At 49.8% G+C, this 143,097-nt stretch overlaps 6 protein-coding genes and 1 long non-coding RNA gene across 17 annotated transcripts; 4 read left to right on the forward strand and 3 right to left on the reverse strand.

Annotated features, from left to right (window-relative positions):
* Nucleotides 1–1,690: 1,690 nt before the first annotated feature.
* On the reverse strand, nt 1,691–13,903 carry LOC122394682 (PP2C-like domain-containing protein CG9801). Its single transcript, XM_043391720.1, has 9 exons — nt 13,446–13,903; nt 10,176–11,581; nt 8,579–8,707; nt 7,157–7,338; nt 5,394–5,610; nt 4,981–5,090; nt 2,569–2,691; nt 2,347–2,532; nt 1,691–2,098 (listed from the first exon to the last, which is right to left on the reverse strand). The coding sequence occupies exons 1-9, from the start codon at nt 13,583–13,585 to the stop codon at nt 1,691–1,693; spliced, it is 2,901 nt and encodes a 966-aa protein (XP_043247655.1). The 5' UTR covers nt 13,586–13,903.
* A 3,471-nt stretch (nt 13,904–17,374) lies between these two features.
* LOC122394722 lies at nt 17,375–21,404 on the forward strand. The gene is made up of 2 exons (XR_006258919.1): nt 17,375–18,176; nt 20,560–21,404. It is a non-coding gene; the product is annotated as an uncharacterized LOC122394722 (long non-coding RNA).
* A 2,729-nt stretch (nt 21,405–24,133) lies between these two features.
* On the forward strand, nt 24,134–40,905 carry LOC122394695 (catalase-like). Of its 9 annotated transcripts, none has more exons than XM_043391792.1 (11): nt 24,134–24,198; nt 27,143–27,230; nt 27,447–27,618; nt 28,288–28,580; nt 30,608–30,787; nt 32,434–32,625; nt 33,448–33,600; nt 33,899–34,071; nt 34,534–34,630; nt 34,893–34,991; nt 39,848–40,905. In XM_043391792.1, exons 1-11 carry the CDS (start codon nt 24,167–24,169, stop codon nt 39,959–39,961), a joined length of 1,593 nt encoding a protein of 530 aa, XP_043247727.1. In that variant the 5' UTR covers nt 24,134–24,166; the 3' UTR covers nt 39,962–40,905. The 9 variants fall into 9 exon arrangements, with proteins under 9 accessions (XP_043247727.1, XP_043247683.1, XP_043247701.1 ...); XM_043391748.1 differs by having other exon boundaries at nt 24,172–24,333; XM_043391766.1 differs by having other exon boundaries at nt 24,197–24,239.
* A 1,158-nt stretch (nt 40,906–42,063) lies between these two features.
* On the forward strand, nt 42,064–44,622 carry LOC122363921 (keratin-associated protein 19-2-like). The gene is made up of 2 exons (XM_043333752.1): nt 42,064–42,118; nt 44,035–44,622. The coding sequence occupies exons 1-2, from the start codon at nt 42,113–42,115 to the stop codon at nt 44,263–44,265; spliced, it is 237 nt and encodes a 78-aa protein (XP_043189687.1). The 5' UTR covers nt 42,064–42,112; the 3' UTR covers nt 44,266–44,622.
* A 10,813-nt stretch (nt 44,623–55,435) lies between these two features.
* Nucleotides 55,436–57,799, reverse strand: LOC122363914 (cathepsin L-like proteinase). Its single transcript, XM_043333738.1, has 4 exons — nt 57,645–57,799; nt 57,184–57,445; nt 56,440–56,898; nt 55,436–55,933 (listed from the first exon to the last, which is right to left on the reverse strand). The coding sequence occupies exons 1-4, from the start codon at nt 57,650–57,652 to the stop codon at nt 55,709–55,711; spliced, it is 954 nt and encodes a 317-aa protein (XP_043189673.1). The 5' UTR covers nt 57,653–57,799; the 3' UTR covers nt 55,436–55,708.
* Nucleotides 57,800–60,609: 2,810 nt separating this feature from the next.
* LOC122394689 (cyclic nucleotide-gated cation channel alpha-3-like) lies at nt 60,610–86,969 on the forward strand. Its single transcript, XM_043391726.1, has 8 exons — nt 60,610–60,623; nt 64,705–64,918; nt 72,040–72,225; nt 72,546–72,737; nt 74,446–74,608; nt 74,894–76,144; nt 76,644–76,794; nt 86,801–86,969. The coding sequence occupies exons 1-8, from the start codon at nt 60,610–60,612 to the stop codon at nt 86,967–86,969; spliced, it is 2,340 nt and encodes a 779-aa protein (XP_043247661.1).
* A 2,140-nt stretch (nt 86,970–89,109) lies between these two features.
* Nucleotides 89,110–137,636, reverse strand: LOC122394728. Of its 3 annotated transcripts, none has more exons than XM_043332132.1 (11): nt 137,081–137,320; nt 100,106–100,191; nt 98,445–98,565; nt 96,628–96,781; nt 95,564–95,812; nt 94,623–94,827; nt 93,298–93,428; nt 92,789–92,925; nt 90,711–90,824; nt 90,010–90,075; nt 89,110–89,697 (listed from the first exon to the last, which is right to left on the reverse strand). In XM_043332132.1, the coding sequence occupies exons 1-10, from the start codon at nt 137,094–137,096 to the stop codon at nt 90,017–90,019; spliced, it is 1,272 nt and encodes a 423-aa protein (XP_043188067.1). In that variant the 5' UTR covers nt 137,097–137,320; the 3' UTR covers nt 89,110–89,697; nt 90,010–90,016. The 3 variants fall into 3 exon arrangements, with proteins under 3 accessions (XP_043188067.1, XP_043188058.1, XP_043188076.1); XM_043332123.1 differs by having other exon boundaries at nt 89,999–90,075; XM_043332141.1 differs by lacking the exons at nt 89,110–89,697; nt 90,010–90,075; nt 90,711–90,824 and adding an exon at nt 90,845–91,368 and having other exon boundaries at nt 137,081–137,636.
* Between the last annotated feature and the right edge of the window lie 5,461 nt (nt 137,637–143,097).

The following is a 143,097-nucleotide window of genomic DNA, read 5'->3' on the forward strand; positions in this document are numbered from 1 at the left end:
CGCAAAATATACGACTTACGAGCCATCGATAAAAAGCTCCAGTACGGCGCAATGCTCAAGCATGTCCCTCCGGCCTCCCGCCCCACGAAACAACGCGCGTCGCACATACACGGGCCCGGCGTATATACGTGACTCGTGGCTACATGGTTCATTTGTCAGTACGTTAGACACGCCCCAATCTCCTAGTTTCTTCTCGAGGACCGCACTTTAACAGGGCTTCATAGACGCAGTAATTCGCAAACCGGTGGGTTCTGTCAGTGGACTCTGCCAGCGGTCAGTATTGGGAGTATCGACCAAGGGGATTAATGGAACTATCACCGGACTTATTTGTAGTTACACCAACTACGAACAGTATCTATACTCCCGAACTAATTTTATCAGACACTTCTACATTTCTTCTAGTGTTGTAGCCACAAGTTTATCTGTATTGTGTGCTCGCACACATGCACGTGCGACTTCACGACACAATCTGCGCTCAAACACACCCATCATGCTGGTGCAACACGTTACGATACCCATAGTTTCCAAAAGTTGTATACAAAAATCGATAAAAATTGATAGACATATGTCAAATACTGCAACATTTGACGAGAGTACCTAGAGAGGAGAACCATTTCATAGCACGCAAATGTGCCGAGCGAGCGCCGTCAATACAAGGGGATTCTGTGATAGCAGATACTGAACAGGAGAGATTCTGGAGAACTTTGTCCCAAGACACGACACCTCCCGAATTAATACTGAACCACTACGTCCGTCTCGGCAGCCCTAAAGGAAGCCCGCCCCGTTCACAACACTTACACAATTCATACACTGGATTATATCGCCTACCACATATAGGCTTCAACGGCAGTTTCACGCGTTCACTTGTAACGGCAACGGCAGGAGAAGCAAACTGGTCCAAAGTTGGGGTGTAAAGCACCTGTTCAGATCTATGGGACAGCAATCGGTGTGCGTTTCGCTTCAAATATCATCAGTGTTGAACTAGGTCATTCCAAAGAAACCTGCCAGGTCAAACGAAACCTTCGGAAACGTTTACACGAGGTTTAACCCACATACTTTCCCTTATCACATACAATGGCGAGATTTGTCAACACGGCTTAAATTGCACACCTTAATGCAGCACATATTTCGCGAATAGGCCTTTGGTTCTACAATCTACCACCTAAGACTAGCAAAAGTGGAAAATGTCCGGAACTTTTCTTGTCACAGTGTTGTGGAGAAATCGAGGGAGACTTACAATGCTAAATCGTATCACACAACATAGGCGTGGCAAGGTATCTGAAAGCAACTTTGTGTGTAAGTCATACACACTATACTCAACTTTATGCTGTTCTCTAGGCATAGACCTGTGAAAGGATATTACTTGCTAAGGGTCCCAGTCGATCGTAATTGAAACTGTACTTAAATTGAACCTAAGGTGCATCTCATATTACGTGCATCAGGCTATGGGCCCGGGTTGGGAACATCGCAACCAGATGTGGCACAAAACAAAGACAGATCCTAGACTGACTAGCTTTCAATAATTCGCACCCATTTACACCAATGTACTTAGTGACTTCCTTTACACCGTCCTAGTAGCTGCCAACCATCACGATAGCCTCTGATCAGCACCGGCCTCCCGTATCGCCCCTGAGCCCACCCGCCTGCCCTCTGCCGGCCGCCGGGCACACTGCAGCCGCCCCGCCGGCCGCTAGATGGCAGTCTCGGCCTTGGCGCGCGGCGCCGCCTCCTCGCCTACCTGATAGGCCACCACGGAGGCGTGGTCCAGCTTGCCGGGCACCACGGCCAGCTTCTCGCAGACGCGCCGGCGGCGGGCGCGCTGCTCGGCCCGGCTCAGCTCCACGCCGTCCCCGCCCGTGTACAGCTCCGGGTCCTCCAGGACCCGCCGCTTGGCCGTCGTCAGCCGGAACGCAAAGTCGAGCAGCTGGCAGCACAGGTGTCGCGCGTCCGTCACCCGGCCCTCGCCCTCCAGCGCGCCGTTACGCAGCAGGTCGTCCATGCGCAGCTGCGTGAGCTCATGCCGCTGCAGGGCGGTGACGACGGGCAGAGTAGGCACCACGGCCGGCGGCGGAACGCGCGGCACCGGACCGGCCGCGATCTGACGGAGGGGGGGGGGGGGGAGGAAGGGCGTCAGATGCCGCGTCAGTTATGAAAAGACTGCGTTGATAAATGAGCAAATAGACGGAAAACACTAAATTTTGCTCTTGACATCTTGACCAGCCAAATGTCCATAACTTTTGGGACGCTAGTAATTCTACTCATTCGGATTATCGTCTCAAATGAAATTCGCGCACAACATACCATTTATATAAAGTAATCCACCCACCCCTGTTCACCGCTACCCACCTGTTTGGCTGACCGGCCCTTGGGCACGGGTGTGAGCACCGTCTTGGAGCCGGGCCGCGGCTGTTTGCCCCCTCGGCCGCTCTCGCCCCGGGCTGTGCCGTTGCCCGCCGGTCGCGCGGGCCGACCGTCGGCCTGTCGCGCCGCCGCGCCCTCTGCCGATCCCCGCCGCCGGCCGGAGCCGGGAGCCGTCCCCCCGCCGCCCCGGCCGCCGGTAGGCCCTGGAGGCGGCTGGGGTCCGCCAGACGGCTCGTCGGCCTTCTTGGGCAGCACGAACTTGCCGACGACGGGGTCGAAGTTGTCGCTGACGCCGTCACTGGTGAGGAAGATGATGTCACCCGGCTCCACCTGGAGGTGAGAGGGTGGGAGGGACGGTTAGAGGGGAGGAGTAAACAGGGGCGGTGTTAAACGGGATTCAACGAGGAGATACCGGGAAATTTCATCCAAGCCCAGCTGGACAGCCTGTGCGAGTGGTCAGATAAGTGGAAGCTGGAGCTGAATCCAAGCAAATGCAAAGTCCTGACTCTGACGTTAAGGCGTAAACCAGTGTTGGGAGTTTACACGATAGGAGGCGTATCGTTGGAGCGTGTTAAAGTTATGCGAGATCTGGGCGTTCTTCTGGACCAAAGGCTTACGTTTGGAGATCATGTTGAGTACACCGTACGCAAAGCTAACAGAGCGTTAGGTCTACTTATGCGGACATTTGCGACGGGAAAACGAGGACGCTCGCTTGACATGTCGAAACACAGAGCCATTTTATCAACGTACTACGCCAACGTCCGCTCAATACTGGAGTACTGCAGTGTAGTGTGGAGTGGAGCGGCGCGGACACACATGCAGCGGATTGAACGTGTGCAGGAGAAGTTTCTGGTTTGGCTCTGTGCCCGCTCCCATGTACGCGGGGTGTCGTTTGTTTACCGTGACCTCACTGAACACTTTAAGGTGAACACCCTAGCTGCCCGACACGAGCAGCACGACATTATGTTTCTCCGAAACATTCATCGAAGCGAAATATGTTCGTCATTTCTTCTGGAAAAGTTTCCCATACACGTGCCGCCCCGGACACTGCGTACACAGTCACTGTTCGCTGTCTCGTTTGCAAGGGTAAACACTGTTCGCTCATGTTCATTCAACCGCATACCGAATGTGTGCAACGCATTCTTGGAGGCGAACAGGGATGTGGACGTCTGGGAGAGTAGCATGGCAGAGTTCAGGTCAAGAGTGAAACGGTATGTGAGTGAGAGACACAGATAGGTAGGTGTAACTGTTCGGCTGTTACTGGAAACAAATGTTTCTAGTCTGCTTTGTTTTTACTGTGCTCGTTTTTACTGTGCTTGTTTAGTGTGTATCAATGTTTTATTTGTTGACTTCATCTGTCATTGGGGTAACGCCCGTTGGTGATAAAAGAATAAATGAAATGAAATGAAATGAAATGAAAGACCAGCACTGACACAAGTAGGTAGGGTAAGGGCGGGTAAGAGTACGCGGGCGATAAGAGTACGCATCAGCTGTTTCGGTTGCTTAGCAACGCGGGTTTGTCGAGTTCATAAAGTGACATGAAGCCGCCAGTGCGTGCATGTCACCAACGGAACGTGGGCGTTGAGCGGCGACGCTGTTGAGTTTAAGGCGATGAATATTATTTTCGAGCGTTATGATATTATTATGATATGGTACAATAATTTTGATACTTGGCAGTTGAGATAAGGTACATTTCCGTGATTGTTGTGGGAAACTTGTGAGGTTATCTGGGGTAATACTGTACAGTGCAATATTCTGTTTGCGAAGTTTTGCACAACGTTTCGGGGTTGTTTTGTGCGCGAATTGCATGTACGGTAAGAGGACGCACTGTTCAGGAGGGTAAGAGTACGCAGAATTATACATTAAATCGAATATACAGAAATATATAATTATTAATCTATCGCTCAATGACGTTTGTTTTGTAGGTATATCATCAATGGAGCACTGTGATGCAGATGCGTACCCGAAATTCTTCCAAATACGAGCTATTCTCCTTTTTGATTGTGCATTTTTTTTAAAGAAACATACGACATGATTATTTCCTGATTTATAGACTTGAAAGATTTATTTTATGTTTTTCTTTTTGGATACTAGAATTAACTTAAATGCCTTCTGAGTTTGAAGTTAAGCATTTGGACAGTACAAGCTGCATAGGTGTGTGTTCATATGCTTGCGTACTCCACCCGCCTGACGTGCGTACTCTTACACACCCCATATGGTAAGAGTACGCAAGTGCAACGGTTCAGAAAATGTCAGTTTTAGACCACTTCCATTTACGCTGAAGGATTGTTGCCCCATGGGTTGATGGCTAATTCAATGAACTTTAATATTCCCTATTTGCGATTTCTTTCCTTCAAATATTAAACAAATGAGAGCAAGAAATCCACTAAGTGCGTACTCTTATACGACTTCACCCTACAGGTGCACACAAGCATGCAGCACTCTGCAAATACCTGAGCTCAAAACCACTAGCCTTTTCTTGAAGCTAATTATAGCTCGCATTGAAATCCTGCAGCTTTGATAACAATTTAAACAAACCAAGGCATTCATAAAAAAGTTGCGAAGTTGTAAAAGATAGGCACCACTCGCTCGTCCGACTCTCTGCGGCGCGGCTCTGACCTGAGTCATTGACAGGGTGAGGTTGTTGAGCTCCGGGTTCTGACCGGCCACGGGCCCCAGCGCTCCCAGAGCGTCCCGCATGTCGCGCATGCTGTTTATGTCGTGAGAACCTGTCGGAAGAGACGACATCGGTTACAGCTCAGTGCCAGATACAGGAGCGGACTTAAGGGCAGCCATGGTGTTCAGGAGTGTATGATGTACACCATTTCGTACCCGAAGAACAGTGCAAACACAAACATTGAAAACATATCTCGGCATCATAATTTCTTGGATCAATGATTCTTTGCACGAAGCCAAGCATTTTCATCATGAGTATTCCAAAATCTAAAAGCCGTCCAATATTCAACAAACGCTCAAAGCCAGCCACTCTCTCCCTTTAAAAAGCAGCCAGTACGAGTATCAGCAATACCCACCTTTGGTGATTTCCCTGACACCATGCCGGGAGCTGAACACATACGCCAGACTGTCTCCGACATTACAAACGCAGACGACGAATTTGGCGCGCGTGCGCCCTTGCGCCAGCTGGCAGGGCACCACGGCGGCGGCGGTGAGGGTGGTGAGCATGCCGCCCTCCTGCAGGATCAGACTGTGTGCCGCGTGAAACGACTGCAGCAGCGCCGCAAACACGTCCTGGGGGAGGGCACAGAGGGCGGAGAGAGTCGGGTCAGCGCGCCGGGAGCATAGAGGAAGGAGTTGGAGATGTATAGCTGTGACTGGGTCATGGGTGGTTTCAATCAATTTCATAAATCAATATCATGTCTTTATTTATTCTGATCTGTCGAAAAGTTAAAGCATATAACCCATGAGAGAAAGGTCTAGAAGATTGTGTTTAGGTGGCCAAGTAATTTGAAAATTACTGATTATGGGAATAAGGTGTTCGTATAGACATTCAGCTCACCAAGCATCGTGAGAGTAAGAGAATTGCAAGAGTTTGGCATACTTAGTGAGGAAAAGACACGAAGCTGTCAGCGAGATAGTGTCAAGCTCTGCATGTTACTGAAGATTAATCTCGACCAAGGCCCGCAAAAACCGTGGCGAGAGATGCGCATATGGATATAGAGGAGTCGTGGCGTACCATCTCCATCAAACCATTCACCACATCACATGCTATTTCGGGACCATCTACTGCGCCCATCTCTTTCACTTTGCGTCTAGCTCGCCTTATTTCCCCGCGGAATAGCGGTGCTGGCTGCCAAAAATGGATTCAATGCCGCGCCGAATGGTCGGCCCGGAGCCGGCCGCCGTCGACCAAAACCGGTACGGGGGCGGCCGGACCGGTCTGAACGGGCCGATCGGCACAATGTCGGGTAAGTTGTCACCGACAGGTCCCATTGGATCCAACCGAAATGAATCGCCGCTCCAAGCAGTCGCGCCCAGACTCTGCCCTACTGTGCCGGGGAGAGGGGATGGGGCAGGGACAGCCTTACTGTGCCGGGAGGGCGGGGAGGGGACACTCAGGGCAGCCCGACTCCACCAGACTAGCGTGATGTCGGGCAGTTAGCCGTGCAGCCGGCTGGAAGTCAGAGGAAGTCCCGACGGCCGCGGTCGATGGGAGAGGGCTGGTATCGATCCCGTGCAGAGTGCATGTCGCCCCCACCCACCCAGAGGCACCAGGGCCGACCCCGCTGCCGTCCGCGATGACGCACCCCGTGACGCGGTGTCGCCGGGACTGGAGACGGCGGCACGTGGGCGAGCACCTACATGGGCGTGACGTGCGGCAGATAGAGAGAATCGCCGGGGTATTATCCGTGCACACAGACATCGGCGGTGCGTGATGTTTTTACTTCTTTCTAAAAACAGATCAGGGACCGACGGCACTACGCAGTGTGGCCTACGCAGCACGATAGCCGTCTAAAAATGTGTCACGTATGCTGGATGATAATGCATGTGTTCAACGTAAGTAACTTCTTTTGAACCAGATAAAAGGCCGAGCTAAGCTGAGCTAACCCATTATCCATGTATCTGGTTGAAAAGACGGGCTTTTCCCGGTCTGATGGGCTGCAAAAATACACGCCAATGCACCTAGAAGACACAAAGGTGATCCTACTCTTATTCGCATGATGCCCCTCTTATCTGTCAAGCGCACTTAAGCACACCACTCCAGTCAGTCCACGCCTCTTCCCACCACACCCTTGACTGTCGTTATACTAGGTATATATTCTGCGCCCACACCCACCTGTGTACTCTGCACGCTGGCGGCGGCGCCGAACAGCGCCCGGTTCAGGTAGTCGAGGCAGCCGTGTACGGCACAGCGCGCTGCCAGCCGGGCCTTCTCGCCCCAGTTGACGCCGTCAGCCAGCGCCAGCAGAGCGCTGTTACTCCGACACACCACGCCGAACGCGTCGGCGATCGGCTCACCTGCGGACAACAGAACGGGAGGGTAAGGCAGTTTGACACAAAAGGGACCGGTGTGGAACGAGTGTGAATCCAATGACAAGAACACAGTGTGGCTAAATTCATTTTACGTTAGGGGGAGAATGTGAAAAAAAGGCCGGAAAGGATGTCGTTATTTTCATAAAACTTGACTTTGACCCTTTCTTCATACATATATGTCACCGTTTTCATATACTTCACGAGAAAATGATGTAGAAATATTGAATAGGTACTGATAAAATTTTTAAGGCATTCTGATATTCGGGAGAGGTTTTTGAGTCGGGTCATACATTCAAATATTTTGGTTATTTGAATGGTTGTCTTGGCGTCTTTTGAGAGTTTGCGAGGAGTCGTGTTTCTCTTCCTCCTAAAAGTTTAAGTTCGAGGTTATATTAGAAGTTGTGACTGCCGTGAGGATGTCTTTATTTCTATTTTTAGGATGTCATTATACTTTTCATTATGGGTGGATTTCCCCGCAACATTACAATTTTGGACACACTGCAAGAACATGTGCTTGAACCGGCAATATGCAGCAGAAGATGTGGGAGTTTGAAAAGACGCTCAACTGTAACGGACATGTAACTACGGAGAACGGACTCCTCTAATGCGTTCTGATGTCTATTCAACAGTCAACAGGTTTCGCGCACGTTAAACTGCGCGCCCGCCGCTGTTCGGCCCTGTTCGGTATCCGGCCCCCTCTATTGTACCCAGTCACGAAATGACGTGACCCGAACACTAGGTCAATGTGACCCGACACCGCATCCCATTACATAATGAGCTCCTGAGCACGATACGCTAACACGCGCTGTTGGTACGGCCTGACAGCTGTGGCCAGGGCACGCCGGGTCCTCCTGACACGCTAAAAAACGAGGCAACACCGAAACCATTTCTTCGTAACAACAGAGTTACTCCAAAGTTTGATTCAAACAAAGAAATAATTTCTTTCGATCATGTTACAGAACTTTCGATGTCGCTATAAAACGAGAAACACGAAAATCGTTTCAACGTCTCTCACTCACAGTTGAACTACACGTATCACATAGGATGAGTCCCGCCGATCTCGCCACCCTTTCCTCCTCCCTCCCTTGTCCCTGAACCCGTGACTTTCCCTGCTTGCTCACTTTCCACGCCTCTGAACTCTCCCTGCCCCGTGTCCTGCGCCCCTCACCCTGCCCCGTGTCCCTGACCCCTCCCTATCCCATGGCCCCTGTCCCCGGCGGCTGACCTGCGTGCACCCCGGTGACCGGATGACACTCGTACAGCGACACGGAGCTGCCGAAGGCGCGCGGGTGCGGTCGGTTCCAGTTCACTGTCCCAGCGATCTCGTCATGCTGAGTGCGCCGCAGGCACTCGTCTGGAGGGGCGGGTCAGAGGTCACATGTGGGTAGAAAAGGTCAATCAGGGCAACACATGATAATAGTAATGGTAACTTATGATTACAGAGATTGCGATGGCCATTGAGTGCAAAATCTAAAAATAACAGGTGTAAAGTAATCAACCTTGTAAGCTGTCAAGAAAATATAGCCAATTAGCAGTGGGACAAGGGCATATGCCATTATCGATAGTGACATCAAATGTCTAGCTCCATTCAAAGTGAATATTTTCCTTTATTTTAAGCTAATGATTGCAGAAAGTCATCGATGTCTACGCATTCCTAGAAAATCGTAACACATGCACTCGTCGCATACGACATGTCCTCTTTACATTTACAAGCATACGGCGAACCAAGTAAAATCATCATTTGCAATACAAACTAAATCAGCAGCACAGCGTGCAAATGCCGTGCGCGCGTGCACCGTGCGCTCTGTTCTACTCTGCAGGCGGCGCGGACAGCCGTGCAGCCGCGCGGGGAAAGTGAGCGCGGTGTTCGTGCACGGTGGGCACCCCGTGTGATACCATCGGCTGTCCCACGGCACACTGACACAGTGAACGTGTACACGGGACCGAACTGCGCCGGCCGGCCGGCCGCGGGCGAGCGGTGTAGCCAGTTAGGTGGGCCATGACTTCAACGGTCGAGTTTTGCCGATAGTCAATGGAAATTTTGAGTGATAATTTTGATTTTTTATCAAATATTTCAAAAGAAGGCGTCACATATGGATAAAATACAGCGCCAACCACAAACCACCACGCACCCAAACTGACATCTGTGTGAAGCGGCAGGTGGATCCGAAAGTTGGAAGCGAAGCATAGCCAGGCTAGTATTGATGACCATCAACTTTGAAAAAGAAAATGGTCGAATAAAAATTACGCGACTGAACTTTAACGTTTCAACGCTCAAACAAAATTAAAAGAAAATCATCTCAATTCCAACTTAGATCCGCTCCGCGCTAGCCTTGATGATTTATAAATCAGAAGGTGAGATACTGTTAGTCAAATGCGTAAAATGGAACCAAAACAGCAGTGATATGAAAAGAACAGTCAAAACACCGCATGCAACAAAACCAGACACTAGACCGAACGAAACTGTAAACGAGATGTCAGAAAAAAAAGAAAACCACGCCAGGCGCGAATAGCGACGCAGACGGTGTCAGACGAATTAGCGGCGTGCTCCGTTAGTCTCGCTAAAAGTCAGCTCCCAAACAGTCTGCGGAGCACACAGAGCCGCGCCTCAACCCGTATCGCTACAAATGCAGACCAAACGAAGAGAGCTATCCAAGAGCACTAGCGTCGGCACGGCTCGGCCTGGCAGCGCACCCGTCCTGTATCCGCAGCGCAGGCCGGGCAAGGCAGGCAAGAGGCAAAGCGGCGGTCCGCAGGTGACACTCGTGCGCACGTGCAGCGGCCGGCTGGCTGAGCTGGGTGGGTGCCCGTGCGCGCCTTACCGGGCCTCGTGTACCGCTGGTAGCCGAGCAGGTGGGCGCCGCACGGCTCGGCCGCTGGCCGGTCCGGGCCGCTCTCGGAGTCGGAGGAGCGGCCGTCCGGCTCGCCCCTCCGGTCCCGGGGCGGGGTGCTGACGGCCGCCGGGCCGCCCGCCGAGTGGATCGGGGTACTGGTGGCGGCAGGAGCGGCCGGCGAGCCGGAAGGACAGAACGCTGTCCGCTCCGGCACCGGCCGGCCCGCCGAGGAACCTGACGAGGGAAGGTCTCCTTTTGGGGCGGTATCTCCTCCCTGAGCTGTACCACTGTCTGCTGGCTGCTCCGCTGTCTCTGTGGGAGCCCCCGGCGCTGCCGTGTCCCGCCCCTCCTCCCCAACCCTCCCTGTGGACACCTCCCCCGACCCCGTCTGCACCGGGTCTATCGCAGACCGGTCGCCAGTAACGCAGCCCGAGTCGACCTCGCTGCCGCGCTCAAAACTGATGAAACTAGCGCTTCTGGCCGGGCTTCCCAATTCAGAGGTCGGTATTTGACTGCAGCTGCTGCCCAGCCCGCCGTCCAGCTGAGAGACCGACCCCTCCCCGGCCACTCCGCCATCCTCGTCCGCAACGGGGAGTCCATTGGGCTGTGACGAGTCCTTTAGTTCCCGATCTGGGGACGACTTTAGCTCCTCAGTAGCGTTGGTGGGAGTGGGACACTCGTCTGAGGAGCGGCCCGTCGGTGATGATCGCTCCCTCGCAGCGTCCTCCCCGTTCACCGTCCTCCCGTCCTCTCCTCCGGGGGAGCCGGGAGCCGACACTGGCGTCGCCGCCGTCGGAGTGGCCGCCTCCACCGACACCGGTCCAAACTCCTCCAGAGAGGAGGGCCCCAGGTCGTCCAGGGAGGCGGCGGCCCTGCCGGCGGCCGGCGGTCCACCCAGGTTAGGTAGCGAGTCGCTGTTGGTGCTGCACAGCGAGGTCATCATGGTCTGGAGCAGCTCTTCCTCCTCGTCCAGCCGGTGGTCGCTGAAGCAGCGGCGCGCCGGCAGCGTCTGGGCCTTGCAGCGGGCCAGGTCGCCCTGTCGGATGCGGTACCAGCGCTCGTAGGGCACCGGCGGCGAGCGCGGCACCCAGGTGGGCAGCGTCAGGTTACCGGCGAGCCGCTGTCGCGGGTAGTGGAGGCGCGCCAGCCGCGCCGCCAGCGACGTACCGTCCGCGGGCGCCGGCTCCTCCTCAGACTCGTCGTCTGAGTCGATGTAGTTGATGCCCGGCTCACTGGAGGTGACCGGCTGGGCGCGGTGCGGCACGGCCGTCAGCCCGCCGGCCGGGCCCGTGTAGGCGGCCACCACGGTCGGCTGCAGCGGGCCGATGCGCTGCTCCGGCAGCTGAGCCGCGTCCCGCGCGTGGTCAATGGCCACCTCCGAGCGCGACAGCTCGCTGGGGGCAGGGGCGGGGGGTTAGGGAAGGGAGTGGCTCACATACACTGGTCTAGATGTAAGTAGCAATGCCTTGGATGTAATTCATCAACTAAATTGATAGGGATTGGTCTGGAATATGTCAGTTTCAACACATTAAAGCAAAATACACTGCAAAACTAGGGTATTATTTTGAAGAAAGTTAATATCAGGTGGTTACTGGCTGCATCATGCTCAGGAAAAAAAGATAGGAATCTGGTGATAACTGGTGAGCCCACTTCACTTCTGAGTATAACAAATGTCCAAATATCAATGGGTCCATTTAAGGATCAATAGTACAAACCAAAGTTCATAGACCAATAGGTAGTTGCCAGCAACACATCATGATCAAAGATCCAAAACTGTTTGATAGGGCAATAGTCAACAAAAGTTTTAGTAGCCAGAATGTCACCTGGATGAGACTAATGAGCAGGGAAACAGAAATACAATGCACTATATTGACTCATTAGTCATTGATAATCACGTCACATCTCATCACCATCACATGAATGTTAATTTCTAAAGGCATTGCAAGCATACAGCTGCATTCAGTCTGGAATAATGCTTGATAAAGCATATTCTTATTACCGTAAAACGGGGTGTTAAGGGACAGTTTTGAGGTGTTTTGTTATATAACTCAAGAAGGGTTGGAGATAGAAGCATCAAATTGTCAGCATTTTATGTGGAATTTGGTGCTTTACATGCCTACCACATTCAAATTTTTAAGATTTATACCTGCATATTATTTTTTATTATTTTTCATCACTGTCTCTTAGCACCCCAATGTGGGGTGTTAAGGGACACCTATATTATTCCAAGAAATGGTCATCAAATGCCCACAATTGGGGCGTGGAAGGGCACACAATTTATTTATTGAAATGTTTTGCATATTCTGTCACAACACAAGTCAGGTTCATTCACCACTAATGACCTTTTTATAAAAAGGCCAATTACGTCTAATGCTGTTAACGCTTGTGGAAAATGTGCTAATTATAAGGTAAACAGAACCAAAAAGTAATCTGTCATCAATAAAAACCCATGTTGAAGTTAGTCACTTGTCATTATGTTGCCCTATTTGTTTTGGCCTTTTTATGATGACATCACATTTACCTACATCAGTCTCCATTGACCCATCATTGTAAAAGAGAGTGTTGAGATGTTTTGTTACGTAACTTAAGATGTGTTAGAGATAAAAGCATGAACTTGCCAGCATTTTATGTGGAATTTGGTGTTTTCCATGCCTACTGAAAGAAAACTTGATAAAATTATATTTAGATTTCATTTTTTATTTTTTTCTTCCCTGTCCCTTAGCACCCCACATCCACCTCAAAATATGCATGTATCCAGAAAAGAGGAAGAGGATGATGAATGAATGGGTGGATTTGCACAAGTTTTTCAGGAAACATGTGCAATACATGTGACAATACACCTATGCATTCATTTTCCCTGTACACCCACTAGTTTATGAGGTACACACAGAGTTTTGGAGATGTTTCAATTTTGTGAAAATGTAGCATGATTTTCAAATCCATTTTTGAACCAAATCACTTGCATGAAAAGCCATAGCATTTTGTCCTATGGTCAACAGCAAAACAGTGTCAACTACCACACTGAAGTTTTTATTGAACCTTTTCAAATTAGGAAGTTAATATGACTCAAAGTTTTTCCCATGCAACTGTCCCTTAACACCCCACTGTCCCTTAACACCCCATTTTACGGTACTATTTGCCACAGATTTCACAACCATTCTAATACACAGAAATTCTAACAGAAAATGCCAAAAGGAAGGGCAACCTCAATAAGCAGGGTAAGCCACACCAGTGTTCTCTGATGAGTCTCGTACTCACCCATTAAGATACTTAGTTATAAAGCATCCATCAGTGCTCCCACGCAGATCAGCAACAGATTGGTCAGCTGCAGCACAGTGGCTATTGCTTGATAGCTGCCGCAAGAATCCAGCAAACCTTTTCTTGATATTGGAAGGCATTACTCATTCAGGTGACAATCAGTATCAATTGATTTCTGATAATGAATTAATCCTACCTTACTGAATAGCTATATATCTGCTCAGAACGGCACCATAAACTAGGGATAAAATCACATAATTCTAAAAATGCGCTGGAAAATGGCACAAGGTCAGATCTTGATTTGCATTCGCACATCTTATTAAATGGATTATCAAATAAGGAAACAAAAATAGCAGGACATGTGTAGTTAAGAGTATGCAATCAAATGACAGGCCCAAATATTTTAAAACGGACTGACATAAGAGATAAACCACCGCCCACCATCACCACCCCTCAGCATTTTCACAACTTGAACTGGGAGCTGGGAGTTGGCTGCTGGGAGTTGATGTGATAGAAAATCACAGCCAAAAGGATGCAAAATGTTCAATTACTCCTTTCTTTGTGCTTGCTCAGCCCTACGCACATATTTAAACGAATCACAGACGTGATTGGATAAAAAGGGCTATTTCGAGAACAGTTACGAACAGGTGAAGAATTGAAGAAAGTGCGCCACAAATGAAATATATTTGTATATTTTTTCTTATTTTTATCCTCCATTTTAATGCTATCGTCTTACGTCATTAGAACAAATATTCATATAGTGTCAATATTTTTGTTTGAAGAAATACCGTAAAATGTCATGAATTTTGGTCAATTTATCCTCAGTTATGTTAGAAAAAATATTTCGAACATTTACATAAGCCATAAAGCAAGATTGATGCATTGAAATGCGAATTAATATTATCTCATGACGTAACAAATATCAGGAATGAAACAGCATCAAATATTGAATGTATTCTGCATATTTGCTGAAGTTGGGAGGGTTGCGGTTTCTCTTGCTTGTCTGTGCCAGGGGGGCGACACGGCTATTCGCGCAATGTATTCAGTTATGGGCCGCGCGGGGCCTCGCGATGACGCAGCTGGAGGCAACTGCTCAGCGCGCTAGGATACTTCTGGCGGGGCCGGGCGCTGAACGGTGTGCAATGAATGGGTTATGGGCGGGCGGACAGAGATAAGGTATTGAATTTGAATTGACATCAGCAATCGGGTGGGGAGGGAGAACGTTTCTAATCGAGCTTGGGATGGGGAAAGCCGAAAATGTCACGATCGGATCATAGCTCCGACAGGGCCGGGTGCCGTACCATGTGTAATATATTTAGGCGGGCAGACAGAGATCAGTTATTGGATTTAAATTCACCTTACCATCGGTTTCTGGTGGTGTTTGAAGACGTTTTTAGTCAAGCTCGGGGTCGGGCAACCCACTGGCGGATCCACCCAGTAAACATGCCGACGTCGGCCGACGTCGGTCCAACCTCGGCACGACGTCGGCTGGATGTCGGATATGCTCGCATGTACCGACGTCCAGCCGAGGTCCAGCCGACGTCGGGCCGACGTCGGACCGAGATCAATTGCTGAGGTCCAGCCGACGTCGGGCCGACGTCGGGGCGACGTCGGACCGACATCGGCCGCTGTTTTGACCGTTAAAATAATATAAAATACATGTTTCATGGTTCATAAAGAGCTTCTGTATCCAAAATATAGTATCCTCAGGAAACTCAAATCTTCTTCGACGCCGCAACCCCCTGATCCGGACTGGACGGGAAACTTTATCCCATTTGGGATTGCCCGTAAGCCGAGCTCGCCCGTAGCCGGGTGCGGTGAGTGCTTGGGGGCTGCTCGGCCTATCCTTTGGTCAGGCTCAGCCCCGGCAACTCACCAGGGCCGGGCCCAGTTCATATAGAAAGACCAGTCGGCAAGTGTCACTTTGCCAAAGTGCCACTTATCAAAGGGACACTTTGGGAACGTTGGTGCAGGTGTTTGTTTTGTTGGGTTAGGCCCTTTCGGTCCAATTACACCATTTCAGAGCCGGGAGGATGATAGGATATAGGGGGAGACATTGGTCTGGGCAGGCACCCTAGTGAGTCGCCGGGGCTGAGCCCGTCCAGAGGACAGGCCACCCAGCTCCAAGGCACTCACTACACCCGGCTACGGGGTGCGCTCCCTCGGGAGCAGCGGTGCCGCTCCAAGGGAGCAGCCCGCATGAGATAAAGTTGCCTGACCAGCCCGGAAGGGGGTTGCGGCGTGGAGGAGAAGGATTTCAGCATCCTGAGGATAGAAGCACGGAACGGTGGTGCAGGTGTGTTAGAGTGGCTATATAGGTATGAATCCATTGTGGGATCGCTCTTTCCAATAAGTGTCACGTAACAGCAATGGGACTAGGGACTCTATATGAACTGGACCCAGGGTGCTCGCCAAGAATATCAATGTCTCCACTCTCCATCCTATCATCCTTCCGGCTCTGAAATGGTCTTGTCAGACCGAAAGGCCATAACACAACAAAACAAACTAAATTCGCTATCTGGCTGCGTGGTGTAGTGGTTAGCGCACTAACCTCGCTTTCAAATGACACGGGGTTCGAATCCCATCGCCGGCTGATGCTTTTGCCGTGTTGTCCCAGTAAACATGCCGACGTCGGCGACTGGGGGGCTCGAATCCCGCCGCCGGTTGATATTTTTGGTGCGTTGTCCCAATAAACATGCCGACGTCGGCCCTGTCGGTCCAACGACAAACGATCTCGTCAACCTCGGCAAACGACCTCGGCCCGACGTCGGCTCGACGTCGGCTGGACTTCGGATGGACGTCGGAACATGCGGGCATATCCGACGTCCAGCCGATGTCGGGCCGAGGTTGAACCGACGTTGGGCCGACGTCGGGCCGAGCCTCGGCCCGACGTCGGGCCGACGTCGGCATATTTACTGGGCAGGGGAAGGCATTTGGGGCAAATGTCTTCCCCACAACCGGGGCAGCGCCAGAAATCGCTTTTCGAGAATAAAAGAAAACTTCACAACTATTCTGAGGAAATGTTGGTTAATCACACTGCACAGCAGTGCGCAAGAAATCGAAATCCGAGCTTCTTTTTTAAATTAATTCGGAAAAAACCTTTTTGAGGTTAGCCCCCGCAGTGTCCAAGACCGCTTCCTTATCCGCCAGTTGTGAATAAGTCTGAATGAAGTCACGGTCGATACCGAGCTTCGGCGGGACCAGACGCCGCATACGTTGTACGTACTGTGAGAAACTCTGTTCCTCCGACACGGCCAGACCGTGGCTGCACCGCCGGACCCGGCGGACCGCGCGGCGACCGCACCGCACCCCACCGGCTGATGGGCCCGGCGCGCCCTCTAATCTGCCGACGGCCGGGGGCGGAATGCGGCGGCGGCCGCGCACAAACAACAGCGGGGGAGGTTGCGGCGTGGTGGGAACCGAGAGCCGGCGCAGGAGCGTGACCAGCAGCAGGTCGACAGACCCGAGCTCCTCCGACGGCGCAGCGGACCACACCGGACCTCCTGACGCCGCCCCTGCGACATCCATCTCCGCCATCTACCTGGCCGACCGACTCCCACTGTTCGGCGCCGCCTGCCGCCGGAGGGCAACAAACAACCCCACCACGATAGGGGCAGGCCGGCGGCCGGCGAGGTCATTGCCACGGCGAGTCGGTGACCTCTTCTACTACGGTGTCCTGAGTTCTGTGGCTGTTCTGTTCTGCTCTGTTCTGTTCTGCTTCTGTCCTGTTCTGCCCTGCCATGTTCTGTGCGCTCTGTCCTGCGGGACTAGCCGTGCGTGCCGCGCCCGAGGCAACTGCCAACCGCCGGAGGCGCGGTATATAAGCTGAGTCCCGCAGTGATCCCCCTCCCTCTTCGCTCTCCACTGGAGTCTTGGACTGCCCGTGCGCGACTTGTGCGTCCATACCTCCTACCCAATATCATGTAAGTAAAAGGGTGCGGCCCTTATTGGGGCAGTGTATATATAGCCATGGTCAGTGTAATCATGTGTGCTTATGTAAATAATTACTTTGAAAACTTGCACAGTCTGTTGTGGGACAAATGGTGGGGGAGAGAATGAACGGCGAACTGAACTGAACGGCACCGAACTCGGCAAACGTAACCTAGAGCGGCTCGGAAGCTCAAACAAACGCTACCGACACAGTTAACTTCGGCACGCCACGCTACCAATAGTAATCCCAACCGTAGCAATGATAGAAATAAGGAACGTAACAACCTATAGAGAGAAAAAATAGTTTCACAGTGGTGGCAGCGGTGGGATTTAAAACTGACTTGTTTTATTTTAAGCACGCCTAAGGCGAGCTAATTAATTTATTGTCGGTTCCGCTCCAAACAGGGCGGCGAACCCAACGTTTTTTTTTTTGCAATATATTTCTTAGATTGTGATTTTGTTTTCCCTTTAAATGTAAGTCATGTATGTAGGTATCGGGCCGTTCATGTTCGCAGTGGTTCATCTCCCCCAACCTGTCCCGGCCAGTGGGCCAGGCGGGCGGCTCGGCCCTCGCGGTCAGTCACCGTGGGGTGCCAGCGCCGGCTCGCGGCGGTCCCGCGGCAATTAGGCCCTGCCCTCCGCTCTGTCTGATTGGTGTAGGGACGGAGGATGGGCGTGGCCAAATTGAGTGTGGGGCTGAGGGGTGCCTCTGAGGACAGTGTATGCCCAGGTGCTTTCCGCGTCGTCACTGAGGTTTCTCGGGCCCATTCGTGCATTGTGCTGAAAGCAACGAGTTTTGAGGTGAGCGATGGAATTCGCACTTATCGAAGTCGCGATTGCCCTACCAGTGACCCGGGACGATTGTTTATGAGGGACCGGCTGCCGTCTCATATTGCAAAGTGTACACGCCCCAAAAGCCCATCAACTGAGCGGTAGGCCAAGCGCGGCTTCGGGCCAAACGTTGTGTGGGGTGAAGCGCTGCTCCACGCCTGATTGGGACTGCAGCCCATCAGAGCGAAGTGGGCATAAACAATCGTCCTGTGTGAGTCGATACCCGACTAGAGATGGGTTGGTTCGGGGGTAGAGGCCCTATGTCCATAACGCTACTCGTTTCTTATTCAGGGCTTTCAGCACAATGACCGAACCGGAAACCCGGAAACTGCGAACGGGGAACACTGACCATGGGAAATAATAGGATGACAGTTTCTTCCAGAGCATTACCGGACCACGCGTTGGTCAGGATGCGAGACCACTGCTGGAGACGCCAGCAGCGGAATGAGAACGGGCTGGAGGCGGTGGAGGAGCCGCAGCTCCGGGAGGACTATTCGTCCTCCTCGGGCGCAGAGTCACAGTTGGTAGTGACCGAACTGACTCCACAGGTCCCCCAAGAGAGGAGGCGGCGGCACGGCCGACCCAGGGCCCACGAGGTCTCAACGGATAGGAGACCCCTGACCGTTGTAGTCCCTGAGGACCTATATGGCCTTGCCCTGAGCAAACTGAGTTGGGAGTAAAGTAAGGATAGCATTAGCAATCAGTTTGCGCCCCAGTATGATGGTACATGGCTTCAAGTGTATAAATGTGTTTATAAGGCGAACAGACATTCCAGTGGATATTGATTTTAGTGCCTTTAGCACGGCTATCGTTAGCGGAAAAACAAGTACGCAGGTAGGTAACAGACTGTAGGGCACGCAAGTCGCCAGTGTCTAAAACGTTCTTGATGGTTTAATATTGCTTACTGCCAAACATGCAAGCGTTGCAACATCGGCCAATCAAGTGGTCAGATGCAAGGGTACAATGCATTAGCTGCTAAAGTTACCGTAACAGAAATGTGATTAAATGTGTTGAATCATTTTGCCTAGAGGACTATGATGTTGTTAATGAATGTAAAGGACGTGGTGGCCTACTTGCTCCTAACCTTGTCCAAGGTACAGCACATTTATTTTACCAAATGCCGTCTGCATACCTATGTCTTCCGGCGAAGTCAATGTCTTTTTTTCAGTCAGTCTAAATGGAGTGCCATGAATAAGAGTGAGCGCTGCCCGAGAAGGCCAATAATTGCATCCGAACGCTGAACTGCCGAGACTAACTAGAACGCCAGGTAACGGTCATAAAAGTACAGCTCTATCGAAACAAGCATATTTGAACAACTAGACCAATTCTGCGGCAATGTCCATCCCTGGCCGTTACAAATGACGAGAATTGGGCAACGATGTTCTGAGCGAGCTCAGCCTCCCGCGATATCATGACTCACAGCTGTCCGGTGTATGGAGCGTCGGCTCTAGTTGCAGTACCTACTTGCACTGGCAGATAGCCAAGCGCCAAAGGGTTGCAAAGACAGCCCAGGCAGCACAAAGTGCACACCTGCTGCTCGCTCCTTGGGACCCTACATCAGTGAAACCCATCGGCGTCCACAGCGGTGGTCTCCGTCTTCAACATGGGTCGACTCCATTGCAGATAGGAGGAGTTCGCGTCAGAGTTAGCTATCACTGTCTGGAAGGTCACCATTAGCGGGCTAAAAGGGTCACAAAGTCATGGCAAACTGTCCAAGCACAATGGTACTGGCACCTGCACACCGGCAGTCTTGTGTAGTCCAACAAATGGGACGGTCAATTACGCTCGGGACAGAGATGCTCGGCTGTCACTAAAATGGCATCAGTGATGGGACGTCATGGAGTCGCCCAAAAATTACATTAATATACATATAAGTTGTACAATGCTTAAGGACTAGAATCCAGTGAAACGTTTGTTAACGTGGCAAGGCAAGAAGCCGATACTTTGTGTTTAGTTGTCCGAGTTTGGGATAAGGATGCGAATATACGGCAGAGCTGAGAGCGCTACTCTCACATTCAAAGGCACAAGAAAAGAATAAATTTAAGCAAAGTCATAACCAGTTATTACTGAGGCACGACTGTTTGACGCCATTCCGCTCCTCTCACGACCAAGTTTAAATCCTAGTCCACATTGGTTCCAAATGGGCACTTATTCTGTAAATGTCGAGGACGTAACGCATGTCATGCAATACCAAGGCGACAGCAACGCAGTAACGCAGTAAGAAATATTAAACCATAGTTGAGGATCTAGCGGAAGCAGTACCCGGGGCAGAGCTATACTGAGCCTTTGGATCTCCCAATTCAGTTGAAATATCAACATGTCCAGGACTTGACCTGTGTTTTATGACCCACAGATGTCTACCCGGAGTTCGGAATCATTCTCTCATCTATAATAATCGGAGGGATGTGAGAAACTCTGTTCCTCCGACACGGCCAGACCGTGGCTGCACCGCCGGACCCGGCGGACCGCGCGGCGACCGCACCGCACCCCACCGGCTGATGGGCCCGGCGCGCCCTCTAATCTGCCGACGGCCGGGGGCGGAATGCGGCGGCGGCCGCGCACAAACAACAGCGGGGGAGGTTGCGGCGTGGTGGGAACCGAGAGCCGGCGCAGGAGCGTGACCAGCAGCAGGTCGACAGACCCGAGCTCCTCCGACGGCGCAGCGGACCACACCGGACCTCCTGACGCCGCCCCTGCGACATCCATCTCCGCCATCTACCTGGCCGACCGACTCCCACTGTTCGGCGCCGCCTGCCGCCGGAGGGCAACAAACAACCCCACCACGATAGGGGCAGGCCGGCGGCCGGCGAGGTCATTGCCACGGCGAGTCGGTGACCTCTTCTACTACGGTGTCCTGAGTTCTGTGGCTGTTCTGTTCTGCTCTGTTCTGTTCTGCTTCTGTCCTGTTCTGCCCTGCCATGTTCTGTGCGCTCTGTCCTGCGGGACTAGCCGTGCGTGCCGCGCCCGAGGCAACTGCCAACCGCCGGAGGCGCGGTATATAAGCTGAGTCCCGCAGTGATCCCCCTCCCTCTTCGCTCTCCACTGGAGTCTTGGACTGCCCGTGCGCGACTTGTGCGTCCATACCTCCTACCCAATATCATGTAAGTAAAAGGGTGCGGCCCTTATTGGGGCAGTGTATATATAGCCATGGTCAGTGTAATCATGTGTGCTTATGTAAATAATTACTTTGAAAACTTGCACAGTCTGTTGTGGGACAAATGGTGGGGGAGAGAATGAACGGCGAACTGAACTGAACGGCACCGAACTCGGCAAACGTAACCTAGAGCGGCTCGGAAGCTCAAACAAACGCTACCGACACAGTTAACTTCGGCACGCCACGCTACCAATAGTAATCCCAACCGTAGCAATGATAGAAATAAGGAACGTAACAACCTATAGAGAGAAAAAATAGTTTCACAGTACCTACGTACCTACAATGAAAAGGCGGACAGACTCCTGACCCCACATCCTACTGCTGTGACCCGTGCTTCTGTGGGTGAAGCACTGAAGCATCACGGAATCCCACAGGACCTGCGAGTCGACGAGGTGGCCGCTTTGGCCGCCGGGTACTGCAGCTCCCTGGAGTTGCCTGGGACCGATGGTAAAACAGCAGCTCCGACGGTGCCCCTATGAGCCGTAATAATTAGTGAATTCCCGTAATGTAGAGATCATATCCTCTATGATTTCCATTACGGTTTTATATTCCTAAGCAATATGACAGACCAATTATGCTTGCCTACGTAATCAGGCATTACCTCTGATGGTTAAACGCTCAGTACAACATGCGTTGTCTGTCAAACAACAATCGATGATGGGATCCTTTCTCGAATCATCTCTTAAACCATCGGTTGTCGATTCACCCACCCCGTTTCCCTAAAAATAGACGGTCAGATTCGGCCTGGGTCCTTACGAGTTACGACCCCTCTGGATTCGCCAGAGACGGGATCGGGTCGCCGTTATTGCACTCGTCTTAGTGTCTTTAGATACATACAGCTTCGACCATGGACGTCGGACGGAGTGATCGTTCTACGAATGTACGCACCATCCAGGCCTAGGATGCATCGAGGTTTATAAGACTGCAGTCTGTAGATCAATCAGCATAACAATGGTGGTATGCAACCACATTAGAAGATCTCTCCGGCTCCCGCAACGTTCCAACGCCCCTCCTCAGCTGCCGGACATTGGTCACGTGACCATATTTTCCGTTTGACCTTGAGTTGGCACCAGATTTTGTCGACAGATGTGGCGCAGCTTATTTTACTGCATTATTTTAGATGCTAAATATTTAGACTGTGGTGGTAAATGATACCGTGCAAATAATATTGAATCATCGGTGTCATAGCTACCATTGAAACTTGAATAGCATCAATAAAATACAATTAAACTATTATTACTCTTCCATTGATTTTATTGTGTTTGCAGGCATAGGTAGAAACTGAAGAGCTGAGCATGCAGCTTACCTACAGTTGTTCTTCTATAACTCTTAATGCATGATTCAATGCTACTGAGGGCTGCAAATTTTTTTCACTTATCTTTAATAACTTATACCCTACCTTCATCAACCATTATCTGTAAGAATCTTGCATCAATCATCACCAGACTTATTAGTTTTTTTACATACCTTACGCCCCGGCCGCGAGAGTGGGCGGGTACGATTCCCTCGCCCTAATTGAACTAGCCTCGCGGGAAAAACAAGCATGTGTGCCGTTACGGGACCGGGGACGCAGCGATTGATGCACGGTTAAAAAGTCTCAGGTCAACTGATGGCCTCTGAGGGTCAGGTCAAGTGCCCCGAGGGCCAAAATACGATTTCGGGTTTTGAGAAATGACTTTGCCAAAAAAAAAACGGCGCAGAGTCGCGATTTTAGTACCATCATGTTTGTCATGCTCCGGTGCTTCAAATGGTACACTTTTGTTTGGGTGGGGTTAACCAAAGTCAGGTCAGAGGCACTCAGGTCACGAAGTTGGTCGGAGGAGGTTATATCGTATATCATTCGATTCGGTACTTCTTCCAGAGTCCATTGGCGACTTTTCCGACTTGCCAGTTCAATTTTATCAGGAGTTATTGGCGAAAAAACTTGTGACCTTTGTGACGTCATAAATGACGTCACGCTAGGTTAAAGATGCAAAAGTGCAACATTGGACATTGCAAGAAGTGCATGAAATTGCGATTCCATGTGCTTGAGCTAGGTTTAGATCATTCTCGGCGTCAAAATTACAGTTTCCAAATTTTCCCCATTGACTTGTAATGGTGACGTCACGCGATCAGCCTGACCTCATGTGACCTCTAGGAGAAATCCGAGATATACGAGTTTTGATACTTCTATAGGATACTAGGTCCTGTAAGTATCAGCTCGCTGTGACAGCTCCTCTGGCACCGAGGGCATTGCGAAGTTTCGGTATTTTGGGACTATTGCAGAGGTTCACGTGTGGGGTCATAAGGCAGTGATCTGACCTGAGACGGAAATGCAATTGGTTTCCAAAGATGCGCATGGAAGCAAAGATAAGGTGTGCCAAATAGCAGCCCTCTAGCTGTAAGGCGTTTTGAGCTATCGCCAAAAGTCGTGAGTGGAGCGCTACTGACTCTTCCGGTCGGCCGCGGGGGGTTAGGAGGCGTGCAGGGTATCGGAAAACCACCTGGTACTTAGCGAATTTTGCCGATAAAAATACGTTTCTTATGCCGACTTATAGCCAAAAGACGACTGAATATCAAACCAGTCGTATCCTTGCACTAAATGGCTTGGTTTAGACACGATAGGTCTGAAAAGAAAAGGTCCCATGTATTATCTATGGGCGCCGCGAGGCCGTTGGCACCAGAGTTTCGGGAAGTGCCCTCGCCACAACCGCACGTGCAGATTTGGTCACGTGACCAAGCGCATTTGCCGCCACTGTATTTATATACACTGTGGCCCCTCCTTTATGCATTCGCCCGATGTGTCCGCCGAGCCGGCTTGCCTCCAATGACGTCATCGGCCGGCCGGCGGCGTTCAAGGTCAAACGGCTGGTGTCCTTACCTGGAGTTCTATAGCCTTGGTCTGTGCGTCGGCCTTCCTTTCGTCGGTCTACGCGTCCTATTCCAACAACAACAAGCGTCGGCCTTGGTCTGCGTTGTTGTGTGGGGCAACTGGCAAGTGTGGGGCAAGATTACTTCAGTTGGGCAAACTAGACTTTTGGAATCAAAATATGGAGGCATCAATAATTTGATTCTGGTGGGAGGAGCCATGACCAAATATGGGCATGGAATCAATTTTTTGATTCATTTGGGTACACTTTTGACTTCAAATGTATCGTTACGGTTGAAAGAAGGCCCATGACGGTGAGATTTTTCTTGAAAAAGGTAGAAAAATGTGGTAGGTTTGCAAAAAGTGTTACCTCAAAACTAAGAAATTGTCCCTTTGGCCTTGTGAATGGGGAAAAGACAGAGGCACTGTCCATCACGTAAAAGCTGTTTTGAGGAAATCACACTGCATGTTATTTTTGTATCATGAATCACATACTAAACAATCAGTATTTGTGTAAAATGGCAAAATGAAATTTTCAAATCCCTAATTATCATTGTTGTAGTGCTTTTATATACATTATATGGTTTTTACCTGTTGCTTCAGTTTTTGTATTCTTGACATTTAAACATTGTGAATTGTTATCAAATGTAGTGAAGGTAAAGTACTACAATGCTATAGGTATCTGTTGTGGTGCTGAGGATACCACTAAATGAGAATAATAGCAAAATAAATGCTGTATTCTTGCAAGTCATTGTTGCCTATCTGTTAACATTACCTGTGAATCAAAATAATGATTAGCCAGCTGATGGGGAATCAATATTATGATTATCTGTTTTAAGTGAATCAATTCCTTGATTGCCTTTCACTACCTGCTGATGAGCTGATGAGGTGGTCGGGCTGTCACCTCTGCATCGGTAGCCCTATAAACACAGGTCGGGTGGGAGGGCTTCAGTGGGATAAGCTTAGGATGGTGGTTAAGCCCTTTCCTCGTCACCCGCCTCTGTCACCAGTTTTCTTCTCAGCCTCCAGAGCCGGTAGAGTCCGTCCTTGTTGTGCTCCATCTCTTCTCTGTCATCGTTGAAGAGGAATGCCTTTAGTACCTCGTTGGGTTTTCCTACGTGCGGTCTCAGAAGAGCTAGGATTCGTAGTCTTTCTTCTGTTAGCTTGGTACATTCGAGCATGAAATGGACTTCGTTTTCTTCCTCTTGTCCGCAGAGCACACAAGTCGTGTCTTCCTCTACATGTCTTCTTCTGGCTCGTAGTGGTAGAGTGTTGGTCCTGGCTCGGAAGAGGATTACTGAGGACGGTGTGTTGTCGTATATCGGGTCTTCCTTTATCGTTTCCTTGCCTGACCGGTATATGGCTATGCTGGTCTTAGCTTCGAGTTCTTCTTTCCACTGTCTGTCATCCCATTCCTTTATACGTTTCTTCAGTGTAGTTTTAGTCATTGTCTCCAGTTCTGCATATTTCGAACCAATGGCGTCTAAGTATTGTTTTGTAGTTTTTGCCCATATGCTCTTCTTTTTCTCGAGTTCTACGTGTACTACTCTTCTTATCAGGTCATTACTTCCTTGAATTATCCCTCTTAGGTACTGTAGGTGTCTCTCCATCACTCTAGTTTTCATGAGGGAGGCTCCCACCTCACCTCTGAGTGTACAGATGGGCGAATACCTCGGTGCTCCCAGCATCTGTCTGTATACTCCATTTTCACATATCTGGAGCTTTTTAATGTCTGTTTCTGTAAGGCTAAGAATGCTTGCTCCATGGAGAAAGGAGGGGAGTGCCAGACACTTCCAGTAACATTTGCCGATCATCAGCTTGTTGCAGCATCTTTGTGTTATGCCATATGTCATATTGGCCATTTTCTGGGCTTTCTGGTACATCTCCTTTATATGGGCTTTAAACAGTTTCCTCTTGTTGATTACCGTAACTCCCAAGTACTTAATCTTGTTGACTACAGGGATGTTTGCAATGTCTTTCGGTTGGTCCTTGCTGTTGAATACGATCACTGCGCTCTTGTCCCTGTTAATTTGTAGGCCAAATGTGTTGCTGATGTCCGCCAGAATCTCCAGTAAACATTCTGTCTCAGTAAGGGTCTGTGATAACACAAGGCCATCATCAGCGAAGAATAGTACTGGAATGTAGAAATTGTCGTTCTTGAAGCCCATTCTTGTCTCCATTAAGGTTTTGGCGATGATGTAGGTTACTATCTTGAAGCTTGTGGTAGAACCGTTACACCCCTGCCTTATTCCTGATGTGACTTCAATAGTTGCTTGTGTCTTGTCATTGAGCTTGATGGTTGTCGAGTCACCTTGGTAGACTTGGGCAGTGGCTTCGATGATGCGTGAGTCTATCTTATATGTCTTCATAGCCTCTATCATTTTGGCTCTGTTGACGGAATCAAATGCCTTCTTATAGTCGATTGCTGTCAAATATAGCGGCTTTTTCCTAGCAAAGCTGTCCTCGACACAGTAGCCTATAGACTATAGAATTGTACTACCTATAGAATTCAAATTGTTATGACAGGAGCAATATTATTTTGCTTAGGAGATACTTCCAGCATTTCTGTTCAAGATCAGGCATGCTCCTTCTTGAAACACTCTCTTATTTTTATGTGTTTGGCAAGTTAGAAATGGTCTGCATTTATGCCCAAATATGGTCATAAGGAATCAATCTTTTGATGCCTCCATATTTTGATTCCAAAGGTCTAGTTTGCCCAACTGACTTTACTATTAGTTAATGTGGGGTGGTTGCGTTGTTACCTTGCAAGGCCCTCTCTAACCTTACCTTGTTGGGTTTTGGTTGGGTTCATGGGAGTTCCGGGAGTTCTCTAGCGTTAGGCTCGTGTTGGAAAGCTTGGGCCTGCCCGATGCTGATACTGGCTAAACTTGTAAAATTGTTGACTTGAAAACAGATAAACTTTTGTGTTTTCAGATACTGGCACGCTCATAACAATAAGATCAAGATGGCTCACCGCTGCAAGGCATCTAACCAGCTCAATGACTTCAAAAGGACCTGTGTGGTATGTTGTGTACTTTATGGAGAATGATCTTGCTTTGTAAGATTAGCTCAGCTGTAGTTATATTTAAATAGTTTACAGTGACCATTCTGATTCTTTTCATTTCTTTCAGATTTTGTTTTTAGACTCAATTTTAATTGCATACTCTAGGTAGCAAAGTGCTATCAAGAATGATAGAACATTTACTAATATGTCCCCTTTTACATGCTACTGTCGCAGGCTCCGGAACAATGCACCACCAGCCAGGGTCACCCGATGGACACAAAGACGGCATCCCTGACAGCTGGGCCACGCGGGCCGCAGCTCATCCAGGACCACAGCTACATCGATGAGATGGCCCACTTTGACCGGGAGAGGATTCCAGAGAGGGTGGTACATGCCAAGGGTGCAGGTAGGTGTCTCATGGGTCGCCTGCTCCTGCCTCTAGCCCTGGAAGCAGGGTGTCCTCTGATTCAGGACTGCTGAGTATTGCAGAGAAGTTGATGAGCTGGACCAGCTGCACCAACCAGGCTGGAAATCCATGTTATCTTTTCCAGAGTAGGCCTGAAAATTTGAGATATAATCTGAGTTTTGACTTAATTGATGACTATTTTAAAATAGAATATGTGATTGCTGACTGGCTATCCCCCTCTGATTATCAGATACATGATTCTATTACATGGTGGTGTGCTAACATCATGCACCTCAGTAAGGCCCTTAACTGCTCAAGTGACAAGCGATGCGCGAAATACTGCAAAAATCTGCAAAGAAATATTCTTGGTACCACGGAAATCCTCGCTGACTGATCGTCGATTGAGAACTGATCGACCATGCAGAAGACATCTCTCTCTCTCTCTCATACATTTTCATATTGCGCACACCCTTGGCGAGAACTAGCTGGGATTGGGGAGCTGAGTGTATAACACGGAAAGGCTGATAAAACAGCTGTTTGGAAGGAAGATAACGATCTCATCGTTGATTTCCAGTAACGCACATGAATGGGTTTATTGGGAGTGTCGTCCTCTCCGTCGTCTATCCGTCCAATCCCCCTGACTAACCGGGGGACTTCTTGTGCCGCCAGGTGCGTTCGGCTACTTTGAGGTGACTCACGACATCACGCGCTACTGCAAGGCGTCCGTGTTCTCCGAGGTCGGCAAGCGGACGCCGCTGGCAGTGCGCTTCTCGACTGTGGGAGGCGAGAGCGGCTCTGCCGACACCGTGCGCGACCCGCGCGGCTTCTCGCTGAAATTCTACACGGAGCAGGGCAACTGGGACCTGGTCGGAAACAACACGCCCATCTTCTTCATTAGGGACCCCATCCTCTTCCCCAGCTTCATCCACACGCAGAAGAGGAATCCTGCTACTCATCTGAAGGTGAGTGGGTCTCGCGAAAGTTGAGCGTTAGTCTGGGTCGGGCTGCTTTAGCTGATGCATTGTAAGATCAATGGAGCTGCGATTTAGATATGAAAATGGGTTGTTAAAGGCATGATAAATGTGAAAGAGTAATGCGATTCTTCGTACCTAAGAATAATTGAACGATCCTTGCATTAGTTGGCTATTATTTGGCTATTAGTTGGCAAATATGCGCCGTTAACGTCGTGCGTTTCCAGCCTAACCGTTACATAAGGCGTCACTGCGTAGTTGTCTGGCGTAGGTAACTACCAGTCCACTATCCAGTTGAGTTTTTGCACCCTGGTGACCTCCGCCAAATAAACCACATGTTTTATAATTGATATCCTTCAGATGCCGCCCCAACCTGCAGTGCGTCCCCTCCCCCCCCCCCCCTGCAGTGCGTCCGTGGGTGTGTCTGGGAGGGTCGGAGTGACGACTGGGAGGGGTGTGTTTGTGACGCAGTGACTGGCCAGCGGGACCATTGGCCTGGCCGGGGGGGGGGGGGGGGAAGGGGCTCGCCAGGTCCAGATAATGTAAACGATCCTATACATGGCTCCCTGGCTACGGTCGGTTGCAGACCGGCTTTGTGTGATGTGTTAAATGACCGTGAAGCCATTTGGCTGTTCTTTGAACTAACAGCTGCTATGAATCAATTTCATATTCTTATCCCAACGTTGATTTTTCGGATTTTGTGTCGACGCTGCTTTAGATTAGCGAGTTAGTGTTACTAGAGATGCAAGAGACGTCTAGTAGATCGTGGAAACAAAAAGGCGCCGGGACATGAATAATACGCTCGCAGAGGAGTGAAACTGGCTTTCAAAGTGCTCCAGAGCGCCATACTCTTAATGAACTCCGATAGTACCACTATTTCGCCGAATCTATGCATAGTTTCACGCCGATTGGTGTGAGAATCAGCAAGGGAGCGATGTAAGTGACAGACTTGCACCAGTCATAACGTCAGCCAAGGCCTCATCGGGTTATATAAGCTGATATGTACTGTGTACAAGGCGAGAGAAAGTTGGATCTCGAGACCGCATACGGAGGTCACTGATACGGATAGTCCTTCGATTTGATCGAATCATATTTCTAACCAATTCTGGCGATCAGTTTCACATGTTGCTGCATCCCGCTGGCTGTAGAGACCGGGTTAGCTACTGAGTGAAATACTGCCGACTCATCTCCTCGCCACATGTCTGCAGTGTTTTGTCGCCCCTCTGGCGGTGGGCTGGACCGGGCGGGGGAGGGGTGCAGGGACATGTAAACACACCCGGCGGACGGTCACGTGCCCGTGTCACGTGACAGGACGGCGGGCGGCCGCAATGGTCACGTGGCTCGGTCCAGGAAAGGGCCGGTGCTGACCAAGTTTCTTAGTTAGGACATTGTTTCGGTGGTGTTTTTGATGAGACGCGTTCCCCGGAGCAGTGTGCCGACGGATATGTCCGCTGCTTTCGCTTTCGACAGTAGTTTCTCTGTTTTGTCATCAATGAAACACTGGTTCGACGTCTTTGCACCGGAATCACACGATGAAACGTCAGTGACAGTTGACACTGTGATAAAGTTTCATCAACATGAAATCTGAATATCATTGGATCGTATCACTTAGAATGCACGTGACTATGTGGGTCACCGGATTAAGCCCGTTCAGAAATTGGTAGCGGGAGCAATTGGAGGATAAGGTGCCAAGGGAACCGGCGCAGATAGGATATTGCATTACAATGTATATAACGGGGGAGTCACCTGACACGTCCTTACTTTCCACCATAAATTTTACCCATCCTGGCTCAATGGCTGACGCAACTCGGTCGTCTGCCCGCAGCACGCGGCCATGTTATGTGACTTTATCACGCTGTGGCCGGAGACGAGAGTGTCCAGCAATGATCTAACGCGCTGTATGTATGTATGTATGTATGTATGTATGTATGTATGTATGTATGTATGTATGTATGTATTGACACCAAAAGCCTTCCACATATGGTGTGGCGATTACGCTGACCTCTCTGTTTTGTCAGGACGCCGACATGTTCTGGGACTTCATCACGCTGCGGCCGGAGACGACACACCAGGTATCGTTCCTGTTCTCGGATCGCGGCATCCCTGACGGTTACCGGCACATGAACGGATACGGGTCGCACACCTTCAAACTGGTCAACGACAAGTGCGAGCCCGTCTACTGCAAGTTCCACTACAAGGTGAGCGACGGCGCCGCAGACGCAGATTTAAGGTACGTTATTTGAATATGTTGTGATTGCCAACACTCCCTCACGGAGGCCGGCCGGCCAGCGCCTCTGTTCTGTGACACTTATATGCGACAAGTGGTTGGAGTGGCGGTATTCCTAAGCCATTTTTTTCCATGCTCGATATCTGTGATATATGGTCACTGCTGTTAATTGGACAATGTCCTAAAATTTGTCGATTTGGGTGGGAAACAACATCCAAATGAAATTCATTTTCCACCCTCAACACCAATTTTTAAGAACAATTTTCCACTCCCTACCAAGAAAACCTAGATTTTTTACCTATAGAAAGAGCAGTTGTGTGGGTGCCCGGTTTAGCATCAAACATTCTAAAGTGCTACACCCTAGAATAAAATGCATGCTCTTTGTTGTTCATCACTCTTTTTGGATCTAATCGAATCAGCAGTTTTCCACTCTCTCCCCTCTTTTTGGTGGGTAATTTTCCCCTCTGACACCCAAGACAAAACTCAGTTTTGGGACACTGTAATTGGATATCCGAAGTTGTCATGTTTGAGTGCCTCTGATAAATTTCCCATTTTCTCGTTTTATCTGGTCCAGCCAGGTCAGATCGATTGTCATTGTCAGTCGTCACCTTTTGTAGTTACTAACCACAAAGTTTGGTCAAGCCTCCATAGGTAATTCTCCACTGTATTCAGCAGCCCATGGCACAAGTCCAGACCTGCTACATCACCATACGTGGGCCACCTCCCGTTGGGCCCCTCTCATGTCAACAAGCGTCTGCCGCCCGGCACCGAGTGCCAGTACTCACTCTGACCCTGTTTGACCTTGGACGCGGCGGCGGCCGAGTCTGTCCTATCGGATAGGTAGTGCACCAGCCTGTTATGGGACCGCTGTACCTTGCCCCCGGCCGTTATCTCCGTGGTGGGCTTGCCCGGTGACAGATGTTCCACGGGGGTCACGTGGGGTCACCCACTGGACGCACCCGCCTGTCTAGCGAATATTTCCTGTTCGTAAATGGTGCTGTTTTGATATTGATTTATGATCATGATAATATCGTATGGGGCTTCCTAAAGTTCAATGTTCTATTACATCAGGCCTAGTGAAATGGATTTACCGGCACGAAACCGACAAACACTCTGTAATTTTGAAAACTCTTATTACAAAAAAAAACGTCCCGACCAGTATGGATCAATGCGATCGGGAGGTGGTTTGCTCTAAATATCTTCGCTTGCGTCAGTTGTACGTAAATCAGGACGTTTTTGGTCGCTGGTGAATGTGGTATCGAATAGTTATCAGCCAGGGTTGACGCAAACCTGCAGATCCCGTCGCTAAGCCTCTGTAAGAAGCGATAAATCTTCATATAACGGCAGAGAGTCCTATATTTAGATCGGTAACATTCAGGAGATGTATTGTAGGCGTGCCTACTTGATTGGTATCTCGTTTTAGCTTGCTTCTTAGGATATTCTGCTACAGTCGTCTAACTGGCCAAAGCGTTCAATACATACTTGCCAAGGCTTACTTTCGGCGTCACTTATAACTGGTACGCCTCCATCCAAGCAAATTCACAGTACCTACTCTTAGTCGGACCACCACATTTATATGTCTGTGTTATACAATCCTCTCCGGTGCGTGTCCCGCAGACGGACCAGCAGATCAAGTGCCTGCCGGTGGACAAAGCCGCCGAGCTGTCGGGCTCCAACCCCGACTACGGCATCCAGGACCTCTACAACGCCATCGCCGACGGCAACTTCCCCACCTGGACATTCTACATCCAGGTCATGACGTTCGAGCAGGCCGAGAGCTGCAGCTTCAACCCGTTCGACCTGACCAAGGTACGCGCGCGGTACGGGAGGGTGGTGTCATCTCCCGCTATGTACCTGCCAGGGGGCGGTCGCAGCGGTGCCTGTTATGAGAGATGTTTGGTAGCTTAACGGGGATGCTTTATGAACGCTGCTGGTTTTTTTTATTAAACAGAATGAATCAGTCGTTATAAGTTGGGTGCGATATGTGTTTTATTTTGTTTTATAATTACTGTTCTGTTCATCATGATGGTTAGTAGTGTTAAAGGGACCCTCCCACCTTCAAAAAAGTTAATGAATTGGCAAGAAAGTGATGTCGCTCGGTTCAGAAAGAGCGAAAGCGAATATCTACCAAATTTCATCGAAAAACATCCACCGGTTTTCAAGATATTATACTTTTACTTTTGTTTACTTTTTGGGATCTCCGCTGTTCCTAATGACTTTATTTGAAAGTGCGGCATTTGTTGCGCGCAAAGCAACATATACCACCGCGTGCTACCAAACGTTTTAGTGAAAGATTTAAAAATCGTTAGACCTCCGCTGACGTCACAAATTGTAAGGGGACATTCCAATCATTAGCCCCTTAGAATCCGAAAACCGCAAATTTGAAATAACATATATCTCCGAATTAAAACATTTTTCGATGTTGTGAGTGCCCAAACCGGTATTTTCAGGCCATGGCCACCAATTTGGCTATCTCAACTCAAAACTAATGTTAAGATGGGATGGTCACTTTAAGTAATTGCTATTTTATGCACCAGCTCTACTGGCTGCTATCGTTCCAATCTCAGTTGTCTGCTAAGACCCTGTCCGGCCCGACTGACCATCCCACCCCCCACCCCATCTCCCCCACAGATCTGGCCCCACAGCGACTACCCGCTGATTCCTGTCGGAAAGCTGGTGCTCAACCGCAACCCCAAGAACTACTTTGCCGAGGTGGAGCAGCTGGCCTTCTGTCCGGCCAACATGCCGCCCGGCATCGAGGCCAGCCCCGACAAAATGCTCCAGGTAACAGACGATATACTGTTGTGTATTTTATGCTGTTTTATGACAAATATGAGTTCAGCACAGGCATCAACTTCAAGGCTGTCGTGAAACAACCTTGTTAGGCTGCATGTCTTTCAACCGCGTTACCGAAACCAGCAGGAAAATCATTACAATGTCGTTTGTAATGTTCGAGTTTTGGTCGCTATGTAAGAGGCTGAGTCCGTTCACACTCTGTTCCCCGCACGTCACTTGGTATTCCAGGTCTGACTCCATTCCCCTTCGAGTATCTTCCACTGACATCTCCCCACAACTCCTCCAGGGCCGCCTGTTCTCGTACAACGACACGCACCGGCACCGTCTGGGTCCCAACTACATGGCAATCCCGGTCAACTGTCCGTACCGGGCCCGCGTCAGGAATTACCAGCGAGACGGACCGATGTGTGTGGACGACAACCAGGCCGGGGCGCCCAACTACTTCCCCAACAGCTTCAGGTGAGGGCGGAGTGACAGCGCGCGGGGGGGGGGGGTGATGGTCGGGACGTTGATGTTCACTATTCAGTGTGTATGTGGGTGGGGGGAGGTAGTGGAACTGTTGAGTGTCAGTTGGATGGGGGATGTCGTCACAGCTGGTCACACCCCATCCATGAATAAGTGGTGAGTGATGACAATATGATGAGATCTGTACCGTGATAATGACGTTACATAAAGTCGTGAGGAGTACCTATGTGGAAATACTTACTGCCTAAGGCACAACTAGCAGGCACTGCTTGTCGTAGAGCTCGGGCCCACGGCCATCCATTAATCCATTCGGATACATTTTATTATAGAAAAAAGCAATTCGTGATAGCCGGCCTACACCCTTGCCCGTCGGCCGGTCCAGCAAGGTAACTATCATCTCCTACCCGGCCTCGTGAATACCCGTTCGTTAACCGACTGACCTTTCCTTATTCACAGCGGCCCCGTGGAGAATGCGGTCCACTCGTGCTCGCCGTTCCAAGTGACCGGAGACGTGCGACGCTATGAGACCGGCAACGAGGATAACTTCTCACAGGTGAGCACTGCTCGATTCCTCACAGAAAGAAGGGGGAAAACAGCCGAGAGCGACAGAGATGGGCAAAGCAAAGGACAGATAACGACAGAGCGACATAATATGGAGAGATAATTAGGGATATGATAGTAATTTTAAGGCTAGATAGTTATAGATGGGTTATGATGGTATTTTGATGATAGGGAACTTGTTCAGCGTTCTCGGCGCTCGGAGCGGAGTGCCCGCTCAGCGCTCGGTATGTGACGGCTTCCCTCCCTCCTCCCAGGTGACCGTGTTCTGGAACAAGGTGCTGAACGAGGCCGAACGAGAGAGACTGGTCAGCAACATAGCCGGACACCTGAAGAACGCCCAGATATTCATCCAGGTAAGGAGAAGGGGAGGAGAGGTAGGGGCGAGGAGGAATGGAGAGGGAGGAGTCACGGCCTCCGGGAGTACCGAGTTCGATGAGGTGAGGAGGTATGTGTGATTGCGTGGATATATGTGTCAAACTTTTTTGTTGAAGCTAGTAATAGTAAGTATGATTCAGCATTACAATTAGTAATTATCACTGATCATTGTTGGGTATCCCATATCCAGTCGGCCAAGTATGATTCAGCATTATCAGTTATCACTGACCATTGTTGGGTACCCCATATCCAGTCTGCCACGGTTGCTATGCGCACTGCACAACTACACACCCCTTTGTAAATATGATTGTCGTCATTACAGCTCGATTGAAAATGAAAGTGTATACATTCACCAGAATATGTCCACTATCCACTATCCAGAAGTTTCTGCGGTGTCAGATGTGGGATATAGCTGCTTATTGACGTCACCATACTGCGCTAATGGAGCATTGAAAGGCCGCTGAGTGATGCATCACTGCATGTGGCCGGTGCTCTGCTGATGGCCTATCCTGAAACATATCGGTATCACTTGCATCCTGGTAGATAGGACGCTATGTGAAATACGATATTCGGTGCAGAAAGATGTCGCCACTGATGTAACGAGTGCAGCTTCCGAATGGAACGTGATGGATCTGCTTTAAGTGCAGGCCTAAGTTGGTCTCGGGTCAATAGCTTGATAATGCTGACGGGCTTGATGATGGGCAAAGTTTGTTGGATCCAAAGTGGTATCGACTTCTGAAGACGGCCTTTCACATTGGAAGTTCAATTGTCCATCGGATTCTCCTTACTGACTGCATTCCGTGGACTCTGTGGATGAACTCGTTCCACCTCCAAAGTTTGGACTGGTGCATCCAACCAGTGGAGACTGTGTGGGGAGTCATCCGCTGAGGGGAACCCACCAATGTGTGGACGAACAGTGAGGATGGCAATGTGCTGCAGCCCAGTCTGCTAGTCGTCAAAAGTGTAAATACGTTTTGGTAGCTCCGGCGCTCCACACGCAATGTAGGGATGTTTAACCCGCGACCCCGGTAGGGGGAGGGGCAAAGGGCCCCCCTGTGGTTTTTCGGAGATAATTCAGAAACGGCTGCGAATTTCGACTTGAAACTTTCAGTGCCTCTCCTGACATCAATTTTACACAACTCCTGAAAACATTAGGTCCCAGCTCATCTCAGGTCACCAGCTATAGAGGTCAAACTGAGGTCATGTTCGGCGATTTTTCGTCGAAAAAGTTGTTCACGGAAAAAAATCGCAGAAAATCAGGGTTTCAACTAAGCGACTCAAAAATTGGGCCGTAGGCATAAAATGTATGGCAAACAAAATGGCTATCTCGCAATTTCCAAAATGTAAAAATCTCTAGATCTAGGGATTTTCTAATTCAAAATTTAGATTTCTTGAGATATTTTTGAAATTTGGGGAAATTTTCAAAAAACCGGAATATATGTTAGAAAACCCCTTACTGGACTTACACATGCCAAAAATTAACAAAATATCTCTAAACCTGCCTGAGATATAGCCATTTGAATGACTGAAAAAGTAGCGACTGTTCTTATGATGTCACAATATTTTCGGTATTTGTGCTTGAAATCAGTCGGGATTAATATTTATGATTCTTATCAACCCCTTCGTGACTGAATATGATCCTTTACGTGACTTCAGTCACTTTTACGTTAAAAATGCAAACCGGTACAATTTGACCTTATTTGACCTTCCTGTGACGTCATAGGTCCAAGAAAAATGGTCAAGGAGGTTTTTGTGGATGCATATATCGACACCTTTTTTTTTAAAACCCCACATCTGTTCTCCGGTGAATTTCCGGGAAGCACGAAAGATCTCTTTTAAGAAGTGTCCAATCGTCCGATCCTGATCAAATTTGTATGTTCGTAAGCTTGCTCTGGCATTGCTTGATCTGCCAAGACAGACAAACTTGAGAAAAATCGAGTGACTGTACCTTTTTTGAAGGTTTCTACACAACTTGTCTGAACTCCACGGGAGACCAAATGTGGGGCTTAAAAAAAGGTGTCGATATATGACATGTCTTCATAAAAACTCGAATATTCGCAATTTAATATGCCTTTCCTTACGATTCACCGAAGTGTTTTCTGATTGGTCGAGGATGACCCCTGTTGTGACGCCACAGGTCATCATCCACTCAGGTGACTATCCAGATGCCAGATCTATAATATATATCATATCCAGATTCATTTTGAATACTTAGATTTCATTTTTATGACTGACTTCTCGTCATTGCAAATTGGACTGATTTGACCTTGTTTGACCTCCCTGTGACGTCACAGGTCAAATATCAAGGTCATCGATATCCTATCTTGTGCATCTCGATGAGCTCTTTCGAATGCCGTTTGAATTTTTCCGATCCAGCTATTGGTTCCGGAGATACGACGGGGGCCCTTTTGCCCCCCCCCCCCCCCACCAACAGGACGTGGAACCTGCCAGACCTCAACGGGGCGCGGGTTAAGTCTGGAACTGACCATTTTCTCCAGTCAGCTCATTGACACAAGACAACCAATCTTCGGTCGAAATGATTGACTACTTATCAGGACTAGACTTTTTTAACTGAAACCATCTTCATCAGCCAACAGTAGTCAAACATGACGTCCACCATATGACAGTAGTTACTGACATCGTTCACTCGTCTAGCGTCCAATGATCTTCAATCATCCCTATTATCCATGCTCACCGCGGTACATTTAGCCGTGCCCCGACTCGGTGCCGACCTCAGGCTCGCAGCACCGGGCGATTAGTCCGCCAGAAATAGTGACCGATCAGGAGGACAGACACGGGCGGCTCGGCACGCTCCGCGCGAGCTCTCCGCGGCCGCCGCTCTGACGTCACTGGGGACTATCTGCCGCCGCTCCTCTAACGTCACTGGGGACGGGGTATTACTGCACGGCCCTCGCCGCTGCCGGTGAGGCCGTGTTGGCGGCTGAGAAATGTGCGGCCTACGAGTATATTGCACAGTTGTAGAGGTTGTGACGTAGCTACTACGTTTCAAGCTTTGGTGATCTGCTGTGACATTTATAAGGTTTCCGTTAAAAGGTTTTCATTTGACAGGTCAAGTCGAAGTCGCTAAGTCGGAATGCGTGCTGGCCCATATGTATTACGTAGGGCCTAATGTGGCATGCTTGCTACGCTCCTGCCATTTGGTATCGCCATTGCTGCGTATTCGTGTTATCCTGATGCAACGATCAGCATGCATATTGACATATCAGCCTTTCATCTAATGTGATGGCAGCACCATTCCCGTAACTCCGTCGCCATTCAGGTGGTATAACTTCGTAGTAAGATGTCCGCGCCGGTCAGCAAGATAATAGTTGGTGTAGCATTCCCCCTATCTCAGATCAATAGCCTTCTGACGGGCTATTGATTACTGCCGTGTCGGATGGACGGCCGAGGAGACGGCTAATGCGTAATGCGGCCTCAGCGGCTGACCGGAGGTGGACAGGTGGACACGAGTGGACTCGGACAGGCTGTGGACAGTGGACATAGACAGTGGACTCGGGTAGACACAGTGGACACGTAGTGGATAGGGAGGACGGTCGATCCTAACTCCTTACTCCACCAAACCGGTTCAGATCGGATCGTCCCCCGTTACGGCGGAACGCCGGGACGAAAACTGAGGACGGCACATCGATGTTGGTGGGAGGAGACATCTCTGGACTTACTGCTGCTCAGTGTCAGAGAGGCTGGCATTTCTAGAGGAAAACGGGCATTACCGCTGGCACCTTTGCGTGATGAAATGAGAAGCTACTGGAGACGGCTACGAGCAGGGACTCCTCGTCGTGTGACTCATAATAACTCGTAATTGACTTGGTTCGTCGATTAGAATGTGCGTGGCATGACCGTAGGACGAAAACACATTAAATTTGTTTCTAATCCATCCAAAGCACAAGCATACCAACCACGCACCAACATAACCTTTTCATTCCCGCTTATATAACTCAGTACCTCAGGTCGCAATGGTCCTGTTTCTTCACCCTGCCATTCTGTTTTTATACGGATCACCGCGTCTTCGATCGTCGTGCCCCCATTAGTCGCCGAGCTGCCAGCCAACCCGAGCTGTCAGCCAGTCCAGACTACTGGCCAACCTGAGCTGTCAGCCAGTCCAGACTACTGGCCAACCTGAGCTGCCAGCCAACCCGAGCTCGCTGTCAGCCAACCCGAGCTGCCAGCCAACCCGAGCTGCCAGTCAGTCCAGACTGTCAGCCAACCGGAACTACCACGCAGTCAGCTCAATATGGTCGATACGGTGCCGCAATGGCGAGTCGCGATGGCGCAGGAGGTTGAGGAATTACCTGACCTGCCTCACCCCCTACACACATACCCGTAGAGACGGAAAGAGACCCGGCATTGATAGTGGCCCGGTGATCACGACATTTGACCTCGATTTTCCATTTTATATTTGCCCGGGGCCGGTCGATTTCGTCGGCCAGCCTCGGGCACTGCCGGGCGCGGTCTGGATAATGACAGATCATATGACAGGTGATGACAGGTAGTGGCAGGTCCGCTGTGACAGCTGTCAGCGGCGCGGCCGTCCGCCCTGACAGCTGACCGCCCACACTGTACGCCCGGCGGTAAAACACTGGATCACAGACCGCCGGGTCTGTGGCGGCAGTGCCGTCGGTAATGGAACGTGTCCGGTCTGGCTATTCTGTGGGACTGGTGCTGACTTTATCGCTGCGGTGTTGTGCCAATTCAGGCACTGTGGAACACCCAGCAGCTGTGCTCATACTCTATGTTGTGGACATCAACGTGCAAGCCATCTAAGATGCAGTTTGTTATGTTGTCTTTCAGTTAACATGTGTCCGTCATTTTTCAGCAACGCGCCGTGAAGAACTTCAGCCAGGTCCATCCCGAGTTTGGGCGGCGTATCCGCGAGGCTCTCACCCGGCTGGAGGGTCCCACGGCCGGCCAGCAGCTCTCCAGCCTCTAGGAGGTCACCTCTGAGGTCACCTCTGAGGTCACAGGGGGTCGCTGGAGGTCACGGGGTCCTGCCGGCCCACCCGTGGCGGCGGAACTGTGCGGGTTGTCGGGGTATGCACACAGAGGGACGCGGCGCCGGCTGGGACGGGTAGTGCCAGCGGGAGAGCCGACCGTTCCCTTACTGATGGATCATGCGGTCTGATGGTCCTAACTGCGTAATATATCAATGGCGGGTATTGGGTGTCAGTTAACGGCGGAAAACCCAAGGTTTTCTGTGTTTTGTGTATGTTACCAATATTATTCATGCGAATTATTGCTTAAGATAGCTAGATTTAGAATGTGCACATTTGTGGGATCACTGTGTGCGCTTTGTGTGTTCTTCACTGAAACGCGTTAAACGCACCGCTTGCCAACGAGATTCCGCTGTGTTTCCCCCGTGCAATTTGGCCGAGGCAATTGTGTGTCTTGCGTACGGCTTCAGTTTCAGCCTTAGTTGGTATCTGTGTTGTGCCTGTTACCTTGAAATGGGACTTTTGTCCTCCATCAGCGTCTCGACCTTGAGTGTATAACACGGAACAGTCTGCTGAAACAACAATTGAGCTTAACAAGCGCGGTGATTTGATCAGAAGTGTAAGGACCTTGTTGGGACCTTTGTGGTTCGGCTTTGTGTGCAGTGCCTGCTCGGAACGAGCGACGGTATGATTAGAAGCAGCTGTGAGCTCTGCTCATGTCACGGGAAGCCGACCCCACTGCCTGGGTTCTGTGGTATCAACAATGGGCCGCGGTGACCGCGGTCGTGCGCAGTGTGCATTATCCAGGCAAATCCGCGTGCGCCGGTCACGATTGTCGAGTCGTTTCCTGATAAACGGGTCTCGTATGTTGACTGGCAGCCACTGAATGGTATTGATGGCCTTTGGAGATATAATAAAACGTCGGGGTGTAGCTCTTTTTTTCTGTTATGTGCCTTTTCCATTTTACTCTTTCGCAGTCATGTTTTGCAGTGACTATTTTTTTTTCGCGAATACAGGTTAAAATGGGGAAAGAGAATATTCATAACATGCCTGTAGCATCGTACGGAATATTTCATCGTGAACGCCCACTTTCCACTTACTAGAAAATGCCAAATGTAATGTAACATGGATCTATCAGCTACGAACTCTGCACCAATAACCTGATTTTATCGGGATTTTTTTTCCCGGACGGGACCCGGTGGCACTTTCGAACCCTCCCGACTGGCAACCGCAGCTCATGGTATACCATTCGTCCTTCATCGGGACTTTCCATTAACTAGTTACATGTGTTATCATTTCCAGAAATACGTAAGGTAGCGATATTTCCGAGTGTATCCGGCCCCCATGCCGTGACCGCCGCTCATACTCGGCGTCAGTGGCGTCCGCCGCCCGCACGCGCAGAGCTGCTCGCTGCGGGTCTGTGCCCCCTCCCCCAGCCCCCACAGCGAGACGAGTCGGCTAGATACCCCTCCCCATCCTCCTAGAAAACGACTCTCCCGGGTCCCCGACAGACGCCAACCGCGCTCCCCAGTCACCCGGCGAGCTTGTGAAGTGTCAATGCCGACCGATAGATGGCACTAGTAGTAGGCGCCTGGAATGATACTGTGCCGCAGCACTCTATGTGTGGCTTGCAGCGAGTGGAAGGCCGAGAGTGTGTAGGAATGGCCTCAACCGGCTTCCGCCGGACCCGATGCAAATTTGGGATACGATATTCTTCCTCTTCTTACATTGCGGTGCGACTTGCTTATGAATCGTTTCTTTGCGCCAAGCAGTCCACCAAGAAGTTGAGAGGTCTGTAATGTCATTAGTTCGACGAGTTAATGTGGAAATAAAATGCTACCTTCTTTTTGCTCACCATGCATAGAAACACAGAAACATGAGACGGCGGCCCTTGTCAATGGCAGCCATTTCAGGGCCGCTGTGAGCGGGTGAGGGGGCCGGAGGGGAGGGGAGGTGGCATTATGGCATAGCTCAAGAGGTCACGACTGGCGCTGAATAAACGGCAAGAACTAACGGTTGGGGGCCCACCACTCAGTGTCTGCAGCCTTCCGGAACGCCGGACAAAGCAGCCCACTCGTATAAAAGCCGAGCGGGTCCAACGACTGACAGTTCGCTAACTGCAGAGAGCTCAAACAACCACCACTCCAATCATGAAGGTAGGCTGTCGCTTCATTGTTGAAAAGTACGAGTAAAAATCTATCTCAATTTATGTAAACTAAAAAGTTATTTGCTTGATGTTAAATTTTTAATGTTATTAAAGCTTATTTCGATACGTACCTGATTTAACCCTCGCCGGCCGAGGGGGGGGGGGCGGGTGCCGCCCCCCCCCCATAGGGTTTTTTCGCGATAGCTCCGAACACGCTGGCGATAGAGAGCTGAAACTTGGCATACCTGACCTTTGATCCAAGCCGCATCTTTTGACACCAACCGCATTTTTGGGTCAGGTCAGGTCACTGACCTATGACGTCATAAGTGAACCTCTGCACGGTCTTCAGATATCGCAACTTCGCAACGCCCTCACTGCCAGAGGAGATGTCACAGGGAAATGAAACTTGCAGGATCTAGTATCCATTATGAGTCTCACAACTTGTATATCTCGGATTTTTCCTAAAGGTCATATGAGGTCAGGTCATTTTCGTGACCTCACCATTATAAGTCAATGGGGAAAAATTCAAACTGCTATTCTGGCGCCGGGAACGATCTCCAACTATCTCAAGCACACAGAATCGTGATTTGATGCACTCCTTGCAAGGTTAAATGCGTCACTTTTGCAATGTTGACCTTCCGTGACGTCATTTATGACGTCATCAAGGTCATATTAGTTTTTCGTCAATAACTCCCGATCAAATTGAGCTAGCGAGTCGGGAAAGCCACCAATGGACTCTTTTTTTTTTTTTAATATTTTTGGTGCCCGACCCGGGCTTTTGTCGTTAGTAGCACACATTCATACTGGGTTAGTACACTATATACACGGCAGTGGTACGAATCGTTTTCGGCACCCGCTACGCGGGACAGCCTTGACCGCACGCTTCCTGTCACGCACCCCAGGTGGCACCGCAATGGTACGCACTCTGGGGCTATCCCGATTTCTCGGGCCCGGCAGGTCAGAGGGCTGCTCCGGGACATGAGGCGAGGCCGTGCCCTCGGGACATGTCACCGGACCGAAGGATCTGTTTAAAGGCGGATCAGGCCCGTGTACCTGCGGCCGGGGGCGCTGGCTGGCACAGCGGTAATCCCCACGACCGAGCGAACACTCCCCAGTTACTGCCATCTCCTGGGTAGGAGCCGGCCGAGGAAAACGCTGCCAGAGGTCAGCTTTGATCCAAGGACCTCCCACGCCAAACGTGAACGCACTTGCCAACTGCGCCACGAGGGTGGTCTCAGGAAGACCTGCCAAATCGAATGATATGCAACATGACCTCTTTCGACCAACTTCGTGACCTGGGGGTGCTGACCTGACCTTGACCTGAGGTCAACACCCTAAGTTGACCTGATCCGAACAAAAAGTATATCATTCGACGCGCCTGAGCAAGGCGAACACGATGCTGCCAAAATCGCGGCTCTGCAGCCGTTTTTTGCGAAGTTATTCACCAAAAAACTGAACCATACCCTGGGGCACTTGACCTGACCTCAGAGGTCACCGGTTGACCTAGGACCTTAAAATCGGGTACCAATCTCTGCGTCTCGTAACGGCGCACACGCTCGTTTTTTTCCGCGACGCGCTAGCTCCACCAGGGGCGAAACGGCGAGGGGGGGGTCGTACCCGCCCCCCCCCCTCGGCCGGCGCGTATGTAGAAAACCAATAGGTCCGGCGAGGGTTAATAGACGGGCTTAGTTGAGATGGACAGATGGAAACAGACTTGGTTATTTTTTACGTCGCTGCCTTCATGCAATCAATACTTAAGCCGAGAAACCAGAAGAGAAATGATGAGATCAGCGAGGTCCATGTCCAGTGCCATATCAACACGATTGTCTTTCATCCCCGTACCAAGCGAGTCTCACAACTTCCTTTTTTACTCTGCCCTTGCTGAAATTGCTCCATCATTCTAAGTTTGTGCGTGCCCCTCCTCAGCTGGTGTTCCTGCTCGCCTGTCTTCTGGCGGTGGCCGTCGCCAGCGGCTATTACGACAATGACGACTACGATTACGGTTACGGCTACGGCCGCTACTACCCGGGCCGCTACGGCGGCTACAGCCGACACTACGGGTACAGTCGGCACTACCCCAGCTACGGCCGCGGATACGGATACAGCCGGCATTATGGATACAGCAAGCACTATCCCACTTATGGATACAGCAGGTGATATCCGGGCGGTATCGAGACGGAATGACCCATGGTTCTGGCGCTGCAATGATCAAGGACTTGCCCCCGGATGATGGTCGATTACGAAAGAAATCGTGAGTGTATGGTGAACTATACGTTTTTGACTGGCTTCTGGCCATATGATGTGGATCCAATTGTTTTGGATTTCTCCAGAACATTGAGCAATCAACAATGCCTTTCTTGCGCATCTTTCTTTGCTTTGATACGTACTTGTTTCCACGTTGCTGCATTATTGAATAAATGTAAAGTTTCACTAAGCTTCATTTGATGCTGTTTTATATAGTGTTTTATCACCATTCAGCCTCTTTCATATTATAAAACGACAATAAATAAAGAACATTATATCAGGAAATTGAAAGTGACCCGTGAGATGCTGACCACGAAAGCTCGCCACTCACGCCATATTCAGAAAACACACTACATATTACATTGTGTGTTGACGCAAAGAACCTGCTACAGATGAGAATGGCACTCAGGCGTCACTAACCCTCGCACGACCAGGCCATTTCTCATAACACGAACGACCAGGGGGGGGGGTTACGACCCCCCCCCTGGCGTTTCGAAACGGAAGGTCGTAGAGCTTAGCGGAAAAAACCAACGGATTGCTCTCAACGAGATCTCGCGATTGGTGGTATATTTTTGGTCCTAGGTAAACATTTGACCTACTTTTGACCGGTCAAAGGTCAAATTTTCGGAAAAATAGACTTTTTTCAACGTTCGGCGGCGATTGCGGCAAAACGGTGGGAGATATCGACTTGAAACCTTCACTATCGTGTTCCTTGATCAATTCTCTATCGTTTGGTATGTATTTCGTTTCCCTAGCTCTAAAAATGGCGCGTTGGGAGCGCCGGAAGTCGGCAAGGTCACAGTCGGCGGCAGAAATTCGAAAAATCAAAATTTAAATTTTTGAAATCTGATTGTATTTTTGGATTTCGGAGGTCCATTTGCTCCCTATAGAAGCTAATATTGCTGCATATTCCCATTGAGGTGACAAGAATTAGCAAAATAGTGGTTCGGGCGCTTTTCAAAAATAGTACCGGACGCTGTTCCTCTTGTGACGTCATAGCTCCGTGACCTGACCTGACCCGGTCAAATTTCTTATACCATATGATAGCCAATACTTGCCCTAACATGCATGGGAAGTTTCATCACGATCCATCAACCGATGTCCGTACCACCGGCAGGAAACCTCGGGCGTTGGCACTCAGTTTGTGAAAATCCGGCCGGAGGCTGTACCTCTTATGACGTCATAACTCCGTGACCTGACATGACCCGATCAATTTTTTTCGGCAAAAGATGCGCAAAGGTTGCCCCAGAGGGTATTGAAAATTTCAGCCCGCTACAACAAGCCGTTTAGCGTGCACTTCGAAAAAACCTCAGGGGGGGTTGATACACCCCCCCCCCCCCTAGGCGTTCTAGGGTTAAACAATGCGTTTTGGAGGTGCGTCCTCTGGCATGTCCATCTTCATGGGTAGAGTTCCTGACCATAGACTCCGTGGGCGAAAAAAGAAGGCTTACGCTTCAAGATGTCATGGATACCACAGAAAATAAGCCGTAAAGGTGTGATACACAATATTTGAAGATTTATGCGTATTTCTCATGAGACGGACAAGTTGCTGCCAGTCCAGTCAGCAGCAAATTTTTAATGTTTATTCATAGATATCCCTGTATGTACGCTGCACACTGCACGGTGCACAGAGGGCACAGAGGTCCATGGTTTATTGCTCGAAAAAGATTGAGGCTAGGAGAGAGGCTATCAACTGCATATGCATTGAAAACAGCTATGCATTAACCTTCCAGGCGGTGGGGGGGGCATTTTTTTGCCCCCCCCCTTTACTTTTTTCGATATATCTCGAGAACCGCTGCGCCGATCGTCACCAAACTTTCAGTACCCTCCCGGGAGCAGCTAGCGCACATGGTGACCAAAAATTTTTCCAAAGGCTATGATAGGTTGGCCGCTAATGACGTAAGAGTGACGTCATTTTTGCCATTTTCGACCCAAAAAAAGGTTTCGCGGGAAGAGCTGTCAGGCCTACAGCTTTAGAGATACAGAAAAATGTTTTAGATATAAAAGGTGTGGAATCAAAAGGGCTACAAAACTGCTATTTCGGTTTTTCGAATTTTTGGATTTTGACCCCCAAAAATAGAAAAATAGATTTTTTGAATATAATAGCCAAAAAAATCCAAAAAGTTTTTTGAATTTCGAAAAAACCGGAATATATGTGATAGTCCCTACCGCCTTCTATCTACATACCAAATTTGAGATCGATACCTCGTTTTTTGGCCAAGTTATAGCGAAAAAACTGTTCAAAATTGATGACGTCAAATTTTCAAACTCAATTTTTAGCAATTCTAGACCTTGTAGCGCAAAACAAAGACCACCGTTAGACTCCCCGTGACGAGCTGCATCGAATAGATACCCATTTTATGCAAAAATATCAACTTTGAAATTTGACCTTTTTTGACCTGACCTTGACCTGACCTCCACCAGAAAGCGACCTAAACCGTACCTGATGGTCTTATAACCAACACCATTGAGTTGGAAATGAAAAACTGGCCATAAAACATGCATCACATAACCTTAGTAAAGTTGGGCTCATGTGGTGACCCTTGGTGACCTTTGGTGACCTGACCTGTGACCTGACCTGGTATGACCAGTGACCTCTAATAGCAACATATGTACTAGACAACTGACGCCTTATCGCTGATTTTCGACAAAATGCGTTTTACTCGGTGTTATAGCGCTTTCCCTAGAAGCCCTGTGAACGGTGAAACATTTTATCTTTGACCTGACCTGTGACGTCATCGGTGACCCCGAGGTCAATGAAATTTGGTTTCCCTCGACAAATTTGACAGGGCTATCGAACGCCGTTTGAATTTTCCAGATCCGTCCAGTAGTTTCGGAGATACGGGGGGGGGCAAAAAAGTGCCCCCCCCCCCCCCAACGCGTGGAAGGTGGCTGGTAGGCCCACCGCCTGCCGGGTTAAAGGGGACCTAATGGTGTAGAAATATGTTTGTCAGCTTGAAAAATAAAGATAAGAAAATAAAAGGGCTGTAATATTACAAAGTTGAAGCATCGGATGAAATGAACTCTGCAGGGCATCAGTGATAAAATGTTCAAGTGTTTAACCCGCGACCCGTTGTGGTTATTGTTGTTGTTGCTACTCCCGGGCGACCTCTAGGGTCGCCCGTCAGCCAGCGGCTCCAGATGGCTTCTGAAGCCGCGGACCAAGGCCGCGACGTCGTCGCCGTCGTGCAGATGCGCAGGCTCCACGTGGATGTTGTCGAGCATATGCAAGTCATGGCCGGACTCTTTCTTCCGGCGAATCTGGGGAGACCAAATGTCGAGCCCGGTCTCCGGCGTGAGCAGGAGCGAGGCGGTGGACATTCACCAGCTGCGAGCCGGTCACTGGGGAATGGCCAGGCAGAACCCCCTCCCCCGTTGAGGTCTGGCATGCTGCAGACCCTTTTGGGAGGGGGAGCAAAGGGGGCAAAGCTGTTTCTCCAGAATCAGAAAGTCGGATCAGAAAAATGCAAATGGCGTTCGAATTTTGAAAGATCTAATCGTGATGCACAATTGCACAATTTTAAGTCTCGATGACATCCATTTTGTGACCTGTGACGTCACAGGAAGGACAAAAGGGTCAAATATATACCGGTTTACAATGGCATAGTTTCTAGCACATAAAATGGACTTTTATCACGTAAAAGAGGCGAGACTTTTATTTTCAGTCTGGAAGAGATAGATAGTTAGCAAAGACTTTACCCATAGACAAAGTACAAGAACAAATGTTGAAAATAATGCAATGTCATAAAAAGGTTCACAAAATATAGTCTTTCGATTATTTATATCTATGGTACTGTTAAAGCTATTTTGTTGGTTTTTAGCATGTGTAAAGGCAAAAAGTTATTCTCTGACATATACGTATTCCGGCTTTCGGAAATCTACCAAAATTCCAAAAATATCCAGATAATCTAAAATTTCAGATAAAACACCCCGAAACCTGCATATTTACCTACATCTTTTGAAAACTTGGAGATAACAGTTTTCTTTGTCATGTTTCTCTTTTTTACATACGGCTCGACTTTTGAGTCTCTATGATGATGATATATGATCTTCTGCCTTTTTCCATGAACAACTTCTTACACCAAAAATGGATTATGACCTCAGTTTGACCCTATAGCTCATGACCTGAGATGACCTTAGACCCATTTGTTTTAGGAGATGCGCGAAACTTATGTCCAGAGAGTTGCTGAAAACAGCGAGACAAAATTCATGACTAATTTTGTAGCTATCTGAGAGAAAACGCAGGGGTTCCTTTGCCTCCCACCCCCATGGGTCGCGGGTTAATGCTTTTGGAGACGCCATGAACAATTTGATTGAAAGTGTGAATTGGCTTTTGATGTATCACTGTCGAACATAAACAAAAGATACTTTAATTCTTAGTTCGTTTCTATTACATGTCTTTCATGTGAACTATTGCTTCTAATCACGTATATACCTTTAACGTGAACGTTTTACAGTTAACATACGATTGGATTAGTTTTTATCACCTGAAAATAGTTTGCGCTCAGTTTTTAAAATGCTTTACTCGTCGACAAGTTTTCGCTGTTGAGGGAGGTGGGAGGGACACTCCCACCTTAACATTAGTTTTGAGTTGAGATAGCCAAATTGGTGGCCATGGCCTGCAAATACCGGTTTGGGCACTCACAACATCGAAAAATGCTTTAATTCGAAGATAAAGAATTTCAAACTTGCAGTTTTCGGATTCTAAGGGGCTAATGCATTGGAATGCCCCCTTAGAATTTGTGACGTCAGCGGAGATCTAACGATTTTTAAATCTTAGACTTAGACATCGTTAACAAGTGGTGGTATACGCTGCTTTGCGCGCAACGTCTGCCGCACTTTAAGGCTGCCAAATTATTGCTTCCAAATAAAGTCGCTAGTAACAGGGGAGATCCCAAAAAGTAAACAAAAGTAAAAGCCTAATATCTTGAAAACCAGTGAATATTTTTCGGTGAAATTTGGTAAATATTCGTTTTCGCTCTTTCTGAACCAAGGGACATCACTTTCATGCCAATTCATTAACTTTTTTGAAGGTGGGAGGGTCCCTTTAAGCCATAAAATTAGCTGGCATTAAAGTTCCATGTTTTATAATATACTCTATTCACTGTTAATTCACTAAAATATCATAGTTCCACTAGCAGGCCAGAAATAAGTTTACAAAAAAGGCCAGTATTTTATGGGCGTGAGCATGGCGTTCTTTATCAAGACGTGTACATATATTCCTCGCAATCTTTGAACTTCTCGACCGATGTAATATAGCACATTACCACCAAAATAGAAGCATGGTCATTGAACGTTTATTTCCACTTCACGGAACACTAAACGAAACAGAAACGCATAGATAGCATAGATCCTATAACGGAACTCGAAGTTATAAAAGGAGATCAAGAACACCCAATGTGGCTGAAGAAAGGAAACTAGTTACTTGTGTTGTGTATGCGTTATGTGCATGGGTGGTGACTTCTGTGTGTGTATGCGTTGTTGTTGTGTCATACAATGAGCAAATAATGTATCCTTATTCAATCTTACTGTATCCTTATTAAATCTAACCATGCTGTTTTTCAGTCATCACTTTGCCGGCAGTTTTGAACGGGTGACGCTGCCATAGGCTGAGCTTCATCTAGAAGCTGAGCGGAGCTGAGCCGCTGAGCTCCGTCTAGAAGAAGTATTTGTATCCAAAGCCTGGGTAGCGCCGGCTGTATCCATAGTGCCGGCTGTATCCGTATCCGTGGCCGTATCCAGGGTAGTACCGACTGTACCCGTAGTGTCGGCTGTAGCCGCCGTAGCGGCCGTAGCCGTAGCCGTAGTCGTAATCGTCATCGTCATAATAGCCGCTGGCGACGGCCACCGCCAGAAGACAGGCGAGCAGAAACACCAGCTGAAGATAGAGGAAAAAAAGAATTGTTAGTGGTACACAGCGCTTTACGTTTTAGACCCCCCACCATGCCGGATTATAAGATAATATTTTAAACTTATGAATTAGCTTTTATGTAGGATGAGCAATGTCAAGGTCTTTGTGTGGTTAGAGCTAACATTTGACGTCAATGTGGATAACGAGCAGGAATGTAAAATAGATAGCTTCTTCGTCTTCCATCAGCAATGTTTCCTTCATGCTAAAGTCTGCTAAATCCTCAGATTATAATCGGCAGAATGTATAGAAAGCTCGCTTTGAATATTTGGACAAGTCAATATCCGTGCGTTTTACAATCTTATAATTGGAGCTACAACTACACGTTCATATACGGCCTGTGAAATACAAAATAAGAGAACAAAGAATCTTTGAGTGAGGTAATAGTGTCTCACACTGTAAAAAAAAGTTTAGCACCCATGTCAAAAACCAGCACCCTATACCTGCTTATTTTAAGCAGGCTAAATGGGTAATAAATTTTAGCACCCTTTTCGAAAAATAGCTCCCTGTGCCGGCTTATTTTAAGCACCCTAAATGGCTGCAACCATTTAGGGTGCTTGAAATAAGCCGGCACAGGGAGCTATTTTTCGAAAAGGGTGCTAAAATTTAGCACCCAGTTAGCCTGCTTAAAATAAGCAGGTACAGGGTGCTGGTTTTTGACATGGGTTTTTACAGTGCATTTCTAGACCGACGCCATAAAAAGGCACTTACCTTCATAGTTACAGTGAGAGTCACAGAAGCACTGTAGACCTCTGGTAGCCAGGGACTGTGGAGTGTAGACTGTGCTGACTGCCTTCTTCTTCTCTGTGTGACCTCTGGTAGCCAGGGACTGTGGAGTGTGGACTGTGCTGACTGTCGGTGACAGGCAGCCTTTATATGGCCGGACGCTGTCCTTCCCATGTTCCGACACAATGCACACTGTACAGTGCACAGTGCATGCGCTGAGTTTGTGCGCTGAGTTGTGTCAGGAAGCTGCGCAAAACGGCAGCCACACAGCTGGATCTAGTTACTGTCTGCTGCAGTAACTTTCGCAGAGTTTGACAGCAGCGCCAGCGAAGACGAAATGTGCGACATGGAAAACTTTATAACATTTCTTTAGCACCTTTTCATGTGTTCTGTCATATGCTGCTTGGTATCTATAAGTGCTCGTTCAGTAGTACCGGTCTCGAGCAAAATGTGTGATTCCAATCACCACAGACACTTATTCAACAATTGTACAATCGTATCAACTATGTAATACAGAAGAAGAGGCAGCACTCTCGTTCATCAGCCGCCTCGCAGAGTCATGCTTTATATGAGAATCGACAAGGGTGCGAACTGAGTCTCTAACAGCTAGAGTTGCTGGATATTCCGACCATCCTACCACACTAACGTGCGAGTCTTATCCGGGAAATCGCGAACGGCCGGATAATACATAGGGGAGAGCGGGGAGAGTTGTATCATGTCCAAGTTGTATCAGGGCGAATTGTGCCAAACTTATCCAATGGATGGCGCTCGCGACACGACCAGCCGACGAGGTTTTCCGGGCGCCATCTTTCCCTGTTCTGTCTTGTAGCTGAGTGGACGCGTCTCGAGGTGAGAGCCGATTTTATGTTTTTTTAATGTCATTCTAAAAAAATAAGTTGCAAGAAAATGTGTGTTTTGGGCATTTAGATGTGCACGAATTTGAAAGATCTCCGTAGCGGTGGTGAGGGTAGGTTCTAAGGCTGCATGAGTGAAAACGGATTTCTCCAGCTGTCCGCTGTTTTTTTAGCACGAGGATGTTTTTCCAAGATGGCGGCTAGGTACATGTTGTATCAGAGCCGGGTGGGGTATGTTGTAACATATATGTATGTATGTATGTATGTATGGGTATGTTGCTTTTGATCGCGAAAGCTAAGCCCTGGCTCGCGTTTGTAGGTAGCTAGTCAATGCTCGTTCCATTTCGGCACAATGTGTTGGCTTCTTTGCTCTTAACGGGCCACTTTTGCGTCTAGTCTGTTGATGTTTCGTTCGGATTGCATTGACCTAAGTTTGGTCTAATAAAGTGAAGCCTTTGAGCATACCTATACATTGTATTAACCCCATTTAATGTTGCTGTTATGTTCAAAACCAGTAACAAGCACACTCCCTGAAACGTGAAATAGTGATACAAATTACCCCACCATGTGATACAACTCACCCAAGCCATGGGGCAAGTTGTATCATAAACATTGTTCTATTCGGCAGACCGTAGAATAAAAACTGGTAGAGGTAGCGGAAAAGTTACTTTGCACAAAAAAGCAGAAGAATCAAGGAAGAGGATAGTATGGAAATAATGAGTTTATCACGGATAGTTACGAGGTTATGGGTCTCGGAGTAAAAACTGATACAACCCACCCCACTCTCCCCTATAGTCTTATTGCAGTGTGCAGTCTATGGCATAACACCAACGTAGTCACAATGATCACGATCACAATCATAAAACGACTTGCACTACTGATTGCTGGGGATGTGTTGCCCTTCAACAGCACAACAGATCAGAACATATTACAGAACATATACATAGCTCGACCGAGCCAATCGAGCTTCCACAGCACATATTGCCGCTGGATATAATCACCAGAAATCCAAGTGCATGGTATGCTTACTCTATATGTGCATGAGTATTGAGTGACTAGACACATTCACTAAGTAAGCCGACCTCACAAAGTTTAAGCAAAAATAAAAGCGGAGCATGGTATTGTCGATAGCTGTTGAATTTGAGAACACATATAGCTAACTCTAAGTCATTCCTACGGCTGGATTCAGTACCAAGACAGCAAAGTCACATGTTGACTATTTCAACTCAAAGACAAATTAAAAAATGGCTCTTCAAAACTCTAAGGAGCCTCAAAGGATTCACAGATTGCTATCGTCTACTCTCCGGTAGAATTGCCGACTGATGGTGCTGCCAGTTCAGAAGCAGGCGTGAACTCTGTCAGCTGGAACTGAGCCATGACGATGACGTAGGTAAGGATGGTGGACAGGATGCTGAGCATGGTGGAGCGCCGCAGTCGGTACAGGCCCAGGTCGCCGACTGTGTCCAGGTCGCGCGCCACCGACCTCTGCAGCAGCTCCAGCTCGTGGCGCAGCTCGGGCCGCCGCTGCCACTCCAGCCGCAGCAGCACGTCCCGCCAGCGGCCCAGACACCCGAGCAGCAGCTGGCACGTCTCACACGGCCCGGCGACGGTCACCAGAATTCCGGGGATGTAGCGCACGATTCTGCTGATGGTTTCAGCGCTGTGGTTTCCGGGATAGGTGAGGTACAACGCTAGTGTAATCTGCATCACTACACCGCTCAGGGCGGTTGCTATCAACTCGGGCGTCATGGAAGAAGTCAATTCCAAAAATGCTTCAGAAGCCGATTTTTGAAGCTCTCCGACGCGTTGTATGTGAGCGACGTCAAGGAGCCGAGAATCGCTGGTCATAACTTCCATCTCCATGGTCAAAGCACGCAACCCTGACGCTATCAATTGGCCGGCAAAAATGAACTTCAGAGATATCAGCAAGACGCACATAATAAAGGAATTCTGGAGGAAGATTCGCAGAAAGAATAAAAAACAATTCATCGAGGAGCTACCATTGCAATAAATCAGAATGCGACTAGTATCAGATCCAAAATACATCAGCCAGAACATTATGGTGAGCGCCAGCATGCGCTTGCCGTAGTCGTTTGGCTTCATCCTTCCTGCCGTCAGATATGCAGTCTTCTTTACTGTTTCGAGCAGATGGCGTATGCTTGATAAAACAATCGGGTATCTAAGTCGGCCCCGTAGAAGTGTTATGGTGAGGGCAATGCTTGGTGCCACATTTGGTATTCCAAGAAATCCCGACAAGTAAAGCGAGTCAAAAAGCCGATTCCCTTCCTTACGAGCTTGTATGTATGTGCTGATACCCGGATATAAGTTGTAAAGAAGCATGGATGCCGGCGGGCCAAGGATCATGACGGCATACAAGCTGGATGCAAAGCTGGAGCTACCAGAGACCCCGGCAATGCGCAGCAGAGCCAGAAAGGCTCTGGACCACTTTGTAAAGAGACTGCTTGGTGCGCGTGCTCCATTACTGGCTCTTGCTTCCTCCATGTCGTTCATTTGCGTTGATGCGTTGACAACAGTTCTTGTTCTCTTATTTGCCCACCGCATGACTGCTGCTAAATGAAAGAATTGGCTGTGAGACACTTCCCTCTGTTTCGGTCGCCTGGTCTTCCTTGTTTCTTTCTCATCAGCTCTTCACATCTAGCTGCTTTGTTTCTTTGCCGACGTTGGTTATCCCCTCTTTTCTGGTTATCCCCTTCGTCCTCTGTCACTCGTCTCCTTTAGTTAATTATGCATTTCCATTTCCTCCTCTCCCATTTACCAGTCCCGTTGTTCCTCTTATGGACTCTTTTTGCCCTTCGAGACTTCTTAGAGAGTTTTCTACCTGCTTGTCATGTTTCTTGATGTTTTCAATCAGCTATTACGCACTCCGACTAGTGTAAAATTGAACGCAAGGCGCCATAAAATCTCTGAGAAGTCTGACCTTCCGGATAATCTAGGAGCACTTTATCAAGAGGCCTGTATAGGTACAGGTCACTTTACAGGTCTACCGTAATCGGCCTCCTAGAGGCGACTGCCACGTCTGGCAATTTGCGGTGTGCTCGGAAGTACCTGACGTCAAAGAAGCCATGAGCACTCACAACACACATCCGGGGAGCCATTGTCGGCGACAGCGCGGTGGATCGAAGCACTATGGACCACGAGCGGCAGCGTCAAAGAACGGCCATCTCAATTTTCGGGCGACACGTCCAACGATCGTTTTGTATAGTCGCCCTGTCATCGTGTTTGTCCGGAGTCGCCCGCCGTGCCATGCTCGCCGCCCTTAGCCGCCAGTGCATGTTTACTGTCCGCGATGGGCGCGGCGCCCGCTCCACCGGCGATTGAAGTACAGCCAGAGTGCAAAGGCTGTGGTGTGCCGTGTATGCGCCTGCTTTGTCGGAACCACAGTGTTTGGTGGCGTCGATGGGTCATTCGTTTCACATTCTGACGCCGGCGAAATGGGCGACAGCTCTCTTTCCAAGCCCTTGTTTTGGAATCGTCTCTGTTGATCATAGCTTTGCAACTGGTTGAGAAGATCGTACTATTGTTTACGTGAAGACAGAAGTTCCCATGCATAATTGACTTTCTGATGAAATACACGTTTTTCCGGAAAAAATGTATTTTGCTTTCGTTTTTCAGTCACAAGAGGTGCAACGCTCATACATTGGGTCCACCTGTTACCGCAAGTGACCTTAGGATGGCATAAAACACAGCCTAGGTTTTAATGTCTTTAATAATGACCCCAATGCCACATTCCTAACTGTTCAATGCCACATTTGAAATGGCGTGCATCTGTGCAATGTTTCCGATTTTTGACTGGTGTGTAGAGCGGTGTCCTGGCTCGTTGTCGTTCTCTCATTCGCAGCTGACCAGCTTATAGCAGGTGGACGCCGGTCGGGTAGGCGGCCATCGTGGCTATCCCACACATGTTGACGCCCCTCTGGACGCGCACGTAGCCGCCCTCGCCCCAGGAGGTACCCCACGAGTTGGCCAGAGTCCAGAAGTCCTGCCCGGACGAGCCGTAACCGACCAGCAGCAGGGCGTGGTTCAACTGGTCCGGCGAACAGCCGGGGTCCGAGTAAATGCCGGAGGAGTAGAGCTGCCGGAGGACAGAGGGAAGAGAAATATTCAGCTACCTGACACACAGCCCTCAGGACACCTGATCTTCCATGGTGAGGCTAAAACTGTCATCGGAGACGAAACGCTCGTAAACTGTTAGCGCCATGGGTGCACTTGAAAAAGTAAACTGCAGACAAAAAAGACGCAAATTTGAAATAACGCCTGATTTGATGAAAGTTGGACTTAAGGGTGCTATTTTTCCAGAAATACAATCATTAGTTAATTTAATTTTAAAGCTGTTTTCTATTGCAGGCGGCGTAGGAATTCCATTTTACTTTCAAATGTGGATCGTTTTAAATCAAAGGGAAACTTCTAAAATCACAAGTTTTATCTGCGTAATCCAACTCTGATTGATACAAATTCAAGCCTCCTACTGTCGCCAATTTTTTTTTTGCGCATTCCCAAGCAGTGAAGCTGAAGCAATTACTACATATACTTTACAGTTCACAGCAAACTAAATGCAAGCCAAAGTTCCTGCCGTCTCACCTGGAATGAGAACTCAACATCGAACATCACGGGTACAGGATTCTGCAGCAACCCCTCCGCCAGGGCCACTTCGTCGCCCTCGGGCACCTGATGCACCTCGTCCAGACCGGCCGAGGGCGCCACGGGCTGACAGGCTCCCACGCCGCCGGTGGTCGGGTAGTCCGCCTCAGTGGCCACGCCGTGATCACGGACGTACTCGAGCGCGCCGACTGTGGACGGCCAGCTGACGCAGTCGAGGAGGTTCTGGTCGCTCAGGGAGACCGTCTGTCCGCTGGAGAGGAAGACACCCGCCTCTACGGAGGACAGCGTGGCGATGGTCCAGGAGGCGCCCAGCTGGCCCTGGTTCTTGATGATGATGGGCACGCCCTCGTTTCGCCAGTCGAAGGAGTCGGGTGCTGTGACGTTCACGGAGGTTGGGGTCCTCGAGCTGGCTGGACGGGAGATGATATTCGGCTGCATCTGTGGAAATTATGTTTGTGACTGAATGGATACGGGCCTGTGCTTTTTCCAAAGTTCTCATGACTCATGATAACAATCGCTTTGGCTCCTGAAACATCTTCAGAAAGTCATGTGCCAAAAAGCTGTACATATTATTGATGTTGCTGTCAAATCGCGATCCACCGATGTTTGATTACTCTGAATCTAAGATATAACAGTAAGCCATATCCACCACTAATGATTCCTCGCAGTCGCATCCACTAAAAACAATTCCTTCCGGTGTCCTGCTGCGGCATACCTAGTTACCTCCGTAATGATCTTTTGGCGGAATTCTTCATTAGTGAAATCGGCGAACTGGTTCACTCCGAGACGAAAAGTACTCCTCCCTGCGTCGTGCTCGGCGTTGTGCAGCCGAATGCGTTCCAAATTTTCATCAAACACCCGGCGTCGGAGAACTTCCTCCTCCGCTTCGTAGACGCGTCCGAAGCGCTGTTTGAACGCCAGCCACTCGTCATTGGCATTGGCCGCAGCCACGGACAGCACGGCAGCCAGCAGAACCGGACTCAACCTGCCGGGAGGGGTAGTGAAATGATTAACAGTTATTGCAACGCACAATTGTTTTCAGTCTAGGTATTCAGACGGGTGTTTTAATTAGCATAACTAAATTTAACAATGCAATGTCATTATGCATACCACGATATAATACCATGTCAAATGGCAATAACTTTCATCTTAAAACGAATAATTTCTGAAGAAATGGTACTTACGGCTTCATCGTTAGTAGTGGACAGATGTCTTCATACACTTAACTTTATTTCACTTCGCGAAATAAGCCACGTATTGCCACTTTGTTATCCGTAAGCACAGCCTCACTGCATTGTCTACCACTGGCGCTCTACTTCTTCAGTGGCTCAAACTCCTGAAAGTGGCGTGAAATCTTCGCTTATCAGTGAGGATTCCACCTGGCCATTTTCCCAAGGAGGTTCGTCAAAGCTTCCCGCCGGAATCCACAGGTGACCTAGCCTCATGGGATTTCTGCGAATCTTGATGTGGCTAGGGTTCCTGGACCGGATGAGCTCTGCACCTATGCGTTCGACGGGCCGGACAGATCCCATTTCTCAGCTGGACACCATTCGCCCCAGCCATAACCACACGAATCCTTTGGGAAATATGCCCGCGCTGTGACTGCTGTGATGTTTCCCTGTGTCATCAAATGGTGGAATAACATAATTTGATACACTGCCCTAGTAGGCAAAAGCGGTTTTCAGTTTGTGGCCAATACCAGCTGCGGACCGGATGACCGGATGAGTTTTCCCACCGGTGTTTATGTATGCACACATATGTCCCACTTTTATAGTTATGGTCCAATTAAAATAAGGGAAACATTGAGTCGTTTTTTCTTAATAAATTGATGCGACCATTGGCCGGTTATTTAAACATTCTTACCGTATTGGGCTATATTCTCCCAACTTTGTAACAGCGGCTGTATTATAGCAGCCGCGGGCCGCGGTGCCCGGTGCTGACGGCCGGATCGCTGGCACCTGAGGTGGGACCGCTAACGCCGGGGCAGGGGAAGGGGGGGGGGATATGCGGGTCGGCACCGCCATGTAATCTGATGCCGCGGGACAGGGCAGCGCGCTGCCGCCCCTCCCCCCTCCCCACAGCGACCTTCAGCCAGCAGAGGTAGCGCCGTCAGTGGGTCCGTGCCCACAGCGCCGTGACACCGACCCCCGCTCCCACTCACCCGCCCCCCCCTCCCCTGACCCACAGCCCCGAGACCGTGTATTTCGGGACCGACTGGGAGCGCTTAACCTCGATGGAAATTCGTGGTATGAAGCTGAGAGCGTGTGGTGGGGCATCAACTAGATGAACGCCCTCATTTGGATAGAAATTAAGCACGGCTTTCTAATATGCATTCACCGCATGCTAGAGAGGCACATCAGGCTTTTTGGTATTTTCGATATAACTAGAAGCATTTCATTCATTATAAATAACGAAGAGTTTAGCGATCTAAGACATTCTCTCTGTCTGAAAAGGGCAACGGCATGAAAACATAATTTGAGGTATGTTGATCACAGTTGTGAGGAACGTTCTCACCTCACGTTTCTTTTCCTTTTTCGTTTCAATGTCACTTCTATCATTTTGACGATGCGTGCAAGAATGTGACCCGTAACGAACGTGCAGTGTGAAACTGAAAAATCGACAATTGCCTGAGCCGTAGGCCTAGGCGGGAAAAGGTGATCTTGCTGTGTCTAACATAACTGCCTCGAGAGTTAACGGTAATAAACATACGCCACTGCATACTGCATAGTCTCTGTCAGCCGCTAAACGCATGCGCTTGTGGAGCCCCTCTCCATTATTTTCGTGGTGTCTCTGGGTGCAATTAACAAGTAACCTGCTGCATTTTCTGGCTCAACTGAATGACTTAATTGAGCTGCCAGTCTCACTAGTCCTCACACGTGCTTTGTTTGATAATCATCCACAGAACCTCAATAGGCAAATCTGAGGGTGTATGGGAGGTAAATGGTATAGGCATCTAAGGACACTTTATCCTTCTCAGAAATTATGCTGTCACACGAAGTCAGTGTGCCCTAACGATATTGAAACAAGGCGGCACACCATCATCCGGGTAGTAAGCCATGATTACTGACGACAAAACGTCTCTGGTACTTATCATGATAACCTCTTTGGCCATACATCACTCAATGCACATCATTGAGCCGCATTGGCCGAAGATCATTGCCAAATCACTCACAAAATCACTCACTCGGCAAACCGAGTGGCTGGGCTCACCGGGCGACCAATGAGTACACCGGTGGTGGATCGATGTTTGGCGAGTCACCGGCACGGTCAGAGGTGCGCCCCTGTGCTGTCATGACAACTGCGGCCCGCCGGCGGAGGCGGAGGCGGCGGCCGAGCTGCGGGTCACGCCGACGGCACTGGTCTCCGGTGGTCGCGCGCCGCCCGCGCCAGCCTAGTCGAGCGCAGCGTCACGGCGAGTCGGGAGAGGGAGCCGATCCGGCGACGATCGCGCGTGGATCGGTCACATTTTGGTCAACTTTGTTGCATTGTGTGCACTTATTTTAAATGTCTGAGTGGTACTGAGTTGAGCTGAGTGACGTATTCAGCCGAGTGTCTTTGAAACGTGAATAAGGGCCGTGAGATAGCGTTGAAGTGCCAGCCCCAGGAATAATCTCAACTCTTGCGGGTCCGCGAGACTTAGTTTTCGAGAGCGGAAATCTGCCTGGCACAGGGAATGTGAGAGGGGCGAACTGCATAGTGTTCGGTTTGGTCTCGTGCGAGGTACCGGGTCAAAGTGACGATCGAGTGAGGGTGGCTGCAGCCTCGGAAGGTGGCAGCTGAACTTCGGCAGCAACGGTGAGTCGCGACAGGCGTCTGGTGATTCCAGTGTCTGTAATCATGTATTTGTCATGTTTTTGTCACCCTAGTAGTGCTGGTACTTATGCTTTTCCGTCAGGACCTAGCACTCCACCTATGGCAGCAAAGCTCTGCTGCATTGTGCTGCACAGCTATAATGCAGTTCCATGGTTTAACCGTTCAACACACTCACAACGTGAGACAGATTATATCAGACAGAAGCATTATACCGCATTGAGGTAAGTCCAAGGCATAAGTCACGTAAATAACGGCACAATGTCGGCGATAATTTAAAACAATCGTTACTATCAATTCAATACTTCAAAGACTTCTATGTGATAGATATCAGACACAATGAACGCGCAAAGGTAAGCATGCATGGCAGGCACACTTACGGAGGACATACATATCTACATCATTGTTCCGTTTGTTATCATGGCTCGTTTATCGGGCGGCAGTCCTGCGCATTTGCATTCAACAGTCGTGCCTGAGCCCCCAGTCCAGTGCACACATGTCACGGACAGTGCACATCCCAGTGTGCGCGTGAGCGCAGCGACAGCTACTGTCGTGTGCGTCTGCAATTAGCAATGACCGTCGTCTCTACACAGCACCGAATATGGATTATACATATATTGTCTCAGCGAATAGTCCGAGGCATTTATTGTGCGTGACTCAACTTCAGAAGAATTAGATTGTTTGTCGATTAGAAATGTTCTGTCTTCTATAAAGAAAATGTATGGAGTAACTTTGCTGTTGCAGGTTGTGTTTGCAGCTAGGTACAGGTAGGTACTTAGTTATTGTTTGAATGGCTTGGGACTTTTTGCAAAGCCTTATGGCAGGAACGATAATCCATTCAGCTAAACATATTCATCATCGATGCCTGCTTTCATCTATCTACCGTCTGAGGTCAGACAGGGGCTATTAGTTTACCGCTTGTAAAATAACTGTAAATCAAGCTTTTCAACCCCATCCCTCTTCAAATGGGTCACGTGGATTGTGCAGCAGCCTGTTGCCCTGGTCGTATATCCGACAGCGGACCTGCCCCCCGCTCTCTGCATAGTTAATGACGCTGGCCGACTAATGGGCCGTTCCACCAGGCAGGAGCGTTTATGATTACACCCATTTTGCATTTGACAGCCACGGGAATTGATTTTATCGTTAAGTGCCGCCGGGCCCGGAGGAGCAGGTTCCGGCAATGGCTCGTCCTGAGCAGCCGACTTTTGAGCCCGGACTGCCGTCAGTACCTATCGCGCCACGAACTCATGTGAGAAACGCACCTAATGGGGCCGTCACTGGACTGTACCTACGCTGAGTGCCTGCAGCGGTATATTGTCGGCAATGTTAGGACGTTTGTGGAGCAAACTGCACTACACAGAATGGCTGTCGGGATATAGGTCGCTCATTCATGGTTCCAGTCTCCAGAAAATGTATTTGATTCAATGCTGATTAACGACATTAAGCACTATCAATTACGCATGCCTGTAAATTACTCAAACATTTATATTGTTTGGCATAACAAATTATGATTTCATTTCAGAGTCTTTATGCAGATGCCATGGTGGACACTGCACATTGCTTCTGCAGAGACGAAAATATACGGATTGAAATAATTTAGCGAAACACTGTAGGACGCTGAGATCTCTGATACCTAGATGAGATTCAAGATCGTGATTTCTGCATTTAATGCTAACAACGTGCGCTAAAAAGCCTTTTCGGATCGAACGGTTACTATAGCTGATAGCGTTTCATGTCTGCCACGAAGAAATGGCAAGAAAGAATTAATAATGCGATTGTTAATTTAATGCTAACAACATGCGCTAATTTAATGCTGCATTTAATGCTAACAACGTGCGCTAAAAAGCCTTCTGATCGAACGGTTACGAACGGTTACTATAGTCATTTGACACGTCATTTGAGGCCTCTGAACTTCAGTTTGGGTTCTTAGGGCATAGGGGCACCAGCGAAGCGTCTATGCTTGTACACGAGACCGCGCAACATTACCTATGCTATAAACTCCCGCTGTTTGCAGCTAACCTCGATGCTAGGAAACGTTTTGATCGTTTGTGGCATGATGGCGTCCTCTTCCGAGCGAGTGAGCACCTCCCACGCCGGAGCTGGGCGCTTCTGGCCTATTGGTACTCTCACCTGTCAGCCCGAGTACGTTTTGGTGGGAAGCTGTCAGACGCCTTCTGTGTGCGCCGAGGAGTGAGACAGGGTGCGCTTTTATCGCCGTGCCTCACCAATATGTTTTTATACCCGCTCATCCAATAGCTCGATGACTGTCGCTTGGGCACCACGCTGTATGGCCACCACATCCCAGCAGTTGCATATGCTGATGATATTCTGATTATGTCTAGTAGCGCACGCGATCTTCAATCAATGCTTCATATCGTCTCCTCCTTCTCAGTGTTGTGGAGGATAGATTTTGTACATGTGAACCAAAGCTTGACCAAGAGTCACAGCTTTATATTCGGGGCCGAGTTCCTCTCTCGGACGCCTCAGTGGCAGCTATGTGGACAGATCCTGAAGCACCGACAGGAAACCACACACTTGGGTGTTGAGCTGCGCTCCCAGCTACACGGTGCCGATCAGGTGACTGCCCGAATTCAGCGGAGCAGGGGTGCGTTCTTTGGCCTAACGCCGGCCGGCATGTTTAATCAGCACCTCTCCGCTGTTGATAAGGCATTTCTATGGCGGATGATTGTCGCTCCTGTTCTGATTTATGGATGTGAGGTCTGTTTTTTAAGCTCTGGAGATATTGCTCGCCTCGAAGGCTGGCAAGCCTCGGCGGTCAAAAGCGCGCTACGCCTACCGCGCACTGCCCACCACTCCGCACTAATGGCGGCACTTCGCATCCCAAGTGTATGTACAAGCTCTCGTTCGGCGGTCTATTTTTCGCGCTACTCAAAACGCTTTTCGTGGCCAGCACCGCCTCCGTTGTGTGCTGGTGAGTAGCCTGGCCCAGTTGGCGACCAATGCGAGATTCGCGGAAACATCTGCTTCTATTGTGTGCCATCTAATGTCGCTATGTGGGGGAAACTTCATGAGGGTACTGGAGGCTGCCAGCGGTCATATACACGGAGACTGGGTGCACACGCCCAGGCCCGAGTGTGGCCTTGCGGACTCGCTCAGCTGGCTGATGGACAGCAACAGCGCCGAGTCATGGCAGCTAGTAAGGCGGCTTGTAACAATACATCCAAACTGATTCTCCTAGTCCGCCTGATGTAAAAAGCTGCCCGTGCTTTGCAAACGTGACTTTGTTGTGCCGTGCTGTGTTTGTATCTTCATGTGTCACGGTTATGTTATGAAGATATGTTCTCCTTGTTTTGTCCTCAAAGGATGTCAAATAAATATGATGATGATGATGATGATAGCTGATAGCGTCTCATGTCTGCCACGAAGAAATGGCTAGAAAGAATTAATAATGCGATTGTTAATTTAATGCTAACAACGTGCGCTAATTTAATGCTGCATTTAATGCTAACAACGTGCGCTAAAAAGCCTTCGGATCGAACGGTTACCATAGCGTCTCATGTCTGCCACGAAGAAATGGCAAGGAAGAATTAATAATGCGATTGTATGAAAATCAATGTCGTCACACTCATCCACAGTGACCCCTTTTCCGTAGACAAGCTTCAGCCAGTGACCGAAGAGGAACTATCTGGCTGCTTTAAAGTCTAAAAGGAAGCGTGCTAAGTGCTCTGTAATTTATGTAGCCAGTTCTCGGCTCCTCGATGGGAGATTGTTCCGGAGAGGCGTGATAACAGGCAGCGGAGCTATATCACTCACAGGAAGAAAACAGCCGCGCTTTGTTGGCTTGAGGCGATCTTCGTTCATGAGCCGTATAATTAAAATTATCTTTCACACTCATCCATCATCAATTCCTGATAAATGAGGGTGCTTTGTGCTGGCGCTTCAGCAACTTCATTTTGCGGAATAATCTCAGCTCGTGGGCTATGGAAGCTCGTGGTTGATTGTAATGTGTGGCGATAATCAAATGACGCTTTTTGTCAAAATTCTCTCTACTTTTCCGTTTTTTTTTAGATATACCTCGTTCGATATTCAAAGGGCATGGTGTTAGGTGATAAAGATGTACCAAATCGTGAAAATATTTTATGATCGTCGTATTTCGAAAACCTAGAGTCACTAAAGTACTTTCAGACAAATATTGATTGGGAAAATGTTGATCGAGATTGCGAGCGTTCGAACTTTTTTTTCTGATCAGCGACCACCGAGCGCCTCCTTCTGCTCGTTGCTACGTGACCCAGGGACAAAGTTTGGGATGTGCGTCAGTCCGCATAGGGAAATTGTGATCAAGGATTTGGATGGCTGATGCGGGGAAAACAGAGTACAGCTCTATCTGTGAGACCCGGATCTGAATCATCTACTCAGTGTTTCAGGCGCAGCTCTGTGCAGTCGCTAATCCTCCCCCTTACTTCTCCCTTGCAGAGACGTAGCCCTGAAACGCGCCGCCAAGTACCGAGACTTTGCAATGACGCTGGTGGAGGGCGGCGGCCTGTCGCCGAGGCTGCCGTCGGCAGTCCCGACCACACCACAGCCCACGACACCTCAGCACAAGCACAGGAGCTCTCTGCGTGCCACAGCGTCCCGAGCGGCCGCCGCGCGCCGCAACCGGGTGTCCGCCGAGGAGGCCGGCCCGCTGGTAAGAGGGGAGGTGGGGGGAGGAGTGGGAGCGGAGGGGAGAGGTGAGAGTGGCGGGACTGGAGCCGGGATGACGCCGAGTAGAGGGGGGGGGGCGCTGTGGTGGCTGTGCGAAAACAATAAGACTAGGGAGAGTACGGTCTGGAATCTGGATGCATTTTAATCAAAAGTATAGCTTGTTTCAGTGATTCACAAACGTTACCTGGCTAATTACGCAAGCACAAGAGCAGATTAAGCCGAATCCACCCTAATATCAGTTCATCAGGTCTCTTAGTTTTCGACTTTTCAGTTTATTGGGGTTAGGTATGCACTGGTTGGAGCATGCCTTAGTAGATGCTAAGGCCTAAGGTGCAGGGGCGGATCCAGGAAAACTCCAAGGGGAGGGTCATGAATCGAAGTGGTGCCCCTACCTATACCCAAAATTAACCCATTTATGCCCAGGAATATTGACCATCATGAAAATCGATGAAATTAAAATATGTTATGCTCCCACCAGGGCCTTGCATGGAATCGAAAATAATTTTTGCCTGCAGCAAAAGTTTTTCGAGAAAAACGTAAAAAACGTGCGTTGCGAAATCGCAACGAAGGGCACACCGGGCGCCATCAGCGTTGCGAAAACGCAACGACGGGCACATCAGGCGGCCATAAAGTACACTGAACTGCCGTATATGCTAATTTGTTTTCACAAAACATCAATCAACTGTTGAAAACTATTGCTTGAAAATGCGAATCCCACAACCCTCATGCTTTATAACCCGCCTAAGAGCCTCAGTGAGGGAGGATATCTTCAGGATTCGCGAACGGGGAGATGACAACAAACGGTTATTATCAACAACAGTTGTCCATTTAAAGTTGTGGTCGACACGTACCCAGGGTGACGCTTTCTTTTTGGATGCCAGACAGAGCAATTATCCCCACCTATCAGACCCCACACTGAAAACAATTAAACGGAGGTTGGGAGTAAGCCAGTGCCTCACGTATACGCGTATACGCAATGATCGTTAACCACCCTCCTAGGAGTAAAGTTAAATTCCATTGCAGGTTAGTCGTACCCACTCTCAGCAAAAACGAGAAAAAAGTGAACCGATCCGGCTTTCACAGATTACCCGTGCAAGGCGTAGCGCATCATAACAAATCGCCTCCCAGTTTATCATGTTTACACCTAATCCAAAATTTCCATGGCCCCGCTCTCAGCGACCTTCACGTGTAACCTCTTTCTCGAGACAATGCCAGGACAGAATGGTGATTCGACGTCAATCCGTCCTTTCCGTCTTCAGGATAGTTGAATCCTCCTCCACGCCTCAACCCCCTGTTCCGGGCTGGACCGGTAACGTATATCGCAATCGGGCAGCTCACATAGGAGCGCGCCTGTAGCCGGGTGCAGTGAGTGCTTGGGAGGGGGGAAGGGGGTGGGTCATGGGTGGCCTGCCCATTGGCTGTCTCAGTCTCCAGTCTACGATTAACCGTGTCCGGTCAGACAAATGTCTCCCCTAATTCCAATAATCCTGCTATAGCTCTAAAAATGGTCTGATTAGATAAAAAGCCTATCAAAGTAAGAAAACAAGCGTATACTCTACATCAAGCAGCTTATGAATCTATGCGAGTTATGAATCCTAAAAATTGTTATTTTCCCAGGTCCGCCCTCATTACCCCTGCCAAAGGGCTCAGCTACCCCCAGAGGGGGCCTATCCCACTATGTATTTGCCGACCCTCAGTTATCTTTTCTAACGTAAATGTTGGTAGTCAGCAGATTCTATCCAGAGAATGGCGATGCCTATCTGTCGCCTGATACCAGAATACATCCCCGTTATTCATTATTTATGCACAATGTACATAGTAGATCCAATTTCCAAAAGACTTAATTATCTCTCAGCTCCGTTAGCATCGCCGACCGTTTGATGCCTGGGTCCTTTTCCTACCATGCGATTTTCAGATGCATGGGAACACATTGCTTAGTGAACGAACAGCCCGAGGCCGATAATCTGCGAGAGAAAAAGAAAGGAGTGTTTGTGGCTGTTTGAGCCAGCAAATATGAAATGTGTCGCAACATTTTACGTGCGAACGCACCTTGCACTAAACATACCTATACACGTCCCTCATGGCATAGGCGGCGGAGCGGGGGGGGGGGGGGAGGCACCGGGGCACCGTGCCCCCTTGATTTTGCCATTTTAACATTATCCCTATAGGCGTTGCATGGAAATGGAAATGGAAAGAATGGGACCAAAAGTCGGCAGTGCCCCCCCCCCCCTTAATTGAAGATGTTCCGCCGCTACAGCCTCATGGCTACAAAATGAGATAGAGAAAGAAAGAGAGAGAGAGATAGAGAGAGAGACAGAGAGAGAGAGAGAGAGAGAGAGAGAGAGAGAGAGAGAGAGAGAGAGAGAGAGAGAGAGAGAGAGAGAGAGAGAGAGAGGAGAGAGAGAGAGAGAGTTGGGGAACGAGGAGGAGAGGAAGGAAGATGGGGGAGAGAAAGAGAGAACCCACAGCGTATCACGAGTGAAGTCTTTTGTTGATATTCATACTACCGCTACCCTGCCAATGTGCCCATCGTTGCGTTTTCGCAACACCGCTGTCTTTCCGATGTGCCCTTCGTTGCGTTCCCGCAACGCGACCGTAGTCATATTTGAAAATAGTCACAAACCCTTTTTGTAGCATTATTTCTTAACAAAATGCATATCTACGCTATTGTAGGGACTCTGCAGAATATGTTTCCACAATTTGCATTACGATATTATTAAGCACTTAGCCTACTTATCTTGGTTTTCGTGACGTCATCACTCACAAAACCTTCGACTTCCCTCTGGGAGCTCTAGGCAGTAACTTACCGGCCGCACAGACTTGTTACTGCGTAGCATCATGCGCACAACCATGCTACGCACGCTGAAATTTGTCTCATCGGTTACTCTCTTTTACACACTTCTCAAGCTTCGATCACGTCGACGCTTGCTTGCGTTGCGAAAACGCAACGAAGGGCGTAAATGGGTTAAAAACTCAACGGATTTCGTCCACTTAATTTTGGTGGTGCCCCCATTTTCATTTTTTTTTATTTTTAGTCAGTATCTTAACTCTTACCCACAACCACATTTACCAATTGTAAGCAAGTATATATGAATGTGTTATGTGTATATATGTTGTGGACGCTGAGTAGTGAGTACTTACCAGGAACGTTATCAGGTAAGCGAATCGTTGTCAGTCCGACGAACTTGACCCTGGCGTCTAAAGGGTCTGTCCTTGACACTTCAGGCTTGTCAGGGGCACCAAAGTCCTTCCAGGGACACCACAAACCTGTCAGGGGCACCTACGGCCTTGTAGGGGCGCCACAGGCCCGCCAGGAAGCAGAGGCACCACAGGCCTGCCAGGAAGCAGGGGCACCACAGGTCTAGCAAGTATACACGACAGGCCTGTCAGGGGCACAACGGGCCTGTTGGGCCCATGAGCACCCCTAGGGGCAGGGGCACCACAGTCCTTCCAGGGGCACCGCAGGCCTGTGAGGGGCACCAGCGGCCTAGCAGGGGCACCAGTCAACACAGGCCTGCCAGGGGGGCACCACAGACCTGCCAGGGACACCAGAGGCCTGTCAGGAGCACCACCGACCTCGCAGGGGTAACTTGGGCCTGTCAGGGGCACCACGGGCCTGTCGAGAGGCACTTCAGGCTTTTCAGGGGCACCATAGTCTTCTCCGGGCGCAGGGGTAGCAGGGGCACCAGAGGCTTGCCAGGGGCACTACAGGCCTAGCAAGGGCACCACTGTTCTATCAGGGGCACCACGAGCATGTCATAGCCAGGCATCTCAGGCTTGTCAAGGACCAGGGGCACCACAGGTCTGTGAGGGGCACCAGCGACCTATAGCAGGGGCACCAGTCAACACAGGTCTGCCAGGGGCGCCACAGACCTGCCAGGGGCACCACAGACCTGCCAGGGGCACCAGAGGCCTGCCAGGGGCACCACAGGCCTAACAAGGGCACCACGGGCCTGTCAGGGGCACCTCAGGCTTGTCAGGGCCCAGGGACACCACAGTCCTTCCAAGGGCACCGCAAGCCTGTCAGGGGCACCAGAGGCCTGCCAGGGGCACCACAGTCCTTCCAGGGGCATTACAAGCCTGTCAGGGGCACCAGAGGCCTAGCAAGGGCACCACAGGCCTGCCATGGACACCACAGGCCTGCCAGGGGCACCACCGGCCTTGCAGGGGCGCCTCAGGCCTGTCAGGGGCACCACGTGCCTGCCGGGGACACTTCAGGCTTGTCAGGGGCGTTACAGTCCTGTCAGGGCCCAGGGGCACCAGGCCCGTGGTGTCCCTGCTAGGCCTGTGGTGCCCCTGGCGGTCCTGTGGTGCCCCTGTCAGGACTGTGATACCCCTGATAGGCCGGTGGTGCCCCTGGCAGGTCTTTGGGCCCCCGGGCCTCAAGGGGGGGCCATGACCCATGTGACCCCCCCTTGGATCCGCCCCTGCTAAGGTGCATAATCAAAGCGCTCAAAGGAGTAGGCCTAAATGCCTAAACATAATGGCATTTAGGCTGTTTGTTACGGTATCTGCGCCATAAGGCGTAAAACCCAATTTGTTTCACTGATCTGATGGTTTCAAAGTTCAATGTCTGGCCTTTTAATTCTGATATCAAAACCTTTAGCCTGAAAGCTCAATAATTGATCACATTTGCCTGTACAATTTCAATTCATTCATTGCATTATCAGTATTACATCATCAATTTTTCTCAGCAGAAGCATGATGAATCAACTCAAGACCAATCAGTTTCATTGAATAACCTGACTGAAGCCTGACCCGCGCGGGACAAATTGTACCCGGGCGGTATCGTTTCCGTGAACCGGTCACGCTAGCTGAATACCTGGTATTGCGTCATTCTCCTGAGGGCCGGTCGGGGGCGATGGACAGCCGCTGAACGGCGGGCATCCTCTGATGGCGTGCCGGGCACGGGTCGCGTGCCGGCCCACAGACCGGGGTCGATAGTTCATATAGGCCGGGACCGTCTGAGAAGTCCTCTGGTCACCCCTGACGCGGTCAGTGGAGACTGGACCGGATCAGGGCGCTGACGCGTTCGGGGTCGCTGAGGGTCCGATACTGGGGCCCGTAGTGTTTGTGGTGGTACTGGTGGTGCAGTGTCCGGTGTGAGGGAGAGACGATGTGAGATTATAATCAATTTATATATTTAGTCTAAGTAGATCATAAAAACACGCTTGTGATAAACTGTGATTATGACAGTGTTTTCCATACACACAAACTGAGAAAATGTAGTTCCTAATGAAATGAAGCGTTGACAAGCCATTTTGACGAAGAAAGTCGTTTGTATACCGCAGTTTTAGACTAACAGTAACAGCAAGGATGATCCAGCATCCATAGGTAAGTCGCCACTTGTTATTCGACATTTGTCATTTGCTGTTTATAGTTGTGCTCTGCGAGATTATGATGCACGAATAACCAAGTTAAACAGAGCACGAATCCCTCATCAGAATCATCTAGCGAAAATCACTAACAGCTACACAACAAAGAACACAACTTAAGCAACATATTCGTGTCGCGGCTATGCGTATAACACTCATTTATTCCGGCTCATTCGTAAGTGTGTGCGCCTTTTTTAAAGTTTAATTCATGGTTTCGGATAAACCAAATGGTTGAATGCAGGTGCATGTTTTCAGTGAGTGGTTTTCTTACGATCAGGTATGAATGAATTACGGATGGCATAAAACAGTACAAAACGCCAGCTCCACGAGGAGGGTGGTTCAACCACAGGCCTCGGCTCTAATCTTGTCACCGTCGCACATGTCCAGTCGGCGGGCAAATGCTTTCCGAGAAAAGGCCATCCTATAGTCCGAGAAACACTTCCCTATCAAGGTAGACTCGAGCACCAACTTAGCTTGAAAACTTAGCTCGAATCAAGCGATGAGTGTGGGCCATTTATTTGATGGTGTCGTACGATTCACCGGACACCCAACCTGATAAAGCGCATCCAAGAGAGTCGTCATTTGATGACGTCAGTGTGAGTGTGACTCGATCTTAATTGAATTGCTTAACTGTGGTACTAGGTTTAGGGCCATCGAATGGAACTAGTCAATCCTTCGCTTTCACTTAACTGAAAGTCATTGTGGCGACGCGTTTGCGAATTATCGTGCTTTAGCATTCCGATAGATTTGATAGGATGTACATTGTACAACAACATTGATTGAATTGATTGTGTGATATCATTGAAGTTTCCTCTGATAATCTTAATATCCATGGCAAGCAATTACTATTAAAAATCTTTGGTAGGGGATTTACCTAATTGTGACCACACCTGTAACTAGTTGGGTACAAAACGGCCTTAAGCTTGCTGCATTTCACCGATCTGAAGTAATCATTTCTAATGGGTTTTCATAATTTTACAATCCTGCGCCACTGACGTTCATCAGCCACATCCTGTTTACAATAGAACTGAATGGGTACCATACGGCATTCTGCATTATTACGAAAATAGAAGGTGTTCACTAAAAATAGCGTTGCTTAATTAGTTTTAAGATGGTAGTTCGTCTCTGTTGCTGTACAATTACCTACAGGGGCCCATGGTTTAGCTTATTTATGAAACGTTCCGTTCACCAGCTTAACTGTGCAATTTACAATGGTCTGAAACATTTTCGTCGAATCTGTTAATTGAAAAAGGGGTTTACAGTGGGAAGACGTAGCATAGAAACCAAATTATGTTAGCGATATTAGTTGAAAGCAAATAAAGAAAATGAATGAGAACGTCAATTCCGACTGCTGGTATCGGCTAGCTTTTACAGGTCCTAGGAAAATACGCAGGTCCTTGGTCATAACTGGTATCACGGAAAACAATCTGTGACCGGCAACGATTTAAGATGCACCATTCACCATGTCCTGTGTTGTAGGACCAGGAAACATTTGACCATGACCTGTGCAGTGTGCAGTGTTTGTCACCTGAACTCAACCCTAGCCTGTGGACTCTATCTGCCGCAGCAACCCATAAGTTGCGGAATTGCACCTATTGATCTTTACCCACGTCCTGTGGGCTCGAACCTACTATTCTTTAACGCGGAACTGTATAGCTCAGCCCACCTGACCTTCACCACGTTACCCGTGATGTCAGCCCCCTGACCGATGACCCGTGTGTGCCGCCAGGGCCGGGTCGGCTCGTGGACGTCCACCCGCAGTGTGCGCAGCTCGCGGAGCGTGGCCAGCCACCACCCGAGTCTCGCCGAAGACACCGACTCAGAGATCGGCCAGCTCAAGATCGACGACGACACGGAGATGGCTCCGGCCGGCGGCATGGCCAGGGGCGCCAACTCCCTGTTTAGAATCAGAAAGGTCAGTCTCTCAGCGGGCCGTAATGCTGTTTGTCGGGTCATTGCTGTGCCAGAAATTGTCAGCCAGTTGATAGCTGCTTTGGAGAATGAAAAAATAATTTGACAAAGAGGGGGACCTTACTTATTGTATTTAAATAAATTTCCTGTCTGAGGTTAGATGAAGTGGGCAACTACATAAACTTATTACAATATATGTTGCATGTAACTAGCAAACCTTTAGTAAAGAGCCGTTTTAAACCACTCTATTCTCTCTCCCTGCAGCTGATCCAAATGTGTGATTCAAAAGGGACCGTTTCTCATCACCCTGATCTCTCCCCACAGCTGATCCAGTCGTGGACCAAGCGTCGGTCGCAGCAGAGCGAGGATGAGCGGCCGGACTCGTTTCTGGAGAAGTTCACTATGGCCGGCGGGGGCACCAATGACCCGCCGGCCGACGCCGATGGAGCTACTCTCTGTTACGGTCTCACTTCCGGGCACCTGGTCATCAATAAGGCCAAACCGTTCCATTACCGGGTGAGACACCAGACGTTGGCAACTTCCAATTAACGGTCGATTTGTCAGTTTGATTTTTTTTTTGTGGTCAAAATCATGTTACAATGATTCTGAACTAAGGTACACTTAGAGATGACCCTTGCTATTCACATTTTTTAAGGGGTATTGTAAAGCGACTTTGGAGCTCACAAAGTATGTGCAACCACCGAGCTGAAAGAACCCGGTCCACATATGCTGGGATAAACCTTAGAACTTATGGACGCGTCGTGCTCGCAAATGCTACAATAATCCTCAATTTTACACTCAATCGAAGACGTCGGAGCACACAAATCTAGCATTCCACAACGGATTAGTCATCCGTACTTCATCAAATGGCTTAATCGAGTCGCGAATGAGAAGTAAAACCGAATAGACACAAACGATACGTCTTCTGGGCAAACTCCTCTGCGTCGCCGCTGTTGCCTTGGATACCGTGAGGCCAGGACCGTACACAAATCTATCATAAGCGGCATCGATCTCGGCTCAGATCGGCTCTGCAGACGATGTTCGAAATGTTTCCCTCAGTGGCCAGGACAACGGAAGGCAGAAACACGCACTTTAACCCTCGCCCGTAAACGGCGATCTGCCACCTTCGCCCATGCAGGGGGGGGGGTTGGTGCGACCCCCCCCCCCTTGGCGTTTGAAAACGGAGCGTCGTAGAGCTTAGCGGAAAAAACCAACGGATTGCTCTCAACGAGATCTCGCGATTGGTGGTATATTTTTTGGTCCTAGGTCAACATTTGACCTACTTTTGACCGGTCAAAGGTCAAATTTTCGGAAAAATAGACTTTTTTCAACTTTCCGCGGCGATTGCGGCAAAACGGTGGGAGATATCGACTTGAAACCTTCACTATCGTGTTCCTTGATCAATTCTCTATCGTTTGGTATGTATTTCGTTTCCCTAGCTCTAAAAATGGCGCGTTGGGAGCGCCCGAAGTCGGCAAGGTCACAGTCGGCGGCAGAAATTCGAAAAATCAAAATTTAAATTTTTGAAATCTGATTGTATTTTTGGATTTGGGAGGTCCATTTGCTCCCTATAGAAGCTAATATTGCTGCATATTCCCATTGAGGTGACAAGAATTAGCAAAATAGTGGTTCGGGCGCTTTTCAAAAATAGTACCGGACGCTGTTCCTCTTGTGACGTCATAGCTCCGTGACCTGACCTGACCCGGTCAAGTTTCTTATACCATATGATAGCCAATACTTGCCCCAACATGCATGGGAAGTTTCATCACGATCCATCAACCGATGTCCGTACCACCGGCAGGAAACCTCGGGCGTTGGCACTCAGTTTGTGAAAATCCGGCCGGAGGCTGTTCCCTTTGTGACGTCATAACTCCGTGACCTGACATGACCCGGTCAAATTTTTTTTATCAAAAGATGCGCAAGGTTTGCCCCATAAGGTACCCAAAATTTGGCGGCGCTGCGCGCCGCCGTTTTTGCACTATTTCCGAAAAACCTCAGGGGGGGTTGCACCAACCCCCCCTACATGGGCGAGGGTTAAGGAGAGGAGTATTTTGATCAATGATGTATCACGGTTAATGTCTGGGAACCGTTTAAAAAGTACAGATGATAAGCATTTAAGGAGTTATTTCATTACCGATATATCCTGCACCTTCCCTTCCAGGCAGTCACTGGCTTGGCATTTGGTGTGACCATCTGCCTGTGTCGTTCATCTTTATTTCCCCAGTGGCTCGGGGTAGTGACAGTGGCAGTCCTCTACAACGTGCTGGTCATCGTGGGCAGGACCGTCTTCTGGGAGCTGCAGAACCTGGCGCCCCGGGTCTGGTTCACCCTCGACTACATCTGTGATAGCATCTATCTGCTGGATATGGCCATCAAGGCGCACGAAAGTAAGTGACCTGACCGGATTGTCGGCGTGGTAATTATCACCTTTTGCCGAGAGACTGTGGAAACGCACAATGTTATCAAGGAAACACTAAGTAAATAACGTTGAATGTCGGAAGTGTCGTGTAGTTGTTCTTTTTAGATCATTCATCATTCGCCACGCTTCGGGCAGTTAGAGATAGGACAAATTATCATATTCGCAATAAGGATTGTTCTGAAAGGTAAAAATCTCAAGAATGAATGGCGTATGCCGAAAAATGTTGAGACCAATGACTACTTGTGTGTTTCAGGCTATCTGGAGGAGGGTTTGGTAGTGCGGGACGCCCGCAAACTGCGGTTGAATTATGTGCGATCGGTGCACTTTATCCTGGACATTATTTCTGTGCTGCCGACCGACCTGCTGTACCTGTATCTGGGTACCGAGTGCTACTACTACGTACCCTGTCCGTGCATAGTGCGCATCAACCGCGTGCTGCGCTACCCGCGCATGAGCGAGTACTTTGACCGCACCGAGACGCGAACCATCTTCCCCAACGCCTTCCGCATCAGCAAGGTGGTGCTGTACATCCTGGTGCTGATCCACTGGAACGCATGTCTGTACTTTGCGCTGAGTTACGCCATCGGGTTTGGCACCGATCAGTGGGTGTACCGCAACATCACACCTGGTGTGAACGGCACACTGATGCACCAGTATATCTACAGCTTCTACTGGTCAACGCTGACACTGACTACAATCGGCGAGACGCCGCAGCCCGTCGAGGACGTCGAGTATGTGTTCGTGACGCTCGATTTTCTCGCCGGAGTGCTCATTTTCGCCACGATTGTCGGTAACGTCGGCTCGATGATCACAAACATGAACGCGTCCAGAGCAGAGTTCCAGAACCGCATGGACAGCGTCAAACAGTACATGGAGTTCCGCAAAGTCGGCAAGGACCTGGAGCGACGGGTCATCGAGTGGTTTGACTACCTATGGTCCAACAAACAGTCCCTGAACGAGGAGGACATCCTGGCCACGCTGCCGGACAAGCTGAAGGCCGAGATCGCCATCCACGTGCACCTGGACGCGCTGAAGCAGGTGCGACTGTTCCAGGACTGCGAGCCCGGCCTGCTGGTCGAACTGGTGCTGAAGCTGAAGCTGCAGGTCTTCAGTCCGGGCGACTACATCTGTCGCAAAGGCGACGTCGGCAAGGAAATGTACATCATCAAACGAGGGAAGGTGATCGTGGTCTCGGACGACGGAAAGACCGTGTTCGCAACATTGATGGCCGGCAGTGTCTTCGGCGAGGTGAGCATCATGAACATAGCCGGCAACAAGATCGGGAATCGGAGGACGGCCAATGTCAAGAGCGTGGGCTACTCGGACCTCTTCTGTCTCTCCAAGGACGACCTGTGGAACACGCTGAACGACTACCCGGAGGCCTACAAGAGCCTCATAGAGAAAGGTCGGCAGCTGCTCATCAAGGATGGGCTGCTGGACGAGGACGCGCTAAAGGCGGCGGAAGAGCAGCAGCTGACCACGAAACAGCAAGTGGAAAAGCTTGGTAAGTGTTACGCTATTCACAATATATACGCTAATCACGATCAAAACAAGGCTCAATGTGTCTACGAAATTATGCAGTTGGAAATGAAAGTATCGACCCTTACGCATCAGCCTAGAGCAGAGAGTGGGACGTTGTCGAATGCAATGATAAAAAGACTAATGCGAGGCGGCAATTACAAATCGGAGTGAAATTATTCATAAAGTAAAGCATAAAGTAAATTATAATAGAAGTAATTAAGTCGATATTTTAGGCATGGCGGATCGCTTCATCTCATAACTGTAGATATTGAATGCAGCACATATTTTCATCTGTCCCATCGGACACGCTTCATGTATGGCTAGGCAGCGATCCACTCGAGCGGTAATGCCGATCTGTGAATCCGTAATGAAGCCTGCTGATATTCCAGCTCCACATGATGATCTGGGACGATTATTGATGCGAGCAAAAAGCGGCATGACGTGATTATGTTGCGATTCATGCTGACGTGCGCCACCCACAGAGGATATGCTGGATAAGCTGCAGACGCGCTTCGCCCGTCTGCTGGGAGAGTACTCGTCGTCCCAGAAGAAGATGAAGCAGCGGGTGACGTCGCTGGAGAAGAAGCTGCTGGATAAGGAGGGCTCTGACGACATAGCCAGCCGTGTCAACAGGTGAGGCTGATTGATGATTGGGCAGTGGGCACGGTATGGGGAATGACAGGGTATATAGAGCAACGGGTAATGGCTCACCAGTGGGCAAGAAAGCTAACTAGAGTCACTGGTTAACAACTGCTCAACAACGATTGACCACAGAATTGACAAAAAGGGTATCTCAAGTCTCTTTGCCGATCACAAAACAGCACCATTAGCGTTGTTGTTCCCTCTACTTCTTGTGATCTTCCCACGTTTCTGAGCATTGACAATTCATTAGCTCGACCAGCTCATTTTTCAATGCTGGCAGCTAAATGTTGCAACCATTTGGTAAGAGTAATATTGTTATCCCACCTTTGGGACATTTCGGAGGACATGTTATTTAGTTATTTATGTTACATACGGCTGCATTTGTACGTTCAACGTCTCGTTTTGCATTATTACAAATTTAAGAACGACCGAAATATGTAGCTCGTACGACTGCTTTTTTCCTGCCAACTTTCTTTATTCATATCTTGTCCTGATATTGTTCATCATTCATGGCTACGCACGCGACTTGACTACTTGCCAGTTAACTTAAAAATCGTTTTCAGTGATATATTCTAGAGGATTGGCCATTTATTCTTCGACATGTTATGTAAGTCGCATTGCTTGAAGTTTTCATGCACAACACGCATTTCTGAAACCTCTGTATACCTACCTCTGAATTTGGTATCAGACTACAGATTTTCTATGTGGGAACATATACCAAATGCACAGTGTGCTGCTATGCGCATGCAAAAAGAAGTATTCATTGGCCGTTTTCACGACGGAACTTTCGCAGAGGAACTTATTTGATACCTAAAAAGTACCTACCCTTAGAGGCCTTAACATCCCTCAAACTGAAATATTTTATGTTCAAAATAATTTTAGAAGTTTAAATCCGGGCATTTTTTGCCCTAAAATCACTTATTTATTTACAAACACAGCAATTTTTGGTTCTAGTAGCCCACCTTTCGACTATGAGGTATTAAATCAGCGTGGCAACTTGGTCCCTCTTTGCTCCCTCGGGTATCTAATTCCGGAATTCTTAAAAACAAGGAAAGTATATATCGAGTTCTCTTTTATACCTATTCAGTTATGTTTTAATGGTGATTAAAATATGACAATTTTTTAATTACATTTCAGATAAGAAAACACGCAAAACAATGAAACAAAAATAACTACGGCAGATAATTACCTTCAGGTATCTAATTCCGACCAATCAGCACCTCAGTAGGATATGACGTCATACAAGAATGGTGGTGATGGCCGTTTGCAGTCCCGGCCGGTAGGTCACGTGACCGCCGGGCGCCTCGGGTCACGCGGCGGTCGGGAGTCGGACGCGGGGCGTGGTCGCGGGCGGACGCGCGGGGCATCATGCTTTGCTTTGCTTGCTTTGTCAACTTCATATAACTTACTATCGCATTCGTGTGAAAGCCAAACACTGCTCAGTGCCCTTAGAATTTGAGTTTTGGAAAGCTCAAGTCCCTATAGCTCCTCAGGTCGGCAACAGTTGAAGCCTCATCTGAACCCATGTGAAAAAAAACGAGGGTAAGGAACCTTGTGTTGCTTTTTCTTTTACCGTCATAATTATCTCAAACCATCACAATTTTGAGTTGCCACATTGTCTGCTTCACTACATTCGTGTAAAACTTGGGTGAAGGCTGGTGGCTCAGAGAAAGGTGAAGATATTTCTTTAAGTGCCTAATCCGTGAAATTGAAATATCCCGGCTTTACAAATCTACACTTTTATTTTCTCCACGATACATTTTTTAAAATTGTTTAAATTTTATCTACATTTGTTAAAATCGGGGCTTTGGTTTTGTGTAAACTAGATCATAAAGTTTACTATAGTTTTGTGTAACCTGATGGCTGAAGAAAATAGTAATTTTGCTAAAATGATGTGCGGAAATTTTTTGCTTTCCAAATCAAATTACTCATACCTATATTTCATTCAAAATTAGGAGGCATTATTACTGTTTTTTCTTGTAACATAAACTGAGTTTGGGTACGGTGCTCCGGAAACGTTGTGGAACTTTAAGCTAGCTAGAGAAGTTTCCATAAAAATTGTTTAGATAGTTGACATGGCTTGTTGACAACTCTTGCTGTTTCTAAAAAAGTGAAAAAAAAATATTTTCCTGCATTAAGCACACAAGGCATGTTATTCTCATAAGCTATCGAATGTGTGTGTGTGTTTTTTTAAGCTTTTAAGCTGTCGTAGCGTTGTCAGCGTGGCCACGGACCTTTTTGGTATGTTCTGGCGTTACCCTTTTTCCATTGAAAAAACGTACAAAATTGAAGTTTACTTGAACCCAAATAAAACTGGCGCAATGTGTACCGCCACCTTCAGCCTCAAAACGTTCCTTGTTTCAAGCTCTATCAATATCAGTCGGCTAATCGTGCATTTCTTAAAACCTGAGGTGGTACCTGGGGGGTAGAAGCACCCAAAGTCGGCTCTCTTTAACATTGGGTTGGTGGTGAAATTCTATGATTTGGGACTTTGCTGGCTTCCTCGTCTTACATTATATCAGTGGGTACGCCACCTTCAAGCTAAACTGATAGAGCTATCAATTATAAAACTACTGGTGCTTGTTTCGGCATCATTCGACAAATACCCAACTGGTACCTTGGGGGTAGAAAAACTTCCGACTGGAAAATATAGAGGAAGGTCATGGGTTCAAATCTCATCGCCGACGGAGTTTTTGCGTGTTAGGGTATTAATATGACCGAACGCGTTTACCACCGATATCTTAAGAGCCAATGATCCCTACCAAGTCCCGCGAGGTGACATTCGATAGGAATCTCCAAGACCTTTCCAAGGCTACTTGATTTAAAGACACATTCGTCTTCAAAGAAGCAATGGCGCCCATAGTGCTGAAGGTGTCAACAGTGGAAGAAAATCCTCAGAAAATAAGACATTTGCGATGAAAATTGGAAATATTGAAAGACAATATTGTAAAAAATGTTTTTAGGACTCTGTCAATGGTATTTCAACTCGATTGGTACCACTTGATTCGCCATGACGTCTTTTATTTTCATGGCCATCACTACATCCCTCAATTACGGAACGGCTGTGCGTGCGGCCCGGGTGTTCCGTTATTACGGAAGGCGCCCAGCCGGTGGCCGCGCTGACAACGCTACGTAACTTCAGTTACTTCACTTTAGAACATATTGCCCAGAATGCGTCACTGATCATGAGCTGGTATATCATATCATATGTAGCAAATACATAAATGAGAATAGTTTGTCATGATTTTTTGTGCATGCTTCTGGATCATCTGTAATTACATCAAAGGCTCGGCTCAAGAGTGTCCTGCCGACCAGCTTATGCCCAACCCTTTCTGTCCGCAGAACGTCGCCTGCGACTCCCGCACGCCGTTTGCCCCGGCCGTCCGTACTGGTCTTCGCGCTGCGAGCCGCGCTGGAATTCGCCGGGCGGCGTCGTGGAGCTCCCATCGGGACGGCGTGTGATGCCCGCGTCGAGCTTATAAGCCGTGAGCTTCGATTGGCGGCTCACGCGGTCACCAGCTGTATGTACAGCCTCGGCCCCGACGACCCCGCTAATGGCCGAGACCGGCATACCCCCGGCATGGGTCCGCTGTCCGGCGCAGCGCTGGCCGCCCGCATGCTATGCTACTTTTGGCTGTATCGCTGCCCAGCGGGAGCGCACTCCACGCTGCGGAAGAGGTACACGTTGCGACCCGACTGAGGACTGCAACCGGATGGTGACACGTCGGCCTCTGCGCCCTGGCCGGGGCAGGCGTGACCGACGTCACAGTGGAGGAACGCCCAAACAAGACCAGCCCACCGTCGGAGCAGCATGGAAATATCATGTTCTGCCTGGACGTCGGACCCGGCGGCCGCAGTGCACCTGCACACGTGCGGAGAGGGGCGCTGAAGGCTACTCTGGAGCTTCTGCCATTCCGCGGCGCGACTGCTGGCAAAACGGCGGCGATTGAGGCGGTTGGGAACAGCTGCAGCAATGGTGATGGCGGTGATGGCGACATGGCGGTTTGGGACTTCATCTCAGCGCGGCCGCCGCCCAGGCGCCGCTGCGCCCGGCTGCTCAGCCACCTACCGGATGGCGGGGTGGCCCTTACGGCCCTCACGCCCGTTCGGTCTGCGGCCACGTTGTGGGATGGCGGTCGCGGGGTTAGCGGCGTTGGACTTCGTCCTTTATCCAGACTGCACCGTACCATCTGAACGGATGGATCTGCCAAGAAAGATGACATCCAAGGCGGCTATGAGGCGATCACAAAGCTTCACCAAGAGCTTCTCCTTCATGGGGCCGGCCGGCCGTTAAGTCGCAACACCGGCTGCCGAGTGCCAACAGCTGTGTGCGCTGGCGCCGACGCGTTGTGGGCCGCGCTGCTGACGCCCAAGCTGCGATATCAACCATCTATGAATAAGTGGCAGCGGTGGCGGCTTGTCAGTTGTTAACGTGCCTTAACAGACGTTGCGAATAGCCCGCGTTGGAATCGCATGGTTGGGAACACAACGCAAGTAAAAATGGGCTTCCTTGATGAACCTACTTTTTAAGCATTGTAGCCTTTGTAATTTTGGATGTTTTGCTGTAGATATTATTTTCTACATATATACTATATAGGCACTCACGTGCTTTAAATCGCGCAATGCAATTGAACCATGGTAAAGACAATGATAAATGAACTGAGAGCTGACATGCCCCATGCTTTGTGTGTGTATGTGTGTGTGTGTTTTTTTTTTTTTTTTGGCGAGTCGATAAAAGTGGTTTTGGACACTGGATGAGTTTTTAGAGGTGTGGTGAGGGGGGATGTAATTCCACAGACCTTCTGTCAGATTCACTAATGCAGTATAGGTCTGCGCGGTGTTTAGTTATCGGAGCATTCTTTGAAAGTCGTGAATAGGGCCACCGAGTACCTAAAGCCCTGATATTCCCCCACAAAAACTTCTTTTAAATAACCGGGGATAGGTACATGAGCAGAGTAAATGCTATTACGAACGCCTATCACAATGCTGAGCGAATAGGAAAATCCATAGATGGAGAATTGTGCCGCGTTACGGGTGCTCGGGCGCAGCCAATCCACCGTTACCCCAGCGGTGACCTTGACCCGCATCGTCTGTCTCGGCTCCAAAGCCAAACCGGCGTGGAATTGGGAGCGTTCGAGCACTCATGGTCCAGCGCAATTCTCCACCTAAATCCATTCCTGATACACATTTGCTTGCTCATAGTCATGTAACCAGTGGCGGCGCCACGAATTTTCGCCAGTGGGGGCAAGCTTCAGGTGACCCGACTGTTGTCTGATAACCCGATCTGCAAAATCCATGAGCTCCTTGCCCCTAGATGTTGCCAATTATAAATTATCATGGTTTCAGGTTTCATGCATACGTATTGAGCTTAAGTATTAACCCTCCCGGGCCCGGAACGGGGGGGGGGGCGTTTTTCGCCTCCCCTGGCGAATATTTTCGATACCACATGAACGCTTAGGAGTAGACAGTAATCAGTAATCAGTACCTAGTTCTCGTTTTTACCGTAGTGCGAATATATGCGATTCTCTCACACACGATTGATACCAGAATAAGCTCTATTAGGGCGATCCATATATGTACATTTCCAGATAACCCGGATATAGGTACCTACATACCTACCTATCACATTTTGTCATACCTCCCTGAGCTCGGTCTCAGTCTAAGGGTTCCCAAAAGAGGGTGAACTCTTCTCTGGCCGACTTTGACAAGCTGCCTCTCAACCAGGGGGATGTCGTCCCGGTTCTTCCCATGTATTATTCGCCAATCAGCTTAACACTACCGGTGACGTCACTGGAGGAACGCCAATCGGGGCCGGCCGGCCGGGCCCGTAGCAGGCCAAACGCAGACGTTTCAGAAAAGCGTATAAGCCGTATAGATACAGTCGTGGATGTGGATGGAGTTTTGCTGTGATTCGGCTCTCCAAGAGTGTGTCAGGGTACCAGGACCCGGACAAAGGTCATAGTGAACCGGCATCTGATAAAATCCGCTCACCACTTAGCAGCCGACTTCGACCCTTCACCCTCGTAAAACACAAAAGCCTGCCAGTCATCAATCCACCTGCATCTCTGCATCTGCTTACTACCTATATCGACCATTTACTGCAGCCGTTTTGGAGCGGCTCACGGCCAATAACACACCGGGCGTGCGCTAGCCACCGGTGCTAAGCGCTAACCACTGAGTGCGCGTGGCCGACTGCCGCCCCGATGGCGCTGGCCCCCGGCACCGGCGCGGCGCTGCTGACCCATGGAGGGGGCGGGGCTGATAATTAGTTTAGCCGGAATTGGGATAGAAGCCGGTATGGGATTGGGATAGAAGCTCAGCGAGACTAAGGGATTGTGTGGTGCCTTCGGTACGCCCCTCAAAGTCACCCGTGTAGGGCCCTCAGGGCCGCCGGTTATGAAGCCTTTGGAGATACTGGTGTGGGCCCTCACAGGTACCAGTGTGATGCTCTCAGAGGCATTGGTGCGGGGCCCCCAGAGGTGCCGCTGTGGGCCCTCAGAGGCGCTGGTGAGGGTCCTCACAGTTGCCGTTGTGGGCCCTCAGAGACAATGCAGTGTGGGGTTGTCACAGTCGGGTGTGGGACCCTTAGAGCTGCTGGCTCGAACCCTTTACAGGCCGACAGGGGCTCTCAGAGACCGACAAGGGGCTCTCAAGAGGTCTGCGGTGCCTTCAGGAGCCCTGTGGAGTCCTTATAGACCAGCAAGGTACACTCAGACGCCAGTAGGGCCCTCAGAGTCGTCGGTGTGGGGCCTCAAAAGCAGGGCTGCGGAGTCGGAGTCGGAGTCGGTCGGAGTCGACAGTTGTGACCGGAGTCGGAGTCGGAGTCGGAGTCGGAGTCACCGAAAATCTGTCGACTCCGCAGCCCTGCTAGGTCTGCGGAGTCGGAGTCGGGAGTTGGAGTCGGTCGGAGTCGACAATTCTGCCCGGAGTCGGAGTCGGAGCTGGTTTTTGAAAGCCGGAGTCGGAGTCGGAGTCGCCGAAAATCCATCGACTCCGCAGCCCTGCTCAAAAGTCACCGGTGAGTGGCCGTCCGATGCGGCTTCGGCCTTGAGCCCCCAGAGCCGCCGATATATGGCCTTAAGAAGTACTGGTTTCGGGACCTCATTCAGGGGTGCCGGTTGCACTCAGAGGTGGCAGTGTTGGGCCCTCTAGGCACCGGTGTGGGGCATGCACAGCCGCCGGTGAGGGCCCTCGCAGGCACCGTTGTGGGGGCCTTCAACCATTGGTTTAGCTGGTCATCGCAGGCGTGTGTGGAACCCTTAGAGCTGCTGGTCCCTGATAGGCCGGTAAGGGCCCTCAGAGGCCGGCAAGTAGCCCTCAGAGGTCGCCAATAGGCCCTGAGGCCGGCAAGGGACCCTCAAAGGCCGACAAGGGACACTAAAAAGCCGGTGTGGGGCTCTTATGGAGAGAAGTGTGGCTCTTCGGAGCACATAAGGTGTTCTTACGAGCCCTGTGGGGCCCTTCTGAGTCGAAAGATGCCAGCGTGGACCCTCAGCCGCCAATTGGCGTCGCAAGGCCCCTCTGGCCCGAGAGGCCCCCTGATCCGATGGGGGTACGTGCCCCCTGCATCCCCTCCCCCCGGGTGCAGATAGAGAATGCAATCGGCGGTGCGGAACACAACAATGGCAATCGTTCCTCCTCCCGTCGCGAGGTCGCCCATCCGACCCATATCCCATCCCATGATCCCACCCTGGGGCTCGGGTCGGCAATGTACCGGCAAGGAAATCAGCTTTAGGTGAGTAAAAAAGTTATTAAGAGTCATTAGTTGTCGTTTCGTTCGTCGTTCAGTAATCACAACTATACGGTGCCAAATGTACCCGACGTATGTACTTATATACCCTGGTATGTACAGCTTGGAGCCGGGCGCCGCCCGGTCTCCACCAGTGACGTCACGCTAATGCTTAGCGACCGGTCCATTGGAAATCGCGGGATGATTCTACCTCTCTTATACGGCCTTGCTCTCAACCTCCTCGGGGTCAAGCTCGAGGGCAGCCTTCTGGTGAATGAAAATGAGTAGGAAAATGAGTGGGAGTAGGAGATATGCGACAGACGGTCTGAGAACGAACGTTCTGCTGATGCACTTGATACCTACGGGAATCGTCAAAACCAGGCGTACTATTATAACCGCCTATCATGAATATTGCACAGGTCTTCTGTTCCCATTTCAGCATCAGCCAAATTTTGTGGTGGCAAAAACATAGTCTTGCCCCCACGGCCTCCTGCCAGTGGGGGCAGTCTGCCCCCACTGCCCCCACGGTGGCGCCGCCCTTGCATGTAACCCCGGTAAATTCACCCAACTTTCATATTGGTCGCTCCATAGACAGATGGCCACAGAGATCAACTTAAAAGGCCATTGTTGCATTCATTTAGTGGAGATCATTAAAGAGCCGTGACAGGCCAAAAGTCGCGTGACATCATACGTGTAACGACCAATGACGTCGGCCTGCAAAACCCAATGGAAGCGGCTAGCAGCGTGCAATAAAACAGGGCGCTGCTTTCTAAATGTCTGTCGTGCGCCATAAATGAATATATTCTTTGTAGCCTGGCAACTCAGTATCTTTTTTTAACTATTGTACTAGTATTTAATAATTTCATAATTTTATAATTGTGCTTACGCTTTATGTTGATATTAGTGATAAATCCTTAGATAAAGTAAATCGATGTGATATTTAATAGAAAAATAGCAAACTAACGCACCATTCATTCGAAAGCTGGGGAACCTACTAAAAAGAACTACTAAAATTCCTGAGGAACCAAAGGATCAAATGGGGATTAAATAGATGCCTGCTATTCCGTCGTGAAAACGGCCATTACAAATTATACGCAAATGGTGTCCGTGCACTATCCCTATTACCTTATTCATTTGTACGCATTTCTGGGGCAATGCTGGCCAACTGCTCATTGAATATTTGCGAAAGGAAATAACTTGTCTTATTTTGGAGCCAAGTACCGTTTCGGTTAAAAAGAATGAGCTACAGAGTCATCTAAAAGAAAATATCGTACCTATTTTCATGACCATCTTTCTAACGATAGTTTGATATGAATGGAATTGGACACACCAGGCTATACATATTTTCAATAAGGATGCGTTTAAAGTAACATGTTGAAACCACTCAGCATGCATCGTCCGTGTACCGAATTATTTATGTGCTTCACCACATCCACTAACTTCACCGACAATCCGCTTGCATGGCATATCTGACATTACACACCATGCTAAAAGTGCTCTCAATTATTGGCAGCAAATGAATGATGAATGGCATGCAGACTAAAAGGGGAAGGATCACGATTCACGAAAATATCTCAAGATGAGAATTTTTCACATTTCACAATTATCTTGCCCTAATTGCACTCTCGCCGGCATTTGCCCACACATTTGATTCCACACGTCTCCGCCTTGAGATGTGAACACATGACTTGCTTATGGCATTCATTCAGCTGTTACACACTGTCAGTTTGGAGCTATGTTTCTCGGGAGGTTTACGGTTTGGACCGAGTGGTTCCCGGAGCGCTCATGGCTCAAACCAAGCTAGAATCTCTTGACCCGGTCCGATTGCCTGTCGAGTAGCTCATGGCCCAATCGTCCGCTCATGGTGCGATAACTGAGACCCCGGAGATGGAAACGGTGGTCGTTTGAGATCATATCGGCTACTTCATGAACCCTCTCTGCAGTTATCACAAACAACCCATTCTAACTCACTAACCCTCCTGAGTTTGATTGACCTGTGACCTGCAGCCTTTGACCTGTGATCCTCGACTTCTCGGCTCAGTTTGACCACAAGCAGCCCCGTTACCCCTTGTCAGACTTGGTGCTCTTCACCTCCTCTCTCACTTGCTGACCTCTCCTGATCTGCGACAGCTCGACAGTCGGCTTCCGACCGCTCCCCCACACCTCCTGACGCCCTCCCTTGCCTCCCCCAGCTCCAACAGCCGGCTACTGAGTACTGAGCGCTCTCCCTCCCCCACACCCCCTGACGCCCTCCCCGCCGTCCCCCAGCTCCAACAGCCGGCTACTGACGGCCGCCGTCGGTTTGGGAGGCTCCGAGATCGGGTCACGCCGGCCCTCGTTCGCCTCCCAGTACTCCCTGGCGGTACCCTCCCCGGCATTCAGCTCCTCCTCAGAGTCTGACATGTCGCGGCGGCCCGACGACCAGGGCGCCACCTGACGACGGCGCCGCGTTCAGCTCTGGGTGCACTCCAGTCTCGAGCGGCGCCAGAGGCACTCCGACGAGAGTGCCACCTAGTGGTGATGGCCGGAACCGGTACTTCGGACGGTCACCGCACCGCGGAGAGAGATCGCCTTGGAGGTTAATGAAGCACACGGCTGCCTTTGGAAAATGTTTAGACTAATAACGTTACAACGAAGGACCCCAGCTATGTTTTATCTTTCAACCTTCTGCAGGACGCTGTCTGATCTAGGAAGAACATATGATCAGCTTCCGTAATTTATTGCTTTTTTCTCCGCCGCTTCAGGGAGACCAATAGGCATTTAAATGACCATTGTTTTTTTGTCGCAGCAAGAGGCGCCCTGCGGTTTTTGGCCAGATTTACAGAGAACGTAGAGTCATACCTCAAGCGATAGGTTGACCAGCCAATACCTAAAGATCATCTTGTTATTTATAGAATCAGTACAGAGTTGGAGATCAGACGTTGCTAATATAGGCGCCCCATCACATAGCGTCCACTCTCTACAGAGTTCATGCTATTGCTTGTATTGCGTATTACGGACGCATGTGCTCATGCGTACCTACAAGGCGGCACCATTAGCTCTGGCTCCGTTTGCGGCTGGCCATGGGGCAGTTTTGTCAATTGGTAGTGTCACTGTTGTGAAGGGATACGGGATAATCGATGTGTGCATATTTATATCGTTAGCTAATAGCTGGTATCACAATTAGATGTTTGACTTCACCGTTGAATTGTTCTTATTTTAGTGATAAATACCTTCGTATTGCCTTTTATTATAGGTACATAACTACCAATTCAAAATGAAACTAAAACAAGGCTTCTTGAATAATTTTTGACTTTAGCCATCCAACTGCATAGCAGTTATGTAGTTATTTGCCGTCCATCAAGTGGTTTTCCACGCTATTTTGTAATGCATATTTGTAATGTTTACGATCGTGTTTTGACTCCATCGTCTTACGAGTAAAATGCCAGAGCGCTAGTCTTTCTTTAGAGACTATAATTTCTAGTCGCATGGTCGTATCATTTTTTTACATAAGTAAAGGTAATATTTATATCACTCTGTTGACTGTTGATATCACTTTTGTTGTTTTCACACAGAGAAGTGAAAGCTAATTTAATATTAGGTATTTTTATGTATTTTTCTCAGACCTTCTTTATCCAGGGTGCACGGTACCAGGCTAACGGTACCAGTCCTAACTGTTAAACTTCCCATTCTGTGTTGATACGAGGTATTTGATATAAGTTGCATTGTATTTTGTATGCCAACTAATTTTGTTCTGTTGATTCGGGGAGACGTCCCGTCCCAGATTGATCGACGGGACCCTCAGGGCGTTTTCTCGTGGGAAACACAATCCGTTGTCCAGTTGAGAATGTAAACCACTACACGTGTGCGACTTACGAATGTGCGGTGGAAATATAGGCTGTAGAGGCATTGGTGCGATATACGAGTATGTCGTGGAAGTACTGGTACGATTTGCGAATGTGCCGTGGAAGTACCGGTACGACTTACGAATGTGTCATAAAAGTACGACTTACGAACATGCCGTAGAAGTGAGATTCAGACGGAATCTCCAGCAGGTTACATGGGGAGTGTTATATGTACTAATGTGTTGTCTGATGAGCCTGTGGGCGCTGAAGTAACCGCATTTCTAGCCGCCATGAACTATGCGTACAAATGTGCGTGTACTTGATCAATGAACACTGTTGTGTGAAGATTGACATAGTAAATATTTTAACCACTTTCTGCGTTGAGCGTACATTTTCGCCGCGTTGAAATGTTGTTTATGTTAAGGTGGAGGGCTCTGCATCATATATTACACATCTTGATCTTTTGGTCTGGAACGCCTGCATAATGGTATATGACCTGAAGATTGTAGGTAAAATACATCGTTTATAAAAATGCATCATATATGTTTCCTCTGTAGTAAGATAAGGGTAAAATACGTTATTAATAGAAACGTAAATTACGTCCAAGCATGCGTAACACTCTAAAAATTAGGGCAAAGTGCTCCTGCGCTGGTTAGGACTCTGGCACTTACCATCGGAAACGAAATAGGTTATATCTGGTAGTTCAGCATAGATTCTTGGACTCTTGTTATTCCTCGAAAAAAGTCAAAGCAGTGAATTGTGTGTACTGTCTAGTTGTACGCTGTCTTATATATTTACATCGATGCATATGATTCGCATGTTATATCTCATGTAATCTGAAGAGGCAAGTAGCCTACTCTGCCGAGGTATAATGTAACTCGCCCTTTGAGGCCCATTTATGTCACGTGCAAGTATAAAAAATCACCGCTAACCTGAGGACTACCTACAATCACCAACATTCAACATTCGTCAACATGTAACATCATCCAGGCCTTAAACACACTTGGTTTACATCCGATTCACACATAGTTTACACACGTTACACCTTTGGCCCAGAAATTACAAACATATTTACAGCATCCTCTATACAAGCCCCACATTCTGTAACACACTCTAACCCATAGAGCTGGAACTTGACATTCCCCGCTTACTCCAGCCTCGGCCTCACTATGACTGCTATCGTCAGGTATATGTCCTTGGCACTGCTTCACACACGGCGAACACGACTGCTGAAGAACACGGCTCACGGCTAGACGCGGTTCACTCGACTAAAGCCGTGCCGTTTACGGCTGTGTCTGAAGACGATTGCCGCCACTGCAGTCGCTTTATAATACTATATGTCTGCAAAAGAGCGAGACGGTTGTAAATTGTCTGGAAGGGCAGGCCAGCAGCGGTTTAAATGACAAAGTCAATATCATACCTACAAGCTTTGTAAGTTATTTAATATGCTTCACGTAAAATTAAAAATAAATCAAAGATCTATTCCTGCAATGCAAGCGCAATGGAAGAGACAATTTGATAAATGATAAGACGTACATAAGCCACTAAGCAGAAACAAATGCTTTATTTTTTGTCAAAGCACGTTTTAAGTGCTCCAGTATCGCTATTGCTTATCTCTAGGTTCTACAGTACATATATTCACCGTTTACTTGCCGTGACGTCACTCGGGCGCGAGGCGTCTCGATGTGAACTCTGGAGACGTGCCGGTGTCAGGCGAGTCTGAAACGGGCACACCCTCAGCTTGTCGCAGGCCACATTTATGAACAGATCCTCTGCTAATCCGTCCAAACGCGTGTGTAGTAGTGCGACAATAATTCTCTGAAGAACCGAACTCATTTGAAAGCATAATGTTTACTTTGGAAGCAAGACAAGCAGTTCAACTTCAGGCTTTGTGAGGAAGGCACCCATATTTATGTACGTTGGGCCCATTTTCCCCTTAAACGTGTACAGCTCGTCGTTGACGCACAGCCATAGCTGTATGGCTGTCGGTGAAAGAATTATCATCGGCGAGTCAAATTATACATGAGTTAGAGCATGTTGTCCGTTGGCAGGGATAATGTGATATCTGCCGTAATTAGCAGCAATCACTGTATTGGGATATGGTTGGTTGAACAATTCTACCACATGCGAATAAGTTATGACATCTACATTTGCTGCTTTCTTGAAGTGTATGGTTGGATGCAACTGTCGAAAGATCACAAACCGGGTGGTTGTTCAAAATTTAAAGACATTCGTTTCGACTTTGCGGCCATGCGAAAGCACGACCAGTGAGAAGTTATCATCGACTTATGTGTGTACTGTGGATGAAATGACATCGTTTCAGCTCTACCTTCCAGTGTCAGCCGTCGACTCACCGTAATAGTCCTTGTAGTCTGCGTAATCAACGTAATAGTCATAATAGTCGTCATAGGTCTTGGCCGGCTCCTGCCGGTCTGTCGCGGACTCGGCGAGCCCCGGCGCCTTGGTGGCTGCGGGGAGAGACGGCGTATAAGCTGGGAGATGATTTATTGCCACGACATCAACAACAGAAGGATCTCAGAGCGCCCGCTCACAGCAGACGTAACCAGTTTGGCACTAACCGCGCGCGGCTGCCCGCGGTGGCGCCACCGTCGCAGCGCCGTCCCCGCAGGTGGCGCTGCCGGCGGGCCTCCCGAGCGCGCCCGAACCGCCGCCGCATGCACTCTAAAAGCGGGCTCGTGCAGGGTCGGGGACCGGGCCGGCGCCCCGCCGGTGCAGCCCGCGCCGCGCGCACCACCACACCGTGCCTCTCCCCTCCACAGGGCCGACTCCGCCACTCCGCCCTCTGTCACTGCCCACCGGGCCCGGCCGCCACCACGGGGAGGTGCCACACGACGCGGCCGCCACCGGCCGCCAACAGTCATGAGTCCGACGTCTCCAGCGCACGCGTCGCCTCGTCGCGCTCGGCAATGGCCCGGTTCTGGGTCTCGAGGGCCGCCTTGGCCTGAAGGGCCGCCTCGCTGGCCTGGCGGCGCACGAGGTCCTCCAGCCACCCTGCGAACGGAGGGAGACGAGCTACAGGGTCCGCCGACAGCGCCGCCGCAGCCGCCACAGAGAGAGAGAGAGAGAGACAGAGGGGTCGCCACTACAGAGAGAGAGGGAGCCGAGATACTGGCCAGAGAGGCGTCACTACTGCACTGCTAGATGGTGAGACAGGTGCATTGAGCAAAAAAGGTGTTCGACTCCAAAAGATTAAAGTGATATTGATGTGAAACAGTTCCTATAAGTTGAAAAAAGCTAGCATGCCGATGACATTGATTTGATTTATTCGGAAAGTCATTAATAATTAAAGGGCTGACAGCATTAAAGAAACATTGTGTTAATTGTTAGAAGTGAGTGATTTATGTGCAATTGCATCTCTGTCCGACACCTTGGGGAAAGTGCGATAGCTCGAGCTCGAGGATATTACAAATACCCAAGGTATATACACAACTAATGCTGAAACTGCAGAGGCTTCGAAGCGGTCAGAGGGTACCGATGCATGCTTGCAAATATATACATTATGTACATTGCACATCGTCCAAGTATAAACCTAGCCGTAGGAGCAGCGAGTACGCCCGAATTCGGCATGCAAAACATATACACAATACTTAACGGTAATCGTATTGGGAATGCGTCGATTATACGGCGTTTACTTATATGCATGATGAATGTCTTATATGTACAAATGAATGCATCTTTAATGTTAACACTTCAAAACATATTAACAATGCATACATTCAAGCGGTGCAACAAATGTTATGTTCTATGCATTGACTTATTTCATAGATGCATTGACTTATGTATTGCGATACACACACCCTGGGAATACTAATTACTTTAGACAAGATGACCTTGTGATACGTTTCACTGCTGTTTGTGAAGGGTCTTTCAGAGTCAAAGAGCAACAAATTGAAGTGGCAAGTCCACCGACAAGTTGAGCGCTGTTGATTTACAGCTGTCTGGAATCGGATAAAGCAGGCTCTCTGATTGTGATTCTGGTCAGAGCCCAGAATAAGTAGACGTTGATAGCAAATAAGGGATTGCGAGCGGGATGAAAGTAACTTCAATTGTGAGTCCCATCTGGAGATTTCGTTTTTGATTCTTCCGTATATACAAATTACAAATTCGATATGGAACGACTTATCGGGATAGATGGCAATCCTTATTCGCTTGACACGGTAGCTGTTTGCTTTAGAACGCTTTCATTTTCTTGGCCTTACCTTCCCTTCCAGTGCTGCTCTGCTTATATTTTTACCAGTGCATGCAGTGGACTCATTCCTCGCATTTTCGCAACCCGTTCAAAGCACTTGGAAAGCTATTTGCACAGTTTTAGCGATTGACCATTGACCAATAACGTCTAGAGGTAAATATAGACAGTGAGTGCAAAAATGGCATCATTCAGAGGCGTGATTGACCTGTAGGCTGTACTTACTCGGGATGATGAGATGATTGTTGACGTAATAGTTTACAGAAGATGAGGCGCAGTCTATTTTGTCAATCTCTTGGCAAGTTCGCGACTTCTGCTCGAATGCCGTGTTGTTTCCACAGAGGAACTTGTAGTCGGTGATGCTGAAACGAATCAAATGGAGCATAAGTTTCACAATATTATCCAATATTATTGTGATAAAAATGATCTTATGCTCATGATATAATATGATTAAGTTGAATTGAAATAAGACCAAAAATCACCAAGCTCATTAAACATGAATTCAGAACATCTTGCAATGCATAATACATTTCACGTGGACTCAAAGTGTAAGATATCTTCTAAAGATATGGTCTGTGAACGAGTAAACACGGCATCGTTACTTTTATTCGGAGACTACAACGCAGTACAGAACGAAAACCCGTCCATGCCCGCGTAGTGCCGACGGTAACGAGTTCACGTCACAAAACATCCTCCTATTCAGTTTTCATGGCCGATCTGCCATCGTCACTCACGTGTCATCGGCTCCGATGACGCAGATGTGGAACATCTTGCAGTTGGTCTCGGGGTCGGCGTAGTGGCCGCCGCTCACCTTCCCCTCACACGAGAAGTTGGTCTCGGGCAGCGCCAGAGACGAGTACTCCTCCTGGAGGAAAGGGGAGGAAAGTATCAGAAGTTGGTCTCGGGCAGCGCCAGAGACGAGTACTCCTCCTGGAGGAAAGGGGAGGAAAGTATCAGAAGTTGGTCTCGGTAAACGCCAGAGACGGGTATTTCTATTTTCTCCTGTGGTTAGGGCGTTGGGAGAGGGGAGGGGAATCATACTCTAGTCTCGGGCAGTATCAGTGAACTGATGAGCGTTGCTCCTGGTGAGTTGGGGTCTGGGGAAGAGTTTATCAGAACGGGTCGAGTGAAAACGAGCTTGCGGTTTGGACGTCTTTGGTTGATTAAAATTAGATATACGATACCCTAAAAAATGAACATCGCGTTCTTTTGAAATACAGTGATAGTTGCATGACAAGAATGTGATGATCATCTAAAAAAACTATACCACAAGAGAGGTCTTTGGTCGTTGGCCATGAGTCACCATTTTACTGACTGTACTGGTTTTCGGATTCCGCTACATCCTCCGAAATGATCAGATCTAGAAACAAGCACCTGGGAAGGGCCATTAATCCCAAACTGTCGTCTTTAAATCGCTCTTGAACTCTCCGCAAGCAGAAGAAATACGTCCGTCCTGTCTGGTACTGCCGGTTTCATCCCTTCATTGTCTCCATTCTTCTCTCGGAGTTCAGACATATTTACATGTCTACATAGCAGGGTTCATCACCCTCGCAAGTTCATTGTACCGGACGTATATGTACATGTCCGCATTCAAACCGGTCATTTCTTTTCTGAGTCATTCTGGCTTTGTAAAATGTCCAGTTATAAAACTCTTGCTAGGGCTACTGATTAAATTACTTCTTAACGATGTTGCTACATTTTAATCTATTTTCTAATGGTGTCTCCAACCATGTGATTAAAATGTACCTATCCTTACCAATCGATTCATTTATTGATATCCATGTCCATTATTCGATTAATTCATTTCTCAACTCATTGATTTATAGCTCCCATTTCAAATTTCTTACATGACATAGCCACACTACCCAATAGCACAAACATAACTAGTCGGCAAAAAGGAAACAAAGTCGCTTCACCCTTCTCTTTCTCCATATACCGCCTTCCTATCCCGGAGCTTCCTCCTCAGCACCCCTTGCCCTCCTCTTTTCCTCCCGCCCTCCTCTGCCAGATACCCGTTCACTGATCAGTGATCATCTCGCTCCCCTTTTCTACCACCTACCTCGGTGGTGAGCGCCGGCGCCGGGTCCGGCGAGTCCAATTTCGGCACGAATGGCATGCCGTTGGTGACGATGACACGCGGTCGGTCCGGGTCGCTGGCAGCCGGGATGATCGGCACCGTGGCCGTCTCGTGCGCCGCCGGGTGGCGCGTCGTCGTGCTCGGTGTCGTCGTCGTCGTTGTCGACGTTGTTGTTGTTTGGAACCGTCTGTTGGCGATGGCGAAGGGTTAGAATTGGGAATTAGAGAGAGAGAGAGAGAGAGAGAGAGAGAGAGAGAGAGAGAGAGAGAGAGAGAGAGAGAGAGAGAGAGAGAGAGAGAGAAGGGGGGTAAAGGGAGGGAGGGAAGAGGTGCAGGAGAGGAGTGTATGGTACTGTGTGGAATGTTAAACTTTGAAAGACGTTCATTTTTTGTTTCCTTGCGGTCCTTGCTGTGTGACTAGGGTATTACATTAGTCATGGGCATGATGTTATCTAATATCTAATGAAGTTCAGTGTCCCTTTAGTGGTAGGTACTGGTTTAATAAGTACGATATAAATAGCAGAATGGCACATAGCATTATGCACTTTTATTGCTGCGGTGTTTTGATGTGTATCTTTTAATGACGACTCTGATGCTGAGAATGTCAGGAGGAGGAAACAACTGATAAGAGGCTTTCCCATAGATCATTATCGCGGCCAAAGATGATGCTTGTGGCCTGCCCCAGGATTTACATTTATATAACTTCCTGCTTTTGGAGCGATCTACCAGCTCGTATTGTTGCCAAACGACCATGAGCTCCTGATGCTGCGCATCACCTTCTTTAATGTCACTTCTAAAGTGAGTGAAGTGACGTTAAGTACGTGATAACGAAATAGCAAATACTTTGGGATAGAAATGTGAATAAAATTAAATTTAAAAGGCCTCCAGTGCCATCAGCTCCCATTTCCGGCCCTGTCGACTCACATGAAGGCGGGCTGCTGCGGCACGACGCGACGCCCGCCGCGCCTCCGGCCGGTGCGCCGCCGGTAGACGGGCACCTCTGAGCGTGTGCGCGTGCTGCTCCTGCCCGACGACCACTCGCTGCTGAAGTCGTCCCGGTAGTCGGAGGGCGGGTAGCGCGCGCTGGCCTCCTCGTACTCCTCGCCGCTGGGCACGTACGGGTGGAGCACCGACTCGCCGCCGGCCGAGTCGGTCACGTTACCGTCGAACTCGCTACGGGAAGAAACGGGTGGGGTGAGCAATGAGTATACGAAAGCATCTTGGCTGTTTGCTCTGGCCGGTTTTGGTGTGGAGATTAGGACGATTTTCATTATTGTATTTTTTGTAAAACATGATACAGTAACAATGCATGCATATTCAATGGAAGTTTATGTCTACTGAGCATGAGCTACTGAAATGGGTCAAGGCGATGTACGGCTGAACATGACAAAGTGTAAAACTGTGCAGAAGTTCCCACCCAGGCGCCTGTCAATAGTTCCCGATACAGCACCGTGACAAATTCCCTTTCTGTCCGCCACAATAGACCATACGGCGGGCCATGGCCGGCTTCAGACCACCGGGTCGGGTCGACAGGGAGGTTTTCGGCCGATGAAAGCCGCCGCTGCGCTACCGAAGGCCGCGGCGTGCGTGCGACCGGGCCGCGATTTTCCCACCGTCAGTGACCGTGCCCTCCGCGGCAGCTGCCGGCTGCCCTGAGCAGCTGCCGGCTGTCCTGAGCAGCTGCTGGCTGCCCCGATCAGCTGCCCGCTCTCAGAGGCACTGGCCGGTGAACCAGCCCCCCTCTCCCCACTTCCCCCGGCCACCGCCCCGCAGCGCACACAAACTGGTATACCGGGGGTCACCCCGATCAAAGTCGTTTAGCTTTTGCCCGAGAGCCAGTTTTTAGAGCTTGAGTAAGACGGCGTTACGCGCTGGTCGCCTGACGACAGGACATTTCCAAATGGTTTGTTTCTAGGGGAGAGCCCACGCCGGGCCCGATATTCACACAGATATTTTGTTGCTGTTGTGGCACAGCTGCAGGTACTCACACAGATATTTTGTTGCTGTTGTGGTACAGCTCCTTATTGACGTCGTAGTGCTTGACGTCGATGCACGGCACCTCTTCTGACCGCTCGCAGACGCGCGTTTTCTGATCGAAAACCGTGCCCGCCAAACACATAAACTTGATATCCTGGGTCTCACCTGCGTGAAAGAGGCACAGTTGTAAATACAGTTGATCATTGTACGACGGAAAACACTACGCAATCACGTGTGATCGTTTCATTTGCATGAACCACCTCCTCGCGACACATGTTGGAAGGTTCGGGGCCGGCGACTGTTTTATTTCATGTTGTGGGTGTGGTGGGGATCGTGAGGCTCGGGACGAAGCCGACGTCGCCGTAGGGTATGGATCAAGGGGTCGTTAGTGATCCCTGATCCGAGGATTGGTGACGATAGTACGACTTGATCCGGAACCAGATGGCGAAGAGCGCTGGAAACCGCTAAACAAGAGGGGAGTGAGTGCTACATGGAGTGGGATATCATGTCGCATGAAAGGCACGAGTACACAAAGATCAGTTACATCGTCAAGTCAGTGTAGTTGAAATTAGTTTCCGAGGTGTCATCTGTCTATCAAAATGAAAGCCAGAACTTTGCAATGCACAATGAATGTGAAAGGTGAAGCTTCAAGGCGAACGGCTACAATACGTACGCCGAGATAGTTTCCTTTGGCTGATTTCAATGTCCGTATCAGATGTTTTCTGCCAGTGTCTAGCGAATTGACTAAGTAACGGCACAATGAAATATTCATGAAAGCAAGATGCAAATAGTCACGACGCTACATTTTGCAATATATGTATCACAACATTGAACTTGAGCCAGCAACAAAAGCGGCGCTATCAAAAGCGATACCATCAAAAGTCGTGGGGTCCGAATGAGCAGCGAGGGTTAAAAGCTCGTAAGAAATCCCTGGAAAGCCTTGGCCTTTCTCTCCCCGGTGCTGTGTGCTATGTTCATGGGCAGGATCTACTCAGGTTATCATTCGCCTGGCATTGAAACGAAAAGCGCAAAACGTGACGGTAAACATGGGTCTCGGCAGGTGCTGATAAGAAGACATAAAATGAAATGCATACCATATTGTTTGAGCAGTGTAAGGCTAGAGAAGAACATGATTATAATGAACTGCGGCATGAGAAGATGCAGACTAACGAATTAGAGTGCAATAAAGGATGCTGAACACACTTAAAGAGGTAGGAATTTTATGAAGTCTGAAGAGTGAAGATACACAGCTAAGAGCATCTATGGATTAATTATAAATGAATTAAAACCATCCTTGTTCCAGTACGTCACCGGTGAATACCAACATGCATACAAATTCAACATTGAGTGAAATGTAACCGCATTCTGATATCACATTAACAGCATGTCTTCATACATTCACGAGTCCAGTCTGGTGCCATCATGAGAAACGTCCCACAACGCAAATAACTAGCACACGGGACCACACATGGTGGCATGGTGATGCATGCATGACATCCTCTCTCGGGTATCATATTTGGTATCAACACAACTCACCGCCTGCGGGGAGGTGCAAGGACGAGTAGAACAAGTGTAAGGTACAGAGACACAGCGAAGATGTGTACGGAACAGGACACGGACTCGTGGTACGGAATACTGTGAAACAGCTTCCGTTACAAGTAAACAGTACGCGTTACAAGAGTACTATATACGGGACTACGATTTACTATACGGGCACATCGAACAGACGCGCCATGCTGGTGTATGTACAACACACATAAGAAATGTCAGATACGGGTACTTGCAAACACATGCACGTGCGGCACGCGGCGTCTGGAGCTTTGGTTACCTTTTGAGCCCAGCGTGCAGACGTGGAACATCTGACAGCCCGTCTCGAAGTCGGCATAGTAGCCGCCGACCACCTTCCCCTCGCACGAGAACGATGTGTTGGGCAGGTTGCCCAGGTCTAGCTGTGGAAACGACAGACGAGCACTCGTTAACACGACTCATACGGTGCTTATGTGTTGGTATTTCAAATGATGCAGGCTAATGAAGGAGCAAAATGACGAGTATACTTATTCAGAACAGCGCTGAGAATGCTAACGAGATATATAATTAAATGGAAGCAAACAATGCAAAATAAATTTAAGATGTGTGTGGTTTGTGAAACATAAATTGAGTATTCAATGCCGGCATTGTCGTAAACAAAAACCGGTTGGTTAATTCGACTGCTGCTTCATTAGGGACAGACATAGCCTGTAAATTACACTGCTTTATAAAAGGGTTGACAGGTCAACCACAAATTGTGATGCTTCATAAAAGACAGACAGGTCAACTACAGATTACCACAATCTATTGCAACGGAATCTTTCCACCAATCATCTCCAATACAGAATCATCTCCAATAATTCACCGTTTCTTGTGTCAAAAACTGACCCCTAAGTATCTGACCGCAGACGGTGGCTACAGGCGCCCGTCCCCCGCACCCAATAGCGGACTCCCACGGTGGATTTAGTGGGGGGACGACACAGAATAGCGGGTCGCACCACGCAGTTCCCACCAGCACAATCTCACGGCTCAGCAGATGACGATGACACTCTAACGTGATGTATTGGACAGATTTTTCCAGCGAACTATAACCGCAGGATATTGCCACGTAATACGTAACCGTTAGGTTGCTCGGTACCGCACGCTGCACGCGTGACTTGGCGATGCGAGTGGGACATTGTAGGTGGTTTGCTAACATGAAATAGTGCGTTGTTCTCTCAGTGTCCGCTTTCTTGCGAGGACAGTGAACAAGTAATTTACACATGCCACGCATCGCTGCAACCATATCCTTTACAGTGCACATATCGCATAGCTTTTAGCTGTCACGCCCCTTAAAAACCCAGCGTCATTTCAACAGTCACAACTCACGACTGCTATCTGCCCACCAGACAGCTCGCTTGACCTTTCTTCATCTGTCGTCTCAGCTGGCTGAGCTGAGGGGCCACGGGCCGGGGCCGGACCGCCGGCAGCTCGTCCGAGAATGATTTTCAACGAGACTGTTGGATTGTTGTTGAGCCAACTATGCAAGGTCGCCTGGTGGTTGACCGTGGGCCGACGGCGGCCGCGCCGCGCCGGTGACGGGGGCCGGCGGATGGATCTCTCTACCCACGACAGCATCTCGTGTTCATCACGTCTGTGCCCGGCTGTGATCGTATAGATGTATGCACCATGCACACTGCGCAATGTTATGGCAGAGTGCCGGGGGCCGGAGATGTGTCGAGAATAAAGTGTGATGTAGGTGGCAGATAAGGCTTTTTATTTCATGACGTTGTAAGTGCATATATCCAAGGTCTATTCAAATATATGAAGGCACTAGCTTGTGGTAAATATAATAATGCATGTCACAGACCCATGCAATGTTTCCTTACTAATGTAATCTAATGGGACTAATGGGACTGTCGATAAATATACACATAGTATAGCAGTCGGTAGCTCGTAGCCCCACTGTTATGCAAAACTCACGTTTGGTTGCACGAAGTGTGGATCTTGGCAGGCTGTGAACGACAGTAGTGCTAGCCACGGCAGTATCCTGAGGTAGTCCGTCCATCCTGAAATAACAAGAAAAAAAAAACAGCATATGTCAAAGCAGTAGAAAATAGTTTAGCCGTTCGAAAAGCTGTTGCATACGAGCAAACCAAATGCAGCTAAATAACTAATGACATGCGATATGCACGGTTCATTTTAGCCTTCTTCGCATCATTCCATTTCTTATTCAGACTGATGAATTCTGACAGTCCATGCCATTTACCAATTAGTTTAGGGCACTACGAGTCCGCGGGCGGCGTCTAAAATGCATGGGGCTCATCGCGTTAAGCGGGCTGACCCAAATGAGTGCGCTCGGTTAAGGATCGCGAGCGGAGAGGGTCGAGTCCTCGGTATCAGGTGATGAACTCGTCCAAGGTTACGGCAGAAATGGCACCACCTCCACCCAGACTCTCATTTTGCATAGTGGTGCAGTGAACTTGGCTATCAATTTGCATGTTTCAGCATAAGTAACACTCAATATTGCATATCGTAAGGAGTAACGGCTTTAACATCACCTCTACTTGCTTATTTGAGCGAGATAAGTTTGAATATTTACTCATGTAAACTGGATCACCAGAGCAAACGAGGATTGGCAAATGCTTGCGTCATCTAATCAGCTATTTCCCTACCAAAGGAATGTAATTAAAATAAGCGAAAGAATAAAGCAAAAAAGAAACACCCACATTGGCTTATCATGTTGAAATTAAGTGTGTCTTTACGAGTAAGTGTACCCATATCCTATAAAAAAGAAATGTTGAATGTTGATTTGAAGACGTTTTACTTTTAGGACTCGCAGTGTTAATGTTCTTGTAGCCCACATAGGTAGCGTAAAAATATCCCTTACTGGGCTTGGTCAGCTTTTGGGATGATCGTGATTAGTTTGCGGCATGCGGGAAGGATTTCATAATCATATGACATCCTATTCCATCGTATTTGAGGCCTCTTGGCATTTCCGTTCGAATGGGGCAGGTGGGGACGCGGGCGACTGCAACGCCACCACACTAAGTATCTCGGGACTGCGACGCAGGCACGAAAGCTAACACCAATCCAACTGGCTACACAACAGTAAAACTAACTTTGTTCAGCAATCCCAAATGAACGGATGTACTCCAAATCTACCAAATGCATGTCCACCACTCCTCGCACTTTTGCGGAGCCGGATGCACTATGGAGCATCATTCCATAAGTCCCTCCTGAGAAGGCTGGAGTACATACGTTGAGCAGGCACCTCCGCCGCCCATTATACGGATCCCAACTCGGACTCTGAGCACTCCGGCTCGGCGGGAGACTGGCACGGTGCGCCACCACCCGCTCAGGCTCAGATACAGGATACGCCACTCGCGCAACTAAGCCAAAACCGGAGCGGCGCACGCGAACTAAAGGCGCTTCAACGATAGCAAACCAAAGTGCTACCGAGTATTGCATGCGAGGAGCTTGTCTCATTGATAGGTGTGCGTGTACTTGTCAATCTTTTGTGTGTGCAGAAGAAAGACGCTAAATGTTGAAATACGTCAGCGGCGACAGGACGGACACGTAATTATCACGAAATACTTACATACCTATCAGTGAGAGCCTCTACAATTGCATATATTTTGCAGCGCTCAGCAAGTTCGGTGGCACCTTGCAGGTATATCATGCTCCGTTGCTCTAACATCTACATAAAAACACGGAGCAGAGCGCATACCATAGCCAGTCAAAACAACCTCAGCATATCTCAGCGGGAGAGCGAGTGGGGTCGATCACCCCCCCCCCCCCTCAGTCGGGGTGTGGTCCGAACCCGGACCCATCTTCCGGGTGTGACTCCCCCCCCCCTCCCCGGGCGTGGTCGGCCGACCTCGAGTACCGTGACGCCACATTCCGAGCCGGTGGGTACCGGCGGGAGGCACCTGGGCGGATCCGGATCAGCTCGACCGCCGCCAGGCCGCCCGGACCGCACGCACACCGCGCGCCGCCCGGGCGCAGAGCGTCCTTCTTGAGCTCATGCAGAAAAACACCGTTCTCATTGACAAATGAGGTTATTTGGCAGCGAGGCTGGCAGCCATTCAACTGATGTAACTATGCGTTAAGGGATCAGTATCCAGAACTTTGTCAGCATGCACTGGTCATAAATACACCTTTTTACGGCCAAATATAGAAATAGTGCACACAGTTCAGAAATAGTGCAACCATTTCGACAGTTCGGCATAGTGCACCGCTTCTTAGGCCGAGTGCATGAAATTCAGTAATAGTGCACACGGCTCCGAAACAGTGCAAGCAATTTAAAAGAGAATGCATTCATTTTCAGTAGTTGCGATTTCAGTTTCGCCAGAGTGCATTGCTTCGTCATATGCATTGGTATTCGGCGTACCGCAAAGCAATTTAGTTAACCTTCAAGCGAATTCGGTGCCCCATCTAGAAAATATTTTTGACAACGTTCTTGCTGTTCATCAAGTGTAGCGTGGTGCCGTTCAAACAACCTGCTAATGAAATTTTACTAAATTATTGAAATTTTAATGCTAATAAAAATTAACGAGATTTTAATGAATGCAATGAAAAGGCCCAATTTAGGCGGCAGTGCACACATTTCAAAAATAGTGCAGGCGATTTCGACAGCACGGCATAGTGCATTGATATATTGAATCGCGGCACGATATTCGCCATATTGCAGCCATTTCGTCATAGTGCAGGTTTAAAGTGACCCAGGTTCAGGCATATTAGACATATCGCACATTATTCGTCAGATCGTTTCAATTTCGGGGTCCCGCATGTAATTTAGGCACTGTTCAGTAACACGGCATTGCATAAATAAGTAATACCAATTTTAATTTGACATTTCACGCTACCTGAGCCTCCAATGACACTCGTAGTCAGTCAGCAACGCAAAAAAGTCAAGTAGCCAGCTGCACTGCTCTGGATGCAAAAGGTAGAGGGTATTTAATGTTTCATCTGGGTGCCTTAGCTTCAATCATATAAAACATAGTGCACATAATTCGTCGGGTGCTTATATATTCGGCATGAGCAATATTTTTTCGGCTTTGTTCAATCAAATTCGCCATGATGCTGAAAGGCGATAACAAGAATCCATAGCATTTCTGATCTTTTTGAACCAGCAACGAAGTTATGCACCCGATTCAGAAGCCCTGAATGCCACGTGACCGCCACTCGACCGTGTCACCGAGTTCTTAGAGCGAGACTAATGATAAGTTAATTCCTGAGAGCTGAAACTGCATTTGAGCAGGTTTTTGACAAAGATTCACGCTACTCTTGACAGGCAGATAGGGGCTTTCAAAAATATTTTCCCAGTCCAGCAGCGAATTCACTTGAACATCGCCTAAATCGCTTTGCTGGACGCCGACTATCAGGCCACATGACGAAACCGTGCACTATGACGAAATTGAACCTACGGCTCATTGAATTTGAACGCACCATCTTCTAAATTGATTGCTCTTCATTTGAAACGTGTGCACTATTACCGAATATCATGCACTTGGCCGAACTAGAGGTGCACTATGCCGAACTGTCGAAATCGGTTGCACTATTATACTGAACTGTGTGCACTATTTCTATATTTGGCCGTAAAAAGGTGTAGCGCATTTCACGTTCACGTGACATCCCACATTCTTCATTAGCTCCAGAGCTTTGCTGAGGGCTTAAGTTGCGTAGGAAGGTGAGATTTGTTTACATAATCGCTTATTTATACCGTGCTGGATTTATTTGAACGTTGCCGTAAGCACATGCCGTATGTCGAAATTGAATTAACCTGACGAATTATTATTTGCACTAAGTCCAATATGTCTGAACCTGGGCCACTTTTAACTGCACTATGACGGAGTGGGGTGCACAATGACGAATATCGTGCCGCAATTCAATATATGAAGGCACTCTGCCGAACCATCGAAATCACCTGCACTATTAATGAAATGTGTGCACTTCCGCCTAAATTGGGCGTAAAAAGGTGTAGAAGAGCTTCATTGAAAATATAATCTGACCCGTTATCATTTGCGCATACTTCATCTTAAACGGACCTTTCTGAAGGTCGAAATCGTGCACAAACATTCACCTCCTCACGTTTTCCCTTGCCAAGGCAGTGCGAGTGAAATTATGCCGGTTTTTGCTTCATTACGCAAATTCCAGCCATTAAGCCCCGCCTTCACACCACACACCGGTCATTATTGGCAAACCTGTCATCAGGCGACTACGGCAAACATCTCCATCGGGCCACAACACTGTGGAATCAACGTCAGAGGAGGCTGTTACCACAAGGACGTCTGCGGCTGCGACTCAGTTAACGCGTTCTCATCGCTGCTGTTTTGGAGAAGAAAACAGCGCTAACTGCTCTTTAGTGAGGCGGAAAGTGAAATAACCGTGATTGCTTCATTGCTACCAGAGGGAATATATCTGACTAACGAGTGGACCCCAGCCAGGCTGATTGGCTGATCGATTTTCTCGGATTGAATCCCCGCGGAGAGGATCGAAGCACGGCCGCCGATAGGGCGCACTGCGAGCCTAACGCGCTGATGGATCGGCGGACGACCTCAGACACACGAGCGCCCGGCCTGACACCGCCGCGGGGGCGCCGTATCCATTACCAGTGCGCGAGAGATGCCCGGAATGCAAAGTAACCAAAGTAAGTCATTACCGGCCGGGCCGAGATCGAGGAGAGTGAAGCGGTTGGCGGCGCGGTGTGGGAGGCTCCACAAACGGGTCAGGGTCACGGCTACGGCGGCTCGACGGTCGATCTGCGCCGCTGAGGAGCGCCGGGCGGCGTGACCGGCGCGTGACCTGACCGTGGGTGCCTCAGCTCGTCACGGCGCTGATAGTGCTCTGATAGAGGGCACTCCTCGCGAATCGGGTTCGGCGTCGTGTTTAATGGGGGCGCCGCCGGCGGGAATTCATGAGGGATTGCGACCCCCGCGCCGGCAATTAGAGGGAATCGGTCGTCACGACGCCGCGGCGCTGGTGCGGCGCGGCTGAGTCCGATCAACACCTGCCGGTGGCGAAACCACCTGTCGGTCACGGCGGGCAGAGCGACTCCAGCCGAGAGAGAGAGAGAGAGAGAGAGAGAGAGAGAGAGAGAGAGAGAGAGAGAGAGAGAGAGAGAGAGAGAGAGCACAGGGCACGCGCCCAGAGAGCACCGCAGATGCTGCAACCGCGAATGTCAACAGGCACTTAAATGGACAGAGGTGGAACTTCGCCGGAATATTAATGAGTTGAATGACGACAAACCTGTAAAAACGAGCCCAGCGGTTTATGAGGCTTCTGTGGGTATTTTGCATCAGACGGCTGTTTTTCAGAAACGGGTTCCCTCGTATTTATTGGACGAATTATGACCATAAATAGAATCTAAAAGACCAGTTTCAATTGTATTTATTGCCACCATTGGATGCGGATGCTGGCACAAGATTTATCTGAGGATATGTGTTCTGTCGGCCTCGGCTGTCACAAAACATATCTTCTCAGGCAACATCCGGCCAGATCTTTCCCACCACCCAGGCAGAGCATATCCTTGCATCGCCCATAAAATGATATCGCACAAACAATAGAATCCGGATCTGACAGATCCCCATCATAATGGATGCAATCAGTGAATTAGGCACCTTTATCGATTGACATTGACATGGAGGTAGCCTGACACGTAGTCGTTAATGCTTTGACAAATACACTGCTATGTGGACGAGCTGAAGGACAGAGCTCGCATTGATAAATCTCACGAAGATGAAACTAAAATAGGTACTTTGAAACTGTTGAAGAATGAGAACGATTAAAATGAGTGAATCATGAACACGGCATTGACTTCAGAGCTTGGTTTGATATCCCCTCAAATATTCAATAATTTGTCGCAGAAATAGAGAACGATCTTCAAATGTCAGACATCGTCTAAATACCCCCATCTCACCCTTATCCTCTTGGCCACTTTCCCAGCTCAGTCGCTATGTCACCCATCACCGAACCATTTCACACAATCATCGACATCACGAAGAGCGTCTCTCGCTGCGGTTGCTCGGCATGAGATCTGCCGGCCTCTGAATGGCATTGCATCAGTGCAGCGCGTGAGGCAACAGGTCCCGGCGAGACGCGGGGGCGGGCGGCACGGATCGCACCGGTCCCATTAACACCGAACCTGCTGGACCAGCCTCCGACCAGCCTCAGGTCAGCAGCAGACCAGTAACAGACACACCTAGTCGGGTAGCAGGGTGGTCCTTCAAAGGCAAGTGACCGTCTCAGCTCGGTCCATTATCCGGGGTGACTGGCGAGGGCATCGGAGGAAGGCGACGCATGGGTGGTCGGGTTCAAGTAGGAGCATACATAGCTGTGCAGTGATGACATGGGACGCAATAAGAACGATGATTTGATTGTTGCTCTTATTTAGAAATGTCTGCATGTTCATCATTAATCATTTCAGTGACATGCGAATTTATCATTTACTAGCAACACACGAGCTGGCAATGATTTTCAATTTCGTGTCCAATCGTTCGTGCGCTCTCGTGACACATTCACGCTCGGCCACTTGAGCTGTAACAATGTGTCGGAATATGTCACACCGGCTGTCGGCCTTGACTCTCACACTCCCCCGTGCCGCCGTTACATGGGTCACACGACGTCGGCTTTTGTTCCGCTGTGCACCGCTCCACGATATCAGCACTGTGAGCTACAAGAGCCCTGCAAGGGTACCGCACAGTGGAACAGGCGGTGCCGAACGAGGGAGAAAGTCCGCCCGATTGATCTGTCAGAAGAGCCATAGATTCGTCGCCGTCGATCGGTGCGTCGATTGTCGCTGCAGCCTCGCGGGCGAACGCTGCAAGCTCTGCATAACAGGCGGGCTGGCGATGAGTGAAGAACGAGTCGCTGATTAGTGGATATGCAGACACATGCAGTGATACGCTTGTGCCTCCAGAGAGAAATTCAGGTTGGCAATTGGCAAAGGAACGCGGAATGCATGCACTGAAGTAGTCATGTTGGGAAAGCGGAGCCTGATGTGTAGTAAAATCCTGATCAAGAGACGCAGTCATATTCATCACATTGGAGAATAAATTGAGCTTCAGGGAATTTGTGCTAAAACAAGAAGTCCTAAATATTATGTGTGTATCTCTTCTAAAAAAAAACTTCCTAGCGCAGCTCACTCGCACTGGCTAGTCTATCGATGTCCATTATCGATTATGGAGCGTGATGGCAGCATCTATCAAACACCCAATGTCATCTGCATTACTAGTGAGATGTCTCATGTAAAAATGAATGAGATCAGCCGCAGCCCGCACGAGGACAAGGCCGAATTATTTCATCATGGATTAATCAAATTCGTAAACCACTCATTTATCACCGTCTACTCAGCGCGTGGGCCGGGCCCGACGGTCTGTATCCAGTGCGGCTCAGCATTCCAAAGCACGCACCTTATCAAAGACCGATCCCAGGTGGAGTCATGCACTGCGCTTTAAGAGGAACGACCAAATGGATTTTAGCACTGCCTGCAATGTGTGACATCACTGAGCATCATTTACAAAAATGCACTCCGTTGTCGTTTCAGCACCGATGACAAATATTGTATTGAATAAAATCAGCAAATTTCCATCAGAAGAACAATTTTTACAGCACTCCCTGAAGTTTGATGCAATGACCGTGGAGCTTATTGCAATGGCAAGTTAATCTTCAATCGATCTTCCGAATATCATGCAGAGATGCTAATATCGACAGTCTACCATCTACATCGCATCACGCACAATCTTGCCTAGAAAGTGGCATCAATATTACTCCAAAGCGGCTATGTCCTTGCAGTGCTGAATTGACTAGACCAGCCGAGCGGCATTCCACCAGTCGCTCCATCCTCCCGTCCCCGCCCACATCACTGAGTCTAGCGGTACTCTCCCTCCCCCCTACAGCCCTGTCCAGCGCCAGGAAACACTCGTGGGCCGTCCCCTCGTTACCCGTCCCCACATATATCTCCACTCTCTCCTACTCGGTGCCCTCTACTAATCACCTCTCCGCTCACCGGTCCCTGCCCGCCCCTCTCAGAGCACCCCGCCCCGCCCCGCCCCTCTCCTGGCGACATCCGACCCGTGACCGCCGGCCGGTCGGATCACCCCGCGGCTCAGCGGCGCCGTGTCGTGACCCAGCGCCCCTGAAGGCGACCCGCGCCGCCGGGCCGGCGCCGGTTTCGAAAGGCGGCTCGACCCGCGGTGAGCCCGCACACCCCTTCATCGGGGTCAAGGCGGAGCAGGGCTCATGGTACCGCTGCACCGGCCGACGCCGAGCGCTGCTCGGAGCTCACAGATGGGTATTATAGCGGTAAATGGCCTCCACCCGCACCCGTGCGGCTCACGGGCGGGGATGGGCTCATCTCCAGCTGGACAATAGTGCGGCGCACCCTTCAACACCTGTCTGAACTCCCCATGGACAGCACGAGCACCCGAGCGTCCGCCGGCCCGCTCTCTGCACCGCGGCCGCTCGTTCGTCTTGTTACTGTCACCCGTTGGAGAAGTCGGGTAAACGCCGGAGCAGGTGCCTGTTTTCTCTGTCGGTCAGCGTTTTTGTGCAGTGTCTGTCCGTAGCACCGCGGGTACCGGTCACCGCATTTAACGGTCAACGTGTTATGGCAGAGCTGTTGAGGGCGAGACTGTTTATAGCCACCTCTGTATCGAAGATCTCGGGACTGACGAGGCTGACGAGACCATCAAGACCGTTGGGTCGAGGCGAGACCCGCTGCTCTGGTTTGTGGGTGTCCAGTTGTGGACAGAGACGTCTTTTTGCGACAGGCAGTTGCAGTGTTGTAACGGACTCGATAGCCGTCATGACGCGATCCAATCCGGATCCCGTGTGCCTCCAGCCAGGATCATTTCCGCGTTGGTGGGCTGGCAAGTCTATGGGACGTTGTGAAATAATAGCTTCCCAGTCACGATGGCTTTCAAAGAGCCTGTCGCGCGGGGCAATCCATTACAATGTCATGGCTCTGTCGGAAGCATCAAAGCTTTATGATATCACAGCGTTTACAAAGTGGTAAAAGTAAAACGACTTTGTTATTATTCTCTTTTGAACTGCTGGGTCAGTCACAGTGCATATTCGCAGATGACAGATAATAGCCAAATAATGGCCGACAGAGTGGAGTCAATATTGGTGAAAGTTTCACATCAAAAGGAGGGGGATTTTATATCCGATAATACATAAGTTTCACCCACCACTGACCATAATGGATTCTGGGAAGCGTCCATTCGCGGGACCACGATTCGCCTCCAGGTGTATCCGGTGGGAGGTCAGAGGGTCAGCGGGAGGGCCCCAGGGCGGTCAGTCTGACCGTCATCCCGCTCCCAGTGAGACTGACGGGTGACAGTCGTGACAGGTGACGGACGGGTGACCGTGGTGACAGTTCGTCCTCCCCCGCGGCCGGCGCTAATCAGCTGAGCCGCGGTCGGCAGCCGGCCGGATCACCTTGGCTCCTCGCTCCGGTCCGACCTGTCCCCAGGTGGTGGGACCGACCAGCACGGAACACTCGCTACAGATAGAGTGGTGGAACCGACCGACTCACTCACTCACAACTGTGAGAGGGATGGTCCAACAGTCATCACTCTGTCTCACACTCTGACAGCTAGTCAACGTCACGGTCATGCATACATGTAAAAACAAACGATGCATACAATCCACGTATCCGGTCTCAGATCGGGTCCCAGTCTCAGCGCCTGGCACCGTCCATATCTCAATACCAGTGTCGAGGTCTGGGCCACCCCAACCGGTCGCCCTCTGCAAACTGAAGTGAGCAATAACTTCTCAAACAGATGATGGTGCAAATCATGCAATGATCAATGCTCTAATGCATCAATGGTGAGGTCAAGAGGCGCTTGTTGAGCCGTTAGGGCGGTGCAGCGCAATGAACAACGGCCGAAGCTGAGTATCTACAGCTCCAGCTAGATTGTGCAATTGTGGCATAACGCTCTTTTCATATCATTCTTCTTTTTAACGGCGTGATAGGCCCTGACAGCTAGTTGACCGCCACAATCATGCATGCATGTAAAAACATACGGTGCATACAATCCCCTCATGACATGCGACCAACATACGACCCTGAAACCATTGAATTACACACCGGCTACTTCTCAAGGCAGTTGCAGGAGCGGCCTCCCGAACTGTTTGCTCTAGCAGCACTCAGACTAATTGAAATGTCAACATTAACAGGCTGCAAGTGTTACCGCAAGAACCTCGTCAGAATGAGACGGCGCAGCTGAAGTTGAAACTGATCAAACACAGACCTCGCCGTTCGGCTGCATCCTGATGGCTACATCCCCGGATATATGACAGCTGGAGAAATAGGAAAGTGCCGGGTCTGAGATTTAAATAAAAGCGGTACTCGCTACAGCAGAAGGTGCAATCATCACCGGAGCGTATAATTGAAGGAGAGGTTAACGAAGCATGCAAGCCCTACCCGTTCTCGTGTCTCTCATTGTGGCTTTCTATACGACAGGGAAAGCTAATAACAGTTGGTTGCAATTTGCCTGCTATACCACAATCGACTAGGAGAATCAGTGAACTAGAAAAAAATGTTCAATTGGAAACTGCTTCTTCCATTTTCACTTTTAGTGATTAATCATCTTTGTTTTTCAATATAATATTTACAAAAAATAATACATTTTGAGGGAGAACAACAGAACAGGACATAGCCCAGCCACCGTTAATAGCAATATACCTAACATAGCGCTTCTCCTCATGCATTATGCCCCGTTGTATCACAGCGGGCCAATCACCAACCATGCTGCCAAGCGTGTCACTGTTATGCCATATGGCGAGGCGCTGTGTTAAGAAGGGTTACTGTGTGACGTCATTTGGCAAGACACTGTGGTTAAACAGGGTTACTGTGTGACGTCATTTTACAGCAGAGCGAGACACGCTCACTGGATGTCAACTTCAGCGACAGCCAGGTCAACCCAAATAAAACGGCAAAAAACTAGCACCGTGACACGTGAGTGCATGTGGGAACACTCAGCTCCAAGGCAACTAGAAAAGGAAAGCCACAACAACAAAATGCATAATACAGCACTAGCAGCAAGGGATATCCCAGTCGTTCGGCGGGAAACGTGGTCCGTTTATGCAGCACTCGATTGATGTATGTAGGGCAATGAAGGTTAGGAAGACCCCACACCTGCGCTGCCTGCAGGACAAATGCCGTTTGCGCTTCTGCAGCTCACTTCAGCAAATGTGGCAGCTCACTCAGGGAGCTGTGGCAGCTCACTCAAACAGCTGTGCTGCAGCTCCATCGCGGAGCCCAGGTCACATATCTAAGCAGTAAGGAGGGCAGATCGCCAACCGAGCTCACAGCTCGACCAGTCCGACCCGCCGCTCTATACCAGCCCGACACCGCGGCTTTTGCATACTATCTCAGTATCCCATCCAGCGGCTCTACCAGCCCGCGGCTCTACCAGCCCGCGGCTCTACCAGCCCGCGGCTCTACCAGCCCGCGGCTCTACCAGCCCGCGGCTCTACCCTCCCGACCCGGCGGCTGGCTCTGCTGCCAGTGGGAGCCGAGACTGCCGACCCGCGTCTCTACCAGCCCAGCTCGACCCGCGGCTCTACCCTCCCGACCCGGCGGCTGGCTCTGCTGTCAGTGGGGGCCGACCCGCGTCTGTACCAGCCCAGCTCGACCCGCGGCTCTACCCTCCCGACCCGGCGGCTGGCTCTGCCGCCAGTGGGAGCCGACCTTGCGGTGGCCGCCGGTTACGAGTGTCTGTCGTGACAGCCAGTGCTGGAGCGGGCGGCCGCCGACCAGGCAGCCTCCCAGCGCCGCACCCCAGGCAAGGCCGAGGCGGGGCCCGAGGCGCCCTCCCGGCATTGTTAGAGCCCACACAGCCAGGCCCATCCGGCTTTAAACAGCCGACAAAGCGAGCGCGGAAACAGTGGGGTTAGGTTGTCGAGACACGAAATCATAATCGCACGCACGAAGAGGCATCTCTTCACCCATGGTTCCTGCAGTTAAACGCAGTCTTTTGTAACAAAATTGTGCAATTATATGAAGTAATTAGCAGATTCTCTGTGTGTGTCATGATAATTGACACGAAGCTTAGATGAATCCGTAATTACTTTTACTTCACCTTGGCCAAACAATTCAACCCGGCCTAAAGATGTGATGTTTTACAATTCACATCATTTGTGAAGCATTGCATTGCATGCTGCCGTCAATCGCTTTTGTCCGAATTTATGTCGGGCTCTTTGTTTCATCTGTTGACAAGCTCATCTCCTCACCACGCTGGAGGCACATTCTAATTTCGGCTGTCTTTCAACCGTGCACGCCCAACGCATCACACCGACTCCATCCGTCTTCTTCATCCTTTCACCAATTAGCTCCCTATAACCGAACCGGGAAGTGACGAGGCACTATTCGACGCGCCGGCTACGCAAATCACCGTTCGAAGGGAGTGCCACTCTGATCCCTCGCCGTCTGGCGAACGGTCTCCCGCGGACCGAGCTGTCTTCGGAGCGTGTTAACTGTGCGGCGGACGACCAGACGCGGGCAAGGTCGGCGGCGCCGGGCCAGGTTACAAGGCCGTGACCTCTGCTCCTCACTGGGAGCAGGCGGCCGACCCGCATACCGAGCTCATCTACCCAGCGTCGGCGGGAGGCAGACGAGCAGACCCGGCGGCGCCCGGCCGCGACTGCACGAGCTGCACGTGCATACACGAGCTGCACGTGCTATACACGGACAGCACGTGCACGCCGCTAAACTGTTTGTGTTGGTACTCGTCGCGTGCTCCGAGAGCGCCAAACAAGTCCAGTGATTTTTGAGCTACGGTGCCTTTTTATGGCGTGCTTCAGGCCGTCAGAAAGGTCGTTTGGAATGAAAGCACGCGATGTTATGGTAGGGCGTAAATTAAAAGGAACGACTAGCTATGATGAAAAGGGCACTAGTGCCCCGGTTCTCTCGATTACACAAAATGCAAACCATTCATCAGACAAATGCCGAAACGTAACCAGTAAAAGGTCCCTGTAAGGACGCTTTTATTACGCTCAGACTAGCTACTAACCATCGATTTTCTCGCAGTATCCTACCCGTAACAGCTCCAAAACCGGCACGTCCTTCCATTTTTAGTCGGTGAGTGCATGTCAAACAGGCTATCTGTTCTAACCCTCCAGCGCCGCCCATGCTTGCCTATCAGCTAACAATCACTGCTCGCTCCCAGTAACCCGGCACCATTTCGGCTCCATACAGGGCACTCTGACCGGTCGAGTCGAACTCACTAGCTGAGTCGAGCAGGGCCCGCGTGCTCCGAGTGCTGTGTGATGCTTGGAACTGCACCGCCTCCCACCGGGTGACGGAGATGTTGACCGTAACGTCTAAGGACGCTGGATCGGTCAGGGTTGAGGCGCACAGGATCCAGCTAAATCAAAACATTTATTACTGCTGTGTGTTGTCAGCCTTGGCTGGAACCCCACCGAAATGTCGTCTGCTACCTTCCACTCGTGAGGATTGCCCTGGCAGTTGCACTTTTTGTCTGTGTCTCTGTCCGATCCTCCCAGATAACCCCGTGGCGAGCTGACATTGACCGCCCTCTGAATACGTAACTCCCAGATAAACTAACCTCAGACCGGCCGCACAGACTACGTTAATGGGGTCACATGCCTTTCGGGTTAGACCGATGGTCGCGGGTACGTGTCGCCGTCACCCGAACGAGAAACGCCCAGGTGTAACTCGCGGCAGGGCCACAACAGCTCGGCGACGCCCCGCCGCGACGGCTGACGTAAATCGGTGACAAATCGGGTGCAAGGCTATACATAGCCACTATCGAGGTGTCGTTCGGGTGCTATAGCCTATAAATAACAGTATTACAGCATGTAAAATATATGCAAGCGTGCATGGTCACAGTAGCTCCCATTCCGCCAGTAGCTTGTAATCCTGCGAACGTTCGATAGTGCTGTCCACTGCTCAATTGCTCATACACCCATGCTCTTCAATATAGCAAATGGTGCAGAGTAAGGTACTCTTTGCAAAAAGACATTTCTTCTCAACCGAATCCTTCAGATTGAGCCGACGCCGAGGTGCCGAGTCCTTCAGTGACAGCCCGGCCACCGCAGCCAGCCGAGTGCGGGCACGGGGCGTGAGACCCTGCAGCCCCACACCATTCCCACAAGGCGCCAAGGCCGTATAAGAGAGGTAGAATCATCCCGCAATTTCCAATGGACCGGTCGCTAAGCATTAGCGTGACGTCACTGGTGGAGACTAGTGGTGTCAATTTCAGAAAACGTATGTCCAAAGTCCGTCCAATGTCCAATGCTTACGTCGATTGTCCGTCCAAAAATGTCCAAGCCAGCCATTTGTCCAAAGATGTCCGACACCTACGCAATAGTTTTACACTCAACACTGTTATTTCATTTGCTTTTCATGTACCGCTACAAGCTCAATGATAGTCCTAAGCAAGGCCTCCAAAATAGTGTACATTTGGTTGAGCTAAACTCTGTGGTGCATGAGCTATGCACGTGCAAGCCGATTGCACCCCTTCGTGCGTTGCCACGCCTGCAGGGTAAACGGCAGCTCTAACTGGTTCAAAACTTGCAGGTCACAAGAAGAATGCATTGCGTCACGACTAGTGGTGTCAATTTCAGAAAACGTATGTCCAAAGTCCGTCCAATGTCCAATGCTTACGTCGATTGTCCGTCCAAAAATGTCCAAGCCAGCCATTTGTCCAAAGATGTCCGACACCTACGCAATAGTTTACACTCAACACTGTTAATCATATCGAAAGCTGAGCTTCTAATAGCCAATCAATGTTAAACACGACTACTTTTTAAAAATGTTGAGGTGTAGCAAGCGATTGTCCAAAGTTGTCCAAAGCCTGCGGCCATTGTCCAACCGAATTCCGAATTGGACATTGGACAAAATCGGAATTCCGAAGATTCAAGTTCCGATTGACACCACTAGTGGAGACCGCGCGGCGCCCGGCTCCAAGCCGTACGTCGGGTACATTTGGCACTTCATCGTTGTTATTACTGAACGTAACGACAACTTATGACCCTTAATAACTTTTTTACCCACCTAAAGCTGATTTCCTTGCCGATACATTGCCGACCCGAGCCCCACGGTTGACAATCTTGGGATATGGGTCGGATGGGCGACCTCGCGACGGGAGAAGGAACGATTTGGCAATTGTTGTGTCCCGCACCGCCGATTGCATTCTCTATCTGTACCCGGAGGGGGGGGGGGCAGGGGGCACGTGCCCCCATCGGATCAGGGGGCCTCTCGGGCCCGAGGGGCCCTGCAGGGCCCCTTGGCGTCGCATGCGACGCCAATTGGCGGCTGAGGGTCCACGCTGGCATTTTCGACTCAGAAGGGCCCCACAGGGCTCGAAAGAATACCTTATGTGCTCCGAATGGCGAATAGCCACACTTCTCTCCATAAGAGCCACACACCGGCTTTTTATTGTTCCTTGTCGGCATTTGAGGGCCCCTTGCCGGCCTCTCAGGGCCCATTGGCGACCTCTGAGGGCTACTTGCCGGCCTCTGAGGGCCCTTACCGGCCTATCAGGGACCAGCAGCTCTAAGGGTTCCACACACGCCTGTGATGACCCCCTAAACCAATGGTTGAAGGCCCCCACAACGGCGCCTGCGAGGGCCCTCACCGGTGGCTGTGAAAGCCCCAAACCGGTGCCCAGCTGAGGGCCCCACACTGGCACCTCTGAGTTCAACCGGCATCCCTGAATGAAGTTCCAAAGGCCCAAACCAGTGCTTCTTCTAGAAATTGAATTTGCCGTGGGACCTTGAGGATCCTGGATCTTGATTTTTGGTCACGGCACAAGTCTGTTCTTAAGGCCATATATCGGCGGCTCTGAGGGCTCAACGCCGGAGCCTCTTACGGCCTAATACGGGACCTTCGCATCGGACGGCCACTCACCGGTGACTTTTGAGGACCCCACACCGACGACTCTGAGGGCCCCCACCGGCGCGGCGTCTGAGAGTACGTACCTTGCTGGTCTCTGAGGACTCCACAGGGCTCCTGAAGACATCGCAGACCTCTTGAGGGCCCCTTGTCGGTCTCTGAGAGCCCCTGTAGGCTTATAAAGGGTTCGAGTCAGCAGCTCTAGGGGTCCCGCACCCGGCTGTGATGACCCCACACTGCAGTTGAGGGCCCACAGGCCACAATGGCAACTGTGAGGACCCTCACCAGCGCCTCTGAGGGCCACACACTAGCACCTCAGAGGGCCCGCAGCGGTACCTCTGGGGCCCCGCACCAATGCCTCCGAGGGCCTCACACCGGTACCTACCTCTGAGGGCCCACACCAGTGCCTCCAAAGGCTTCATAACCGGTGGCCCTGAGGGCACTACACCGGTGATTTTTGGGGGCCTACCGAAGGCACAACACAATCCCTTAGTCTCGCTGAGTTTCTATCCCAATCCCATACCGGCTTCTATCCCAATTCCGGCTCAACTAATTAGCAGCCCCCCCCCCCCCCCAATGGGTCAGCGGCGCCGCGCCGGTGTCGGTGCCGGGGGCCAGCGCCATCGGGGCGGCAGTCGGCCACGCGCACTCAATGGTTAGCGCTTAGCACCGGCGGCTAGCGCACGCCCGGCGTGTTATTGGCCGTGAGCCGCTCCAAAACGGCTGAAGTAGCTGGTCGATATAGGCATTAAGCAGATGAGAAGATGCAGGTGGATTAATGACCGGCAAGCTTTTGTGCTTTAAACGAGGGCGAAGGGTCGAAGTCGGCTGCTAAGCCGTGAGCGGATTTTATCAGATGCCGGTTCACTATGACCTTTATCCGGGTCCTGGTCCGCTGACGCACTCTTGGAGAGCCGAATCACAGCAAAACTCCATCCACGACTGTATCTATACGGCTTACGCTTTTCTGAAAACGTCTGCGTTTGGCCTACGGGCCCGGCCGGCCGGCCGGACGGCCCCGATTGGCGATCCACCAGTGACGTCACTGGTAGTGTTAAGCTGATTGGCGAATAATGCATGGGGAAAACCGGGACGACATCCCCCTGCAAGGCGCTAATGAGAGACCGCTCGCTGCATAGTGCACAGGCCTCTCGGAGCACTCAGCAGCCTGGCTGTGATACTGAATCATGCAGACACTATACCGTTGGGAGCCCAGAAATCGCCAATGCCACCAGCACTATCATAACAATCAACAAACACACCAGCTGTATACCGCGGCGCCACCAAAACCACCATCACCAGCATGAGTGACACGGTATCACCATCACCATCACCATCACTATCAACGTCACGACCAACTGCCACACTAAGACATGGGAGGGGGGGGGGGCAGACCGTCATATCGCAACCCCTGCCCTGCCCCCTTCTTCCTTCTTTGTCTCTATTCTCCAATGTCATGTGCAGTGGAGCTCTTCCAAGGGATATGGTCGGCACCAAAGCAGCACGCATTGTGACATAATTGGACAGCAGCACTTGACGTCACTGGACAAACGGTGTGACAACGAACGACCATGGGGCGTCGTGAGCCGGCGAGGCCAGACGCGTCGCATGTCAGAACGATAAAGTGCTCCAGTGCACGAACCGGATGGCCTATGTAGCGCGCCATGTACCACGGCCGCATTAGAGGAGTTAGCAATGAGTTTAGCGCCAACTGATGCCGTAAATAGGGCTTTGTTTATGCATGCGACCGCCATCCAAAAAATAATCCTATCTTACAAGCGTTAGATAAGAGGCCTCAACACAACGAAACTGAGCCATTAACCTGAGTGCTCAAATAAATTACATTTGATAAGGTAATCAAGGGTTTATTACAATATACAACATTTTTACTACGGTAAAATGCAAATGCGAGACATGTTTGAATGCTAATGTAGGTTATCCTGTTCCCCACCGCTCCTTTATGAAACGCCCCAGTTTTGAGCATTAAAATTGCGTGTTTTTATGCTTAAAAAGTAAATATTATGAGTCGTTTTCATTGTCAGGTTTTCGTGGCATAACTACGCAATACCTGTTCTATTTATAGCGATGAACCACATGCACCTGTTCCACCTGGTTCAAAGTACTTGGCCTCTGCCATAACCCCAAATCGTGAGTGAGACATCTCCATACGAGTTACGCCACTCCGCCGGCCGCCGGCTCGTCTCCCCACCTCTGTAGGCTCACGGCCGCGCCATTCGGGCTACTAACTAATGCTGGAACGGACCAAGTGGCCGACGGCGGCGGCGGACGAGCCGCGGCCGCCCCCCCCCCCCCTCGAGGTCACCAGGGTCACTGAGGTCACACGCTGGTGGAGTAGGGCGAAGGTCAGCGCCGGTACAATGCCGCCGCAGCGGCGCGGCTAACTGCTCGTCTCGGGTGTCAACAATATTCGATAACTGTCACAAAAGGCACCTCAGCGGGGGAACGAGAGGAGCCGCCGGAATCTACAACACCGCGCTGTCCGGGCAGGAATGCCAAACGGGAGATTCCGGGAAACGCACCGAACGATGTAGTCCAGGCAGTTGGGAAACGAGCCTGGAGATTCGCTATCGATTGTGATTTAGATTGATTGGTAGATCCGAGCATTTGTAAGGCATGAAGGCTAAATGTGATCAATAACTTGTCCAGCTAGCGATTGGACACATGAGATTAATCGGCTTACCATGGATCAAGCCTGTCCATCGAGAAATACTGCATGGGCTCTTTTAAAATCAAAAGCGAGTAAGAGATGACCAAAGGCGTAACTATACGAACTATTGCCAATTTACAACTCTCACAACTGTTTGCGAAAAAAGACAAACGGAGCTGAATAATCTTTGTGCACGCTACAATCCTCGTCAACTTTGCACACCGGAAAAATGAGAAAAACAAATTAACTAACACAAGAAGGCACCGTTTTGTAAAGGATCTGCGGGTGACTATGTTCTGCGTTTCTATGTAACCGAACTTTTTTTCTTTTCTTTTTTTTTGCTCCGCCAGCCTAAAGCCAGTCTGGAGCCGGGGGTCATTACATCTGGCAATTTTGGCCAGGAACAAAGTTTTGCGTTAAGCCGATCAGGGTCCCAATGACACCCACACTCGCCGGTTATTGGTCGGGTCCAGTCCATCTCCCGTGTGCGGACTTTCACCCCCGCAGGCCCCACCAAACACGAATTCATGTCACAAGACCCTTCCTCACCGACGCGACGACGACCACAGCCCGCAATTACCCGATATCCGACACCTCCACAAAGCGGTCCCTCCTCGGTCCGTCACCAAAGTCCGCCGAGATGAGTTCTGTCCAACTCATCTCTATAGGTGATACCTTATCTGTCTTCTCCTCTCACTCTGGTCAACCTATCTGATCGTGTCTGATGACATCTAACGAACTTGTACTGCAAGAGGTTACAGACGCGTACTGCAAGAGGTGAACTCCCCGTGCAAATCACCCCGTGAACAGTGCGTTAGGCGGCACGGGCGGACATCGATAGCAGCGCCTCTATCGGTCACTAGGGAAAGCTGGGCTGTAGGCGTTGAAATACCGGCTGAGTTGTCACACGTTGAATAGGTTTATAGCTGTCAGTCTTGTGAAAAGGTTGAACTTTTGCCTTTAATATTTCTACAGGCAATTTTAGAAGTGTCTTCACATGGATTACAAAACCGTTTAGATTATTGTATTCACTTCAAGCCTTCCCTATTGTTCTTGATGATGCTGGAACTATTTCTAATTAGTGTTTCTAGCTTAGTAAAAGAACATACTGTGCAAACGATGAAAAAAAGCATGAATGGAAGATTTTAAATGCAATTTTCTCTAACAATTAATGGTAAATTCTCTACATATCAAGGAAAAGGTGCATGCTAAATGATAATTTAAAGTTCTTGGGGCCAGTTGTTTTCTTCTTTTCTTACGTCGCCCCAATGGCCGCGAATACACTTATGATAACGCCTATCGGCGAGACGGGCGCTCAGGGCAAAAATAGCCCTGCAGCCTGACTACCACAGCTGTCATTCCGATCTTGAGCAAGTCCGGTTCGGTTGCCGGCTGCAGAGAGAGCGAAAGCGAGAGTGGAGCGGGAGAGGTGGCGGGTGTGGATAGGATAGGGAAGGAGGAGGAAGAGGAAAGGATTAGCGAGAGAAAGAAAGAGAGAGAGAGAGAGAGAGAGAGAGAGAGAAAAAAGGAAAGAGGGAAAGAAAGGGAGGCAGAGATGATTGAAGGAGGCAAAGAGAATGGAGGCAAAGAGAGAAAAAGAACGAGAGAGATAGAGGAGGGAGGGAGAACGAGAGGTGAGTAGGCAGGACGGGTCTACGTTGAAAGCTGTAACTTGGAAGGGAAGGTAGCTGGGTATTAGCATCACCCGCTCCTGACGGCTACATTGGATCACATTGGACACGCGCCAGGGTGCCAATGTGACCCATGACCCCACCGTGATCCCGCTGTGACGGCCCGCCGTAACCCCGCTACCCAGTGGTGACCCGTCGGCCTCGGCTCCAGTCCTCTCCCTATACGGTCTCTCCGTTGTCCGTGTCACCCGTGGGACCTGCAGAGACCGTGTATGTGCATGTCGGAATTTGTGACCCGCTATTAGTTTATATGACCGAATGAAACGATCGCCAAAGAAGAGGTGCTTGTGCCGCAGCGAAACATGACTGCGGCGTTCCAACGGAGAGCTGACGAGCTGGTGATGAGTGGATGACAAGATATTGACGGATAACTGGCGGGCCATCCGAGGATGACTGATAAGTTATTGACAAGGCAATGACGGGTACGTACTCGTAACAGTCTCTGCTCTTATAAGTAATGACTGGTAAAAGACAGAACATCGACATGGTTTCGCGCAGCTGACATAAAAATGTTGTTATAGCCTTCAGTAGCAATGGCGCACAAAGACCAACGATTAATTATTCGAGCTGCAAAGTTTCAGTAAGGGATAATCAGCCATCCATGTGACCCTTCGAACACTATCGACACAAAAAGTAGCGTCTCCGGAAATGATATCTGCTATCTCATCGGCATATGGAAATATGTAAGCATAAGGCCAGTGTGAGTGTTATTTATATCTGAAAACATTATGTTGTGCAGAGTGATTGTTGCTCCATGCAAGACGGATATTAACGGATAAAACGACAGAAAAAGCGTATGGCGTAGTTTAACCCATCATGGAACGTCCGATGGAGTAACAAGAGCCCGGGAGCATGAAAGCAAGGCCGGAATGTGGTCTGGAATCCACCACCACACAGTTAATACCGGGAATACTCGGCGGAGATGAGAGTGAAAACACGGCGGGTGGCGAGGGTCGTGTGGCCGGGAGCTGCGGTTACCTGGCCGCGGGAATTTACACCGGCTGTGCCTACAGCCGGCACCGGCGGCCCCTAGGAAACCAGAGGGCCGCGGCCGCTCCGGACGGTCAGGGATAATTACGCCAAACCGGCTCAGGGCCAGACGGGCGGCTAAGACACTCATACAGCTTTATGTCTCTGAAAATGCAAGGTGAAGTAGCTTCGAGTCAGCTATTGGTGCATGAACAAGACCATCTTTGGATTATTTGGGTCGGCGAGCTCTCATGTCCCAAATAAATAACACTTCAGCGTAACCGTGCTGAATGAAAACCAGGTCTATGAGTTGACTGTTATACATGCTACGTTGGCGTCAGTGGTGTAGTACACCAAATATTTATCCACTCGAGACATTTGAATGGGCCCTTGCTAGCTAACCGTACACCACTTCCCTTTGCGACCACTCCCAGTCTGGCCAGCGGTGCAGTGGGGCCGGCGCGTGGTTCATTGGCCACGCGAACCGAAAGTAGCCGGTTCCGCCCGACCGCCGGCCCCGCGGGGTGTCACTGAACCGGAACAGGCCGGCCACAAGTCGTGGTCCCCGCTCGTGCACGGCTCACTATTGTGCACGCGCGCTAACCAAGGTCACTCAGCGGCCCCGGCGCGGTCACCGAATCGCAGTTAAGGCGACAAGTGTGACAAAATCGCTCGCGCCACCGCCAATAGTGACACAGTCGACTGATAACGACAGTTAAATCGATAGCGTGAATTGCAAATAGTCGTTCATGCTGACTATTCTATTCGGCCAACTGGCTAGAACTGTAATCAATGCGACTTGAATTGCAATTAGATGCAGTTAGAGATGAAGAATCGCATATGTAGATCTAACCGCGCGGCGATCATGGTGGCCATCTGCCCACGAGCGAGAGTGAGAGGTAACGAGAGTGAGTGAGAGAAGCCAATGGGCCTCTTGATGCTCAGGGACTAGCGGACAGGGACTGGCACAGAGGAAAGGGCTGATTGGGACAAGTAATAGGAGTGGTCGTGGAATGTGCCACTGACGTTCCAGCGAGAGCGGGGCCATCCTGCACCATTGCGCAAAGGCAAGGCTCGTCGGTGGCCGGCCGTCTGCCTGGTCTTACTGCCCGTTTGATCCCGTTTATTTCACTGACACGGTACAGCCGCCATTTAGCTGTGCCATCAGCGTGACCGGTGAGTACAGTCGTGTAACGCTCTGCGGTCGGGCCGACAACGGAGCCCACCCTTCTCGCTCGTCAGCCGACCGCCGACTTTGCACTATTGATAACCATCTTCAGGGTATGGGGATACGTCGGTGAGGTTACAAGGGCTTCAACGGTGACGTCACAGGGTATGAAATGACGACGTATTAAATAGTATGTCTGGTGCGACATAACCAGGAAGGGAGATCGCTACACCAGATAGTGTCGATTGGGATAAGATGTTGATATTTCTAAGGCGTATGCAAAATGTTCGAGACACGACGCCTGCTATCGGGTGCTGGGTGGAGCCATAGCCCACAGCCCTCCAGAGGCCTTGCCAGCTCATATCGCAGGACATAAACACGCGTCTTGTGTGGGATTCGGGTCGCTGTTAACTGCCCCTCACTTTATGAGACGCCGCTGGGGGGCGCTTATCCGGGGGCCGGATCAGCCTTACGGCACGAAGTGCGCGGATTAGACGCAGCTCGGCACTGCAAAAAGCCGGCAGCGGCTGCGCTCATGGGGAGACGCAGCCCTGACCTCGCGTCTCCCCATTTCGGACGGCCACGGAGCCCATCTGCTTATCGGAGTCTTGTGATTTAGCCCGACTACAAATCCGATTGCATAATGGACTTTCACTCTTGGTGGATCGATCTCAATGCGAGTTTTTGTGCGGCTGGGATGGGGGAAGGACCAGGCTGGATAAGGCTGGCGACCATATGGGGCTATCACAGCATTTTCAGACCGTGTTGTATGCTTGAGCACCGACACTGAATTTTGCCGCGATGTGTCAGTTTTTAGGCATGAAGCGACGGCTGTTTTGTCGCCATTTCCACAGAAATATTCAGACATAAAATCATCGCCCCGGACACACTTGGCTGGCTCATGTCATCGCGTAACATCCATCAAATATGATAGTATCTAAGGGTGCGAGATGATGGATGACACGTGCCACGAACACCGAGAAAGATTTGTTATTGGGCGCTATCTCTCGAATTCGACAAATAACAAACGTCTCAAAAACTGTCATCGTTCACTCGTACCGATGTTTTAGGGGAGGGCTGAGAAAAGCCTAAGTTCCCGATGGAAGCTCCCAATCGGTATCAGTGAGAACCCCTGGTAGGTCGGATTGCTTTCAGTGTCTTGATTCACAGCGATGTTTGCGCTCCACTCCCCGGGAAGCCGCACATTAACACCACGTGACCTTCCTGCGTCGCTGGTCCGTTCCCAGGACCTCCCTCGAGCCCACTGCTCATTGTAACTTCCCTCACGTACCGGGCTGACAGCGGTCAGGACCTCCCCCGGTGAGGACTACCCCACGGGCCACAGACACCGCCTGTTCGGACCCTAGTCGGCCAGCGGAGCTGCTGGTCAAACACGACGGTGGACAGGCAAACAAGTCGTGACGACCCGACACCGCCACTCGGCCACCGTGTTACGCCTGACGCGGATACACAGGCACTTCGTCCTCTGAAGCGCAGACATTCGATTCTCTGAGGTACTTCATCCTCAGGGATTCAGACATTCCGCTCTCTGGGGCTTAGACACTTCGTCCTCTGATGCTTAGACACTTGATTCTCTTAGACACTTCGTCTTCAGGGACTCGGACATTTCGTCCTCTGGGGATCAGGCACCTCGTCACTGATGCTCCGGCACTTCGTGCTCTTGTGCTCAAACGCTATTTGCCCTTTGACGCTCACTCAGCTTAGAGAATGGAGCGAGGCGTGAGGGTAAGTGACTGTGACTCTGCTCCCCACCCACCGCCACTCTGTTCCGCCACTCATCACTGAGTGCCCTGTACCCGTGACACCCCAGTCCCGACACGCTGACATGCACACTAACATTTCCGCCCTCCCCGTCACCTCCCTGCCAGCATGCCATTCCACAACTCCCCGACTGGGTGAGCCGTGCCACGCCCTAGCCAAACGCCAGTGCGGCTTTACGGCAGACCAGAGGCATGTTCACATCAGCCACCGCCTCAGCGTTGACAAAGTCCTATCCTGCAGGCTGGGGACAATACAGGGTGGGACATGGGATAACATACCCGCGTGTCAGGGGTGCAAGGTTGGACGAATCCCACCGCCAGCGAGGGTCATGAGAACAAATGACACGAGTCACTACCGTGTCAGCGTGGTGTCAGGGGCGTGTCAGCGCGGTGTAAGGGGTGTATCAGCGTGGTGTCACGGGTGTGTCAGCGTGGCATTGTGCCTCTGGACGTTTGACCTCTGCTGGAGCCTGATGTAGAGTCGTGTCCCTGCACCAACACACCCCCATGTGTTACTTCAACATATGTGCAGCATATGGAGTCAGTTATAAATGTTTCAGGAGGCTTGATGCATGCACCGTTTAACCCTAGAAGTCTGTGGAACACAGGCAAATCCCAGCACATACCCAAGGTAGCGTGCAAGGACAGCAAGCTGTGTTTGAGGCGTGTGATAATGAAGCTAGCACGTCACACACTCTGTCCAACAGTAACATTCCCGAACTTCTTATGCTACACAGTCACCATCTTCACCAACGCCACATCGTCACCACTGCCATCACCACCACCACCAGCACCACTACCTAACATTCCGCCACCATCTGCCGAGCGGATGTCGGCAGCGACACGCGGGTTCTATCCATCTGTGTCCCTGAAGTCGGTTATAGGACGTCCTTCCAAACCCGTCCTCCCTACTGGCTACGAAACGCGGAAGAGCTTTGGATGTGTCGGCTACCTGTTTGAATGATGGCAGAATTACGCCTAATTGGTGAGAACGAAGCGCTTCAGCTGATGGTCGGATTGAACTTAACTGGTCGAGGGCGATGTGCCAATAAGTTGAGGCCAACACTTCGGTGATCTGTCATTGGTGATTTGCATTTTCAACCATCAACATGCGCATAGTTTGAAAATTCCATAGGCGACTTTGCATCGGGCTAATGGACTAAAATGAAATCTCTCGCCATTTTTGATTCCACCGAAGAAGAACCAGATTCGAAAATATATTCTGGACTTTCTTTCAAATTTCAATTAATTTAACTAAAAATAAAAACTAAAAACTAATTAATTCAATAATGAGCATTAGGTCAATCCCAACATTTTTATTAAGATGGAAATCATAGAGCTTCACATTACATTATTTACCAGACTGAGTCTGAGACAAAGGAAAACATACCTAGGCTGAGGTGACATACCGTTTAGGCTGAGGTGTTTAACCGTTTAACCGTATGTCACCTCAGCCTAGGTATGTTCAGTTGGGCCTGTGACCTTCCAAGTCACCAGCAGTACAGCTGGCCTCACCGGCGCATAGCGACTGAACTCTCTGACACTAATAGTAAGCACATGTATGCACATGTAATTGCATGCAACTACATGTGCATACGTGATCTCCACTTCAGACGGGCATTCAAAGTTCAAACCACATGTCCCCCAACGGCAGGTATTTGCGCGCCTCTGCCAAAAGCGATGCGTTCATTCAGCGATGTGAAGTCGGCTGCTCAGCATAATCGGCTTCCTCCGACGGTAGGCGACTTAAAATGCAGCTTTATTTCGGCGTGGGCCGAAGCTATTCGGTGGCCGCTGGGTAGGCTTAGTGTAAGGAGAAAAGGACTCGAGTTACGAAAAATCCAAAAGGAAGCGCGACAAGCTCCCCTGAGCTGGCAGAAATCTTTGTTGACAAGGCATGGGCGTATATAAAGGACAACGCTCATGTTTTAAGAAGATTTTCTATGGAACCCGTGAGGGCGTGTTATGTTTACTTTTTTCCTCTCACAACAGAGTGCCGCATTTCATAGACTGCCCAGGCCCACGCTGACGCGGTCCGGAGATAAGCTGCGTAAGCCTCTTTCTAAGGACCTTCGCAAGTTCTTTGCGTGGGTTACCTGAACACTGCCCGAAATCCCGAAAACGAGGCCTTTGTTACGAGAGCAGCTTTAGTGGCTCCCGAAGGTCTCAGGAAAACGAAGACCACTGCGTCACCCAGCAACAGGGCAGATTTATTTCTAGAAAAAAAATGTACCGGTCTCGATGTTACCAAACGGCTACAAACGTTCACATAAAACTGGACCGAACAGTATGTAACTGCGTGTCTGGACATCGCCTTCCCGTCTCGCCATTACACCTGGCTCTGTTCACTTTCCTTTCATCACGCGTTCCCGTCCATTGTGTGTCTCACCCCGGTTCTCCGGTGCCGAGGAGCTGCCGCTCGCCGAACCGGTCCGGGGTGGGTGATTTTCTGCTCCACGGGGCGGTCGGCCGGGCTCGCTCCGGCTTTCACGCGCCGCACAGGGCGTGTCTGGGGCCGGTCCGTTCGAGCGGGGGCACTTCGTCAAAGGTCAGCAGACATACCGGGCGATTTGGGGGTCGCCATGGCTCGCTGGAAGTCCAGTTTGTGACGAGGGACGGCGTTACGCCATTAAAAAAGCCTGGAAGGTAAGAAAATCAATCTTCCAAGCGCTACTGTGCAATTGGAACTATCGTTAGCAAACTATTTGTGGTTGAAATCATACGTGCGTACTGCGTGACGCATGCTCTCCCCTTCACCACAACAATCAATGAGTGAAGTCATCCATACAACCGCTGTAACCACGGCGCGTGCCGGCACCAGAGGACCGCCGGGAGGGCGTTCTTTGTCGGGACGTCGGCCGCTCCGCGTACCGGTCACGACTCGGCCGTAACGGCCTGTGTACTCGGATCCACCACAAACAAGCTCCATTACAAAGGCCACAAGCTCTGAAGGGTGTGTGAACAGATGAATTACCGGAAGAGCCCTGACTGGTGGTCCTTGCTCAGTTTTCTCGGACGATCGCCGATGGATTTGTTCCGAAATGTCCTCGGACGCAAAGCTAGCCCAATTAGCTGGAAACGCAGACAATGACATTGGTGACATACACAGACGGTGTATTTCACAATAAATGACGTCTAACGTCGATTCGGCAGGGCTCCCGCAATGTAGAAGGCACGCGTCGCACGCCGCCGACGCGACGACCAAATGTCGGCGAGACATGCCTTCTCCAGTTCACTAGCGGTGCCGTGTCTCAACCACACCACTCGACGAGTCGCGCAATCAAACAAGGTCGCGACACGACGTCGGCGAAGGGGCAGGGGCGGGGTCGACCCGGCGCGACGGGGTACGCGAGGCGGGAATTGACTGCGGCCGCTCGGGCGACTTGCACCGGCCGTCGGTCGCGCTGGGGCACGCGCCATACGCGCCCCGGCGCTCTGTTCCGCGTGCGGCCGCGCTGAGGCGCAACGGAGTGAACCAGCCGTATAACCCGAGCTGTCTGGAATAGTAATTAGGGAAGCCTGGGGTGCGACGGAGCGGCGCACTGGCCGTCCGCGCGGGCATGTGATGGCTGAGTTCACCCGGTGACGGTGCCAGACTGGGCGTGGTGGGTCCGGCGAACTCTCGGTGAACGCTCACGGTAGGAGCAGAGGCGGAACGGAACGATGCCGGGAGTCGGGGGCGGAACGGAATGGCGCTGGACGGAAAGGGGTGATATACAGGCTCCTATCTGACTGGAACTGGAACTACACGTAGAAGTAGCTGAAATTACAGTGCGCAATCGTCCAGATGGGCTGGAAATAGACATTGGACGCCTTATAATGAAAGCAAGAAAGGACTCTCCGGTAAAAGGATAAAAGAAAAAAAGGGAAAGGACAGAGTAGAAGCCTACCACATGGTCCACCATGGATGACGGATTAACTCTGGTGTGTGATTCAGTTGCCATCTGCCATCGGGCGCTTGTAATCGAGTTCTCAAGATCGGGTTTCGTTGACGCACCCCGCATAGCGCGAGTGAGACGGCACGGGAGTCGGCACGCCCGGGGGCGACTCCTCCCACTCACTGAGAGCGCGGGCCGACCAACATCCACCGTACCATTACCTCGTCCGTTCTGACAGGGACCTCGGCCCGGGCCCGCCCCCGGCTCTGTCGAGAGCCAACAATACCCGGACACCGAGCTGGAGATGCCGGAGAGGAAACGGTGCGTCGGCGCCCTTCCCTCCATTACTCGGCATGGGAGGCGGGTGGACCGGGTGCCCACGTCGGACAATGGAGAGACGAGGGCCACCCGGCGCCGAACCGGTCCCGGCGTGACGATAAACTCTCCGGAGAGAGAGGGAGAGGGAGACGCGCTTCGACCCTGAAATAACCAAGGACGCCGGCCAGATATCCCATCTAACGACCGGTCATCGGTGAGAAAAAGTCCCCAGGAATTTAATACCGGAACACGACTGCCATTCGAAGAGCCGGCGGACTGCTCGAGCCCCCTCGGTGAGCAGATGTCATCCCGCTCCGCACCAGACGACCGTCCATGAAAAAATACCGCAGACAGTTACTCGGTTACCTCAGGTCTGCTGCAGGACATTTCACTGTGCGATTAGTCGTGTAAAATCAGAAGCACGCATCGCTGAACTGGTGTTCAAGAGACGAGACGCGTTTTTGAGAGCATAAGCTTTTTAATCTCCGGGGATGTGCGGATAGTTCAGCACGCCACATGCGTCGTGTTCAATGTATTATATTGTGTTCCGCGTAGCTGACGGAGCTATGGTCTATGTCATACGACCTTGTACTACGTCAGACATCTAGAAGATATGCGTCGACTGCATTGGTTCTTTGGCCCGAAATTTCATGATAAGCTACTTATCTAGTAATTACAAGCTCTTTGGTCGGGTTTGTCATGCGCGGCCCTCGTGCTCAGTCTTGGATTAGGATGTCTGGAATTGTGCATAATGCGTTGAAAGTAAAAGGGAACACTACGTACGCAGCATTAATTAGGCATGTTTCAAGGCCTTGACACCAAACACTCATTAGAGATGGGAAAATAGCTTGTGTAGATACGTGTAACTGCCTGATGAGAAGAAATGCAATTCAGAATCGGCGCATGATTTAGCATTGGAGTTTGTTTATGTGACACTCGACGCCGGAAAGTATATAAATGTGCATTGTGCAATTGTCCATAAAAGTCATAATCTTATGCTAATCGTAAGTCGTTTAGGACTTGAACACCCTGTAATCGTATCAGGTACTTTCGGCGATAGCCTGATATCAATCAATATCAACAATGCGGCAGAGGCATGAGTGACATGGCATCAATGACAGTCATGCTACCAAGTGATCATGCTACGAACATTCATCGAAAATATGGGAATTATTTTTGGTACTTCATTCATGGAAATTTTGGCAATAACCTAAAGCGGCATCAGCCGCCGCCGACCTTCGATGTTAACCGTTTGGTATGCCGTGTCGGCCTTTGATATGGGACGCGATAGGGAGGCTCCCCGTAATGGGACAAGGAGAACGGCTTTCCCGATATTCCGTTAGGCAAAAGTGGTCCTCGTGTCGGGTTGGTCCCTCTACAGCAGATGTTCCCTGAGGGCTGTGCCTTGGGCCTTATTAATTCGCACCAGTTCTCCCGGCCCGGCCGGGATATCTCCGACACATCTCTTACAAGGGAAGTTCTGATACCATCTCGGTCCTCAATGTCAATCCCTCACCTGCTCGTTCTGAACATTCCTGGTAGACTTCACAGCTCTGTCTCCGTTGTAAATCCGTCCGGATCCGTCATGTGAACAGACGGCGGCTGCTATTGGAGGCAACGGGCGGTTCCCAGCCTCGCCTCTAGTGACATACAGGGCCAGACACAACACTGAACTTGACCGAAATACGGACTACCGGACCACCGCCGACAACGCTCGTCAGCGCTGACCGCTGACCACTGGCCGCTGACCGCTGACCACCGGCACCGGCAGCGGTCGACACAATCGGTCGCAAGGCGAGCGAATTTTTCTCAGCTCATTGTTATTGATGTCTGATGCTTTGCATATTGACAATATCAATATTCAGTGAAATCTCAGTGGCACGCAGCATAACCGTCCCGATCTTTTCACTCTTGCTCATTTGCACATTATAGGCTCATTCTTAAGTCATCTCATTGTCCAAATCGTAAGTCGTCAGGGGCCTCCCAGCGTATCCCATTTGCAGTGATAGCCTGAGATCAGTATCAGCCGATGCAGCATACCTTTGAACGTAACCAATAAATCCATCCATCCATATACTGCGAGCCCTCCATCTTCAGTCGCTAGCGTTTCACCGCTTCCCACCTCCGTTCGCCGCGCCACCGCGCCGTTGAGTCACAGACCGCCATCCGGAGCCCGGGGCACCTCCCGGTCGCCGGGTGGCCGATCCCGCTGGATTAGGTCAGCACCGGCGCTCGCATAGGTTCCAGATCTGATACGGCGACGGCATTTCACTTTCACATAACCCCGACCGGCGACGGCGGGTGGCGGGGGCGGCGGCGGCGAGTGATGAGGCTTGGCGGCTGCCGTCGCCCCGCCGCCCGGGCCGCGGTCCGCAATCAACGGGCTTCCGGCCGCCCCAGGCGAGTCTGCGCGAACCGTTTTCGGCATCATTTGGCAGGTTTCGAGACCGGAAGGACGGCTAGGTGCTGTGGGGTACCATTATCGCTAGCAGGGAAGCATTATTTGGCTAATGTGTTTATTATATGTAAAACGCTGGCGTGTCGGCACTCAAAGGCCATGGCTGGCGTTGGCATATTATTCTGAGCTGGGAGCATGACAGCTCTTTTATCAAACATGCAATCTTTTATGATGTGATGAGGCAAAAGCAGAAGCTCAATGGCGCAAGATGACGTGGAACTTGTAGATCCAGTTGAGTAAAAGTCTTGCCACCCGATCCCGCCGAGAATGACCTTCCCCATGGCAGGAGAGCCGACCACTGACGTCACCCGAGCCGCCAGTCTCGTCAGTCGACCGCCGTCAACATGTTGTGTGAGGCTGCACGCGACTGAGGGCTTGGGGTCAAGCATTGTGACACCTCCGGGCCTGACCCCGCGCCGGGGCGCAGGGGTAGGTGACAAACACCCGCTGAGCCGCCACCTCTGCCAGGTCGCCTCCGGCGCGGATGTCGAGCCCGGCCGTTCCCACCCGCCGGCAGGTGCAGCAATGAGCTGTTCACATCCTGCAGTTGCCGCCAGGGGACGCAGAAAGCACAACCTCGGGACCACCCGTCATAAGTCACCTCCGAGGCCCGTCTCTGAGCTGAGGTATAACCAAATCTGATGCACCAATATAGCTTCCACAATCCACAGTCCACAGATTTCCAGCACTGATTCGTGCGTGAGGTCAGTTGTGAGTTGTGACTAGAAATGAGACGGCATTACTGGTTCCATTACATCGAAAGTTCCCAGCAAGAACATCCTAAGTGTCAAATTTTCGAAATTAAGATCTTTATACCATTCGACTCAGCTCGCTTAGGATGTTCTTGCTGGGAACTGTCGACATATAGTGTGAACTAAACTTTACCCGTCGCGACTGTCCGATTCTTACAGCCCATTAGCTATTACAGCTGCAGGGAGTGGCGCCGCTGGCCAGACGCCAGCCTCCTACCCGCGCATTGTCTCAGAGTTCGCGCTACAATGACCCGTGGAAGACGAAAGTTGCCCAAGCCGACTGCAGTCTCGCGGGCCAAAGGTGGTGGCGTAGCGACCGACTCATTTGATTGAGAGAGGACTCATTTGAGAGAGCCCATGTGAGGTTAAGGCCAAACAGAGAAAGGCAGAAACCCGCAAACGCATTAAGTGCAATAATCTAAGCATTTGCTGCGTTGTGGAAGTAATATGTGGCTTCCTGTCTTTGTTTTAATAAATCGCTTTTACTGAAGCTGCTGACAAAAACTTTCCTAGACGCTGTTCAAATTGTCTCAAGCTTTTACCTGTTCCCTCCTTAGATGGACATTGTGTGGTGCGAAACAAGGCAGTTTGCTTTGTTTGGTCTTACAGTCAATCCAAGGGTAGGACGCATACGTTGTGGAACAACAGAGACATTTTCAGCCGAACGGGGCACAGATCCATTCTGCAAAGTGCAAAGTACAACGGAAACCACAGGAAGAGGACAACTAAAGCGAGTGGTAATTGCTAGCAAGTGTTGTTTTTGCGACTAGCATCTTTGCAAGGCTGCAACACTTCACTGATGTTAGTTGTCGGACTTTCGTCCCCGTCTTGAGTTGAGATGCACACAAGACGGGGACGAAAGTCCGACAACTAACATCAGTGATACTAACACCTCGTCTCAAGCATTCAGAAGAGCTGCAACACTTGTCAGTAATTTACGCCGTGTGTGAAGACTGCAGAAAAGCGGTTACAGACTGAATGTCAACAGTCACGCACGGCGCTGGATACGGTTGTTAGTTTAGAACAGCGGAGCTGCCGATGGCGAAACACGTCTGGGATGTTCTGCCAAATTTGCATGGCACGGGAGTTGGTGTCCCTTTTCGTACTATTCAATTTTATGCTTACATAGGCGAGAATTGCTGTAGAAAATCGGTGCACACCTGAGAAGCAGCGACGTAAAATTTGGAATGCTAAACAACAGCAAACAATTCTCGATCTCCAAGCATTTCATAGTATAACCCTCGCCCGTAAACGGCGATCTGCCACCTTCGCCCATGCAGGGGGGGGGGGGTGGTGCGACCCCCCCTTGGCGTTTGAAAACGGAGCGTCGTAGAGCTTAGCGGAAAAGACCAACGGATTGCTCTCGCCGAGATCTCGCGATTGGTGGTATATTTTTTGGTCCTAGGTCAACATTTGACCTACTTTTGACCGGTCAAAGGTCAAATTTTCGGAAAAATAGACTTTTTTCAACTTTCCGCGGCGATTGCGGCAAAACGGTGGGAGATATCGACTTGAAACCTTCACTATCATTAGGGTGGTCCACATTTACATGGTAAAAAATAAAGTTCGTCAGATTCATCGGGCCGGGTCGGAATTCTTGTCGATACTATAGCACAAGCTTCTGTGCAAAATTTCATTAAGATCGGATGATTTTTTCCCGTCCCGCAAAGCGGTCAAAGTTTCCATTATACCTACCAGTCTTTAGTATAGGGAGAATATTCGTCTTTCAACATTGCCCAGTCGTGCCAGCGGCTATCTACCAATGAGCTTGCCCGCTAATCGCACCAGCCCTCTCTAGCCTTCTCAATGATAGATCTAGTCTTCCTATCAGCCACAGACAGGAACGATAATCTACAATTCCTGTTGCAGTTCCTGTTCTCCAGTGCCAGTAGCAAGCCACTATATGCCAGGAGGTGCGATATGCATTACGCTAATTGTGGCTCTGCCTGCGTTTGGGATCGCCGCTGCAGCTGCAAGAGGCACACGCTCAATCACCGAAATGTGGCTTGTTTTGGCAGCCAGAAAAAAGCAAATCCTTGCTGGATGAAACAGTCTCTTACGAACGAGCAAGTGCAGGGCGCCTCTTTCACTTGGCACTCACCATCCATCATCTTCCGGCCCCGGGCTCCCGAGATCCCGTCGTTCAAGCGGTTTGTAAAGTGGTGGCAGCTCACGGAACGAGTGTCCCGCTCAATTACTTAATCGATTTCGCCGACAAGATGATCGCCACTTGATGCGCGTTGCTGATGAAGCAGCGGCCCCGGGATGACTGCCGCGATGTGGTGCAGTTCACCATCGTCGTGATGGACGGTGATTTTGAGGCCAGCATCCGGAACCGGTTGCCTTATGTACAACGTGGTCTTTGGATTGCAAAGGTGATGAACACTCTCAAGATCATTCTCTTCTGCCAGCTCGTGCTCACCGAGCACGAGAAGAGGACGATGGTCCGGTTCACCACCTTAATCGTCACAAGGTAGGTAGCATACTGACTGTCTGCCCATTGATCGACCTCAGCATGGGGAACTGACATCGCCCTCCCCAAAGGCCCTCGCCGCTTACCACACGGATACCGGAAGGTAACCGGGAAAGGTGATAGGCAAGGTCTCAAGGCCATCGGTCTCCTTCTTCGGCGTCGGGACAGCGGTCGAGGAAAAGCAGGCGATCGCCACCTCCATGCAGCAGCGGCTTAGATAGAAGAACCCTCCCGCGTCGACGTCGCCCTCGACGCAGTGGAGCGGTGCTCGCTGGCGTCCTTTGCATATGTTGGTCTCGGCACCGCCCTCGGGGCCAGTCGCGATTTCCTCAAAGTGGACCCGGCCGAGGGGTCGTACAATGACGACTTGACCACTGCTCGTCGGCGACCGACACATATATGGGTGGTAAACGACTTTGCAGGAGCCGGATGCTGCACTGTTGCCCCCATCAGCGGCAAATTTTTAGCGCCATCGCGCACGGCAAGGAACAGATGACAGCACTTCCTTCAGGTAGAGGAGCGTAACTTCACTGGGCGTTGCATCCGGGCGGGAGATTGGTTTAGGATGGCTCGCGTGGTGGACTTCGTCTTTTAATCTGTACCGATAGGCTATTTTCACCAATGCCTATTCCACTCTGATGTGTTTCTCTCCTTTGCTGTTCTTTTTTAGTGACTGCCAGTGCGTATTGAGTAAAAAATGTGAACTGAGTGGGAGAATCCGTATTATCGCCCATCCCCTTATTGTTAACATAGGGGAAAACTTTGACCGCTTTGCGGGACGGGATAACTTTATCCGATCAGAATGAAATTTTGCACACAACATTGTGTCATGGTATCAACAAGAATTCCGACCCGGCCCGACGGATCCTAGAAACTTTTTTTTCAAAATGGACCACCCTAACTATCATGTTCCTTGATCAATTCTCTATCGTTTGGTATGTATTTCGTTTCCCTAGCTCTAAAAATGGCGCGTTGGGAGCGCCGGAAGTCGGCAAGGTCACAGTCGGCGGCAGAAATTCGAAAAATCAAAATTTAAATTTTTGAAATCTGATTGTATTTTTGGATTTGGGAGGCCCATTTGCTCCCTATAGAAGCTAATATTGCTGCATATTCCCATTGAGGTGACAAGAATTAGCAAAATAGTGGTTCGGGCGCTTTTCAAAAATAGCACCGGACGCTGTTCCTCTTGTGACGTCATAGCTCCGTGACCTGACCTGACCCGGTCAAGTTTCTTATACCATATGATAGCCAATACTTGCCCCAACATGCATGGGAAGTTTCATCACGATCCATCAACCGATGTCCGTACCACCGGCAGGAAACCTCGGGCGTTGGCACTCAGTTTGTGAAAATCCGGCCGGAGGCTGTTCCCTTTGTGACGTCATAACTCCGTGACCTGACATGACCCGGTCAATTTTTTTTATCAAAAGATGCGCAAGGTTTGCCCCATAAGGTACCCAAAATTTGGCGGCGCTGCGCGCCGCCGTTTTTGCACTATTTCCGAAAAGCCTCAGGGGGGGGGGGGGTTGCACCAACCCCCCCTACATGGGCGAGGGATAATTTATCACAGCGAAAGTTCCACGCTGTTAGTAGGTATAAATTGCACAAACGTTACTGAACACTGAGACAAAGCTCATGTAAAACCCGTCGCTGTAAAAACCAGCCGTCGGGGTCGAGGTCAGGAGGTTGAGGTTCCTGACACCGGGACTTCCACGCCCGATGACGGCACCTGGCGCGTGCACGATCTGTGGGAGAGACGGCCCATGGAGAGGGGCTCACGGAGGGCAAACGGCTCACGAGGAGGGCTCCTCACGAGGATGGCTCACGAGAAAAGCTCAATGGGAGAGTGGCTCAAGCGAGGACGGTTTAAAAGAACAGCATCTGAAAGCAATCTATGACCCTCCAGTCCAAGCAGCTTGGATGGATGGTCCCTCTGCTTGGTCCAGGACTTTCTCAGGTCACCTGCTCTCGAGTGTGTCAGTGGCCGGCGTGGAGAGCGCTCAGACCAGACCCTCCAAGGGCGCCTCCGCGGCCTCAGATGTCCCGCAGTGGCCACAAATTGAGCAGAGCGGACCCTGAGCTCCGACCTGAGGCCCTGAGCTTCGACAGTAACCGCTACACCGGTAAGAGATGGGTCTGCACGGGATAAAAATGAAAACCGCATGCTGCCTTGGTGTCAGCGTGAGACAAAAGTGGTGGATAAGCACTGGTGGACCCAGCCGAGGCTAAAAGGGAGGGAGGGGTGATAATACCAAATCGAAAGGTCGGCTGTTCATCTCCCTTCTCGTATTGCAAGAATTGACTAAGTGATACCTTCAGTCCAAAGCTTTTGGATAGTAGTTAGATAGAAATGCGCAATGCAACTGCGAATATAGTGATAGTACAGCGGTTCCGTGTGCAGAAGATTACCATATTGGCTGCACTCAAATAGAGCGTGACTTTCGTCAGTGACTGTCGTGACTTCTGCTGGCGTTCCGCCGTATAAATTCGAAGGCGAGTCCCGACGTACGGAATGTGGAATCACAAAGTCATTTGCAACTCCCGAACATGCTCAAGCAGTGGGGTCGTGGGGTCACAGAAGCCATCGACAATGCTTAATGCTCATTGTTGAATAAAAAGACATTCAAGTGAGTGGTGATAAATTGAAGAAGGCTGGCAAATTTAGGCATTACGGTTACTTGAAAACACGTAACGATCATGTTATGGACATAAGTATCAGTGACATTTATGTCCATAGAATGACTTACTTACGTGTTTTTAAGTAACCGTAAGTAACCAAACTCCAATCTCTTCGGTAAAAAGCGCCGTTTGTAATGTTGATAGTGCACCCGTCGTTCCAAAGTCAGGCTCATGCTTCTCAGCTGTCGCTGCGGCGGTAAGAATGCCCACCGAACGACGCAGAGTATATCCGATGGGATCATCGACTCCGAACTCACCTCTAAAGAATCCCATGGCTGAAGTGCTATTTATGCATTAGCTCCAAGATGTGTCCAAATCTCCCGCTGGCCTCGTCTTGCTTGTCGCCCGGCCAGCTTCCTTCTGTCGGCTGATCAGAGACAGACCAACATCACTGTTCACTGCGGTCAGGTCACTGGGGCGATCACCGGGCTCTTCAGTGCGCCGGAGCAGTGACCGGCATGCTGCGTCGGGGGTCGATGGCGAGCAACTGCACCTTCTGCTGGGCCGGCCGGCCCGCCGCGGGTCACCCCGCGCCAGTGACATCTAGCGGCCGAGCGCGGAACTAGGCCCGGCGGGTCGTCCAAGATCCGCCCCGACTGATCCCGCTGCGTTCTCCAACGCGTTACAAGACGTGTAGAGAACGGAGTCGGCGTCGGTGCCTTGAAGACGGGAGTGTGCGTGGGAATTCTACCACACCGGATTACATGGGCTTACCGCTCGTCACATTCCGCAGACTGAAGACGTCGAGAACACGAGAGATGATTCACTCAACATTCCACATCAGCCAGCTGTCAGTTTTGAATTTACTGTACCTATCTTTACGGTGTGATCGATCATCGAAGAGAGCTAATGGCGTTGCCACGTCTAACCCCCGAGAGACGAACGCTGCTGATCTTGTGAATCTCCAGCTAGCACAGGCAGCGAAAGAAAAAGGGAACGGGACCAAGTCGAGCCTGAAACATGATGGCAAATGTCATCCTTTAGCTCAGCTTGAAAATGAGCGGAAATAAAAGCTCTCTTAACCCGCACCCCACTGGGGTCTGTGAATAACGCGCCCTACTGGGGGGGGGGGGGGCTCTTCATAGCCCCCTCATAACTCCGAAACTGCTGGGCCGATCGTCAAAGTTCAAACGGTGTCTGATAGCCCCGGAAAAAACTGTCGAACGAAACCTAATTCATTATTGATCTCGGGGTCACCGATGACATCACAGGTCAGGCCAAAGTAAAAATTATTGATGTTTGGCTTGTTCACATTTTGGGCTCTGGCCGCCATCTTACAAGTCAGATCAGGTTCATTGTTGGTTTACACACTCGTGAAGAGATGCTTTAGATACCCTGAGGGTGCCAACCTTGTACTTTGAAATTTAGGTCAGGGTCAGGTCATCACAGGTCACGGAAACCTTATATCATGCATCGGTCACGTGACACATGCTTTATCATCAATTTAGGCTATATATTTCGAATTCGATGTCACTTATGCCATTCGAGGTCATTTTGAGTTGAATTTAGCGTAGGTCAGGCCACTTTCAGGTCAAAAAAGGTCAAATTTAGTTTACATTTTTTTCAACAAAAATGGTATCTATCGGATGCAGTTTGAGCTCAGGAATACGATGGTGCTAATTATGTTGGTGTACGATGTCAAATACGTACTGAAAATATATTTGAAAAATTTATAATTTTGATTTTTTTGCTATAATGCGTATAACTTAGCCATTTTTGAAGATACCTGGCCAAAACTTGCTATCTAGCAAGTTTACTTACTCTAAGTAATAAGTATGTGTTCTATCACATATATTCCTTTTTTTCTTCGAAAAGTAAAAAAAATTGAAAAAGATAAAAATATGGATTTTGAATTATCTTATACATACCTAATTTTCAAAAATTCAAAAATTTTGAAAATCCAAGATGCCAGTTTGATAGCGCAGTCTATTCTGAGTTCTATCATGCAAAGAAATTGGATCTAGCTTAAAAGCTTAGCTCTTGAGAGCGACTGCCGTGGTTCAATGTTTTGCATCGAAATTGGCTGAACAATAAGAGCATGACGTCATTCTGACGTCATTTCCGGCCAACCTATGGTGTTACGAAGTTCATATTTTGACACAAGGCGTGAAATGAACGCAGCCGAGCCCGAAGGTACTGAAAGTTTGGCGTCGATACGTCAAACGGTTTGGAAGTTAGTGCAGAAAACCGGGAGGGGGCTATGAATAGCCCCCCTCCCCCCAAAAGGGACGCGGGTTAAGTGCTGTATCCAAACTGCATTATTTCGAACCTAAATTCTGAACCGTACCGCTCATTTATGCCGCGGCATATAGTGCCTAATGTCTATTGATACTGTTAGATTTTGCATCCTTCACAAACAATGCTCCCGACATGGCGGAAATAATTCACCAATGACAGCGCATCGTCCCCAGTTTCCATGGCAATGCTCAGCCGATATCATAATGTTTCTACGCCGCTGCGCTAGAAGCGCTATAATTGGGTATATCATGTGACGTACTTATCATATATGGTGGTGGCCGGCCGTTGCTAAGGCCCCTAAGGGGTGATGAATGCCCAGTCACCGGTTCGCCCCTCCCCTCCCCCTAGCAACAATCGGTACGAAGCTCTGCTCTCGACCAATCAGATGGCAGGACAGGAGACGAACCCCCGTATGCCTGCGTAAGTTCATGCCTGCGTCTAGGGGGGGGGGGGGGAGGAGGGGGCTCGTCACTGGCCGCGAGCAGCGCGGAAATTTGAAACGCAGACAGTTGTCGCTCGAGCACTCAGCGAAGGAGGGTGAATTGAGGAGTGCGATTGCGAGTGACGACGAATGTCTGGTGACTGGTGGCCGCTGTGTGGTTTGTGCCGCTCGATATAGTGATTGGAGATGGTTAAGTGAATTATGTGCGTCTGGCCGAATAGTCCTCAAATCGTGGACGCGGTGAATGACTATTAATCAACATGAAAAACACGGATAGTCGCCGTGGAGGGCGTGCTGGAGAACTTCATCTTCGATACGGTGACGTACCTACCGCATTATTGATTATAAAATAGAGGTGGCAAAACTGGAAAATTTTGGGACCCGGACCCGGACCCGGTCTGACTGGCACATTTCTGGAACCGGTCAGACCCGGTCTAAGTCAGCGTTGGAACCAGATGGACCCGTTCCCGAAATTCATTATGAAAATTGTGTACAGTTGTAGGTATAGCAAGAAGAAAATAGTTTCTTTCCAAATGGGCATACTTGTGTTGCAAAGTAAAAAACCCATGCCATGGTCATTTCACTTCGCTTCACAGTTTGTATTTTAGAACCAGATTCAGGTCATATTTAAGAATATAAGAAGTAAGTAGACCAATGATTTTCATGCTAACCTAAGCCACTTTTACTACAGCTGCTAAAAATGATGTGAACTGGGATCCATGGAGCAGTGCCTCCACCAGAGTCAGAACCTAACATCAACATCGAACAAGATAACATACTGATACGTACCTTTTCTAATATTCTTGGTAAAAGATATTCGTTTTTAGAATTAATTCATTAGTCCTTACAAATATTATCAACCATCCAAGGCCCCAAACGAGGGACGACGGTGAAAACAGGGCGCCTGGGGCGATTTGATCAAGGTTCGTGAAATTTACACGTGACGTTTGGCATATAGAAGGCTCTTGGAGCGGGAGAAGTTCCAAATGTCACGTGACTAATATGCCCTCCGTCGCCCTGTTTTCACCGGCGTCCCAAACGAGAAAACAATCAAAATCAAAGAAACATCAAAACTTTGTGAGGTCCGCCAGAAATGTCGACACGATAGCAATGCAAGGACAAAACAGGCGTTAAATCACTGCAAAATTTTGTTGGGGTTAAAGTACTGCAAAATCGTAATGGCAAATGGCAATAAACTTAAGTACTGCAAGTTTGCGATCATGACTTAAGCGCCAATTTATTAACGTAGAAAACAAACTACATTTTTGTTAGTACCTAGATATAGAATAAATACCAAGGGTTCTGAGACTTACCTACCTGATTTCTTCCCAAACGTGTTCCAAACTTGTAACCTTTATGCAGTAGATTAGCGTGCGTAAGGTATAGCATATATGACGCTCAAATGCGCCATTTTCACATCAACACGGAATCATTGGCCTTGGAGAAGGGCATTGGTATTGACTCAGTTTTTTTGCCAGCTGCTGCCCTATGATGGCGCTAGTAGAGCGCTATATGTATAATACGCTCTGCTAGCGCCACCATGCGGCGCCAGTTGGCTAAAAATCTGATCAATACTACGGTTTCTGGAGAATGCCTTGGATTCATTTTTAGCTTAATGCAAGCTTTATGGATTTATGAAAGGGCCTGTTGGTTTTATGAGCAGGGGCGTCGACACCGGTCCGACTTTTCCGACTAGTCGGACCACTTTTTCGACTAGGCGGTGCCCTGCTGTGGCTCGCGGGGGCCCCTGCTGCAGACTGCGGGGGCCCTACTGCGGCTCGGGGCCCGCGGGGCCCTGCTAGAGACCGCGGGGGCCCTGCTGCGCCTCTGGGGCCCTGCTGCGCCTCTGGGGCCCTGCTAGACACCGCGGGGCCCTGCTGCGGCCCGCGGGGTCCCCTTCTGCGGCCGCGGGGGGCCCCTGTTGGGGCTCTCGGGGGGCCCTGCTGCGGCCACGGGGGCCCCTGCTGCGGCAACGGGGCCCCCCGCTGCGGCTCGCGGGGGCCCTGCTGCGCCTCGCGGGGCCCTCGCGACACCTGGGGGCCCCCACCGGTGGGGGCCCCCCGAGAAAAAGTCGGACCAGTTTTCCTTGCGCGTCGACGCCCCTGTTTATGAGTTGTCTTCTGGCCGTGATAGAAATAATTGCAAAGCTGTTTGAGTTATGAAATGCATTTGAATATCAAACATGAACTCTGATTTCCGGTGGGCATAGTGACTTTGGAATGTCAATGTCTTTGAAAAGGCAGGTGAGAATGCCACTGGTCAGCCTTGCTTCAATTGGATTTGTGTCCATTTATAAATGGATTTCAGTCATACTTACTTACCTAGGTACATATGTTATTGGTATTTGATTTCTAAAGCTCAAAATATTGCTAGGTTTTGTACAGCAAACTGAATGGAAGTGATCCGTACAAACATTGGTGAAATGTTTTCTGGATTGCTAGCACTTAGAACTTGTTTATTCTGTTGTAGGTGACATGATAAGAAATTGAAGCAAGACTGACCAGTATGCTATAGAATAGGTAGCCCAATCTGCAGGAATATTAAAATTCAAAAGTGGAATTGGGACTTATGAACTGGAAACTGCAACAACTATGACTATGTTTGCCAAAGCATAAAAGATATTAATTTAATATTTACCATAAAGCACAGGGAAATGATAGGACCCGGTTGGAACCGGCCAAATATTTTGGGGGACCCGGTCTGGACCCATCCGGGTCCAGACCGGTTCCATAGACCGGGTCCCCGGGTCCACATTTTGCCACCTCTATTATAAAACATGACCCCCTTGTTCAGTGTTCAATGTTCATTATTCAGTGTTTATTTTGGACATGATGATTGATGTGTTGATGGGACTGATGATTGATGATTTTAACCGGAACAATTTTTCTTCGAACTAACCCAAATCAAAATCAATGAAATCATTTTTGGGTCGATTCTGATTCTGGTTTACAGTGAAACATTTGAAAGTTGTAAACTATTTCATGGTTCTGCTTCTCTTTTTATTTCTCTTTACATTCAGCTCAAAGTATGAAAGAGCGTCGGCAGATCAAAATAATAATCCAATTTAAAATAACGAAATTTTATCGCAGGCCTGAGCTCCATTTGCAAGCCACAGAACTATATGCGAGCCACAAAAATTCACACAATCCATTTGCGAGCCACAAAATAATGAAGCCATCACTGGCTTCATAATTTTCGAACGCGATGGGCGTTGACTCCACGCTATGGTCGAATGACCTTCATTTTCACGCAGAGCTGATGCGTTATAAATATGATCCTCTGCGAATACCTTGTTCCTTGTTATTTTACACGTGCTTTTGCCTCATACATTGGTTCTTTGTTATCGGTCATTGCGGTCAAGACCCTCGCTATATGCATCGCCGCAATGTCCTATTTCAGCTAATGAATGTCCCCAATGAGCTGCTTGTACCGTGGTGGCCTCATATCTACCCACTTCCTTAATGCCGCGTTAAAACATTATGTCGGTACCCGTCCCAGGACGCGCGGCGTGGCCTTGCTTTGTCACTTTGCAAGGTTCTGTGTTAGCTATGGTAGTGGAATATAACATTTGCGTAATGAGTTGATACCATTATG

This window comes from Amphibalanus amphitrite, unplaced genomic scaffold, assembly GCF_019059575.1.
Source record: "Amphibalanus amphitrite isolate SeventyFive unplaced genomic scaffold, NRLGWU_Aamphi_draft 000026F_arrow, whole genome shotgun sequence".
NCBI classification, from domain to species: Eukaryota; Metazoa; Arthropoda; class Thecostraca; order Balanomorpha; family Balanidae; genus Amphibalanus; species Amphibalanus amphitrite.

Excerpts from the sequence above, each read along its gene's own strand:
- LOC122394682 (XM_043391720.1), bottom strand. The coding sequence starts at position 13,585 with ATGCCTTCCAATATCAAGAAAAGGTTTGCTGGATTCTTGCGGCAGCTA. Across the intron at positions 7,339-8,578 it reads GGTCACCGGGGTGCACGCAG|GTGAGCCGATCGCCGACGCG; the intron begins GTCAGCCGCCGG and ends TGTTGTCCGCAG. Across the intron at positions 5,091-5,393 it reads TGTCAGGGAAATCACCAAAG|GTTCTCACGACATAAACAGC; the intron begins GTGGGTATTGCT and ends CTCTTCCGACAG.
- LOC122394695 (XM_043391792.1), top strand. The coding sequence starts at position 24,167 with ATGACGTCATCGGCCGGCCGGCGGCGTTCAAG. Across the intron at positions 32,626-33,447 it reads ACCCGTTCGACCTGACCAAG|ATCTGGCCCCACAGCGACTA; the intron begins GTACGCGCGCGG and ends TCTCCCCCACAG. Across the intron at positions 34,992-39,847 it reads ACGCCCAGATATTCATCCAG|CAACGCGCCGTGAAGAACTT; the intron begins GTAAGGAGAAGG and ends GTCATTTTTCAG.
- LOC122363914 (XM_043333738.1), bottom strand. Across the intron at positions 56,899-57,183 it reads GCCAAAAGATCATTACGGAG|ATGCAGCCGAATATCATCTC; the intron begins GTAACTAGGTAT and ends TAATTTCCACAG. Across the intron at positions 55,934-56,439 it reads ATGTTGAGTTCTCATTCCAG|CTCTACTCCTCCGGCATTTA; the intron begins GTGAGACGGCAG and ends GTCCTCCGGCAG.
- LOC122394689 (XM_043391726.1), top strand. Across the intron at positions 72,226-72,545 it reads CCCTGTTTAGAATCAGAAAG|CTGATCCAGTCGTGGACCAA; the intron begins GTCAGTCTCTCA and ends CTCTCCCCACAG. Across the intron at positions 72,738-74,445 it reads CCAAACCGTTCCATTACCGG|TGGCTCGGGGTAGTGACAGT; the intron begins GTGAGACACCAG and ends TTATTTCCCCAG.
- LOC122394728 (XM_043332132.1), bottom strand. Across the intron at positions 95,813-96,627 it reads AACAGCAACAAAATATCTGT|CGAGTTCGACGGTAACGTGA; the intron begins GTGAGTACCTGC and ends TTCTTCCCGTAG. Across the intron at positions 90,076-90,710 it reads AGACTACAAGGACTATTACG|ACTCGCCTGACACCGGCACG; the intron begins GTGAGTCGACGG and ends TGCCCGTTTCAG.